This window comes from Lepus europaeus, chromosome 7 (genome assembly GCF_033115175.1).
Source record: "Lepus europaeus isolate LE1 chromosome 7, mLepTim1.pri, whole genome shotgun sequence".
Taxonomy (NCBI): Eukaryota; Metazoa; Chordata; class Mammalia; order Lagomorpha; family Leporidae; genus Lepus; species Lepus europaeus.
Genome location: NC_084833.1, coordinates 1,871,681 through 1,989,179, shown reverse-complemented (window position 1 = coordinate 1,989,179; position 117,499 = coordinate 1,871,681). Strand labels below are relative to the sequence as shown.

The window sequence follows — 117,499 nt, the reverse complement described above, 5'->3', positions numbered from 1 at the left end:
GTCCACTCAGGGCAGTGCACGCAAGGCCGTCCCTCACTCGGACGTCTGTGCCAAAGCCGACCGCCTCCCCCCCAGACTTGGGGAAGCAGTGAATCCAAGGTGACGGGCATACGCCATGCCCCGGGCAGGCGCTAAAGCAGACGCTCACAGAACAACTGGCAGGCATTTTTAAGATCCAGAAAAGGGGTGGGCGCTGTGGTGTAGCGGGTAAAGCTGCCGCCTGCAGTGCCGGCATCCCACATGGGCACCAGTTCAAGACCCAACTGCTCCACTTCCAATCCTGCTCTCTGCTGTGGCATGGGAAAGCAGTAGAAGATGGACCAAGTCCTTGGGCCCCTGCACCCGCGTGGGAGACCTGGAGGAGGCGCCTGGCTCCTGGCTTCAGATCGGCGCAGCTCCAGCCATTGCAGCCAATTGGGGAGTGGACCAGCGGATGGAAGATCGATATCTCTCTCTTTCTCTCTCTCTCTCTCCTTCTCTCTCTGTGTAACTCTGACTTTCAAATAAATAAATAAATCTTTGAAAAAGAAAAAGATCCAGAAAAACTGACCATGCAGCAGTTTCTGGGCCTGCAACCCTGGGACCAGGAAACTGCATGGAGCCCAACATGGCCCTGAGCTGAGGGCACTTAGCTGGGGTACAGGGAGCTGCACTGGTGAGGGAAGAGGTCACAGAGAAGCGTGATGGCACTTGCATCTGGTGAAGCCACGCCACTGAAAGAACTCCAGAAATAAGGCCCAGGCCAGGAGTCGGTCCTGTTCCCACCAGTCAGAGTCTGGACAGGACTGGCTTGACTGACAGACTCTGGGAGAGTGCGCCTAGGGTCCTGCCCTGACGGTGCCAGGATAAGTGGGTCACCGCAGAACGACAAGGACAGAAGCACAGTGACTCAGTGAGCCACAGAGCCTCTGAACACCTGGAGCACAGCTGGGGCACCCATACTCCCCCCACAGCCAGCAGAGACTCGGGGAGGGCGTGAGACAGGGAGGACACCCCATGGCCTGACCGGCCTGACGGTGACAAAGACACCGATTCTCAGCGCGTGCTGCTGAACGCTGGCCAAGGTCACAGAGCACATCTGAAATGCAAAGCATGTTCTCTGGCTAAAACAGAGTCCAGGTAAAACCAACAATAAAAAAAGATACCTAGGAAATGCCCATAGCGTTTGGAAACAACCGAGTAACTCAGGCATCAAAAAAGAAGTTGAAAAGAAAATTAGGCCACATTTTAAGCTTAATGAAGATGAAATGTAATGGGGTGCAGCTAAAGCAGTAGTCAGAGGTAAATTCATTGCTCTAAATGCCCACAATGGGAAAGAAGGGCCCCAAATAACTGATACTAGCAGCCCCCTTGGACTCCAGAAGCAGAAGAAACCAAGTTCAAAGTAAACAAGGAAAATAGAATAAGTAAAGGTCATAGAAGAAACCAGTGAATCGAACACAGAACAATCAGCGACAAGATCAACAGTCGTCAGTGAACCTCTGGGAGACTGATCCAGAAAAACCAGACAAGGCACAATGATCAGAAAGAAGGAGAGAGGCGTCCCAAGAGACTCTACCATTATTAAAACAAAGATAAAACATTAAAAAAAGACTCACCTAAGTTAAATGTGAAGAAGTGAAATTGATGACTGAGGGGCTGGTGCTGTAACACAGTGGGTTAACGCCTGGCCTGAAGCGCTAGCATCCCATATGGGCGCTGGTTCGAGACCCGGGTGCTCTACTTCCAATCCAGCTTCCTGCAATCCACCTGGGAAAGCAGCAGAGAATGGCCCAAGTCCTTGGGCCCCTGCACCCATGTGGGAGACCTGGAAGAAGCTCCTGACTCCTGGCTTCCGCCTGGCCCAGCTCCGGCTATTTTGGCCATTTGGGGAGTGAATTAGCAGAGTGTAGATCTGTCTCTATCTCTTCTCTCTCTGTTCTTCAAATAAATAAGTATTCTTCAAATAAATATTTAAAAACAATTGAACAAACAATATAGTAAGGGGGCTAGCATCGTGGCACAGCTGGTTAAGCTGCTGCCGTGGCACCGGCACCCCATATCGGAGTGTGGGTTGCTCAAGGCCTGGCTACTCTGCTTGCGATCCAGCTCCCTGCCGATGCACCTGTAAGGGAAGCAGAGGATGGCCCAAATGCTTGGGTCCCTGCCACCCATGTGGGAGACTCGGATGGAGTTCCTGGCTCCTGGCTTCAGCCTGGCTCCATCCTAGTTGACGTGGGCACTTGGAGTGCGAAACAGCAGATGGACGATACCCCTGCCTCTCCTCTCTCTGCCCCCTGCCTTCCAGATAAATAAATAAATGTATAAAATACACAGCAAGGATGATACGTCACGACCAAGTGGCATTTACTCCAGCAATGCAAGGAAGACACGAGGCTGGAGGTCACACTACGACGTAATTTACTGTGTTAAATATGAAAAAGCCAGATATACTCCAAGTGGAGGCAGAAAAAGCATTTGAAGAAATCCAGATGCTGACTCACTCACACACAGGGCCAGACGGTAACTCCCAGCATGACACGGGCAGCTGCAGGCAACACGCATCCAGCACAGCTCCTGACCCAGAGGGCGGGCAGGCAAGGAAATGAACAGAGGATGTGGAGGCTGAAAAATAAGACACAAAACTGCCTGTGTCCACAGGCGCAAGGACTACACAGGCGTGTGGACTACACCACACAGCCTCCAAACAGCTAAGAGCTGACAGAGTCCATGGGAATGACCTGTGTGGACTACACCACACAGCCTCCAAACAGCTAAGAGCTGACAGAGTCCATGGGAATGACCTGTGTGGACTTCTCCACACAACCTCCAAACAGCTCTGAGAGCTGACAGAGTCCATGGGAAGTGACCCGTATGGACGACTCAACACAACCTCCAAACAACCCCGAGGGCTGACAGAGTCCATGGGAGTGACCTGTGTGGACTACACCACACAGCCTCCAAACAGCTTCGAGAACTGACAATCTATGGGTAGTGAAAAACATATAGCAATGACAATGAGAAATCAAATAAGAATACTGTTTACAATGACATCAAAAATTAAATATGCAGGGGCAAATCTGACCAAAAAAATGGTCAACACCTGTATACCAAGAATTATGAAATATTGCTGGAAGACTTTCCAGGACACCTAAGGAAATGGGAAGGTATACTGTGGTCACGTGAGCACTCAGCGTTCTACAGGCTCAATGCAATCACAACCCAATCCCAGCGGTGAATTTCAGGGAACGAATGAGACAACGCTGTGGTTCCCAAACGTCACAGCTCTGGAAAACCCAAAACCACTCTGAAGAACAAAACCGAAAGAACTATGCTGCCTGACTTCAAGACGTATGATAAAGCTGCAGAAGTCAAGACACGGGAACAATGTCCATGCAGGGAGCAGTCAGTGAACAGAACATGGGGCTCATAGATTCTCACGTACAAGGTTAAATTTTTTTTAATGTCTGAGGGTGGGCGTTTGGCACAGCAGCTAGGTGCGGCTTGGCACAGCCTCATCCCAGGTGAGTGCCCGCGTTGGAGTCCTGGCTTCAGTTCCAGCTCCCTCCTAATGTGCACCTGGGAAGCTACGGTGATGGCACAAGTACTTGGGTCCCAGACATGCGGGAGACTTGGATTGAATTCTGGGATCCTGGCTTCAGCCTGCTCCAGCCCCAGCAGTTGTGGGCATCTGGAGGGTGAATCAGCAGATGAAAGATCTTGGTCTTTTTCAAATGAAAAAAAAATTTTTTTAGTTAAAAGTATCCCTGAGGCACAGTGGGTTAAAGCCCCAGCCCGTGGTGCCAGCATCCCATGTGGACACCATTTCAGGTCCCAGCTGCTCCACTTCCTATCCAGCTCCCTGCTTGGGCCCCTGCACCCACGTGGGAGACCCAGATGGCAGTTCCAGGCTCCTGGCTCCAACCTGGCCCCGCCCTGGCTGTTGCAGCCATTTGGGGAGTGGACCAGTGGATGGAGGAGCGCCATCCTTACCACCTTAGCGGACTGTAAGTGTGCATCTCAGGGATGCTGACTTTATTCACACTGTTGTGCAACCAATGCCCAGAACTTTCTCATCCTGCAAAACTGAAATGCTGAACCCACTGAGCCACAGTGCCCAGTCCCCCTCCCCCAGGCACCTCCACTCTGCTCTCCGTTCTCTGAATCTAGCTGTGCTGTGGACCGGGCACGTGGGATCCACAGAGTTGAGGGAGCGCTCCTGCCTGGCTTCTTCCACACAACTGTGCCACCAGGCGTGTGCGTGGCAGCAGGCGTCGAAGCTCCTTCACTTTCAGGACGCAAATGCTCCATCGTGTGGACACACAGGTGCCGCTCATCCGCCCGACCGCTGGCCTGTCCATGGGCGTCTGGGTTGCTTGCACGTCTTGGCTGCTTTCAGTGATTTCATATTTGACCCAATTCGCCTGGTGACTCAGCAGGGGACATAAGTTCTTCCAACAAACAGCGCGGGGCAACTGGCCGCCCCTACGCCCATGTCCCTCCCCGACTCCTGGCAGCGTGTGGAACTCCAGCAGCAGGGTGTAAAAGGTGAGCACGGACTCTCCGAGGCAGACGGGAGGCGCCGAGCCTTCTTGGCCACAACTGCAGAGCCCGGTGGACAGAGAAATCGGCACTGAACTGCGCTCACTCAACTCCCCGGCGTCTGAAGACACCTCCTCTCAAGACACCATGAGGGAACGAAGGCCTCCAGACCGCGATCAGGCGTGGGACTCGCACGCGGAACTCATCAGAGCCCTCCCACTCCTCAGACACGTAGTGAGGGGAAAGCCAATGAAAGGACGGACGACACTGGGGCAGGTCTGCCCGCAGGGGGACTCGGGGGCACACAGCGCACGGAGGGGCGCCCGGCGTGGCAGGCAGCGGGGACGCCACGGCAGCCACGACACCACGGCGCGCCTGTGTCCAGGACACTGCAGCATCACGGGGAGTGGTCCCGTTGGGCAGGAAATCAGAAGTCGGCCGTGTGTGAGAGGCAGACGAGGCGCCCCCGAGAGGAACGTGGCAGCCTGTGGCCGCCTGGGAAGCAGCCCGCACTCTGCACGACCAAGTCCTGCCCACAGCCCGACCCCTCCGCAGGGGTCCTAGCCCCCCCCAGGAGACTCCCTCTGCCCAGTGTGAAACACCAGGAAGTGAAACTCCGGGGGAATGTCCCCGACTTCAGGCCCAGCACACACTCTGTCCAGGAGGGGACCAGGAGGGAACCGGGCCCCCATTCCTCGCTCGGATGCCCACCTGGCCTATCGGGTGCATCCCCAGCACCACCTTTGCTGGGAGGGGTGCCCATGCATTCTGACACAGGCCCTGCCCCACTAACCCTTGCTCCCTCCCTTGCTGGCCACTCCTCCTCCGACTCTTGCCCAAAGCCCTCTCTTACGAGATGGTGAGAACCTGTCTTCCAGCTGTCTCCCCAGCAGTCCCCAACCGGAAGCAACCCCAAGTTGGAACGAGCAACCGACGGGTACCACTCACTGACCAAAGGGGTGTACCATGGCTGCATACCACAGCACGTTAGACCTCAACACGACCTGGCTGAGCACAAGCAGCCAGACAAAGAGGATGTGCACGGTGCGATTCCACAGGATGCAGTCCAACCTACGCTGGCAGAAGGCAGCCGGAGCCTCCTGGGGTGGGCCGTTCCCGGTCCCGTGGCTCACCAAAGTGGAAACCCACCAGCTCGCACCGGAAGCAGCGCAGCCGGCCGATTGTGAATTAGCCCCGAATATAGCTGTCAGGGGCAGATCCAGATCCACAGAACACCCACGTGCCACAAGCAAGCGTGCACAGTGCGGGCGTGGCCCGTGCTCCACACAGGGCAGGCAGGCACTTCTGGGGTCAGGAAGGATCAAAGTCGGAAAAGCCTCCTGGGGACTGGTCCATTCCGGCTAGAACCACCCTGGCGGAGAGGAAGGGCCCTGAGTCCGGCGGGCTCTGCACTGTCACTGTGGGGCCTGGCGCCCAACAAGAGTCCTCGAGGCCTTACTGTGAGGTCGGCCCCCCCCCCCCCCCCGGCACCTTGGCAAAGGCTAAACGCAGTCACTTTTGGAAATTGATGTGGGCGCTGGGCACGGGCATGGAGCTGACAGGGGAGCAGGCCTGGCCCCGTGCACCCTTCTGTTGCACAGTTCGCAACAGGCTCAAGAGTTCAGGTTCGACACAGGGCACCGGGCTGGCGCGGTGGCATAGGAGGTAAAGCCGCTGCCTGTGACGCTGGCATCCCACAAGGGCATCGGTTCATGTCCCGGCTGCTCCACTTCCAATCCAGCCCCCTGCTGATGCGCTTGGGAAAGCCACGGAACACAGAGCAAGTGCTTGGGCCCCTGCACCCACGTGGAAGACCCCCACAGGAGCTCCTGGTTCCTGGCTCTGGCCTGGTCCAGCCCTGGCCATTGTGGCCATTTGGGGAGTAAACCAGAGGTTAGGCGATCTCTCTGAAACGCTGCCATTCAAATAAATAAAACATAAGTCTTATAAAAAGAAAAACAACAGGGCATTTCAGACAAGGACAGCAATCGCCCTCCGGGGTGTGAGCCCCAAGAACACAGAGCTGGGAGTGCGGCTGCCTCACCCTGTGTGGCTGTGACCAGATGCCTGCATGGTGCCGTCCATGGAACACACAGGCCCGCGTGGCTTCCGACCCTGCCGGCCACGCACAGGGACCGCCCCACCACGGGATTGTGCTGTTCCCCTCAGAGGGCACTGCCCATCCACTGGTCTCCTGAGGGCCTCCCCACCCCATCATCACCAGGGCACCGATCCTTCGCCATAAACCACAGCACCCGGCAGGGTTCCGGGAGCGACGCAGGCCCTGGTGGGAACGTGGGTCCCTCCCACTCCCCCGCGGCAGACTGCTGGGGCCACTCAGAGCCCACAGCCGGGGGCACAAGTGGGCGGCACGGCAGCCCCGGGGGACAGGGAGCCCAGGGCCTGGGAGGGAGGCGGACTGCGGCACCAATGGCCGCCACCTGAGAGTTAAGACAGCAGGTGTCGCTCACTGCCTGCAGCCTGGGGACCCTGGTTCCACCCTGCGGGCTTCCCATGCCGGGGTTCAGCTCCAGGCCGCTCAGGCCAGGTGGGCTTCCCCACACCTGACTCACCCCAGCCCACCACCCAGGAGCGGGGCCCACCGCGCGCTGAATTCAGCGCCGCGCACCCGCCATTACAGTCAGGGCTGGGGGGCTCTCACCATCCCAGGAGCCCCCACCGCAGCCCCGGCCCCGGATCTGCCCGGCCGGACACCGCCCGGCGTACCCGCGGGGCGGCCGCAGTCCGAGCGCCTTTCCTCTTCCATGCCGACCATCGGCCCTCGTGGACCCGTGCGCCGCCCCCTCCCACACTGCGCCCGTGAGCACCCAGGCCCCGCTCCTTCTCAAGGCCAGGAGCACCCCGCGCACGGCCGTGGCTCGCTGCCCACTGGCCCACCGCTGCGAGGGCCACGGCAACAGCGCCGCGCGGGCACTCGGGGACGTGGGCTGCTGGCCTCGGGCCCCGGCGGGAACACCTGCTGCCCTCGGCCGCGCGGGGGCTCCGGGGTCCCCACACCGCGGCCGGCACCCGTGGCTCGCCTGTCCCAGTGGCCCGGCCGCGGGCAGGGTCTCGTGCGTCACTGCGGACCCAGCCCGCGTCACACCCGGGACCCCCGGCAAGTCCACGCCGCGCCCACCGGACAGCAAGACGGCGCGGCCCTGCGACCACAGCGGAAACCCGCCTGGCCCTGTCCTCCTCGCCGTCCGCGGAGTCCAGGAACGCACCAGCGTCCCAGAGCTCAGGGGCCGCCTCAGGGGTGGCACCGCGGGCGCCAGGCCGGCCACCTCTTAGCGCCTGGGGCTGGTCTCCCTCCCGGCGCAGCCGAAGCACCGCCTGCCACAAGGCGCCTTTTGTGGAAGCGGAAGCGGAAGGGGCGGGGAGTTGAGACCACACCCCTTCCGGGGCGGGGCTCCGAGTCCCCGCTGCCCTCTGGGAAGCGTCTCTGTCGCCACCTAGTGGGCCTTGGTGGTGGCGCGAGCTGGGGCGCGGGAGCCCGCCATGGCGGGAGTGCAGTGGTCACTGACCAGTGACGTTTGCTGGGCACTCAGCCCGCGGCTCAGCCGCTGAAGGAAATGGGTTCCTCCCCGGGAACTCGGCGCCCGTGGGAACTCAGAACCACGGAGCTCGGGCCCGGCTGTCATTCGTCGGGCCCCACGGGGGCCCAGCCTGCTCTGGGCCTGGGGCGCGGGAGGGTCCGTGTGTGCACGCGTGTGTGTGCGTCCACGGTGTGTGTGCACCCGGGGCGCCTGTATGCACGAGCCTGTGTGTAAGTGTGGGTGTGTGTATGCGTGGAGGGAGGCGTGCACACGCGTGTGGACGTATGACCCGTTGCAGTGGCATTTCAAACCCAACAGATGGGGGCTTCTGTGTTCAAGGAGAGCAGAGACCCTGACCAGGAGGGAGCCGCCCCCGCCGATGCCGGAGTGCAGAACGCGCCAGGAGCGGGGGCCTCGGCACCCCGTGTTGTTGAGCCCCAGGGGACTGCTCAGTTGGCAACAGCAACGTCCTCTGACTTTCTGAGTGGCCACCAGGAAACAGAAGGAGGATTAAAACCCCAAACCCAGTCACCGCCAGGGAGCGCCCTGGGCAGACGGGGGACGCCGAGACGCAGAGGGCGGTGGGAGGGGTGGCCGACGTCGCCCGTCTCAGGTGCCCCAGCGGGGAATGGCCGGGGCTGGCCAGTCTCCAGGGAACCAGGGCAGGAGGCTGAGTGGGAAGAGATGACCCTGACCCTGGGTTGACCGAGGCATCGTCAAGCAAATGCGCTCAGAATGAACCGAGTTCGTTCCCAGACACCTGACATCCTGCACGTACACACGTGCCCACACGTGCCCCGTGCACATACACACGTATGCACATAGGCACGTGCACACGCCAGGGTTGCCGGGAGAGAGAACGGCGCCCTAAGGATGGAGGAACCAGGGGACCAGTCGGGTTGACCAGCTGCACGGGGAGGAGCCCTCTCCGTCAGGACCCTGGACAGCGGGCGCCATCCCCAGGCCACGGGGGCCATCCCGGGGTCTGTGTGTTCCCCAGGCCAGGGACCCAGCCCTGGCCGCCATCTCTGCAGGCCTCCAAGGCCATTCTGAAGGCCATGACCTTGACCTTACAGCGACCTCTCTAAGCAACTTTCTGGTTAGAGAGGAAGCAAACCCTGGTTGGCAGCCTGGTTCTCTCTTTTTTTTTAATTTTTTTTATTTTTTATTTTTTTTGGACAGGCAGAGTGGACAATGAGAGAGAGAGACAGAGAGAAAGGTCTTCCTTTGCCGTTGGTTCACCCTCCAATGGCCGCCGCGGCTGGTGCGCTGCAGCCGGTGCACCATGCTGATCCAAAGGCAGGAGCCAGGTGCTTCTCCTGGTCTCCCATGTGGGTGCAGGGCCCAAGCACTTGGGCCATCCTCCACTGCCTTCCCAGGCCACAGCAGAGAGCTGGCCTGGGAGAGGGGCAACCAGGACAGAATCCGGTGCCCCGACCGGGACTAGAACCCGGTGTGCCAGCGCCGCAGGCAGAGGATTAGCCTATTGAGCCGCGGCGCCGGCTTAGCCTGGTTCTCTCTCCACACACACACACACACACACACACACAGTCTCACACACACACATACACACACACCAGGGAGTTCCCCAAGCTGAAGGCTTTTATTATGAAACAAAAGACACTAAAAACAAAACAACCAGGCTACAATCAGACTGCAAAATACATTCAGGCAGAAGAAAGCAATTACTAAAGGCAAAACAGCAATTAATGAAACGGAAAATTAACTAAAAGCCAGCGCTGGGCTTTGGAAAAGAATCAGCTCCACCGAGACAAGCAGGAGGGGCCAGCGTCGTGGCGCAGCCGCATTCCCAGGTCAGAGCACCAGTTCGAGTCCTGGCTGCTCCGCTTCTGACCCAGCTCCCTGCCGATGCACCTGGAAAAGCCGTGGAGGACCGCCCAGGTGCTTGAGAGACCGGGGGTGCAGCTCCTGGCTCCCGGCTTCCGCCCGACCCAGCCCTGGCCGTAGTGGCCATTTGGGAAGTGAACCAGCAGATGGAAGACCTTTCTCTCTCTCTCTCTCTCCCTCTCTCCCTCTCTCTTGTAGCTCTGCCTCTCAAATAAATAAATCTTTTTAAACAAATAATGACAGGACCCAGAAGGGCAGAAAACAGGATGCAGCAGGACACCTGGGATGGTGCCACGAGCCCAGCAGCAGCCGGAGACCTCACAGCCCGGCTGGGACCTCACGGGTCCCAGGGACACGGACACACAGCCAGCAAAGGTGGCCACCACTGCCAGTACCAGAGCTACGACTGCTCACGCCTCCCCACAACACCCACACATACACACACACACAGTCACACATACAGCCACACACAGACACACAGTCGCACACAGACATAAACACACAGTCACATACAAAGTCACAGACACACACACAGTCAGACATATTCCCACATGCAGACACCCACAGACATACACACACACATAATTACACAGAGACACAATCACACACACACACTCAGCCATGCACACAGTCACAGGCAGACATACAGAGCCAGGCACACACAGAGCCACACTGACATGGACACAGCCTCACACACAGACACACAGTTGCATAGTCACACACAGTCACACGCAGACAGGCACCAGGAAGGAGCACACAGGACAGCATCGGCAGGGCGGGGACGCCACCCCCAGGTTCTCTGCAGCTGGGACGGAATCTTGCTGGCCCCGCGGCAGCTGGTCCCCTCCCTGACAGTCCCCTCCCTGACAGTCCCCTCCCCTCCCCGACAGTCCCCTCCCCTGACAGTCCCCTCCCCCGACAGTCCCCTCCCTGACAGTCCCCTCCCCCGACAGTCCCCTCCCCTGAAAGTCCCCTCCCTGACAGTCCCCTCCCCTCCCCTGACAGTCCCCTCCCCGACAGTCCCCTCCCCTCCCTGACAGTCCCCTCCCTGACAGTCCCCTCCCTGACAGTCCCCTCCCCCGAAAGTCCCCTCCCTGACAGTCCCCTCCTTGACAGTCCCCTCCCCTGACAGTCCCCTCCCCTGACAGTCCCCTCCCTGACAGTCCCCTCCCCTCCCCCCGACAGTCCCCTCCCTGACAGTCCCCTCCCCTCCCTGACAGTCCCCTCCCTGACAGTCCCCTCCCTGACAGTCCCCTCCCCTCCCCGACAGTCCCCTCCCTGACAGTCCCCTCCCTGACAGTCCCCTCCCCTCCCCGACAGTCCCCTCCCTGACAGTCCCCTCCCTGACAGTCCCCTCCCCTCCCCGACAGTCCCCTCCCTGACAGTCCCCTCCCCTCCCTGACAGTCCCCTCCCCCCTACAGTCCCCTCCCTGACAGTCCCCTCCCTGACAGTCCCCTCCCCTCCCCGACAGTCCCCTCCCCGACAGTCCCCTCCCCTCCCCTGACAGTCCCCTCCCTGACAGTCTCCTCCCCTCCCCAACAGTCCCCTCCCCGACAGTCCCCTCCCCCGACAGTCCTCTCCCCTCCCTGACAGTCCCCTCCCCTCCCCTCCCTGACAGTCCCCTCCCTGACAGTCCCCTCCCCCGACAGTCCCCTCCCTGACAGTCCCCTCCCTGACAGTCCCCTCCCTGACAGTCCCCTCCCCCGACAGTCCCCTCCCCGACAGTCCCCTCCCCCGACAGTCCCCTCCCCTCCCCGACAGTCCCCTCCCTGACAGTCCCCTCCCCTCCCTGACAGTCCCCTCCCTGACAGTCCCCTCCCCTCCCCGACAGTCCCCTCCCCGACAGTCCCCTCCCCTCCCCTGACAGTCCCCTCCCTGACAGTCCCCTCCCCTCCCCGACAGTCCTCTCCCCTCCCTGACAGTCCCCTCCCCTCCCCTCCCTGACAGTCCCCTCCCTGACAGTCCCCTCCCCTCCCTGACAGTCCCCTCCCCGACAGTCCCCTCCCTGACAGTCCCCTCCCCGACAGTCCCCTCCCCCAAGGTCCCCCCTCCTCCACCCCACGCTGCAGGCCTGTGTCCGCGCACACGGGGAGGGCGCCGTCTGCTCTGGGCTGCAGAATCCAGCCAGGCACTGACTTAGCAGCGTCCTGGTGGGAAGCGCGACGGCCTCGGGCTTGGGCTGCGTGCTCGGAGCCTGGAGCGCCTCCAGGGGCGACTGGGGGAGCCGCAGCCTGAGTGGCGAGAGGCGTGAGGGCTGGGCCCTGACTGGGGGGGTGGGATTCGCGGAGACCCGCCCCCCACAGCCCTGCAGCCTCTGCTGTGTCTCCACATCTCCCCAAAGGCTGTCATTGTCACCACAGTGGGGTCTTTTTAAGATTCATTTGTTTATTTGCAAGGCAGGTTTTCAAGAGAGGAAAAGACGGGGGAGGAGAGAGAGAGAGAGAGAGATATCTGTCCACTGGTTCAGTCCCCAGGTGGCCACAATGGCCAGGGCTGGTCCAGGCGGAAGCCAGGAGGTAGAACCCGGGAGCTCCACCTGGGTCTCCCACTTGGGGACAGGCACACGAGCAGGTGAGCCGCCACGGCTGCTGTCCCAGGCACATCGGCAGGGAGCTGGAGCTGAGTCAGGGCAGCCGGGCGCTAGCAGGTGCTCTGTCCCAGGATGCCGGTGTTCAGGGCAGCCCTTTAACCCCCTGCGCCACAGGGCCGGCCCCCACGCTGTGTCCCTGCTTGTCAGCCCTCGCCACGGGTAGTGGATGCCATGGGGGCTCCTGCAAAGAACTGAGCCAAACTCTCCCTGAGAGGGAACTGGAGGCTGGGCGTGGGGGGACAGGCATCTCCCACGGGCGTGGGGTGGGCTCCACTTCCTAGCCAGCTCCCTGCTAATGCACCTGGGAAAGCAGTGGAGGATGGCCCAGCCCTTAGGCCCCTGCACCTGCGTGGGAGACCCGGAAGAAGCTCCTGGCTCTTGGCTCGCTCGCTCTCTCTCTCTCTGTCTCTCACAACTCAGGGTGTGGACCCCCTCCAGTGCAGAGCCCTTCCCCATGGCACCCACTGCTTGCAGGAGCTCCTCCCACCCACAAACTCTCAATCCCGCTGCCCCCGAGTCCCCCACAGGCCCAGACCTGCCCCGGGTGTGGACGCCGGGTCCCCCACAGGCCCAGACCTGCCCCGGGTGTGGACGCCGGGTCCCCCACAGGCCCAGACCTGCCCCGGGTGTGGACGCCGGGTCCCCCACAGGCCCAGACCTGCCCCGGGTGTGGACGCCGGGTCCCCCACAGGCCCAGGCCTGCCCCGGGTGTGGACGCCGTGTCCCCCACAGGCCCAGACCTGCCCCGGGTGTGGACGCCGTGTCCCCCACAGGCCCAGACCTGCCCCGGGTGTGGACGCCGGGTCCCCCACAGGCCCAGACCTGCCCCGGGTGTGGACGCCGGGTCCCCCACAGGCCCAGACCTGCCCCGGGTGTGGACGCCGGGTCCCCCACAGCCGCCCCAGCTCTAGCACCAGCAGGAGGATGGACAGCTTTCATGAGGGTTGTACTTGTCCATCACCACTTCCCAGCCCCTACAAACATTCCTGAGCTCCCACGTTAACTTGGGGAGGAATAACATTGTCTCTAACCACACAACGGCCTGGTTTTGACCCCCCCCCCCCTTAGTCTTCGTTAAAGTCTCTCCGTGAAGTTTTATCATCTTCTGCTCACGAAATTTGCTGGCTTTATTCCTAAGTACCTTGTATTCTGGAGTCAGATTTCCTCAAATGTTGTGCTTGTTTGATGCCTATGCATGGAACTTGGTTTTTGCACGAAGATTTTTTTTTAAATAAAGAAGCAGAGAGAAAGACAGAACTCCCATCCACTGGTTCGCTCCCTCGCCCCAAATCCCCAGAACTGCCGGGACTGGGCTGAGGCTGGCGCCAAGAGCCAGGAACCCAGCCCAGGTCTCCTACATGGACGGCAGGGACCCGACCACTTGAGCCACCCCCTGCCGCCTCCCAGGGGCTGCAGCAGCCGGACCCAGACTCCAGCACTCTGCTGTGTGGCTGGGACTTAACCTGGGCCAAACGAGCACCCCACACCTTGCTTTCCAGGTAGATCTTGAATCTTTGCACCCTTGGCAGATTTTCTGTCATCTTCGTAGTGGTTGTATCCGCAAGGCATAGCTCCCTCTCTGCTTCCGACTCCGGTCTCGTGTCCTGAGCAGGTGCACCGAGCAGAAACGGTGAGGGACACTGGTCTCGCGCCTGATTTTAACAAATGCACGCGTGGGGTATTTGCTGGAGTTTTCTGTTTTATGAGAGACTCTGGGGTTCCACCCCCCTCTTACCTTCCATTTATCAAGTTAAGACGTTTCCTGTATCCTCGGCTTGGTTCAAGTTTTATCACAAAATTGTGCTGCATGTTATCAGATGTTTTATCTTGCACCTGCTGTCACTGGCTCACGGTTTTCCTCTTTTACCTCATTAAGGTGGCAGATTGGTCACTGGGGGTCAGTGTCCCCTGGGGACACTCATGGCAGGGAGGGGGTGCCGGGTCTGATGAGGAGACCCCCAAAGCCTCGGATTCTCCATGTCTTTGCTCCTCCTCCACTCACCACCGGGAGCCTGGGAGTAACAGAGCTTTTAGGAAACCCTCGGAGCCAGGCTGGCAGGAGCGGCACAGCGGGAAGGTGCTGCCCACGGGACGGCATTGAGATCGGGAACGGGGCGGCTCTCCCGGCCTCAGCCCTGGAAAGTCCTCACGGGGCTGGCGCTGTGGTGCAGTGGGTTAAGCCCCCTCCTGCAATGCTGGCTTCCAAACAAGCAATGGTTCCAGGCCCGGCTGCTCCGCTTCTGATCCAGCTCCCTGCTCGGGCACCTGGGAAGGCAGCAGAGGACGGCCCAAGTGCTGGGGCCCTGCACCCACGTGGGAGACCAGGGAGCCACCCACACATTGCCCCATGTAATTCTATTCTACTTGTCAATCAAAGTGCTCGCTTTTCCAGGATGGGGGGAGGGGGTGTCGTGAAAACAGGGACACTGAGCTCCAGGGGCAACTTGGGGAGGTGCCTGACAATCCCCAGGCAGCCCCTCACCTGGAGAGGCACCGCCCCCACCTCACAAAGGGGCCAGCAGGAGGAGGTGCGCTCTCTCTCTCTCTCTCCCCCACGGTGGACCATGGCTGGAGGGGCTGCCGGGAGCCCTCTCTGTCTCCCCTTGCCCCCTCCTCCTTGCAGACAAATCTTCTGGCCCACGGCCCGCTCGAGAAGGGAACTGTGCTCCCGTTCCCCACTCGAGAAGGGAACTGTGCTCCCGTTCTCCCCTTTTCAACACGGTTTTTCCCTCCTGCAGCTCCTGTGTGTCAACAGCATGGATGCTTGTCTAAGAGTCTGGAGCAAAAATTAATACCCGGCCGCCCACATCAGAGCCAGGCCCGGTGCTGCACCTCCACCGGGAAGGTGAGGCTGGGGCTGGGGACAAGGACAGGGCCGGCGACCAGTGCTCAGCGGCTGGGTGGGGGGAGGGGAGCCTGGCTGAGAGTGCTCCCTGCCTGGGACGGGAGAAGGGGGTGGTGCTTTGCTCCTGGGAGGCGCTGGGCTTTGAGAGAAATGGGGAGGGGTCCAGGCCAGCAGGTGGCTGGCCCTGGTGTGGCCACAGTGACATTTCCCATCCCACACCTTTGAGCCTGGCCGCTCCTCACGCCTGCTGGAGCCCACGAGGGACTTCGAGTGACCGCGTGGGGAAGCCCGCAACCCCAGCCGATTCCCAACGGGGCTCAGGGAGTTCAGAGGCACTGCCTGTGCGCCCCCGCCCCTCCCGCCTTCACCTAGATCCTGGGGTGTGGGGTCATGAGGAACAGAGTGGGCCCAGCCCTGCCATGAGCGGCAGCCTCTGAACCGAGCAGCGCGGGGGCCCCAGCTGGGGCTGCAGGGCGGGTCCCCCTCTTCCCGCCCCTCTCTCCAGCCCCGCCTCCCTCCCACTGCAGGCGCCTGGAACCGGTCCCCAGGAGGCACAAAGTTCCCGGTGATGGGACAGACCCGGCTGCCCCCGCTAAGGCCTCTTCTCCCCGGGGACCCCAGCCTGGGCTCCAAGGGGACGAGGCAGGGCCCATTCCCGGGGTTCCCAAGGCAAAGCTTGGTGTGTGATGTGAGCACAGCCGACCCAGCCCTGGGGCCGGTCCTGGCTACTCGGAGCGCCCCCGCCCCCAGGGAAACCTCAGGGCCCTCCGGTTCCTGCGCACACTCTGAAACTGCCGGGCTTTGCTCCCCCAGCCCAGGGGCCCTGTCTGCTCCCCACCTGCACACACTTCCGGTCCCTGGGATGCACCCACCTGCCCCCTGCCCACAGGTGCAGCACACCCCTGCGCTGGAGTTCCACGGAAGCAGTGAGTTAAGTGTTCAGCTCCAGCCCTAGCAACTGATGGGAACGATGTGCATCAACTTTTCCTGGTTTGCCAGGATTCCCGCAGGTCCGCCCGCCCAGGCCAGCTCACACGCGACGTGGGTGAAGTGCGGAGCTGCACTCGGCCAGCAGGGGGCGGCTGGGGCTCCTCTGAGGCCTGCGGGGGCGACCAGGTGGTGAGGCCCCCGCCTCACTCAGCCACCTGCCGGGGAGGGGCTCGAGCGCTGGGTCTGGAGGTGGGCAGGGGTGAGTAGGGAGCCCCGTCCCCACTTCCTGTGGGAGGGAGCCGGGCCAGGCCCCCAGGCGCCCACCCCACCCAGCCTCTGCCCTGCCCTGCGGGGAACAGCAGATCTTCCCGAAGCTCTGGGCTCTTGAAAGAGAGCCCCCCGCCCAGACCCTCTGCTCCCCGCGTCTGCCCCCGCGCCGCCCCGCCCCCCGGGGAGGCTACAGGAGCTGTGCGGAGAGGGGCCCAGCCACGCCGTCAGGCCGGGGATCCCACCGGGGCCAGGGGAGGCCAGAGGGGACCAGAGACCCCAGGACAGCCCCAAGCAGGAGCGGGGGGGGGGAGGGGGCAGCCGAGAGCAACCGAGATGGCTCCGAGCAGGAGCAGGGGGGAGGGAGGGGGGCAGGAGCCGCACAGCCCGGGCAGCGGGCGGGGCTGCGGAGCCTCACAGGGTGGGACGGGGGCTGCCCGCGAGGTCCGACTCGGGCGGGGGCTGCGGGGGCGCCTCCCTGGGGCGGGGGCTGCCCGGGAGGTCCGACTCGGGTGGGGGCTGCGAGGGCACCTCCCCGGGGCGGGGCCAGCCCGCGGACACAGCAACGGGGCAGGGGAGGAGCAGGAGCCGCCCGGAGAAGGGGTCCGCCAGGCGCCAGGACCCGCCGCTGCCCCTTCTGGGAGCGCGGTCACGCTGGGAGCCACTTTGCCCACTGCTGTCCTGGCCACCGCACTCCCGAGGACGGCGCACGGCCTCCGGCTGCACGGAGGCGCTTACCCACCAAGGGGTCGCCAGGGTTTCACTCGGGACCCCACGCAGCGGTACTTTCGGGGACCATCCATGGGGTCAATCCCACTCACATAGCTACCAAAATAATCAAATACCTCGGAATAAATTTAGCTAAGGATGTCAAAGATCTCTACGATGAGAATTACAAAACATTAAAGAAAGAAATAGAAGATTTAAACATGGAAAAATCTTCCATGTTCATGGATTGGAAGGATCAATATCAAAACGTCCATCCTTCCGAAAGCATTTTACAGATTCGATGCGATACCAATCAAAATACCAAAGACCTTCTCAGATGGAGAAAAAATGATGCTGAAATTCATATGGAGGCACAGGAGACCTCGAATAGCTAAAGCAATCTTGCATAACAAAAACAAAGCCGGTGCGAGTCCCGGCTGCTGCTCCATTTCCAATCCAGCTCTCTGCTGTGGCCTGGGAAGCGGTAGAAGATGGCCCAGGTCCTTGGGCCCCTGCACCCGCGTGGGAGACTTGGAAGAAGCTCCTGGCTCCTGGCACAGCTCCGGCCGTTGCAGCCAACTGGAGAGTGAACCAGTGAATGGAAGACTCTCTCTCTGCCTCTGCCTGTCTGTAACTCTGCTTTTCAAATATATATATATATATATATATATATATATATATGTATGTGTGTATAATGTATATGTATATATGTTTTTAAAAATAAAAAAAGAAACCTGTGCAGCTTCTGAGGATGGGGGCGTGGCTCAACCACAGCAGGTGCTGGGGCGTGGCTCAGTCACAGCAGGGGCCAGAGGGCGTGGCTCAGTCACAGCAGGGGCCAGAGGGCGTGGCTCAGTCGCAGCTGGTGCTGGGGGCGTGGCTAAACCACAGCAGATGGGGGTGTGGCTCAGTCACAGCAGGGGCCAGAGGGCGTGGCTCAGTCGCAGCTGGTGCTGGGGGCGTGGCTCAGCCGCAGCAGGTGGGGACTGGACGTTTTGTGCATGGAGCGCGTGCAGGTGTGCGGGCGTGCGGGCGTCCCTCGGGAACTCGTGCTGTGGCACGGTCCTGAGAAAAGCCCCCCCATGGGAGGCGTACGCCGCGGGGAGCCCCGACGTGGCGGCTCAGGTGTGGGGAACACGCGTGCAGGGCTCCCTGGCGACGAAGCAGGCAGCGCTCCAGGAGTGGCAGCCTCGACCCACGGAGCCGCGTTGACTTTAATTATTAACACTCCACGTAATTACGGGGCATTCGTCTTCCCCTCCCGGCTGAGGAGTGCTGTGCTCCTGCGAGCTGGAGGCAAGAGCATGATCTACGTCCCCTAATTCTGAACAGCAAATAATAATAATGATAATAAAAACCAAATTGAAACCATAAATACTTGGTCGCACTTCGGGCGAGGGCACCTCTTCCGGCCTCCGCAGCCGTATTTCATTAAAGCCCTGGAGAGAGCCGGGGCGCGGGGCCGGGGCGGGGGGCGGCAGCAGGTGCGTTGGCTCTTCCTGGCTTCCGACGATGGCGGGAGGAGGACGGGGCAGAGCCGCCGGTCCAGCTGCACCTGCGGTTCCTGCACTTGTCTGAGAGCTGCGATTTCTGGCGTAGCAGGGGTGGGCACCTGGCCCCTGCCCTCCGCGGGGTGAACGCTGCGTGCACAACCAGGCAAGGGCCTGGAGAGGGCAGAGGGTGCCGGGCTGTCTCCGGAGGAACGGGATTTATGCTCCAAAAATACTGCGCCAGCGCGTCCCTCCTGACAGCCCCCTCCAGCCCCCACCACTCCGGGGCTCCTGTCTCTGTGGTCCAGGCCCCCAGGGAGCCCGGGACAGCCCCGGAGGCCCGGGAAGGGGGAGAGCCTGCTCTGAGGAACGCGATCCCAGCATTCCTGCCACCGGTGTGGAAAACACGAAGGGAGACACAGGAAATGTTGCCACTTTTAGCATCTGCGGTGCTCGGCTCAGGGCTGCGAGGCTGGCAGTACCTGGCTGGGCCCCCCTGCCCCCACTTGGGTCTTTCCTATTAACCTCCATTTCTCCCAGGCTCAGACACTAATGGGAACCCACAGCTGGGCGTCCTGGGGGGGCCTCCACCCCCACCACCTGATGCCCCCGGCGCCCTTGGTGTGTGGACCCCTCCATCCCTGCCCAAGCTGGGCTGACCCTTCTGGGCCCCCAGGGCAGTGCACCCCACCCCCTGAGTTCCCAGGAAGTCCCTTTGCATCCTGAGCCTGGGTCCTGTTGGATCCCTTAACCTTGGGGTGACCCAAGAGCAAGGCCTCGTCCCCCCCATAGCTGCACAGCCTCTGAGCCCCTGCTTCGTCTGCCTGCCTCCCTCGCCCCTCCCAGAGGGGACGGAGCCGGCACCTGGGCTGTGGGGCTCTGGGGGGTGGGTAGAGGAGGAAGAGTCACCACTGGGAACCAAGCCCATGGCTCTGGGCCCACAGTGTGCCCAGCATGGGGCACCCGACACCCACGTGTCCCAGCACCTGCCCAAGCCTCCCTTCCTTGTCCCCTCCCCTTCCCCACTCTGAACTCCAGGTGCCGTGGGGCGTGGGGCTTCTCGAAGTGGGCTGCCCCCAGAGCGAGCTGCCGGGAGGGGCGGCGCAGGCAGGAGCCCTGGACCTGTTTCTGTAGCAACAGGCAGGGAGGCCACTGGCCACACCCAGCCCCCGAAACTGCACATCCTCCATGGTCCCTGGAAAGTCCTTCCACAGGGAGGGGCCGTGCCCCGCCCAGCCAGGCTCAGCAGAAAGGAGACCCCTGAGGCTGGAGGCAGCCTGAGCCCTCAGGTCCACGGTGGCTGCCTGGTCGTCCACCCTGCCTCTCAGACGGCAAGGGTGTCGCGCAGTCTGGCCTCTGCCGCCCTCTCTCCTCCCCACCCCCTCTCCAGATGAAGGGTCTCACCCCTCTTCAGGTTACCAGGAAGGGGGCCCCCACCTGGCTGCAGGTGGACAGATGGCACAGCTGGCCCCGAGGGCTGCAGCTGGGGAGTCCCAGGCACCAACCCTGGGAGACGGGGCCCCAGGTCCTGCTACCCTGGAACCGTGAAGGAGACCACGGAGGGCTCTTCACTGGCTCCGTGGAAAATGCACCCCACGAGAAAGCTGTGTGCAGATTTCAAAACCTTTTGCATCAAAGTTAACTTACTTTTAAAAAAGCTTATTTAGGGGCCGGCGGTCGTGGCATCTCGAGTAAAGCCGCCACCTGTGGCGCTGGTATCTCAAATGGGTGCGGGTTCGAGTCCCGGCTGCTTGCTTCCAATCCAGCTCCCTGTTGATGGCCTGGCAAAGCCACGGAGGATGGGCCAGGTGCTTGGGCCCCTGCACCCACCGGGGAGACCCTGATGGAGCTCCTGGCTCCTGGCTTCAGCCTGGCCCAGCCCTGGCCATTGCAGCCATCTGGGGAGTGAACCCACGGATGCAAGCTCGCTCTCTCTCTCTCTCTCTCTCTCTGCCATTCAAATACATAAAATAAGCCTTTTAAAAAATGGTTATTTATTTTGGGGTGGCAATAAGCGCACGGATTCTGATCCTCAGGAGCCATCAGGAAAAGACATAGTTGCAGGACGACCTGTGGATCGGCAGAGACTAAGCACGGCTGGGGAGGGTGTGGAGGAGCTGCAGCCCCCATACCCTGCTGGTGCCGATGGCAAATGGCAAACACCAGGGGTCTCCCCAAGTCCCTGGGATGTGCCTGCTAAGAAAACAATGGTGCACACATTTCACAAAGGTTTTGCACCGAAATAAACACAGACACCAGCTTCTCATGAGCTGTCTGCACAGGATCTGGTCCACGGCACCGAGGAGGAGACCACGGCCGGAAACGAGCCCCGAGCAGGGCAGCGTGGACTCAGCTCAAGTCGAAGCAAGAACAAGAAGAGTGCCACTACAGATGAGCCACGGAGCTCGTGGGGCGGTGCCACGGACACCAGCCACGGGCAATGTCCACGGGCAACGTCCACGGGTGACGCAGTTCAAGAAAGGATGAGCAGGGACTGGTGTTGTGGCATAAAGTGCTTGCGGGGGCAGCACTGTGGCATAGTGAGCTAAACTGCCACCTGCAGTGCCAGCATCCCATATGGGCACAGGTTCAAGTCCCGCTGCTCCACTTCCGATCCAGCTCCCTGCTATGGCCTGGGAAAGCAGTGGAAGATGGCCCAAGTGCTTGCGTTCCTGCCACTCAAGTGGGAGGCACAGATGGAGCTCTGGGCTCCTGGCTGCAGCCTGACCCAGCCCCAGCTGTCGCAGGCATTTGCAGATGGAAGACCTCTCTCTCTCCCTCTCCCTCTCTCTCCCTCCCTCTGTCTCTCCCCCTCTCTCTTTTCCTCCTCCTCCTTCTCTCTCTGTAACTCTGCCTTTCAAATAAATAAATAAATCTTAAAAAAAAAAAAAAAAAAGAAGAAGCAAGCTGAGCAGCCCACGGCGCAGGCCGTCCACGTCAGCCTGCGAGGGAAAGGCCATTTTGGCTCACCGAGCAGGACCAGGGACCGCCGGCAGAGTGACATCAGCGGCGCAGCCTGAGCAGCCCTGACACAGAGATTGGGGTGCAGCAAACTCCGCTCCGTGGCTGCCGAAGCTGTGGCTGCAGACCGGAGCCCGGCGTCCTGGGAGAAGCGTCACAGGGATGCAGCGCGGCTCCACCAGGACCCAGCTGAGCACAAACCACGACCGGAGCCAGGGCCACCCAGGCGGGAAGCGGGCCGGTCGCGGCCGAGGTCGTGGCCATACGCCGGGGATGCTCAGTTTGCTTGCTGATTGTCTGCAGGGCCAAAGCATGGAACACCTGCTGGTCAGCCGAGGCCTCGGCGCAAACGCCCAGGCGGGCGCCCCAGAGACGCTTCTCCACCCCCACCCTTTGCCCCTCTCGTGCCTCCCCCACCCCAGCGAGGGCAGTGTTGCCGGCACTTCCACGGGAAGACTGCTGGGCACGCACCAGACGGTTGTCCTGCAGCTCCTGCTGGCTTCTGTCTCCTGTTTCCTTTCCATTTTAGAGGCAGAGATCGTCCATCCGCTGGTCACTCCCCGGATGGCCCCAGCGGCCAAGGCTGGCCAGGCTGAACCCAGGAGCCAGGAGCTGCATCCGGGTCTCCCACGTAGCTCGGAGCTGCATGGCAAGTGGAGCAGCTGGGGTTGGGCCACAGCCAGCCCTCTGATACAAACAGAGGGTCTTTGGACTCTGGGGGACGCTGGGCCTTGCAGGTGGCCAGGGGTCTCCTTGTGCTGACACCCCCCCAAGAGGAACCCGCCGCCTCAGTGAGTCATTTTTCTGTGGCTTTGTCAGGCTGGGAAGAGACACAGGCCAGAGCTGCTCTGGTCCCTGCCTCGGGCTGTGGCCAACCCAGTGTGAGCCCCCGCGTTAGGCCGGGCACCGACCACAGGAGCCGGAGGGGTCACCACTCAGCACCCCGCACCTCCTTTCTGTTTGTCCTGTGAAGCGCTTTCCCCCCATGCGCAGATCGGGTCACTTAGCCTGGAAGACACAGCTGCAGCCCCCAAGACCCCACCTCGCCTCTCAGCCCTTCTGTCCCCCCCACATGGGGTCACTGACCTCAGGACCCCCGATCCCGGGGAGTCCCGGGGAGCTCTGGCAACCCTCCAGGAAGGCAGGGGCTGGATGCTGACCCTGGGCAGGGTGGGAGAGGGGAGGGGGGCTGGGTAAGGGGCAGTGGGGCATAAGGATCGCCAGGAAACTAGGCCAGACCCTTTCAGGAGCGGGGGAGAACTTGTTAGTAGGCGGGAGTGAGACACTGAACATGGACTTGCCGTCTTGTGCCCTGGACGCTGAGACCCGGACCACACCCCTGAGTCTCTGGAGAGTTCTAGACGGCTGTGTCGGTGACCAGTGTGGGCCTGAATGCGCCGGTCCAGGCCAGTCGCCAGGCTTCCCCCAGCCTCAGTTCCCCTCCAGGGTCGGATTGGGCAGGACAAGATTCGGGATGGTCAGAGTCGCCTCGAGGGCAAGTTGGGGTTCATGACCAGAGGGGCCGTGGCCACATCCTGCTGCTGCACCCCGACAATTTCCTCTGTGTCCTTTGCCACCGTCCCCCCCACACCACTGTCTTCTGAAACCACAGCTTCCTGTCCTGAGGGCACCTCCCCGCCACCCGCAGGAGTCACTGCTCGGTGGCGTCCACGCTCTGCCTGGCCCACAGGGGTCTCTGCAGGAGCCCACTCCAGGGCTGCTCCCAATACTGGGTAATTGCAGATGAAGCCGCGGGGGCGTCTGCGAACAGGGCGGTGTGGACGCAGGCTTCTGCTGTTCCTGGGGACACGCCGGGTAAGCGGCACACAGGACTGCACAGCGTGTGCGTGGCTGGGTTTCTAAGGGGTCTCCGGGGGGGGGGGGCTGCTCCGTTTTGCATGCCCCTCCCCAGACCGAGAGTCCAGTGCTGGCGAGCACGTGGTGGTGTGCCAGCCGCTCCGAGGGGTGTGCGGCGGCGTCTGTAGTCTTTGGAGCCGGACGTGGGGAGCGTCCTTTGCCTCGGCCACCGTGGCTTCCTGAATGTTCTTCCCGACTCTAGTCCAGATGGGGGTCTTTGACAGAAGATCTGCGTTGGAAACATTTCCCCCCAAACTGTGGCTTTCTGTCAGTGGTCTGAGGCTCAAATTTTTGACGTCGGTGACGTTCAGTTGATTTATTTGGTTTTCTACTTTGTGCTTTTTTTGCATCTCCTCTGAGAAGTCTTTGCTTAACCCAAGGACACGGAGACTTTTCTCCCTGTTTCCTTCTAGTTTTCAATGTGTACTTGCAGCTCTTACGTTTAGGTACAGTATTGGTTAATATTAACGAGCTTGTAGTTACTGTTTTTTTTTTTTAAGATTTATTTATTTATTTGACAGGTGGAGTTACAGAGAGAGAGAGAGGTCTTCCATCCGCTGGTTCACTCCCCAAATGGCCACAATGACCGGAGCTGGGCCAATCCGAAGCCAGGAGCCAGGAGCTTCACCCGGTTCTCCCCTGTGGGTGCAGGGGCCCAAGAACTTGATCCGTCCTCCGCTGCCTTCCAGGCCCATGAGCAGGGAGCTGGGTCGGAAGTGGAGCAGCTGGGACTTAAACCAGCGACCATGTGGGATGCTGGGACCCTAGGCAGAGGCTTAAAGCGCCAGCCCCAGTATGTGTTGATATGAATGAGCTTGTAGTTACTGTTCCTGTGGGGTGTATGCCTGGGCTGACTCCTGGTGCTCTGACTTAACCACGTTCCAGGTCTCTGGTGCTGCCCGGGGATATGCGTTCGGCGGAGACTGAGCTTGACTTTCCATCTTCGCCAGGCTGTGCGTCTGAGTACGGCTCCGCATTCCCCTGGAGGCCTCTGGGGGGCGCTGCTCACCCTGCCCAGTGCACCCTGCTGCAGAGGAGGGGGCGGTCCTGATGTATTAAATGTATTTCTGACGCATGACATTATCAACGTATGGTGGTTTTCCTACCCCACTGTGGGGGAGGAGCTTCTGTGATTGCTCCAGCCCCTTTTTGTTCACACGCCTGCACTTTCTCCATTGCGCCCTCATTGAAACCAACAGCCATACCTGTAAGGATTTGTTCCTGGGGTCTTATTTCCCTGCCTGGCCTATGAGGACCCTTCAGAAAAGTCAGTGGGAGGTGGAATTAAAACACCGGCTGGGGCCGGCGCCGCGGCTCAATAAGCTAATCCTCCACCTTGCGGTGCTGGCACACCGGGTTCTAGTCCCGGTTGGGGCGCCGGATTCTATCCCGGTTGCCCTTCTTCCAGGCCAGCTCTCTGCTGTGGCCCGGGAAGGCAGTGGAGGATGGCCCAAGTACTTGGGCCCTGCACCCCATGGGAGACCAGGAGAAGCACCTGGCTCCTGGCTTCGGATCAGCGCGGTGCACCAGCCGCAGCGTGCTGGCCGCGGCGGCCATTGGAGGGTGAACCAACGGCAAAGGAAGACCTTTCTCTCTGTCTCTCTCTCTCACTGTCCACTCTGCCTGTCAAAAAAAAAAAAAAAAAAAAAAAGACCGGCTTGGGCTGGTGCAGTGGCATAGTGGGTAAAGCCACCACCTGCAGTGCCAACATCCCATATGTATGCCAGTTCAAGTCCCAGCTGCTCCACTTCCCAACCAGCTCTCTGCTATGGCCTGGGAAAGCAGTAGAAGATGGCCCAACTGCTGGGGCCTCTGCACCCACATGGGAGACCCGGAAGAAGCTCCTCGCTCCTGGCTTCGGATTGGTGCAGCTCTGGCCATTGTGGCCAACTGGGGAGTGAACCAGTGGATGGAAGATCTCTCTCTCTCTCTCTCTTTCTTCCTCTCTCTGCAACTCTGCCTTTCAAATAAGAGAGAGAGAGAGAGAGAGAGAGAGAGAGAGGCTTATTTTAGTGTAGAAATGTAGAGCCCATACCTCTGAGAGTTCCTTAAAACGTGTGTGGAAAATGCGTATTATGAATAAACTCTGCATGCATGGATTTCAAAATGTCTTTGCACCAAATTTAGCTTATTTTTAACTCCCTCACCCATGGATTTTTCAAGTGTCCTCATATATGTGCAAGGCAAAACACTACTGTTGCCTGCTGCAGTTTTATAAGACTTGGATTCAGGGAGTGTGAGTCTCCCAGTTTTGCTCTTCAGTAGAACTATCTAGACTTTTCTAGGTCATCCGCTTTTCTTCATAAACAGTAGCGTCACCTTTTCAAGCTCTAGGGAATGAAGCCACAGACATGGCAGTGGTTCTGACGCAGACTGCACTCTCCACAGAGCAGTTTGGAGGAAATATCTCCACAGTCCTGCGTCTTGGCTTCCATGAACATGGTATGCCTCTTCACTCATCTAGGGCTTCTTTCTAAGTTCCCTTGATTATATTCTGCCACTTTCTGTGTAGAGGTCTCATGTGGATATTTTAAACTTGCCCTTGTGCACTTAACATCTTTTTTTTTTTTTTTGACAGGCAGAGTGGACAGTGAGAGAGAGAGAAAGGTCTTCCTTTTGCCGTTGGTTCACCCTCCAATGGCCGCCGCGGTAGGCGCGCTGTGGCCGGCGCACCACGCTGATCCAAAGGCAGGAGCCAGGTGCTTATCCTGGTCTCCCATGGGGTGCAGGGCCCAAGCACTTGGGCCATCCTCCACTGCACTCCCTGGCCACAGCAGAGAGCTGGTGGGGCAACTGGGACAGGATCGGTACCCCGACCGGGACTAGAACCCGGTGTGCCGGCGCCGCAAGGCGGAGGATTAGCCTAGTGAGCAGCAGCGCCAACATCTTTTATCTTATTTGCTAATAGCATCTTTTAAAAATTTTTTTTAAGATTTATTTATCTGAGAGTTACACAGAGAGAGAAAAGGAGAGAGAGAGAGAGAGAAGCCTTCTATCTGCTGGTTCACTCCCCAGTTGGCCACAGTGGCTGCAGTTGGGCCAATCCGAAGCCTGGAGCCAGGAGGTTCTTCCAGGTCTGCCACATGGGTGCAGGGGCCCAAGGACTTGGGCCATCTTCCACTGCTTTCCCAGGCCACAGCAGAGAGCTGGATTGGAAGTGGAGCAGCCAGGACTCGAACTGGCACCCATATGGAATGCCGGCCCTGAAGGCGGTGGCTTATCCACTATGCCACAGCGTCAGCCCTAATAGCATCATTTTATAATCTCAATTCCTAATTGTTAGTGCACCGAGGCGGACGGGGCTTGGTATCCTGTAGCTTCGATAAGCTCACTTCTTAGTTTTGCAGACAATAATGTCTCCTGCAAACAACGTCACTTCAGCTTTTCTGATGGGTACAACTGTTATCTGGCCCCCTTATTACGTCCACCATGGCCTCAGCTCTCGCCTCAGCCCTGGCCTGGGGAAGCACCACCGTGCCTTCCCCTGACTTGGCTCTGGGTTTTGCTAGTTGCCTTTTCATCAGGTGCAGGCAGCTCCCTTGCATTCCTGATTGACTGGGAGTTTTTGGTTTTCCAAAAGGACCGGGGCCATCTTCTCCTGCTCTCCCAGGCCATAGCGGAGAGCTGGGTCGGAAGTGGAGCAGCCGGGACTCGAACTGACGCCCGTATGGGACGCTGGCACTGCAGACAGTGGCTTTACCCATTACGCCATAGCACCGGCCCCTACTGACAGTTGTTTCTACCTTTGCATTCCTGGAATGCGCTGCTCTGCTCCTGCCCCCGTGTCCCCGGGGCTGATGTGCCGGCGTCCCACTGAGGGTTTGTGTCCAGGCTCACCGTGCCTTCCCTTGCCACGTCTTTGCGTGGCCTGGGTGCCAGGGTTGTGGTGGGTTCGTGTCAGCAGCCGGCCCCTCCTCCTCTGCGTTCTCACAGTGCCAGTGCACCGGGGATGATTTTTCTCCCGTAAGCATCTGGTGTCACCCTCCATCGAGGCCTGGACTTTCCTGGTGGGACCAGGCGCTTCCTGCTCAGCAGAACCCCCCTCTCCCGCCCCTGTCCCCATGCTGCGGCTGACAGAGAGGCCATCGGGAGCTGTGGCCTCATGGAACCTCTTAGCTGCCCCCAGTACGCCCCTTCCTGGGGACCCGTGGGTGCCTGGCCTTGAAGGTCCTACTCCTGACCCCACAAAATGGGGAGGGGGGTTCTGCCATGAAGATGTTGAGTTTGAGAATTTGTGCAGTAGAGAGACAGGTGCAGCTTGGGGCTGACCCCAGGCCTGGACAGAGGTGGGCTCGGAGTGGACACAGCCATGCCTAGGGACATGGACACGGTTGGGGGAGGCTTGCTTGAGCCCCAAAGCTCACTGATGGGCGTAGGCTCTGGGGACAGAAAGGGCTGGGAAGTGGCCAGAGGGGGGTAGGGAAAGACCCCAGGGGTGGACACGAATGGGGGGAAGAACGGGAGTCTGACTGTGTGAGGACGGCCCACAGGGCCAATGCCGCCTGGGGCACCAGAAAGATGACTCTGGGGTGCCCCTGGGCTGAGCAGCAGAGCTGCTAGGCCTCCCTCCCGTGTAGCCGGCTGTGCCCTCTCCCGGCCCCCACACAGCCTCCCCGTGTGCACCTGGGCCAGACTCTGGCTAGCCCTCCTGAAAGAATGTCTACTGTCCAGAGTCCCAAACAGTCTCTGAATGTGGTAAAAATGGGGCTGGCAGCGCGGCGTGGTGGGTTCAGCCACCACCTGCAGGCCGGCATCCCACGTGGGCCCCGGTTCCGACCCGGCTGCTCCTCTTCCGGTCCAGCTCCAGCTAGTGGCCTGGGGAAGCAGCAGAGGATGGCCCAGGTGCTTGGGCCCCGGCACCTGTGTGGGAAGTCCTGGCTTCAGCCTGGCCCGGCCCTGGCAGTTGTGGCCATCTGGGGGAGTGACTCTGCCTCTCAAATAAATAAATAAAAAAAAAAATCTTTAAATAAAAAAATTAATAAACTCGGAGAAAAACTTCCCACTGTCCCCACTCCCACAGGCACCCCGGGGTTGACCTGTGGCGAGCTTCGAGCCCCCGCAGGCAGGGGGCTGCCCTGCCCATGGCCGGAGGCCCCAGAACTTTGCACCTGACGAGCCTCCGGACCCCCAGGGCCAGTGGAATGGACAGCTGAGCCCAGGCTGGGGACGCAAGCAGCCCAAAGGGGCACCCTGGGAAGACCTGGAGCAAGAGGTGGCCCTGGGGAGGGGCCCACAGACCCCCAAGTGGGGTGGGAACCCCGGCCCTGACCTCGCCTCTCCCGGCAGCTGACTTAAACAGCGCTCTTTAATTTAATGTAAGTATTCATTTTTGCAAAAACCAGAGGGTCCCCCCAGGCCTGGCTACCTCTGAGACTGACCTGGCCTGTTCAGAACTCCCAGACGCACCCCAACCCAAGGCTCGGGTGTGGGAGGTGCCCGGCCGGCCGCTGCGTGCGTGACCCCGCCGAACTGCCGGGGGTCAGCACCCCACCCACACCCCGCCCCACGCACCGCAGCGCCCCGGGGAGACTCCTTCCAAAACCCCAAAACCAAGGCCGCGGCCGGCAAGGCGCGAACCCCCGGCCCTGGCGCCCGCCCGCCCCCGCTCTCCATCGCTTCCAGGGCTGGGGGCACTCGGGCTCGGCCTCGCCTCGCCCCGCCCCGCCCCGAGCCCGCCGGGACCTCGCCCGGCTTCGCCCGGCCTCTCCCAGCCGAGCCTGCCTCAGCACCCGCGGCCGCGCTGGACCGCGTGAGGCGAGGCGGGGCAGCGAAGGCGGGCGGCGCCGATTGGCGGGCGCCTCTGATTGGCCGGTCGGCGCACCACTCGCCGCCGCCGCCGCATCCAGCTGCTCGTCGCCCGGGCTCGGCTCGGCTCGGACGCTCGGCTCCGTTAGCTCCGCTCGGCTCGACCCGGCTCGGCTCCGCCCGGCTCCGCTCGGCTGCGCTCGGCTCGACCGCTCGGCCCCCCTCGGCTCCCCTCGGCTGCGCTCGGCTCCACCGCTCGGCTCTCCTCGGCTCGGCGGCGCGGCTCGGCCCGGCTCGGCTCCCCTCGGCTCGGCCGCTCGGCTGCGCGGCTCGGCTCGGCTCGGCTCGGCTTCGCGGCCGCTGACGGGCGTGCGCGGGGGGCGCGGGGCGCGGGGCGCGGGCCTCGGCGGCGGCGGCGGCGGCGGCAGCGGCGGCGGCGGCGGCGGCGGAAGCCTGGTGCCCCCGCCCGCCCTGTCCTCTCGACGAGGCGGAGGCGACGCCGCGGGCCGGGCCTCGCACACGGCCGCGGCGGGCGGCGCGGGCGGAGCGCGGGGGGCGCGGGCCGCCGGGGGGCGCCGCGGGCCGCTCGGCGCGGACAGCGGAGCGGACGCGCGACCGGACGGCCCCTCCCTGCCCGCGCGCCCGGGCGCCCACTCGCCGGCGCGCTCGGGAGCGATGACATCGACGGGGAAGGACGGCGGCGGGGCGCAGCACGCGCAGTATGTGGGGCCCTACCGCCTGGAGAAGACGCTGGGCAAGGGGCAGACAGGTGCGTGCGCGCCGCGGGGGCTGGGGGCTGCGGCCCGGCCCGCTCGGCCCGGCGGCGCGAACAATGGGCGGCCCGTGCGCCCCGAGCCCCAGGCCGCGCGGCTGCGGTGGCCGGGCGCGGCCCAAGGACGCGCGGCGCGGGGCGCGGGGCGGGCGGGGGCGCACGGGCCGGGCCCGCTGCAGGTGCACGCCGGCCGCATTGTGCGCGGAGCTCCGGGCCCATTGTGCCGCGGAGGAGGGGGCCGGCCGGGCGCCCATCTGCCGTCTGCCGCGGCCGCGCTCCTGGGCGAGCCGCCCGCGCAGCTGCGCCCGGGCCGCGACCCCCGCCCCCGCGCGCGGTCCCGGCCTCCGTGGCCCGGCCGTTGGCTCCCGCGCTGGCTGCGAGCGCGCGGGGCCGCAGAGGCTGCACGGCGCCCGGCGCACTTTGCAGCGCCGGGCCAGGGAGCCTGCGACGCCGCGTCCCAGGGGATGGCGAGGGGGCTGGCGCTGGCGCTGGGACAGACCCGGGCCTGCCGGGAGGAGGGGCGTTGCAGCGGGGCCTGGCCGTCTTCCGGGGGGGACAGGTGAGGGGCCTGCGAGGCCCAGCCGGTGCCAGCGGGGGCCCGCAGCCGCCCTGGCGCCGGGCAACTTTGCCCAGCCTGGCGGTGCTCGGCCAGCCCCCTGGTCTGGTCAGCCAGGCGCGTTCGGAGTCGTCTTTGTCGGAGGCTGGGACTCAGCCATTTTCTTTCTTCTCCCAGGGCTGGCCTGTGTCCTGGGCGGGTGGCACTGACTGCTGGTCTCTATCAGAGAACTTCCGTGGGCTCAGGGCAGGTGGGCGGCCGGCGGAGGAACGGGGGAGGGGTTGCTGGTGCTGCGGGGGGCTAGGAGGCTTGGACAACCCCCCTGCCCCAGGGGCACACGGAGGCGGAGCTGTGAGCCGGCATTTGGGATGAAAAGTGGGCCAGGCCCTGGCTCTGGGGCGGGCAGGGGCCAGGAGACGTGGGGAAGGCAGCCCTGGGACCTCCAGCCCTGAGAGGGCCTGGGCTGCCCGGCTGGGAGGTGGGGGTGCCAGGGCCGCGGTTCCGGGAGGAGGTAGCCGAGTTCCACGTTGGCGTTTTTCCTGGGAAGAGTGGCTGTGTGCCCTGAGCTCCGGGGTAGCGGCAGAGCCCCGGCGCCAGAATGCAGGAGGCCGTGGGGTAACCCAATTATGGTACCAATAAAATGTTGTTAAAAGGAAGCTCCAGGGTGTAAGTGATGACAGCAATGAATTAGGCTCAGGGCGAGCTCTTGGCGGAGGGCTGCTTCCCTGCGCCGGTGGCAGGAGGTTCCGGGGCGACGGACACATACAGAAGGACACACGTCCGTGTCGGCAGTGCCGCCCCACGAGGTCTGGGCTCTCCTGGGCTCCAGTGCAAAGCTGTGCCCAGGAGGGCCCCGGAGCAGCCCGTCCGGCGGCGCCTGCCTCGCCCCCCTGCTGGCGAGGGGTCACCTGGGGTTTGGTGGACGTGGGCACCACGCACCGGCGGTGCTGCTGTGTCCTGAGCCTGCCCTCACTGCGGAGGCCAGGCCTGCTGGCAGGCGCCGGGAGGTCCTAACGCTCTACTCGGCCCCGCTGCCGCCCTGGGAGGCAAGGTCCCCAGTGCTTCCCCGGCAGGGCCACCTGGCGTGGCCTCAGTGCCAGCCGGCTTCTCCCGGCCCCAGGCCCACCACTTCCCTCTGCCCCAGGCCTTGGAGAGGGAAGCTGCCCGTCTTGAAGTGGCTGTGGTCAGGGCACACTCCGGGGACAGGGGCCCCAGGGTCCAGCATGGACCCTTCAGCTGGGCCTGCTGGAAGCTGCTGAGATCTGGCTTTGGGTGGGCGGGCTCGGGAGGGGGTGGTGGTGGAGCCTTCTCTGCCCCCACCTGGGCCCGAGGGTGCCCCTTCCAGGGACCACAGGGCCAGTCGGCCCCTTCCTCTGCGTGGTGTTGGACTCGGTGAGGCTGCTGTCACTTGGTGATGGCATCTGGCCATCCCCCGGGGCAGGTGTGGCTTTCTGACGGCCGGGGCACCATGCAGCCCCAGGACGTGTCCCCGCTGCCAGTGGTGACATCTGGCCCAGGAAGACCGTTTGGGGGAGGAGTCTCCCAGGGGCAGGTGCCACGGGGTGGGGGGGTGAATCCACCTGCAGGGCGCAGCCTGGCCCCTCAGTCCCTGCCGTGGGGGCTCCCCCAGAGCCGGAGGGTGGGGAAGGAGCTGTGTGGCAGGACGACGTGGGGGCTGCTCTGGGCAACCCTGGGTCCAGGGAAAGAGGGCCGGGCAGGGAGAGGCCTGGGAATGACAGCTGCTCTCCAGGTCACCTGGCTGGGTCCCAGGCAGCGGGCGAACCAGGGGCGGGGCCCGGGCTGCTGTCAGGTCTTCTCAAGTTTCCTTTAGAACGAGTGGCAGGCAGGCCGTGGAGCAATTCAGGAGTGGCAGGAGCCAGGGAAGGTGGGACAGGTGAGAGAGGGACGGACAGGTGGGGAGGGGGGACAGGTGAGAGGTGGACGGACAGGTGGGGAGGGTGGGACAGGTGAGAGAGGGACGGACTGGTGGGGAGGGTGGGACAGGTGAGAGGTGGACGGACAGGTGGGGAGGGGGGACAGGTGAGAGGTGGACGGACAGGTGGGGAGGGTGGGACAGGTGAGAGAGGGACGGACTGGTGGGGAGGGTGGGACAGGTGAGAGGTGGACGGACAGGTGAGAGAGGGACGGACAGGTGGGGAGGGTGGGACAGGTGAGGAGAGGGACGGACAGGTGGGGAGGGTGGGACAGGTGAGAGAGGGACAGGTGGGGAGGGTGGGACAGGTGAGAGGTGGACGGACAGGTGGGGAGGGGGGACAGGTGAGAGGTGGACGGACAGGTGGGGAGGGGGGACAGGTGAGAGAGGGACGGACTGGTGGGGAGGGTGGGACAGGTGAGAGGTGGACGGACAGGTGGGGAGGGGGGACAGGTGAGAGGTGGACGGACAGGTGGGGAGGGGGGACAGGTGAGAGAGGGACAGGTGGGGAGGGTGGGACAGGTGAGAGGTGGACGGACAGGTGAGAGAGGGATGGACAGGTGGGGAGGGTGGGACAGGTGAGGAGAGGGACGGACAGGTGGGGAGGGTGGGACAGGTGAGAGGTGGATGGACAGGTGGGGAGGGTGGGACAGGTGAGAGAGGGACGGACAGGTGAGAGGTGGACGGACAGGTGGGGAGGATGGGACAGGTGGGGAGAGGTGCCCAGCCGGAGCACAGGGGCAGAGGCAGAGGCAGGCGGTGTGTGTGTGTGTGTGTGTGCACACGAGGCAGGTTCTGGGTGGGCTGCGAGTGGCCACTGTGCGTGAGGCTGGGCTGGCTGAGGAGCCCACCAGCCGAGCAGGTGGATGGGGTGTGCTGGCCCCCGCTGCCCCAGGTCCCCCGGCCCCTCTGTGAGGCCCCCAGGTGAGTGTGCAGCCCCCTTCCCCTCAGGCTTTGTCCCAGGCTGGTTTTCAAAGCCCACGAAGCGCCATGGTGGGCCCACACCCTGGTGAGCCACCTGTGCCTCTCTCCTGGCTCTGGAAGGGCCCTGTGTTCACTCAGTGGCTGAGCCTGGGTGCCCAGAGCCCCCCTTCTGGGCTAAGAGCTGGCCTTGGGGGCTGTCCCGTGGGAGAGCTAGGGACAGAGGTTCTTGGGGACGGGTAGATTCCCCTTGGTGGGGGAGGGAGGAGCCGCAGGGCGTGGTCCTGTCCTTGTCTGTGTGGGTCTTGCTGTCTCACCCGCTGGTGCTGGGGCCAAAAGCCCACCGGACAGAGGGCGTGGCACGGGCACCCGTACTCGTGTGTGCCCGTCCCTGGGGTGCCCACAGAGCTGACAGCATGGGCTGCGGCTGGGGCTCAGCAGCCCCCGAGACCTCCAGCCAGATGAGCTCCTCTGGGCCTCTGGTGGGTGTCGGGTCTGGAACCGTCCGGAGCTCTGTGCAAAGTGTGGCCAGCTCTGTCGCCATCCCAGGCTCCCTCCGAGGGGAGCCCACTGCTGGAACTTCTAGGGACTGTGCCACTGCCCAGGACCCCGGGGGCCCGTCCGTGGCCCCATGGTGGCCAGGGTGATGTGTGTGTGCCCCTGCCTCCCCGCCCCGCCCCTGAGCGGGCACCCGCAGGCCAGCGTGGGGCCCAGGACTGCAGCAGGAGACGCCAGGGCTGCTGCCTGTGGTGCACACCGGTGCGTCCATCCCTGGAGTGCACGTGTGCCCTGTGTCTGTCTTGAGGCTTGTCTTGGAGTGACCCCAGGGCGCAGGGCCCAGCAGGAGCGGTGAGGAGGGCACCTTCACGGCCCTCAGGGATGGTCACGCCGCACCTGAATTGGACCGCCAGCACCCGGCCAGACCGGGCTCCCTGGCACTTAACAGGGCGTCCCTGCACCTGCAGCCCGGAGGGGCTGTGAACCTCGGGGCCCCCTCTGCGGGTTGGGTTTCCCCAGAGCTTCCGAGGGCCTGGGACGATGGGAGGCAGCTGTTGGCCTCCAGGGGTCCTTGGGAAGCGAGGGCCGTGCCGGGCCCAGGTGAGCCCTGCTCTCCCCCGTGGCCCAGCTGCCTGCAGGCGTCCTCATGGCTCGCCCCAGGGAGGCCAGCCTGACTCTGGGCCAGACGGAGGCCGGGCTGGGGCCAGGCCGGGGGACAAAGCCGAGATTGTGCCGGGCAGGCCCAGCGCGGGCCTTGTTTTGCCGCCTCTGAGGGGCCAGTGTTCTGGGGCCGGCCCTGTCCACAGAACAGCACTCCCAAAGGCCAGACTGTCAGTGGGAGGCTCCCCTTCTGGTCCAGGGCCCAGGGTGGTGGGGGGAGGGGGGGGCAGCCCCTGAGCTTGTCTCGGGCCAGGCCAGGGTCTGGGGTCTCCCCGAACCCAATTTTGAGAGTCAGGTGGAGCCCGGCATGCTGTCCTCGGCCATGGGCTGTGACTGGTCAGGGTGATCAGGCGGCTCCAGGCCTTTGTAGGTGGGGCAGGGGGTCTATGGCTGCTGGAGGTCAGAGGCGCCTTAGGGCACCTACCTCCCGCCCAGGCTCCGGCCTGCAGGGCAGAGGTGGGAAGGCGGCTTGGACAGCCCCTTCATAGCAGGTGACTCGGCGGGGGAGGAGGCAAGCTCAGGGCTGGTGCCAGGAGAACCCGCCTGGCCAGAGGTGTGGCCGCTGCAGGGCAGCAGGTGTGGGAGTCCCAGGTGACCCCACAGCTGCCAGGCAGCTCCTGGCTTGGGAAGAGGAGCTGCTGGGGAAGCCGTGTGGCTGTGGGTTATGGAAGGGCCCCCGCCACCGACTGCAGGGTCCCAAGGCCGGGCTGATGCTTCCAGGGGAGCTGCCGCCAGGGCTGGTGTGGCTGGGGACCCCCATGGGCCCGTGAGTGACTGTTTGCTGCGACCCCGCCACGGCAGGAGGTGACACAGCACAGTGCCCGCTCCCAGGAGGGCGCCGGCCAGAGGTGGCTGCGTCAGGGGCCCCTGGGAGTCAGGCACTGTCCTGGTGCAGCCTGCCCACCTCTGCGCCTCAGTGTCCCTTGCTGCAGTGGCCAGGGCGAGGTCGGGTGTGCACAGGGGATTGCACAGCGGCCAGCGCCGCCCACACACAGAATGGGGACAGCACGGCTGGGCTGTGGTCGTGCTCGGCTGATGGGATTTCCCTAAGCTCTCGGCGTGGGGGCGGTGAGCCAGGGAGGTGACCACGGGGATTGTGGGGAGGCTGAGCCGGGCAGAGCGGATGCCGGGGCTGGCGTTGTCCCTCGGGGCTCACGCTGGGGCCCTCCCGCAGCCCTGGGTGAGGGGGGCTCGGGACGCCTCCCGCCCTGGCTGGATTCTGTTGAGGGACCTCTCCCCACTCCTTGCCTCTGCCCTGGTATCAGGGACTGTGAGGGGCTTGGGGGACAGCAGGAGAGCCCTGGGCCTGATGGCCCTGGCTCGCAGCTCCCGTTGGCTCTGGGGCCCGGCTGGTGGGGGCAGGTACCCCACTTCTGTGACTTGTGTGGCACTAGGGCTGCGAACCCCAGGCCTAGGCTGACTCTGGACCATGGCATTCAAGCTGCAGAAGCCGAGAGAGAAGCACCCCAAGCCAGACGACCCCAGCCCCAGCCGCCAGCTCCCTGCCCCTCCCCGATTGTTCCAAAGTGAGTTCGGGCGTCGTTTAGTTGTAGATAACCACGCTGTGTGCCTCCTCAAAGCTGTGCATCTTTTTTGTTTTTTTTGACAGGCAGAGTGGACAGTGAGAGAGAGAGACAGACAGAAAGGTCTTCCTTTGCCGTTGGTTCACCCTCCAATGGCCACTGCGGTAGGCGCGCTGCGGCCGGCGCACCACACTTATCCGATGGCAGGAGCCAGGGGCTTATCCTGGTCTCCCGTGGGGTGCAGGACCCAAGCACTTGGGTCATCCTCCACTGCACTCCCTGGCCACAGCAGAGAGCTGGCCTGGAAGAGGGGCAACTGGGACAGAATCCGGTGCCCCGACCGGGACTAGAACCCGGTGTGCCGGTGCCGCAAGGCGGAGGATTAGCCTAGTGAGCCGCGGCGCCGGCCCAAAGCTGTGCATCTTAAAACGCTGATGTATGAAACCTGGGTGCAGGTCCGGCCACACCCTGGGGGCTTAGCTGCCTGGAGCCCTCTGGGCCACTGCCAAGGGGTCCAGGCTCTGCCTGAGCCAGGGGGCATCCCCTGCTGGGCACCCAGGGGTCCTCCATGTCCGTGGTTCCAGGGTAGGTCTGAGGGCCTCTGTTTCCTCTCCTGCTTGGTGTCAGGGCACCTTAGACTACTGAGGGCTCGTCCGTACGGCTCGGCGTGGGCTTGGTGCTCACACGTGTCATTTCGTTCATGTGTGTGTATATACACATCAGTTTCGTTTCGTATGTATTTTGTGCATGGGTGTGTCATTTGTGTGTTCAATGTGTTTCATTTTGTGCACATGTGTTTCCTTGTGTTCATGCGTGTTTCACGCTGACATGCGTGTGGTGGTGACTTGGTCCAGCCAGGGCTGTGTGACCTGGAGGAATGGGCCACCCCTGGGCATGGCCGAGGGTGGGGAGCTCAGCTGAGCTGTGGGTGTGCCTGGGACCCCTGCCTTCCCACAGAGAGCCCCTCCCCATCTCCAGGGTCAGCCAGGGTCAGCCAGGGGCTGGGGAGGCCCCGCCTCTAACAGGTCCCCCAGGGACGGGCATGTGGCTGACCACCGCCGGGAACAGGGGAGCCAGCCTGGGTCCTGTGCCTGCAGAGCCGGGCCTGGGAGCTGTCCAGCACCAGTCCTGCTGCAGTCTGCGGCAAGCCCTTGGCCCTGAGGCCCCGGCTTCCCTGGAGGAACGAGTGAGGGGCTGGGCGGCCTGGGCAAGCCCCCAGACGTGTCCCCAGTGCTGAGTCCCTTGCTGGTGCCGACTGGGAACCGGGGGCCTTCGTGCTCAGGGCCGCCCACTGCAGACCCCAGGCCTGTGTCTGGCAGGGAGCAGCCCCCATCTCGGGCTGACTTGTGTGACTCAGCGTGGTGGTCCCCGGCACCCCTCAATGCTGGCCCCACGTCTGAGGCTGCCGTGAGCCCTGTGCCTCCTCTCCCCGGTGGGGAGATACCGCTGGCCATGTGTGGGTATCGGGGCCCGCTGGGGTGGGGGCAGGCACGTGTCGTGGTGGAGTCCCTGGCTCACTCCTGGGCTCTGGTGGCCGGGGGGGTGCAGGAGTTTGGGTTTGGGCCCTGGGGTGGCTGTGGGCAGGTGGGGGCCTGTGCTGAGGGGGACAGCTGCGAGCCGGCCTCCACGCTCCCCTGTCTGAGTCAGGGCTGTGTGGTTCTGGGAGGAGAGAGGCGTGGAAGGTGCCAGCTGCTCCCCTGTGGCCCCCGGATTTCCCCGGCTCCTCGTGATGGGTTTGCTTCTGCAGCCCCTCCCCCCGGTCCATCCCAGGCCAATCTCCCGTCAGATGGAGTTGGAAGCGGCAGGGGCTTAGGGCCTGGTTCCCACAACCCGGTCCATCCCAGGCCAATCTCCCGTCAGATGGAGTTGGAAGCGGCAGGGGCTTAGGGCCTGGTTCCCACAACCCGGTCCATCCCAGGCCAATCTCCCGTCAGATGGAGTTGGAAGCGGCAGGGGCTTAGGGCCTGGTTCCCACAACCCGGTCCATCCCAGGCCAATCTCCCGTCAGATGGAGTTGGAAGCGGCAGGGGCTTAGGGCCTGGTTCCCACAACCCGGTCCATCCCAGGCCAATCTCCCGTCAGAGGATGGAGTTGGAAGCGGCAGGGGCTTAGGGCCTGGTTCCCACAACCCGGTCCATCCCAGGCCAATCTCCCGTCAGATGGAGTTGGAAGCGGCAGGGGCTTAGGGCCTGGTTCCCACAACCCGGTCCATCCCAGGCCAATCTCCCGTCAGAGGATGGAGTTGGAAGCGGCAGGGGCTTAGGGCCTGGTTCCCACAACCCGGTCCATCCCAGGCCAATCTCCCGTCAGATGGAGTTGGAAGCGGCAGGGGCTTAGGGCCTGGTTCCCACAAAGGCAGCCCCAGGAGGCTGCTGATGGCCAGGTAGGCAAGGAGCCAGCTGCTGGGTCATCTCTGCGGAGAGGAGAGCTCGTGTCAGATCCGAGGTTGGTTGATGCTAAACCCCAAATCCCAAGGGATTTGCAGCTCGCCGTCAGCGCACAGATGGACAGTTTCCCGGGTAGCGCCAGCCAGCAGCAGGTGCACACAGCAGGGTGTAGGTGGGCTCGGGTCACCTGCTGACCCAGGGGCTGTGCAGTGCCTGCCATGGTGGGACCGGCCCGCTCTGTGGGAGCCCAGGCAGCTCACTTGGGCCAGGGGCAGCCAGACCCAGACCCAGACCCAGGGAAGCGGGGTGGGGCCATCCACTCTGGGGCCCCCTGCTTTGGGGACACCCTGCGTGACTCCCCACTGGAGCTGGAACTGGACTGGGGGCCGCAGGTGGGAGTCCGGCTCTCAGGGCAAGGACTTGGGGTGGGGCTCCAAGCTGGCTCTGTCTGCAGAACCTCCCGTCTCTGGGGGTGGGCAGCCCCCTCCACCTGTGCGGGTGCTGGGCATCAGGGAGGACCCGGGGCCCAGGTGGCTCCTGGGGCCCCGCGCTGGGCGGGTGTGAGGTGTCCAGTGTGCAGCCCTGGAGCTGGGGGCCCACAACGTCATGTCCAGGCCTATGAGCAGCAGCACAAGCAGAACTCGGAGTGGGGGAGCGTGTCTCCAGCCGCAGACCCCTCCCCGTGGCACAGAAGCCTGCCGTGGGGTCTCAGCATCTCCAGCCTGGCCCTAAGGGGCCGAGGGCAGGCCCTGGTCGTCCTGTGGGCCGCTGGCCTTGGGCTCTGCCCTGTAGTGATTCTGGCTGCGCCCCTGAACCCAGCACCCCAAGACCTGCAAGATGTGTGGTCTGGGGTGCTGCGAGCCGGCTGCATCCCACAGGCTCACGGCTCTGCGCCCCCTCCCATCCCTGGGCCCCCCTTCCCAAAGCCTCCCCTTGTCCCCCTGCAGAGTGAGGACGTGAGAGGGGCTGGCGTTCCTGACCCCAGCCTGGGATGGACGCGGGGTCCCGCTGCGTGGGGTCTCACCCCCAAGCCGCAGTGGTCAGAGGAGTGGGGTGAGGGGAGGCACCAGCCTCTCGGCCACGAGGATTTAGGGACCAGAGTGTGACCGGCGTGGCCGGTGGCCGCTGCCTCCCCCCGCCCTGCCCTTCCTGCCCGCTGTCCACTAAGCAGGTTCTATTCTTACCCGCACGGGCGCGGATTAGCTGGCTGCTGTCCACAGCAGGCTGCCCTGGCAGGGCCGGGGCCAGCGTCCCCTCGGCCCGCACGGGGTCTCCCTTCCTGACCACACCCCCCACCGCCCTTGCAGGTGGGGTGTGTGTCTGTCATCCATCTCTCTCAGGAGCCTGGATCCCCCTAGGGGGTCGTTCTTCCTGGGGGGACTCTGCGGGGGGGGGGGCAGGGCTGTGTCCCGCTATATGAGGCCTGCACGGTGGTGCTCTGCTTGGCTCCCGCCTGGGGCGTGGGGGCTGCCCTGGCTGCTCTCACAGCTCCTGGTGGTCATGGCATGGGCAGTGGGAACCTGGCCCTTCCTCTGCAGGGACCCACAGGAGGGGTCCTGCCCCCGGGAGGGCAGTGCTGGCCTGGGCCCCGAGCGAAGCAGGCAGGTGGGCTGCTGGGCTGTTGGGGTGCAGGTCGGTCCAGATCCTTCCCACAATGCCTGCATGGGCCACGGACCCCACTGTGCCCGGCCCCTCCCACCTCTCCCACCCTCTCGTCTCCCCCCACGGATGCCGGCCTTCCCCACACCCTGTTACCCTCCGTCCACTGCCCCAGCTGCCTACCCCTCCCCCAGTCCCTCCCTTTGGCCACCAGAGTGCCACATCCAAGGGTAAACCAAGTCAGTGTCTCCTGGGCAGCAGCTGCTCCCACAGTGCTTGACTGGACCCCGAGTTCCTCCTCCTGCCCCTCGGCACAGGGCCCCCGCCCGCCAGCCCCCACCTCCCCTTGCCACTGCGATTATCCTGTGGAGCTGGGGCCCCAGCTTCGGTCACAGCTGGCTCTTGGTGCGGGGAGGTTAAGGCGCCGTCCCAAACCCAGCAGGCATGGCGTGACCACTGCCTAAGTGAGCAGAGGGGCAACAGCCACAGGGCAGGGGCCCGCAGGTGCGGGCCTGGCCCTCCTGGGGTCGGCAGAGGGTGCTCAGCCTCGCTGGCCGTTGGTGGCCCTGTCCTGGAGAGAGGAGGGGGGCCTTTCTGCCCTTGGACGCCCCGAGACCCTCCTGAGGCTCCAACAGCTCTGGGGAGTCAGGGCAGGTGTTCATGTGGGCTCCCGGCTGGGCAGCCCCCCACGACCCCCAGCCCCCTCCCCAGCCACCTGTCAGTCTAGGAGTGTCCCCTGCCAGGCAGGACCCCCGAGCACTGGGCAGACGTGGGCATGGTATCAGCAGGAGACAGCAGGGGAGGCTGGGCGTCTGCGGGCTCAGCTGGGCGTGCAGGGGTGTGTGCAGGCCTGTGCGGTGGTGGCTGCCTGCTCACAGGCAGAGACTCCCTGGGGCTTCCCAGGGAAGGCTTCCCCAACCTCATCTCCACGGCGACCGGCGGCCCCTCCCTGGGGCCCTCGAGGGGCCACCCGGCAGGTGCAGAGCAGGAGGGGCGGCTGCAGGCCAGCTGTGCCGGGCTCTCACTGGGGTGGCTCAGGCTCTGTCCATCCCGTACCCCAGTGCCCCTGCCCTGCACGTGCCCAGGGCCTGGACAGCTGCTGGCCAGGGGGTCACTGCCCGCTGTGCCACCTCTGGTCACACTGCGGTGTTGTCCACACACAGGGTGTGAGCCTGGCTCCCCTGGGCAGTCCTGGGTGGGGTGGGGGCTCCTCCTGGCCTCCTGGGTTGCTCCTGCTGGTCTCCATACATGTGTGGTGGCCCTGCCAGTGGTCTCCACAAGGACCGCAGCCCCACACGGCCGGCTGAGCCAGGACGCCCGCCGGAAACGGTTCCTTGCTGGATTGTGGGAGCCAGTTAGTGAAAGTCAGCTGAGCGCCCGGCACCTCGGGCCTGGAGACGGGGTCCCCGCCGCCTCCAGGCAGTGGAGCCCCTCCAGGAAAGCGTCTCCCGCCAGGTGGGAGGGCGGGCGGGCAGGCTGGGGGTCCTCAGATCCAGTGTCACAGCACTGTGCCTCAGGAAGGGAGTCCTAGGAAGGCTGCTGGGCTGTGGGTGGGCTGTCCTGTGCTGGGGGAACAGGTGCCTGTCTCCTGGGCCCCGCCCCCTCCTCAGCCTTCGGGTCAGCCCCACTCCCCGGGGGCTGGGCCCCGTCCTGGGGAGTGATGGCCGCCCATGGTGGCTGACAGGAGCCTGCCTGGCTCAGGGCGGTCCCTACAGGGGATGATGTTGGGGTGTGTGGGGGAGAGGAGGGCCCTGGTCCTCACTGTGGGTTCACACAAAGGCCGCTCTTGTGCCAGGGAGGAAGGGGGGCCCCTCCCACACTGCGTGCAGGTTCAGGAAGGTGGGGGGTCAGGGACCCAGGTTTCCCCAATGCCCGATCATTCTGTTCCCTTGCACAGGGTTGGAGCCCATGGTTCTACTCCCCACAGCCCCTGCCTGCGTCCACTCCACGCCCTGGGACACCCGGCTTTGCATGCGGGGGGGGGGGCAGGGGAGAGTTCTGGGGTGCAGTGACATCACCTCCTACCCAGGGGCCAGTGGAAGGGTCGGGGTGTGTTACCATGATAACAGCCCGGTGCCACCTCCCCACGGGGAGCCCCGAGCACTGCAGGTTTGGGGCGGGCAGGGGCTCCCACGGCCACCCCCCCAAGGCCGAGTCAGGCAGGACACATCCTCAGACCAACTTCACCCGGTCCCGCTGTGGCCCTGACCTGTGGGCAGGCGGGGCCTGGAGAGTCACAGCCCGGGTGCGTTGCCCAGCCGGCCAGCTCTGTCCACCCTGGCCCCCCGGCTGCCTGGAGGTGGCCGAGGCAGGAGGGGCTGCAGGTGTGGGGGCTGGGCCCTCGTGCCCCTGTTGTCTTCCCGCCTGGGGCCGGGGCTCCCGGGGCTCTCCGTTAGGGGGTGTGCCCCTTGGCAGGTGTCTATTCTCTTGGGAGCGCTGCTTCTTCAAGGGGTGGCCTGGCCCACGCTGGCCCATGGAAGCCCAGCCGGGGCGTCTTGTGCTCTTAAGTGGCTGCCCAGAGCTGTTTCCACATGGGAGCCCTGTTCCCTCTGCTCACCCTGGCCTGCCGTCCTGCTTCGGCGGCCGAGTGGGCTCTGAGTCTCCCCTGCGTCTCCCTGTGAGGCCGTGCGGGAGCCGAGGGGTGTGGAGGGCGCAGGCCCTGCAGGCTGAGCTCAGTTCCCTGTGCTGTAGCCGAGACTGACAGAGCTGTTGGGTCTCGGGTCTCGGGGCGCTTCCCAGCTGCTCAAAACAGTGGCTGGAGGAGGCACAGCCACAACAGGGGCGTGGGGGCGGCTCCCCAAGGCCCCTTGTGCCGGGGGGCTGGCAGAGTTCCATGTGGAGTCCCTGGGCTGGGAGCCGCTGGCCGCCGTGACTCGGGAGGCCCCGGGAGGCCCCGGCTGCAGGGCCGGGAAGGGGTGGCTTCAGCTCTAGGCCCTTGTTCCCCTGGAGTTGATTGGGGTGGCAGGTGTGGTGTCTCCCAGGGCTGGCCACCTGCTCGGGCCCACCCCTCCCCTGCAGGCCCCGCCTGTCTGGGGGTGCTGGGCAGTGGCTGCTCCTCCTGGTAGGGCCCCTCCTCCTTGAGCTGGTGGGGGGCAGGTCTGAGGAGTGGGAGCAGAGGCCTCAGATGCCCTCGTGGGCAAAAGGAGGTGTTCACTGGTCACAGAGCTCAGGGCCAGTGGCTGGGGTGGGGGCGGGGCCGACAAGGATGCTGCCTGCCTGTCTGCTCTGATCGCCATGGCAACCGAGGGAGGTTTGGCAGGAAGGAGGAGGGGGAGGGCTTTGTGTGAGGCCGCTGGGGTGGAGACACGCGGGGGAGCCTTCTGGGTATGGGTTGGGGTCTTTGGCTTGGGGCTGGTGGGCTGCTCCCCCAGGCCAGAGCTGACCCTCCTGTAAGCGCTGGACATGGATCTGAGCTTCCTTTCTCTGGGGTCCCGGTGTTCGCCCTGGGCCACAGCTGTAGACTGTTAAGGGCCAGCGTCCCCTGACAGCCCTGAGCTGGGGTCGGCTGCATAGCAGGGGAGCCTGGGGAATGGCTGTGGCCCTGCCCTGGGGTGGGGAGAGGGCCCTGCTGGGCACCGGCCTTACCGTGTCTGACCACTGACCACAAGGATGTCCCTGCCAGTGTTTCACAGGTCCAAGTCTGGCCAGCCTTGGACCCAGCTGCTTTCTCCCTCTGTTTCCCTAGAGAGAGCCCAGGGCCAACATCGCGGGGCAGAGCCAGGTCTCCAGGTGCTCATCCGATCACACTCCCAGGCCGGCCCCCGGCTCCAGCTGCACACCTGACCCTCACTGCCTGGTGTGTTCATGTGTGAGCAGGACATGGCCTTGGGGGCGGGGGAGCGCCGGGGGCGGGGGCGGGCCTGGGCAGCTGCCCCCTGGTGGAACATCTGGAAACTGTACCAGGTGGCTCTGCGGTGGGGACAGGGCCGTGTCCGCCCGTGGGAGCGGACACCCTGAGCACACACAGTGGCCTTGGGTCCAGGCCGCCTGTGGGACACAGCATTGGGTATCATCCAGGGATGTGTGGCCCCCAAGCTCCACGGGGTACCCCACGTGCACCCCTCCCTGGTCGGCCTGCCCAGCGTTCCCCGGAGGATGTGAGCGGCCCTGCCCGGGTGGCGTGCAGGCAGGCAGGGCCACTGAGACACCGCCGCCGAAACCAAGCCGACCGAACGGGTCTGTCCCTGAAAAACGCACGCGGAACTTGCTTGTGAGACAGAGAGGCCCCGTCTGCTGGCTCACTCCCCAAATGGCCACACGGCCGGCCCGGGCTGGGCCAGGCCAAGGCTGGGAGTGTGCCAGGACCTCCTTCCAGCTGCCCCCAGTGTCTCGAGCCCCAGGCCCCAGCCCTGCTGCTCTGCGGCTGTGCCTGCGTCCGCTCTGCGGTCAAGGCGTTGGCAGAGCCAGGCGTTCAGAGGGAGCTGCTGTGGTGCCGGGCGCCACCCCCCTCCAGACCAGGGCTGCCTGCACGTGGGTGTGGCATGGCCGGCTCGCGAGGCAGCCCCTCGGTCTACCTGTGGGTGCTGTCGCTTCTCCTTGACTCTGAAGCGGGTGTTGGATGGGTGTGAGGTTCTGGGTCGTCCACCACGCCGCCGTCTTCTGGGGCCTTGCATCCGGGGCAAGGGTGGAGGCGTCAGATGTCACGGGCGCCCCCCGATGGGACCGCGTGGTTCCCGGCGGCCCCTAGGGTTCCGCTCAGCAGTGTGCCTCGCGTGGTTTTCTGTGGTCCCTTCCGTGGACCCGTGGGCCGACAGACTCCAGTGTGCCCTCAACGGTCGGCCCTGGCTGCCCTTGGCAGGTGTGACTGCTGCTCCCAGTGTGCCAGGCGCCGTGCAGGTGCCCAGGCTGGGTCGGGGCCACCTGCTTCTCCTTCTGTGCCTGTCTCCACCTGCGTAGCCCTCGCCCTCTGCTGACGAGCCCTCCCCAGGGATTCCTGTTTTTGAACTTATCTTCCGATTGATAACCCGTCGTCTTAACATGTCCTTAGGACCCGTTGCTGAAGATCCTGGGGTTTGGCTCAGCCGTGGCCTGCTTCTGCCGTCTTTTTCTCGTGCCAGTGGCCACGTGTCTCCAAGGGGAGGCAGAAGCAGGGATGGTGGCCCCAGAAGGAGCCCCCCTTGCTGCCACCGGGCCCAGCCTGTGGGGTTGGCCAGCTGGATCCGAACAGGACTTCCTGTGGCTCAGGACCGGGCGGCCCCTGGGCACCTGCAGCCGAGTGTGCTGGCCGCGTGGCCGTGTGAGCAGCCGGTTGGGTTTGGAGCAGTGCATGCTGGGAGGATGAACGAACGAGTGAATGAGAGGATGAAGTCTGCCTTCCAGGGCCTGTGCCCGGCGGGGGTGGGGCCTCTGTCCCTGAGGAGCCGGTGTGCCTCTGGGTGATGTCCCTCGGCCCTGTCCACGCTCTGCACTCCAGTCGGGCCAGCACTGGGCTTCCTGGTCTCACCTGCCTCGTTCGGCTTCTCCTTTTTTCCCTGTCTGTTTCTCCAGTCCCACGATTACTGCTGGTTTTTAATGCCTTGGAGCGTTTCCTCCTTTTTGTCGGCTTCCTGCTTTATAGACCTGGCGGCTTGTTAAACCCTCGGCAGTCAGGGGATGACGTTAAGTCCGCTCGCTGAGGGCCCCTTCCTGTCTCGCCCCTGCCCGGGGCCGCAGTGCTCTGTCCACTGAGAGTGGCTGCGTGCTGTGCTGACCGAAGTGCCTGCCTGGGCCTCTGGGGGCGGGCTCCTGCCCCGTGCGTTTGTGGGTGCGTACCTTGCGTGTTCATGCAGAAACATGTGCGTGCGCACACGCATCGAGCACACGTTGCGTACATGTGTATGTGTGTGAGGATACATGCATTTGCGTGAGTATAGGCGTGCACACACACGTTTGCAGCCAGCCTGTCCCTGGCTGCTCTGTGACTTCCCGGCACCCGCACCCTCCGCAGCGCTCCTGCTGGCTATGCAGCCCCACCCTGAGGCCAGCCTGCACCCCTGGGGCCCCAGAGACCGCAGGCCCTGCCCTGGCCCCAGCTCCCGGGCTCCTCGGATGTGCACAGCCAGACTCCCTCTCGAGCCCCGAGGCGGATCCGTGGCTCAACTCACTAGGATGTGCCCCGGCAGCCACCCTGCAGGCCCCAGTCTGGACCACCCCTCAGGGCCGCCCGGGGATGTGTCTCCACCCCAGTCTGTCTCGGAACCTGGGCCTTAAGGTCCTGGGACCAGTGCCCCTCCGCCCCCCCCCCCCCACCTCTTCACCTGCCTGGTGAACACCCCGGCTCCTCCGCTCCCGTCCTCGGCTGAGTTCAGAGCCGTGCCAGCCCGCGCCCCGTGGCCTCCAGCAGGTGCCCAGGGAACTCAGCTTCTCAGGGGATGGGGTGGGTCTGTGTCCCCAGGAGGGTCCTCTCAGGCCCCAGGCCTGAGCGGGGGTGGGGCTGCTACCGGGGTGCAGGGCAGACTTCAGCGGGGCCCGTGGGTGAGTGCTGAGTTCCCAGCCCCTGCAGGAGAGAGGGCGCTGGGCTCAGCCTGGGGATCCCCTGACTTTGCCTGGGGACAGGTCCAGCCCGCGCCTGCCCCCTGCAGGACGGTGGGACTGCAGGTATGGGGGACTCACGCAATCCTCACCACCAGGGAGGAGGAGGAGGTGTTGGGAAGGGAGAGGAAGGGGGAGGCGGGCTCCCTGGGGGACCTTGGGCGCCTTCCCGCCACGGGTCAGGGGCTTCCGGCCTGGGCCCCCCGCAGAGAGCGTGCAAGGGGGAGTGGCTCCTGGCGTCATTCAGTGCAGGAGGTTCCACTCCGAGTGCACATCGAGCCCCCAAAGCTGAGGAGGCCGTGGGGGTGGGGAGAAGGGGGCGCCTTGAGGACCAGGTGGGGCTCTGCCTGCCTCTGCTGGCCGGACCCCCAGCGATGGGCAGGAGCAGGGACTCCCTCCTCCCAGCACGGCCCTGCAGGGGGACGAGCGCCCAACCCTGGCTGAGGGAGGACCCTTCCAGGCCGGACTCCTCGGTGTGGGTGGGCTCGGAAGCCGCGGCCCTTGCCCCATCCCCTCCCCCCCAGCCCCCCACTCCACCGTGTTTGGGGGTCCTCGCTCACACTGAGCCCCATCATGGGTCTTGTGTGGGGGTGGGCTCCTGGCTGCACACTGGACTCGGGGCTGGGGAAGCGGGCAGCTCCCAGCCAGTGGGGGGCACTCGCCTGCGCCGAGGGTGGGGCGGACAAGTGCCCCAGGGTCATGGCCCCTAGGAGGTGAAGGGTAGGGCCAGCGTGGGGCCAGCGGTTTGGCCCCGAGCTGACCACCCGCTCTCCCTGGGCGGCGGGGCAGGGCTCACCGCTGGGCTCCTCCCCGCCTGGCCGGCTGTCCCAGGTCCTGAGGGGCTGGAGGAGCTCCCTGGCCCCTGTGCAGCTGCAGGCCCCGTACCCCGCCCCCACTTCACCACCTCTGCCCCGTGTCACTGATGCTCCAGGCCCACAGCCAGCTTGGGGGTGAGGGGTGCAGGGGCTGGGGAAGGGGCCTCGAGGCCTGCACAGCTGGGTTCCTGAGCAGGTGGTCCGACTTCCCTGCCTTGGTTTACCCTTCCAAAGGAGCGCAAGGTTCTGTGGGGACCCAAGGTGAAGGGGGAGGTGGTAGGCCTCTGGCCAAGCCTGCCCACTCACTGCCCGGAGCCCGCACCACCCAGGGCGTGTCTGCAGCCCCAGGCCCCTCCCTCCAGGGCTGGTGCCTCCCAGACACAGAACCCAAGAGAGAACTCGGTCTCCTGAGGCCAGCGGTGTGGACACTGCTCTGAACCGCCCACCCTCTGCCCGCCGCTCCCCGAAGGGCTCAGGCATGGGGTGGGGCGCAGTGACCGGTGAGGCTGCCACTGAGCAGCCCTCGGCACAGCCTGTGCGGCAGGTGGCGCAGCTGTCCAGGGCAGCGGCCTGGGGTCCGTTTCTGCTCTCCGCGTGTTGGTGCCAGGTGTCTGAGCCCTTCTCGGGGGCCGCCAGCATCAGCATCTTGCCTGGCCACCCGCGTGGGCAGGGCTGCCCGTGGTCCAGCAACGCAGATCCCTTTTCACAGAGACACTGTGTGGGAAGTCCACGGGAAGTGGCTCTCTCTGTCTCCAGGGAGATGGGTGCCCACACAGCCGGTGACAGAAACAGCGGTGCCCGCGGCAAGGAGGCCGAGGAAAATGGGTCACCATTGGCTGTGCTGTGGCTCCGGTCGCTCATGTCCCCTAGGGCACTGCGGGGAGCTGCTGGAGCAGGGTGCGGCTTTGTCACCCGATTCCAGCCCAGCGCTACCCCCTACCCCGGGGGGAGCCTCACTCTCCAGCACCCCAGGGGAGGGCGCCGCTGTCCACTCCCGCATCCCAGGGCCAGGTGCTGCGGGCTGGGCTCTACCAGGGCCTCCTGCCCCGTCTGGTTCCTTCTTCCGCACGCTGGGCCCTGCTGCCCCACCGGCCACGTTCAGCACCAAGGACAACGTCCTCTTCCGCCTTCCTCCCCAGAGCACCGCCTCCCCCAGCTCTCTCCACTCCCATGCCCCTCGCTGGCCTCTGGGGGCGGAGCTGACTCCTGTGCACTGTTAAGGCAGGGGGGAGGTGGTGGGAGCTGGGGGAGGGGTCCCTGTGTGCAGATGGTGGCTGGGGAGGCACGGGGAGGAGGGCCGTGTTCTGTGGTTGGGCGCAGGAGCAGCTCAATCAGCCATGCCCGCGGCCTCTGGGGCGCGGACTCCGTGGGGGTGGGGGGCAGTGCTGAGGCTGGGGAGGGGTCAGTGAGTGGGTGGCAAGAAACAAGCAGTAAACGGGGAGGGGAAGTGGGGGCCCAGGGGCCCACCTGTCCACCCCAGGCCCAGGGACAGCTCCTGCTGCAGCCGGGTCAGCACTGTTAACCTCTTCCCCAGGGTCTGTGGGCTCCCTGCAGAGCTGGGGCTGGGTGCACGGCCAGGCTGGGGGTCGCGGTCGCACTGCTACAGGACGCACAGGGCTGAGCCGCTCCAGGAAGGGGGCAGGGAGCCAGGCTGTGCTCCCGGAGAGAGGCCCAGTCCCGGCCTCTTGGCCTCAGGCAGGTCTGTGGAGACCCTTGTGATGCACAGGCAAGGCCAGGTGAGGGGCTCTGGTCACGTGGGACGAGGTCCTGCTAGAGGGTGGGCACTGGTGGCAGGGATGTGGGCAGCTGGGACAGCGGCACTGGACTCTCCTGCCCCGAACATGGCCCGCTGGTGGGTATGTCCTGGAGCCACCTGTGCCGAGAGGGGCTGAGCCCCTGTCCGTGTGTCCGTGGGGTTGGCAAGGCTGTGACAGGTGTTACGGGAGTGCCCAGGACCCTGGGAGGGTGTGGCTGGCCCCCGAAGGGCTCTGTACTCCTTAGGGAGGGCTCCAGGAAGCAGAAGGCACGCCCACTGTGGCTGGGAGCCCTGAGAGCCCCAGACTAACCGGAAACCCCAGGGGCTGCCACTGCCCCAGGGCCTGTCTGCCCTCCAGACCCCTACCCACACCAAAGAGCAGGGTGCCCGGGAGACCCTCCGCACAGCAAGCTTGCAGCCCCAGGGCCCAGGGCCCCCCAGCGGGTCTACTCAAAGGGACTCTGCCCTGGAGGGAGGGAGCCGGGGAAACCTGCATCCAGGTCTCCAGATGCCATCACAGCTGCCCAGGGCCCCTGTGGTCAGAGGGAGCCAGGATCTGCCTGCTGCAACCCTGGGGTCCCCCAAGAGCCCCCTGCCGCCTCCTCTCCCCTGATCAGTGTGGCTGGCTGCCCTGCGGAGACACTGAGCCCAGCTCCCGGGCCCTGCCAGGGGAGGCTGCCACTCCTCGGGGTCCCTTTGACCTCTGTCTCTCCTGGCCAGACTTCCCGGCCTGGAGATGGGGGAGCAGAGGCACTTGTCTGTGCAAGAAAGACTTGAGGCGCGAGGCAGACGGGAGTGGTGAGCCAGCGAGCGAGGTGCAGCGGGGCAGGGCGTCCTGTTGGACCCGAGAGAGGGAGCCCGGCTGTTCAGCCTGGGCTAAGCCAGGTTGCAGAGTGTGACGGAGCAAATGCACCTGCCAGGCCGGCTGGGCGTCTCGTGGGAGGCGGGGCCTGCAGTCTGCAGGGCTGGGACTCTAAGAGATCTGGATCCACTTCTGCCTGCCGTTCCTCCTGCCTCTCCTGGACTGAGGGCTCGCCGGGTGTGAACTCGGGAAATCCCTCCCAGGGTTTCCCCACCCAGAGTTATCAGCCTGGGCAGCCCACTTGGCGCTGGGCAGAGAGGATTCCCCTGGGGGGAGGCTGGGACCCCCCACTCTGTGACGGTGTCGGGGGTGGGCAGGACTTGGTGTGGGATGCTGGGAGGTGGGACCACCCCACTCTGTGACGGTGTCGGGGGTGGGCAGGACTTGGCGGTGTGGGCTGCTGGGAGGTGGGACCCCCCCCACTCTGTGATGGTATCCGGGGTGGGCAGGACTCGGTGGTGTGGGCTGTTGGGCTGCTGGGAGGATGGACCCCCCACTCTGTGAAGGTGTCGGGGGTGGGCAGGACTTGGTGGTGTGGGATGCTGGGAGGCTGGACCCCCCACTCTGTGACGGTGTCGGGGGGGAAGGACTTGGCAGTGTGGGATGCTGGGAGGCTGGACCCCCCACTCTGTGATGGTGTCGGGGGGGAAGGACTTGGTGGTGTGGGATGCTGGGAGGCTGGACCCCCCACTCTGCGACGGTGTCGGGGGGAAGGACTTGGTGGTGTGGGATGCTGGGCTGCTCCCCAGGCCCCTGGCACACACGCAGGCCGATTCCTAACTTCTGCTGACGCTCGGGCACCCACAGCCCCCACCCCCACCCCCGGAAGCTCCCCGCCTGTCACCCCCTGGGCCGTAGCCTGGCCCTGGCAATTATCAGTGGCAACATATACTTTCCCCCTGCGTGCGAGCTGTGTTTGTGCGAAGACGGTGATTAGCGAGGAAGTCACAATTGGAAAATGAGCCCCTGTGCGTGGAGGGGGGGCTCCCCCATCTGCAGGGTGGGCGGGGGAGCGCAGTGCCTGGCAGGGCCTGTTGTGATCAGCGCTGGTGAGGGCGCCGTGTGGTTCTTGTGACCCGCTTCAGGCTGGTGGGCCTGGGGTGGCCCAAGGCTCATACCTTAAAAAAAAAAAAAAAACTTTCCTATTTTTATTTATTTGAAAGGCAGAGAGGGACAGAGGGAGACTTCCATGCGTGGGTTCGCTCCCCAGATGGCAACAACGGCCAGGGCTGGGCCAGGCTGGGACCCACGAGCGTGAATCATCATCCGATGTCCCCGGGTGCACATCAGCAGGACGCTGGGCCCAGGAGCGGAGCTGGGACTCCAACCCAGTCGCTGAGCTGGGACGCGGGCGGCGCTGCCCCTCCCGCTGGCCGTGGCGCGTCCGTCCCGCGCTTGTCTGGAGGCAGTGCCACGTTGCCCACGTGCGTCTTTTAGCTGCGTCATGAGGATGTGTACGCTGGTGCGTGTGCTGCATATGTGTGTACACGCGGCATGTGTGTGTGTGCACATGTGTGCACACTGTCCCCGTCTGGGGCCCTCTGCTGTGGTCAGCTGGCCTGTGCCGTCCTGGGGCTGTAATGACCGAACCCCGTGCCCTGCAGGGACTCGTGTATATGCAGGGTAACGTGGACCTGGGCCCGTGCCAGGCCCCCGGCCTCGGGGATGCTGCCGGCACCTTCCAGGGGCTGTGCCCACGGTGCCCGAGGGTGTCCCTTGCTGCCCTCTGTCGGCTGCACCGTAAGGGAAGTGGCACGGCTGGGCTGCAGGAGGCCTCTCTTGCCTTCTGCCTCCTCTGGGGACTTGGATGGCGGCACGGTGTGTTCTCCCTGAGTCCTGTGCTGCTGGCTGGGGGCACACGGCCCGCGGGGGCATCAGGTGTTGTCCCAGGGCTCCGGGAAGAGGCGCAGGCTTGGCGTCCTGCAGTGCATGGCGGGGGGTGAGGGAGGGCTCTGGATCACAGGTGACAGAGTCCCCCTGCCTCCTCCTGCCACAGATCAAGGGTGCCCAGCCCCCAGGAGTCCCTGTCTGAGCAAGCACAGCCTCTGAGGCCCCCAGCTCAGCTCCCACAGGGCTCCCCCAGCTCTTGTGCCCTGCCGTGGTCCAGGGGAGCCCAGCCCCCACAACTTGCAGGCTGACCAGGGAGGCGTCTGCACCCGAGGACACCCTGACTGTGCAGCTGGGGGTTGCTGAAGGCCTGGGCGAGGGACCCCAGGTGTGTGGGGAGGGGACCCCCAATGATGTGCAGCAGCCCAACCTGGAGCCCCAGGAGGCAGGGGCTTGGGGGTTCTGTGTGGGACCCCGTGGAGCTGGGGGGAGCAGCAGGAAGGAAAGCTGGGCTCACAAAAGCAGATGCCAGACATGGGCGGTTGGGACTCGGTGTAGCCGGTGTAGCCGGTGCAGCCGCAGGCGGTGACGCCCAGTGGGAGGCTCGATGCAGCTGTGTGACTGGACTGTGGGTTTCTCATGTTCGTTCCCAACACCCACCGAGAAGGAGACATGCACACATGTGTGGGACCCCCACCCCGGGAGGGGGAGCCCGTGAGACAGGGCAGGTAGGAGTGACCAGGACCCTGTGACAGTGACAAGCTCCGTGTGCCCGGGACACCAGAGGTGGGTCCCAGGTGAACGTGGAGCGGGGGCTCAGGTGCAGAGGGTGGGGCCTGGGGGTATGGGGAAATGGGCTTGGGGGTCTGGCCAGCTAGGGATACCTGGAGGCCTAGTTGGCGCCGAGCTGGGCAGCAGCCTCGGGAGCCCGGCTGGCCTGGGGTTCCCTGGGCAGCAGGGATGGCGTCCAGGCCTTGTGTGGGCCCGTGGTGGGCACCGCAGAGCTGAGCACGGCCTCCCCCGCCCCCACAGGCCTTGTGAAGTTGGGCATCCACTGTGTCACCTGCCAGAAGGTGGCCGTCAAGATCGTCAACCGTGAGAAACTCAGCGAGTCCGTGCTCATGAAGGTGGGCGCCCGCTGGAGCTGGGCGGGGCCCCGGGGTCCCGGGGAGTCTGTGGACGCCCGTCCGCTGGAGCTGGGCGGGGCCCTGGGGTCCCCGGGAGTCTCTGAGGATGCCCACCTGTTGGAGCTGGGCAGGGCCCCAGGGTCCCGGGGAGTCTGTGGACGCCCGTCCGCTGGAGCTGGGTGGGGGCCTCGGGGTCCCCGGGAGTCTCTGAGGATGCCCACCTGTTGGAGCTGGGCAGGGCCCCATGGAGTCCCGGGAAGTCTGAGGACGCCTGCCCGTTGGAGTTGAGCGGGGCCCCGGGGTCCGGGGGAGTCTCTGAGGATGCCCGCCCGGCCTTCTCCACTGGGGACCCTGTGCCGTGGGGGTTGGTTGTCCTTGGGGACTGAGGCTGGGAGCTGCCCTGGGCTGGGGTCTGGCAGGGCGGGCCAGGGTCCGGCAGGGCGGGGCGACGCCCGTCTCTGTGTCTGCAGGTGGAGCGGGAGATCGCCGTCCTGAAGCTGATCGAGCACCCCCACGTCCTGAAGCTGCACGACGTCTACGAGAACAAAAAATATTTGTAGGTATTGCTGGGCCTGGAGGGCTGGGCTGGCCGGGGGCCGCGGGGGCAGGGCCCAGGCCAGGCCAGCGTCCTGGGCCCCTGTCCTCGAGGAGGGCCTCGGCCCGGGCTGTGGCGCTCACTGCTTCCTGCCCGGGCCCCTGCGACCTGGACACCAGCTTAGGGGGACAGTGCATATGGAGGAGGGGCTGGGGTCCTGGGCAGAAATGCTGTCGCCCCCCCCCCCCAGCCTGGACACCTGCTGCTGGGTGTGGCTGCCTCCTGCACCTGTCATCGCCACCAGGGCTGACCCGGGCACCCCAGCTCCCTGTGGGGCGACACGGACGGGGCCCCCAGAAAGCAGGGCAGCTGCACCCCGAGGCCCTCTGGGGTCCTGACAGCACTGTACTTAGACCTGCAGTTCCAGGCCATGTCCACAGAGGGCGCTGTCCGGTGAGGCTGCTGCCCGAGGGGACCCAGACGTCCCCACCCCCAAGGCCCCCATGTCCGCCTTGCCGTTGGAACCAGGTCCTGTCAAAGGCAGGGGCCGTGGAGATGGGCTGGGTGCAGGCTGCCCTGTGACGGGCCAGACTCTGGGTCCCGGGCCAGACTCTGGGTCCTGTTAGCGCCCATCCCTCCCCACAGCCACTCTCAGCAGGAGGGGCTGGCAGGAGGGTGGGGGATGGGGCTGGGGGGTGGCATTCACCTAGGGAGGAAAGCAAGGGGCTAAGGCAGCCAAGGAGGCAGTGGTGGGGGTGCACGCGGTGGGGGCCTGGTGTGACAGGTGCGTGGCAGGGACAACACTGAGCCGCTGCCGGCCCGGGGGGGAGACAGGTGGGGGTACCCTCCAGGGCTGAGAGCCACGGCACACACAGCGTGGGGACTGGCCTGAGCGCTCAGCTCCGCCGTGAGCCCTGTGGACAGGCAGCCGGGCCGTCGGGCTGGAAGGGGAGGCTGCTCTGGGGAGGCCCGCTGAGCGGGGCGGGCTGGGGCCCGCAGGGCAGCGGGGGGCCAGGACCGCCCAGGTGCCTGGGGCGGGCTCGGCTGCAGATGTGTGACCCCTGGGTGGGCACAGAGTCCAGCAGGCACCACTCAGCCCCAGGACTAGCCCCTCCTGCCCCGGCTCCGGCACTGTCCCCATACCCCTGTCCAGGGGGCACGCCCCCCCCGGACTTCTGCCCCAGGGGCTTCACTTCACACTGACCCCTTGATTCCTGCCCAGGCCAGGCTCACCTCTGCTCGGAGAGTCCAGCCCCTCCCCCTTCCCACGTCACAGCAGCCACCCTCACAGCCGCCGAGTGACACCCTCAGTGGGGTCCAATTCTCAGACCCATCTTGGGGGGCAGTCCCCCTCCTGGCCAGAGCCTGGATGCCAGCCCACCCCACGCCTCTGCCCCCTGCACCTGGCAGCCCACAGGGCCGTGGGCTGGGCTGTGACGGAGGTGCCGGGGCGGGACCCAGCCACTCAGAGCCCGGGTAGCCTGAGGCCCTCCAGAACCTGCTCCCAGCTGTGCAGCCCCTGCCCGTCCACCCCCGCAGGCTTGATGGGCCCAGGCAGTGCAGGAGCCGAGCAGGGTGGAGGGCCCAGCCTGGGCCGGCCGGGGGGCTTCGCACACCCTGGAGGGTCGGCAGCTCCCCCCCCCGGCCAGGGCCCTGATGCCGCCCGGCTTGCACAGATACCTGGTGCTAGAACACGTGTCAGGCGGGGAGCTCTTCGACTACCTGGTGAAGAAGGGGCGGCTGACCCCCAAGGAGGCCCGCAAGTTCTTCCGGCAGATCATCTCGGCGCTGGACTTCTGCCACAGCCACTCCATCTGGTGCGCGCGCGCCCCCCGCTGCCCTGAGCCCACGGCCCCTGCCCGAGGCGCCAGAGGTGGCCTCCGCCTGTGACCCCGGGCTGGGGGAGTGGGGCTCTGAGGAGGGGCCCCGGGTCAGCCTGGCCTGGTCCCCCTCCCCAGCCACAGGGACTTGAAGCCGGAAAACCTGCTCTTGGACGAGAGGAATAACATTCGGATCGCGGACTTCGGCATGGCCTCGCTGCAGGTTGGGGACAGCCTGCTGGAGACCAGCTGCGGGTGGGTGGCGCCGCGTGGTCTCCGCCGGGGGCGCAGGGGGGCGGGCCGGCGGCCGGGCCTCGAGCCCTGTGCCCTGACTGCCCCTCCCGCCCTCAGATCCCCGCACTACGCCTGCCCGGAGGTGATCCGGGTAAGTAGCCGCGGCCCCAGCCTCCGGTGGGCACCCTGTGGGCGGAAGGGGCCTCGCAGACCCTCTGCTGCTCCCATGCGCCAACGCCCCGGGCCCTGCCGTCCGCAGGGGGAGAAGTACGACGGCCGCAAGGCGGACGTGTGGAGCTGCGGCGTGATCCTGTTCGCGCTGCTGGTGGTGAGCCCCGCCCCTCGCCCCGCCCCGGTCTCCAGCCTCGCCCTCGCCCGCCCCCGGGCCCCCGCCACGCCCCCGGGCCGCCCTCCTGTGCCCGCTCGCCCCGCCCCCGGTCTCCAGCCACGCCCTCGCCCGCCCCGGGCCTCCCGCCCCGCCCCTCGCCCCACCCCCCACCCCCGCCTCCCGCCCCGCCCCCGGGCCGCCCTCCTGTGCCGGCCAACCTGCCCGCTCGCCCCGCCCCCGGTCGTCAGCCACGCCCCCTCCGCCCGCCCCGCCCCTCGCCCCCCCCCCGCCTCCCGCCACGCCCCCGGGCCGCCCTCCTGTGCCGTCCAACCTGCCCGCTCGCCCCGCCCTCGCCCCGCCCCCGGTCGTCAGCCACGCCCCCTCCGCCCGCCCCGCCCCTCACGCCCGCGCCCGCCTGCAGGGGGCGCTGCCCTTCGACGACGACAACCTGCGGCAGTTGCTGGAGAAGGTCAAGCGCGGCGTGTTCCACATGCCGCACTTCATCCCGCCCGACTGCCAGAGCCTGCTGCGCGGCATGATCGAGGTGGACGCCGCGCGGCGCCTCACGGTGCGGCCCCGCCCCGCCCGGCCCTGTCCGGGAGGCCTGTGCGCGTGCGTGTGTCCCGGGCGCCCAGGTGTGTGTGGTGTGCGCGGGTGTGTGCGGGCGTGCACAGGTGTGTGGGTGTGCACAGGTGTGTGCGGGCGTGCACAGGTGTGTGGGGTGTGTGAGAGTGTGCACAGGTGTGTGTGGGTGTGCACAGGTGTGTGCAGGTGTCTAGGCATGTGCACAGGAATGTGGGCCTGTACACAGGTACACGTGCCCAGGTGTGTGTGGAGGTGTACACGGGTGTGTGGGGTGTGCCCAGGTGTATGTGGAGGTGTGCCCAGGTGTGTGGGTGCCCAGGTGTGTGGAGGTGTGCACAGGTGTGTGGAGGCGTGCACAGGTTTATGTGGAGACATGCACAGGTGTATGTGGGTGCACAGGTGTGTGTGGGTGCACAGGTGTGTGTGGAGGTGTGCACAGGTATGTGTGGAGGCGTGCACAGGTGTGTGTGGAGGCGTGCACAGGTGTGTGTGGAGGGGTGCACAGGTGTGTGTGGTGCACAGGTGTATGTGGGTGCACAGGTGTGTGTGGAGGCGTGCACAGGTGTGTGGAGGCGTACACAGGTGTGTGGGTGCACAGGTGTGTGGAGGTGTGCACAGGTATGTGTGGGTGCACAGGTGTGTGGAGGTGTGCACAGGTGTGTGTGGAGGGGTGCACAGGTGTGTGGGTATGTGCACAGGTGTGTGTGGAGGCGTGCACAGGTGTGTGTGGAGGCGTGCACAGGTGTGTGTGGAGGGGTGCACAGGTGTATGTGGGTGCACAGGTGTATGTGGGTGCACAGGTGTGTGTGGGTGCACAGGTGTGTGTGGGTGCACAGGTGTATGTGGAGGGGTGCACAGGTGTATGTGGGTGCACAGGTGTGTGTGGAGACGTGCACAGGTGTGTGTGGAGGCGTACACAGGTGTGTGTGGAGACGTGCACAGGTGTGTGTGGAGGGGTGCACAGGTGTATGTGGGTGCACAGGTGTGTGTGGAGGCGTGCACAGGTGTGTGTGGAGGTGTGCACAGGTATGTGTGGGTGCACAGGTGTGTGTGGGTGCACAGGTGTGTGTGGAGACGTGCACAGGTGTGTGTGGAGACGTGCACAGGTATGTGTGGGTGCACAGGTGTATGTGGGTGCACAGGTGTGTGTGGAGGCGTGCACAGGTGTGTGGAGGCGTACACAGATGTGTGGGTGCACAGGTGTATGGAGGTGTGCACAGGTATGTGTGGGTGCACAGGTGTATGTGGGTACACAGGTGTGTGTGGGTGCACAGGTGTGTGTGGAGGCGTGCACAGGTGTGTGTGGAGGGGTGCACAGGTGTATGTGGGTGCACAGGTGTGTGTGGAGGTGTGCACAGGTGTGTGTGGAGGGGTGCACAGGTGTATGTGGGTGCACAGGTGTGTGTGGAGACGTGCACAGGTGTATGTGGAGGTGTGCACAGGTGTATGTGGGTGCACAGGTGTGTGTGGAGACGTGCACAGGTGTATGTGGAGGGGTGCACAGGTGTATGTGGGTGCACAGGTGTGTGGGTATGTGCACAGGTGTGTGTGGGTGCACGGTGTGTGTGGAGCTGTGCTCAGCTGGGCGGCAGGCTTGTGCCTGGGAGTGGAATGGAGCCCTCCGGGGAGCCCTGCGAGTTGTCCCCGGCCGCCATCCCGCCTCGGGCTGGGCCGGACAAGCCCAGTGTGGCCAGCTCCCCAGCAGCCAGCCCATCAGCCACAGGGCCAGGACAGGGAAGGTGCAGGACGGCTCACGTCCACGTGAGGAAGCCAGGCCCTCCCCGGACCGTCCCCCCACCACCCCCAAGCTGTCCCGTCAGGGTGGGGACACAGCGGTTGCCTGGGGGCCCTCGGCCTGCTGGCACCTGCGCCCAGGGCCAGCCCTCCTGCCTGGGCTCCCTCCCCTCTTCCCTGCCCCAGGGGCGACCCAGGGCCTGGCCAGGCAGCACAGGTGCCCCACGGAGGCTGCAGTGCCCCTGCCCCCTGCTCCTGCCTCGCTCCCCAGGCCAGCCCCCACCTGTCTCCCTGTCTCCCTAGCACCCTCCTGCTGCCCCCACTGCCCTGCCTGCTGCCGCCCCTCTCACCTCCTAATGTGGGCTGTCCTGCGTACTAACACCCTGTTTCTCTTTCCTTGTAGCTAGAACACATTCAGAAACACACATGGTATATGTAAGTAGCTCTCCCACCCACTCGGCCTGGATGGCCAGCTAGGAAGGCGGCGGGGAGGGCCCCGGCCAGGCAGGGCTGGCCCCCTGCACGCGCCCCCCAGGGGCAGCAGGAGGCCTGCAGGGGCCGGATACAGGGACAGGAGCAGGGCCGGGCCCCCGGGGGAGCCTCAGGGTGGGGGTGGAGGAGCCCTGGGCCGGCGGGAGGTGAGTGACCGGCCCGTGGCCTGTCGCCCACAGAGGGGGCAAGAACGAGCCGGAGCCCGAGCAGCCCATCCCCCGCAAGGTGCAGATCCGCTCGCTGCCCAGCCTGGAGGACATCGACCCCGACGTGCTGGACAGCATGCACTCGCTCGGCTGCTTCCGGGACCGCAACAAGCTGCTGCAGGACCTGCTGTCCGAGGAGTGCGTGCGGCGGGCGCGCGGGCGGGCGGGCGGCAGGCGGGCGGGCGGGCGGCGGACGGGCGGCGGGCAAGTGGGCAGGCGCGGGCGGCCGGCCCTCCCCCACCCAGCCCGCGGGCTCTCTCCCCCCCTGCAGGGAGAACCAGGAGAAGATGATCTACTTCCTCCTCCTGGACCGGAAGGAGCGGTACCCCAGCCACGAGGATGAGGACCTGCCCCCCAGGAACGAAATCGGTATGGGGCCCCGGCCGGCCCCAGCACGCCCCCCGGCCCCGCGGGCCTCCTGGCCCTGACGCCCCTCTGTGTGCAGACCCTCCCCGGAAGCGCGTGGACTCCCCAATGCTGAACCGGCACGGCAAGCGGCGGCCGGAGCGCAAGTCCATGGAGGTGCTCAGCGGGACAGACGGCGGCTCCCCCGTGCCCGCGCGGCGAGCCATCGAGATGGCCCAGCATGGCCAGAGGTGGGTGCCGGCCTGGGGGGCCCTACCCTGCCCACCTGGTGCCCCAGCCGGGGTCAGCGTGGGCGCCTTCCCCGGTGCCCTGGGGCTGTCTGACTGTCCTCTGCCCACTGGGGAGTGCTGGGGCACTGGACTGCTCTGTGCTGGTCAGCGTCGGGGCTGAGCCGGACTTGGCTTTGCTGTGTTAGCCTGGGTTGAGCTGGCATAACTGGGCTGGGGTGAACTGGACTGAGCTGAGCTGGGCTGGACAGAGCTGGCCTGGGCTGGCCTGGGCTTGGCTGATCCGGGCTGGGCTGGACCGAGCTGGGCTGGACTGAGCTGGGCTGATCTGGGCTGGGCTGGATCAAGCTGGGCTGAGTTGGGCTGAGCTGAGCTGGGCTGGGCTGAGCTGGGCTGAGCTGGGCTGGGCTGGGCTGGGCTGGGCTAGGCCAGGCTATGATTGGTCAAACCAGGCACCGGACACTGTGTTCTGAGCTGCCAGCCAGCTGGTTTAACACGAAGTGTCTGGGTGGCCATGGCATCATGTGGGCAGGGGTGTGGACTCGGGTTGAGAGCAGGACCTGGAGGCAGGAGGGTACCCAGTCCTGCAGAGCCATGGCGGGTGGGGGTAGGGCTGGGCTGCACAGATCCTTGGCCACAGATCTTTGGTGCCCAGCTGTACTTGTAGGGACAAGCCCCAACTTTCCCTTAGCCAGTGGGGGCTTCCGTCTCCTGGGGCCACAGGGCCTTCCAGCACCGCTGGCCGTCCGCGGTCAGCTCTGCAGCTTGCCCCGCCTCCTCCCCACCCCCCGCCACTGCCCTCTGCTGGTGGGCGTCACACAGGCCAGACCGGCTACTGAGGAGTCTGCCGGGCCCCCAAGGAACAGGGCTGCTTCTGCCTCTAACCTGGGATCCTGGCCCTTGGGGCCTCCTTCCACGCCTCCGGCCAGCCGTGGCCCACTGCACCTCACCCCCTGGCACTGGGACAGTGCCACGCTCTCACGCTAACCCTCCTGCAATGTCCTGCCCATGGCCCCGGCTCCCTGAGCCCCTCCTATCCTGAGCCCTGTGGACGGGATCCCCCGAGTCCCTGGGAGGCCTAGTGCCCTGGCTCACCCCAGCCCACTTCCGCTCCTGGCTTGGCCGCTGGCTGCGGCTGGAGGGGTGCCGGGGGCTGGCGGCGGGGCTGGGTACCCTCTGGGCTCCAGCAGACTACCCAGGCTCCTGCCCGGCTTCCTCCCTGGCTGCCCCGGTCTGGGGCCCAGGGCGGCCCCAGCGGTAACTCTGTTCTCTTGCTTTGTTCCTGCTGTAGTAAGGCAGTGTTCAGTAAGAGCCTGGATATCGCTGAGGCCCATCCCCAATTCAGCAAAGAAGACAGGTACTCACCCTGACCGCCACCCGCCTCCAGCCCAGGCGCCCGCCCCGCCCAGCCCGTCGGCGACTCCAAAGCTGAGGGACCAGGGTGGGCTGCAGGGCCAGCACCCACGTCCAGCGCGAGGAGGCTCCCAGGGCTGGGAGACCCAGGCCACTCTCCCAGCTCCGGGACCTGCGTGGCTGCCTGCCCTCGGCCCATGCCCAGTGGGCCTTGCTGGCCCTGGGTGCTGGGGCGGCCTCCTGCCCGCAGGGCTGGCCCGACCTGAGTGGGTCCTGTGCCCACCCGAAGGCACCGAGGAGGGGGCAGGCGGTGCCAGGGTCAGAGGGGTCTCCCCCAGCTCACAGCCAGCCCGTGCTGTGGGCGCCCCTCCCCTGCAGCCTTTGAGAGCTGCAGGCCAGATGGGAGGCTGAAGGGCACAGCTGCCCGCGGCACAAGTGCCTGCTCGGCTTTGGCGGGCGTTCCGGGCCCTGGGCCTAGCTGCTGGCTGCCTCCCTGCCTCCCGGCCTGCGTGGGTTTGGGGAGCTGGACCCCCACTGCCTACAGGTGCCCAGGAGGCGGCGAGGGGCCGGCTCCCTCCGCCCGGCGCCCGCCGTGGGTGGGTGGGTGTGACCTTGCGGCTGGCTGGCTGGTGGTGGGCACTGTGGGCTGGCCTTTTGCTCTGTTCTGTCCTCTGCCCTAAGGCCGGCAGGAGGTGTGGTGGCAGCCTGTCCTGGCGAGAGGCAAGTCCCCACCTGGAGTGGCTGTTGCCTGAGCCGCACCGGGCACTCTGGCCAGCGGCCTCCTCTGGCTGTGCCGGGTCCTCCAGCTGAGCTGTGTGGTGCTGGGCAAGGCCCAGCTGTCGTGCCGGCGTCTAGCAGCCTGGCCCACCCAGGCCCTTGGGGTCTGAGCACAGGAGGGCCGTGGGCTGCCCTCCGTGTCCACAGCCCTGTTGTGGCTGAGCTGTGAGGGACCATCTCGGGCAGCCGAGACCCAGCTTCCGTGGACGGGGCGGGGTTCCCTGCACAGGAAGCCCCCGCCTGTCCCCGTGCCTCCTTCCGTGCCGGGGCCGGAGCTGCTGACCGGGCCATGGGCAGCAGGAAGGCCCTGGCACGGCTGCACATGGCTGGCCGGCCCAGCAGGGCGCACGCCGGCCTCTCAGCGGGTCCGCGGGGCGGGCCGGGGGAGGGAGCCGCGGGCCCCTGCCGCCCCCTCCCGCTGAGTCGCAGCCCCTGCCCGTCACCCTCAGGTCCCGGTCCATCAGCGGTGCCTCCTCGGGCCTCTCCACGAGCCCCCTCAGCAGCCCCCGGGTGAGTGCCCCGCCTGCCGCAGGGTGCGGTGGGGGGGAGGGAGGCCCCGCCCCGCACACAGGCCGAGGCTCTCTGGCTGCCGGCGTGCCTGGGCTGCTCTTGCTAACTGCACGTTTTCTTTTGTTCTGTTTTGTGTTTTCTCGTTTGTCACTGGTTTTCCTGGCTGCCCCCCATCCTCCCTCCCTGCCTGCCTCCCACCCCTGGTCCGCCCTGCTGCTTCCTGGTGTCTGCACGTGGGGCGGGGCTGGCGGGTGCACGTGCGTGGCGGCTCCCCGCTCCCCCCCTTGCCCCCTGGGCCTGCTCTGCTCCCTCTAGCCTGTCAGGAAGTTTGTGCTGCCTCCCCCGCCCCCCGAGCCCCCCTTTGTGGCCTGCCCCCTGGCCACCTTCGTGGAGCCTGAAGCTTGCCGGAGCACCCCGCAGCCCGGACACCTCCTCCCTCCGCAGGCCGCTCTGCGGCCCAACCCCAAGACCCAGACCTTGCCGTGCAAGGCCAAGCTGACCGACAAGCCGCTGCAGGGCACCAAGTCGGACCCGCTCCCGGCCGGCCCCCAGCTGGCCCTGCCCGCCGGCCAGCCAGCCCCTGCCCGGCTCCCACCCTCCGGGACTGGACCCAACACCAAATCTGTCCCCACCATACAGGTCACCCCTCACCCCTCACCGCGGGGCAGTCCCCTCCCCACCCCCAAGGGCACGCCCGTGCACACGCCAAAGGAGAGCCCGGCCGGCACGCCCAACCCCACGCCACCGTCCAGCCCCAGCGTCGGCGGCGTGCCCTGGAGGACGCGGCTCAACTCCATCAAGAACAGCTTCCTGGGCTCGCCTCGCTTCCACCGCCGGAAACTACAAGGTGAGCCCTCCTTGTACCACGTGAGCACCCAGTACCAGCCCTCCTCTGGGTGGCCCCTGGTGGGCTGGGTGCAGAGGCCCAGCCCAACTTCAGCACCGGAGGCTGGACAGCTCCCGCGGCCTCTGGCCAGGAGCTGGGGTGGGCTGGTGCCCTGTGTCCCTGGCAGGACTGCAGCCGGGGGTGGGGGGCAGGGTGGCCGAGGCTGAGCACGGTGGTCACCATGCCCCTCTCCTGCCCTCCCCATGTACACAGTTCCAACGCCAGAGGAGATGTCCAACCTGACTCCGGAGTCGTCCCCAGAGTGAGTGTCCCCTGCTCTAGGTCCCCTGAGGCCGGGAGTGGTGGCCCTGCGTGTGCCCTCGGCCCAAGCCCCCGTGCACTCTGAATCCCAGCTGTGTGGGGAGGGCGGGTGGGGGTGCCCCCAGCTCCACGCAGAAGCCACAGCTGCGGGGGGCACTGTGCTTGGCTGGGAGACGAGCTGGGGGTGACAGCAGAGGTAGCAGTCACCCAAGGCCATGAGGGGACGAGGCAGTGACCCGTGGCCATGCCCGGCGTCCAGACCTTCCTTCCACTCTCCGTGAAGGCCCTGGTGGCTGCTGGGTGTCTCGGTGATTGAGGGGTGCCCTGTGAGAGGCAGCGTGAGCCCCACCGGTGCTGCCCAGCACGAGGCAGGGGGAGGGCCCTGCTGTGTGCCACACCCGCCACCCACCCTGGGTTCTGCACACCACAGCGCAGCCTCAGCCTGCTTTCCACTCGTGAGACGCCCTGCAGGCCTGGGTCCTCTCCGAGCGCTGCCTCCTCTCCGACTCGCTGGCTCCTGATGGGGCGTGGCGGGGGCGGTTCTTGCCAGGAGCTAGCCCACGGGCTTGCAAGGGGGCTGCACGCTGGAGGCCAGGGCTCAGCCAGGGGGGCTGCAACGCCGGAGGCCGGGGCTCAGCCAGGGTCTCCTTCTCTGGGAAGCCTTGGTTTCTCTCTGCTGATAGGTGGAGGGCTGGGAGTGGTGTGGGGCAGTCATGTGGCACAGGGAGGTCACATGGTTCGGGGTGGTTATGTGGCACAGAATAGTCACGTGGTACAGGTGGTCACGTGGCTCAGAGCAGTCACCTGGTACAGGTGGTCACGTGGCACAGGAGTCACATGGTACAGGTGGTCATGTGGCACAGGGCAGTCACATGGTACATGTGGTCACATACAGGGTGCTCACGTGGTACAGGTGTTCACGTGGCACAGGGAGGTCATCTGGTACTGGGTGCTCACGTGGTACAGGTGGTCACATGGTACGGGGTGGTCATGTGGCACAGGATAGTCACATGGTACATGTGGTCATGTGGCACAGGGCGGTCACGTGGTACAGGCAGTCATGTGGTGCAGGGAGGTCACCTGTGCTGACAATGTGCTTACACGTTGATCCCATCCAAAAATACCCTCAGGGCCACGCCCAGCCTGGGCACCTCCATCGCCCCTGCCTGGGCCCCTTTGGTCTTCCTGCTGCTCCCAGACGCACAGGCCTGGCTCCCGTGGGGGCCACAGCACCGGGCCCCAAGCACAGCCTCCATCGCGCTGGGTCCGTCAGTCTTCATGGGAAGAGGCGTGCGCAGACCCCTCTGTGGCTACTCCACAGGTGGTCAGCAGATGCCCCGGGCCCCTCTGGGCTCAGACCCTGCCGTGGGCGCTGGATCAGCCAGGCCGGAGCTTCCGGGGCAGGACGCGTGACAGCCGGGCTGTACCCACCCGGAGGCTGAAGCCTGCAGGGCTCCGAGATGGGCAGCCGCAGGGAAGCTCTGGGCTCAGACCCTGCCGTGGGCGCTGGATCAGCCAGGCCGGAGCTTCCGGGGCAGGACGCGTGACAGCCGGGCTGTACCCACCCGGAGGCTGAAGCCTGCAGGGCTCCGAGATGGGCAGCCGCAGGGAAGCTCTGGGCTCAGACCCTGCCGTGGGCGCTGGATCAGCCAGGCCGGAGCTTCCGGGGCAGGACGCGTGACAGCCGGGCTGTACCCACCCGGAGGCTGAAGCCTGCAGGGCTCCGAGATGGGCAGCCGCAGGGAAGCTCTGGGGCCAGGACTCCAGCTGCGGTGGCCCTGCCTCGCGCGCCGGCCCCAGGCCCGCTGCCTGGTTGTGTGAGGCAGAGAGAGGTGCGGGGTGCACGGCCCGGGCCCCGCCCAGCCCCGAGACTCTGCTTAGGGTCTCAGTGGGACGGGAGGGGCCCGCGTGTCCGCGAGAGGCGCCCTGGCCTTCTGAGCCCTGGCTTCTGCCGCCGCCACTCTCGGTTGGGAGCAAGTCCCAGCTCCACCCTCTCCTGAGGGGCTTCCGGCTCCCGCGGGGGGGCTCCACCTCGGGGAGGTGCCTGGGCTTAGAAAGCGAGGCAGGAGGTGTGCGGTGAGGAGGGTGCTGGAGGGCTGGCGGCTCGGGGCGGGGGCAGTGGGACTCTCCGAGCCGCTGAGGAAGTGGTGCCAGGGTAGGGGCTGACCCACGGTGTGGTGCTGGGCGCAGCCTGTGAACCACCATGTGTGCTGTGCCACGCGTGAGATGCGCCACGTGTGCTGTGCCACAGGGCACCTGCCCTGGACAGGTGCTCCCCTGGCCCAGGGGCTCTGCCATCCCTGTCCACGGTTGGGAGCAGCAGGTCTGGTTTGCAGCAGCTGGGAAGCAGTGGCCACGTGGGCACCTGTCCCCCAGGACCAGGGTGGCCCAGGGCTGCGAGGCTGCCTGTCCAGTGTCCTTGGTGCTGTCACCGGCCCATACACCCCGGGTGTTACCCCGAAACTAGCCCTGCGGCCAGGGGGCGAGGTCCTCCCCTCCCAGCGAGCGCTGCCCGGGCACAGGCCTGGGGGCCAGGCTCAGGGCTGTGGTTAGGGCCAAAGCCGAGCTGGCCGGGCTGGGCTGAGAGTGGGTCAGGCTTGGGGCTGGGGGCGTCCAGGCGGCGGGAAGGGCTGCCCCAACCTGAGGCTCCGGGACTCTAAGAGCCCCCTCCGCGCACCCCCCAGGCTGGCCAAGAAGTCGTGGTTCGGGAACTTCATTAGCCTGGAGAAGGAGGAGCAGATCTTTGTGGTGATAAAGGACAAGCCGCTGAGCTCCATCAAGGCCGACGTGGTGCACGCCTTCCTGTCGGTAGGCCATGCTGGGGTGGGCCCGGCTGACGGGGTGGGGGGCCGCCCAGCAGGGGCCTGGCGGCAGCACCCCAGCAGAGGCCCCAGGGGCTCGGGGCCTGTTTCCTGGGCCCCTTCCCCGCTCTGCCAGCTCACAGCCACTGGGGGGTGGGCCCTGAGGGGAGCTGTCTTGTCTTTGCTGGGGATCCCGGGGTTGCCAGGAGACCAGCCCCAGGACCCTCACAGGGTCCCCCTGCCCAGCCCGACCCCTCCGCGCTGGCACATGCTTGGCCCTGGGGGCCACACGGCACCATGGTCACACAACCCGCGGGGGCCCCCCCACCTGGCCCCTCTGCCCCTTGAGCCGTGGCCACTGTAGCTGCAGCCGAGGCTCCCTGGGCCCCTGGCCGGCCAGCCCCTGCAGCCTGCGTGCCCCTCCCTCCAGGCTGCTCCTGCAGTGCCAGGGGCCCATGTCCCAACCCGCAGTGGCCCAGCCCGCAGGGCCCTGCCTGGGCCCTCCTGCCCGCACCCCATCTTCTGTCTCAGGTTGTGCAGGCCGCGGGGGCGGGGGCTGCAGCTCCTCTCCCGCCCCAGTGCCCACCTGCACTGGGCTCAGTCCACAGATGGGTGTGGTCACACCACCCCGTGCCGCCCACAGATCCCCAGCCTGGGCCACAGCGTCATCTCCCAGACGAGCTTCAGGGCCGAGTACAAGGCGACCGGAGGCCCGGCCGTGTTCCAGAAGCCGGTCAAGTTCCAGGTGGACATCACCTACACGGAGGGCAGCGAGGCCCACAAAGAGAACGGCATCTACTCTGTGACCTTCACACTGCTCTCTGGTGCGCCCTGGCTGGAGGTGTCTGGGGCCTCACATCCCCACATCCCTGGCCCCGCCCCCGGCCCCGCCCTCACCTGCCCGCTCCCGGAGGCCCCACCCCAGCCCCGCCCTCTCCCACAGCCCCGGCCCTGCCCTCACCCACCCTCTCCCGCAGGCCCGAGCCGCCGCTTCAAGAGGGTGGTGGAGACCATCCAGGCCCAGCTGCTGAGCGCCCACGAGCAGCCGTGTGCCCCGCACCTGCCAGGTGAGCCGGGGCTGGCGGCCACGGGCGGTGCGGCGTCCTGGCCCTCTGAGCTACACCCCTCAGGGAGCGGGGCCCCCGCCTCCGCCCCAGGGCCCAGGCCTGGCCGCAGCACACTGAGGGCGCCTCTTGTCCACTGTAGAGCCCCCCCCGCCAGCGCCAGGACTAAGCTGGGGCGCTGGGCTTAAAGGCCAGAAGGTGGCCACCAGCTACGAGAGTAGCCTCTGACGCTGGCAGGTAAGGTGTCCGGCCTGCTGCCGGGGCGGGAGGGGCTGTGGGCAGGGCCTCCGGCCGCAGCCAGGACACTCGCCCGTCCTGGCCCTGGGCAGGCGCAGGGCAGCCTGAGCAGGCCCCGTGCCCTGAGGCTCCCCGAGTGCAGCACCGGGAGGGGACGGGGCTCCTCACCTCCCTGCAGCCCCACAGGGCCCGAGGCCCCAGCCAGAGCAGGGGTTCCCCGCTGGGCCTGGAAGGGGGCGCACAGGGAGGACTGCCCAGGCCTGGAGCCAAAGGGCCAGGAGCCTTGCCACCGGGTATCTGGAGGGCAGAGGGCGAGGGCTGCTCGCCTGGGTCCCTGGGGAGGGGGGAGGGGGGAGGCCCACGGCAGGTGCATGAGCCGGGCCTGGGTGCAGGGGTGGTGGCGTGACACGGGGTCGTGGGGGGAGCAAGGCCCAGTCCCAGCAGAGCTGCCACCCCCTGTGCCTGTGTAGGGTGTGGAGTTTAGAGCCGGCTGGCCCACCCAGCCCCGCCCAGCCACCGCCTCGGTCATTCCATCCTCATCCCATCACCTGTGGCCACTGCCATGTCACCCCTGGGGATGGAGCTCCAGACCCCATCACCCTGGCCCACCCCAGCCCTGGGGGCGAGGAGTGGCCTCCAGTCTGCCGGCCTGGGAGCCAGGCTGGCACGGAGGGCAGGGGCAGGGAGCTGGGGCCCAGCGCCGCAGGGACCCGTGGGCTTGTCCCGCAGCGGCAGCCATGCTGTCAGCGTCCTGCACCCGTGAGGCCCCCCCCCCCCGATTTGCACGGGGGGAACTGAGGCCGGGGCAGCACCGGGCAGCGTTCAGGCTAGCCCAGCGTCCTGCGGGGCAGCAGGGAACGCGGGGCCCTGTGTGCTTCCCAGGGGACTCCTGTTCCCAGTGAGCCCCCAGGCACTCCCACGCTCTGCTCCTGGCCAGGGGGAGGCCCCTCCCCAGGCCCTGCCCGGCGAGAGGCCACGTCCCCCGGCCCCTGCTCCTTGATGTGCTGGACGAGGCCCCTGTGGCCCCGGCCGCTGGGTGCACTCTGCAGCCCCGACCCGTCCACCATGGAGCTCTGAGCCTCTTGGGCGCTCACTGTGGGTCCTGTCCGTGCCCACCTTGGGCCAGAGGTGCCCAGTCTGTCCCAGTCACCCCCGCACGGGTCTCCCTGTGCCCCAGCCCTCCCCAGTACTCTGCGTCTCCCCGCGTGCTCCTGTCCAGTGAGCTGAGCCCAGAGCCGTTACAGGAGGTGGACAGAGGCACCACCCATCCTGGAGTCCCTGCGGCCGGCCTGGGAGGGGAGCTGAGCAGCCCTGGCTTGAGCAAACCAGGGAGGGCCTCGAGGGGCCCCCCTCACCGCAGGGCCTGCCTCCCCCGGCCCAGCCCAGCGCCAACATTCCCGGGCCCCCGAGGGTGGGAGAAGCCAGGGTAAGCTGGGGGAGGGAGGAGTGCCGGAGCTGCAGGTGCCAGGTGAGGGTGCAAATTGGCCGAGCACGGACCGGCCGAGCAGGATGGTTGTCCCAGGCCCAGGGCAGACCCAGAGGACCCTGCACTGCCCGCCTGGCTCCCCCCTCCAGGGCCTGCCCCCTGCTGTCTTCCAAGTTCCATCCCTCCCCTCTCAGACCCCCCCCACAACTAGGCCCTCCCCTCTGGGGCCCCACTCTACCCAGCCCCTCCCCCACTCCTGACCACGCCCTTCTAAGGTCCCACTACTCCTGGCCATGCCCCCTCTAAGGTCCCATTCTATACCTGGCCACACCCTCCTAAGGTCCCACCCCATTCCTGGCCACGCCCCGTCCAAGGTCCCATTCTATACCTGGCCACGCCCCTTCTAAGGTCCCACCCCATTCCTGGCCACACCCTCCTAAGGTCCTACCCCACACCTGGCCATGCCCATCTAAGGTCCCACCCCACTCCTGGCCACGCCTCCCTCTAAGGTCCTGCCCCACACCTAGGCCCTGCCCCACTCCTGGCCACACCCCCTCCAAGGTCCTGCCCCACACCTAGGCCCCGCCCCACTCCTGGCCACACTCCCCTAAGGTCCCACCCCACACCCAGGCCTTGCCCCTCTCTGGGGCCCTGTGTCTCTGGGGCACAACCCCGGCCAGAGGCTGGGGAGGCCAGCCTGGGTACGGGCACCCTTTTCACTGTCTCCCTCCCTCTCTCCATTCTGCACTCCAGACACCACTAACTGTATGGAAATGGTGACGGGGCGGCTTTCCAAATGTGGTAAGAACCCCTCGCCCACCTGGCACCTCGGCCTGCCACCCACCCTCCACCCACCCTCGAGCCCGCCTGGCCAGTGCTGCCTGCCCCAGTGCACCCTGGGGCCCTGCGTGTGCACCGCCAGGAGCAGCCTCACTCACTCACTCACCCCGGGGCAGCCCCAGGGCAGGGCAGGGCCAGGAGTGGCCCCTACACCAAGGTGCAGCTCCGGCCTGGGCTTAGGGCCTGCTTTGCCACGGGCTGTGGCTGGGAGAGAGGGCCTGTAGCACCGTGGGCTCAGAGGGGCCAGGGCGGGGCTGGAGCCCCTTCTGCCTGCCTGGACGGTGGCGCACAGGGCCTAGGAGGGGGTGGTGCCCGGGACGCCCAGTGCGCTTGTCCCCTGGGGCCAGGGGCCTGGCTCTGCCTGCCCGCCCACACCCACGCCCACGCTCTCCATGCCTTCCACCCATCCGTCCATCTGTCTGTCTGTCTGCCGCTGACCTGTCTGTGCTGGCTGGGGACTGGGCCCGGACCGCCTGAGCAGGGAACCCGCACAGGCTGCAGCCGCCTGGGGCCCTCGGGGCTGGGCCTGGTGGGGCGGAGGGGCCCCGCCGCTGGCTGCTGCCGCCCGCGCCGCCCGGGTCTCTCTCTCGCAGCGAGGGCCCTGTGTTCATTCGTGTTTCTCTCTCCTTCCCGCCCTTCCTCCCCCCCCCCTTTTTTTTCTTTTCTTCTCTCTCTCTTGTCTTCTGTTCTGTGTACCCAGGCAGCCCACTGAGTAACTTCTTTGACGTAATTAAACAACTTTTTTCAGACGACAAGACCGGGCAGGCGGCCCAGGCCCCCAGCACGCCCGGCACGCGGAGTGCCCACGGCCCCCTCGGCGACTCCGCGGCCGCTGGCCCCGGCGGGGAGGCCGAGCGCCCGCCGGGCAAGGACGCGGCCAGGACGGGGCCGCCCGCCGTAGACACCAGCCCCTCCCCAGCCCAGCACTGACCGCGTGGACCCGGCCGCCTGCCCGCGCAGCCCGCGGCCCCGGAGCCTGGGAGGAAGGAGCGGCGCCGGCTCCGCGCACTCCTTCCTCTCGCGCTGTGTCTGTCTCTGCCTGTCTCTGACGGCGTCGCTTGTTTCCGCTCTGATACCAGGAATTATCCCGAAAAGTTAACGTGCCGCCTGCGCGAGGCCACGACCCACGGCAGCTGCTGCGGACCCGCCCTCCCTCCCGCTGCCGCCGCGCCGCGCCGCCGGCCGGCCGGGCCCGAGGACCCCGCCGGCTCCAGACCCCTTGGAGGCAACAGCCCGTCCCGCCGCCTTCCCTTCCGGGGCGGGGGCCCTGTGCGCCGGCCCCCCGGCCCCACCGCCTCACCGGCCGCCCGTCGCCTCGCCGCGGCCGCAGGGCACGCGGGCCGCCCACCCGAGATGGAAAGAGACGCTGGGGCCGCCAGGCTGTGAGGCCGGGCTGAGATCAGTATTATTTATTTGCTGTTTTAATTTATTGAGTTCCTTTACTTCTCTGTTCAGGGAAGGGGCGGCGGTGCCTGCCTGCCGTCTGTCAGTCTGTCTGTGTGTCCCGGGCAGGGTGGGGCCGGCGCCAAGGTGCCCCCCAGGACAGAGCCGCCGGGGGGCAGCGGGGGCGAGCTACTGTACACTTTAAAGAATTCCTGCAAGATATTTTTATAAACTTTTTTTTTCTCGGTTGTTTTTGGAGAGGGGCGTGGGGGTGGGGCGCCGGGCAGGGTCCGTGCCCTGGCGGTTTCTATGATACACACAGATCTATATTTACACAGGGACGCGCGCGCCCCCGGCCTCGGCCCCGCGCGTGCTGCGGCCGCCCGGGGCGCCTCTTGGTTTGGACTCCAAGAGCGAGGGGGTGCACAAGGCCCCGAGCCGGCACCCACAGGGAGGCAGGGGCACTGGGGCTTTTTCTTTTTCTTTCTTTCTTTTTTTTTTTTTACTAAAATGACAAAAGGTTTAAAAAAAAAAAACAACCCATACAGACAACGAGGACCGAGAGAGCGGCGGCAGGCGTCCCCCGGCCACAGTGGGGCCCAGGGGCGCGGCCCACCCGCCACCGCCACCGCCATCACCACCGCAGGCCCGGCCGCCTCCTTGCTTCGCGCCATCAGCAGCTTCTGTTCTCCCCGTCCTGGCGCCGGGGCCGGCAGGGGGTGTGCATGCCTCTGCTGGGACGCCCCCCCCCCTCGGTCACGTCCATCCGACCTCCAGCACGGGCGGGATTTCTAGAACCAAACACCTGTACGGCAAGAGCCACGCGGTGCAGGCGGGCAGGGGCCCCTCCACGGAGGCAGACGCCACAGCAATACCTCCCGCACGCCTTCCTCTTTTGTACCTCGCCATCACGGACGTGGACGAGCCCCATCCAGTGTACCCCCGTCAGATAACCGTGAGCGACTGCAGTTCCAGAACAATAAATCCCTTCAGTCAAGACAGCCGCGCGAGGTCTCCGTCCCGGCCGGCCGGCGTGGGGAGGGCTCTGGGACCGCCCCCGCTGAGCAGAGCCAGGCTCAGGGCTGGGGGCGGGCACGGTGGCATGGAGAGGACGAGTGCTGCCCCCTCGTGGCTCCGGCCGTGTTGCGGCCAGCAGCTCCCTGAACGGGTTTACAGGGCCTGGAGGACCCGGGGTGGGGCAGAGGCGTGGAGCTGGGGGCGGGGGCGTGTCCTGTGCATGGCAGCACCTGCCCACCCCGGAGGTCAAGGCTGCCCTGGTCCCCTCGTCAGGACCGGGCGAGGGCCGTGGGCTGCAGGAGGGCACGCAGGGAGAGCCGGGGGTCTCTGCCCGCTCTGGAGCGTCGTCGTACCCTCGAGAGGCCGCGGGGCCAGGCTGCGTGGCCACCGCTGGCCAGTGGGGTGTCCCCAGTAGTCTTCGCCTGAGACAGGGGAGGGAGGGCCTTGCTCCCCCGGGGACCCCCCGCTGCCGGCCACCGGTAGGCCGATTCCTTACCTGTGCTTTCGCCTCTGCCTCCTGAGTGGCCGGGGCGCACGACCTCTGCTGTCCACGCCCTCTGGACGAGCTCAGACCCACGTCAGCCTCGGGGCCCTGGGGTGTCCCCTGCAGCCCCATTTCTGACACCAAGCTCTCCCAGCTGTGACAAGCCACAGCCAACTGCTGGCACGCACACGAGGGGACACGTGAGAACTGGCACCCCGAGCAGCGAGCCTGCTGGGCCCTGTGCTGTCCAGCCAAGACGTTCGGACGGGATGCAGGTGGCGGGGCCCCACCTAAGGCCAGGCTCTGCCCAGCCCGGCTCTCAGGCAGCGGGCCTGGGTAGGGTGCTGCAGACGGAGAGGGTGGGCGCACACACGCGAGGCACTCTGCTGAGGACCCCATGCGATGCAGCAGGGCTGAGCCCATGGGGCCTCGAGGAGGCAGGTGCTTGGCGCTGTGCCAGCCCCACCCCACCAGGGTGCTCGGCCTGGGGGCCGGGCTTCCTGACGCTCCAAGCCTCTCATGACCTCCCTGCCACTGCCCAAGGGTCCTCTGGGAGAGGGTCCCCGCTGGAAGAGCTGGGGTCGGCGGGGGGTGGGGGGGCATCCTGCCCGGGGCGGCCGCAGCCAGGGCGTCAGCCACGTGCCCCCGGGCTGCTGTCCACCAGATCCTCCCAGGGCTCTGTGGCCTTGGCGTCTCGGCTTCCTGTCGCTGCTCCCCACCAGTTACCTCAAACGTGGTGTCAGCACCGGGCCAGTCTTGCTGACCTGGGTCTCCCTGGGCTCAGGAAGCCACTGCCGGCCTGCTCTCCTCGGCTCCCGGGCCCCGCCTCTCCAGCCGCTGTGCTCTGCCTCCCCCGCCACCATCGGAGGGGTCTGGTCACCCCCCTGTGCCATTCCCCTCGCAAGGTCGCAGGTAGCAACCTTAACGCCACCTGTGGTGTCAGCAGGCACAGCCACAGGTCCCCGCCTGCCCCCACAGCCCCACATCCATGCCACACGCAAAGCCGCTCATCCCTCCCCAGGTCCCCACGTCTCCACTCGTGCCTTCCTGAAGCCTCACGGGCTCAGAGGCCCCAGCACCACCACCAGAACCACGGCCCATCAGGGCAAGTCCCTCGGGCAGGTGCCAGCGTTGGCCGCAGGGGGGGACCTGCCCTGATGGTCAGGACGCCCACGTCCCTATCAGAGGGGCTGGGTTCAGCTCCGATTCCGCTCCCTGCTGATGCACGACCCGGGAGGCAGCAGCGACGGCACCAGTGCTTGGGTCCCTGCCCCCCCCCCCCCCCCCCACCCAGGAGACCCTGATGGAGTTTCCAGCTCCTGGCTCGGGGCTGTCCCAGGCCGGGCTGTTGCAGGCGGCCGGGGGAGCAACCAAAAAACCAGCAAAGGGGAGCTCTCTCTCACGTGCACACACACACACACACAGCAGTGGAAGTGGGCGGGGCGTCGCCACTCCCCAGGCACAGCCCCGTGTACCGCCCACACTCTGGGGTCTGACGGCCTCGGTCCCCGCCTTCCGTCTACACTGCCAGGGTCCCCATGCCGGGATCCTCCGAAGACCGCCTTTTCTCTGGCGCTGGGCTTGGCCTTGGTGGCCGAGGGGGTGACCGACTGAGCCACAGGCCGTCCAGCCACACCCACCGGGGGGTCTGCTGCAGCGCGTTCAGGCCGAGGCCCCTCGGTTTTCCTTCCCTCTGGCCACCCATGTGGCTGGGAAACGACCGCTCAGCGCCCCTCCTGCTTCCTGCACGGCCAGCGAGCTGGGCTCCTGCCCTGGCCAGAGGGCTCCGCGCAGGCCTGGCCCCGCACACCCCGCCACACGCCTGCTCACGCCCTCCTGCAGTACTCCCAGGGGAGGGCGTCCCGCAGGGCCACTAGCACCCCTCCTCCACCCGCTGGGAGCCTCACGCCCTCCTGCCACTGCCCAGTTCCCAGCAGCGCCCACTGCTGGGACCAAGTCCCCATGGCCCAGGGGCTTGAACAAAGCAAATTCCTTCTCTGAGCTGAGAAGTCAGAAATGAAAGCGGGCTCGGCCAGGCGAGAACCAACATTCAAATCGGCAGAGGGTACGGCAGCTCTGGGGGCTGGGCCGGGACGAGTACCTCCTGGAGAGTCAGAGGGAGGCGGGCGAGGACTCCAGGACACAGTCAGAGGGAGGAGGGCGAGTGCCTCCAGGACACAGTCAGAGGGAGGAGGGCGAGTGCCTCCAGGACAGTCAGAGGGAGGAGGGTGAGTGCCTCCAGGACACAGTCAGAGGGAGGAGGGCGAGTGCCTCCAGGACAGTCAGAGGGAGGAGGGTGAGTGCTTCCAGGACACAGAGAGGGGAGGGCGAGTGCCTCTAGGACAGTCAGAGGGAGGAGGGCGAGTGCCTCTAGGACAGTCAGAGGGAGGAGGGAGAGTGCCTCTAGGACAGTCAGAGGGAGGAGGCTGAGTGCCTCCAGGACACAGTCAGAGGGAGGAGAGAGACTACCTCCAGGACAGACTTGGTGACCTTACGAGTTGGGTCCAAGGGCAGTGGAGTGTTGGGGATGGTCCTGGTTGGCCCATTGTGCACCAAGGGACTGGGGAGACTATGGGACCCTGTGGGCGGGTGGTGGGGCAGGCTGGCAGGAGGCGGCAGCTCTCGGGTGGAGGGAGGACAGGATGTGATCAGACAGGGGCGATGGCCAGCCCAGGCCACAGGAGACAGGCGCTGGGGGAGGCTGCCATAGCTGGTGGTGGTGTGGGCTCACCAGTGAAGTGCCGCTCGGCCACAGGCACCACAGATGGGCTGGGCTGGGGGCCAGGCAGGCAGTGGCACCTGGGTGGGCCTCCCCAGTAAGGGGTCCTGGGGCAGCGCTGAGCATTCTGGGAGCCGGCAGGTGCAGCGCTGTGGCAGGCCACAGCTCCGAGCTCTGGGCCAGCCTCTTCCCTCCCTCGGCCCACTTGGTCCCGGGCCAGCTAGACTACAGCTCAGACCTGCCTCGGGGTCCTGGCGCAGGCACTCAGGCCCTGGAAGCAGAGCCCTCACGTGGGGCCCAGGGCCACAGCAGGCAGAGATCTGGCCTAGTGCCTTGGGCGTGGCCCCGTGGGCGTGGTCCTGTGGGCAGCCCCTACAGGAAGGGGACTCTGGCCCCCACCTCCCCTGCCCACCCAGGAGCTGCAGGGAAGGCTCGGGACCACCCTTGGGTACCAGCTGCTGCCAGAAATCCATGGGGCCGCCCAGGTGCGGGAGCAGCCAGGCCTCCCCTCCAGCCCCCCGGCCTCAGGGTGGGGTCCCCGAGACGCTGAGGACGCACACAGGGCTGTGACCTGAGAGGGTTCTCTTTATTACTGAACACAGGAACTCGAGCCCGGCTCAGCCTTCTGCTGACCTGGCGTCTCCGCGGGGCCTCCGCCCCCCCGGGGCCTGCACACCAGGACCCCTCCCTGCGTGGCAGGAGCAAGCAGCAGGTGCACAGCCTCCCAGGCCACCTGGGCCTCCCTGGGCTCTGAGCCGCCAACAGCGAGACCCGGGTGAGGCAGGGAGCAGGCGTGGCCGGCGTGGCCGCGGGAGCAGAAGCCCCGGCTACAGATCCCCCTCCTTGGAGCGAGCCCCACCTCCCACCAGCTGCTTCTTTCAAAACGCAGGCCCGGGGCGGGGGGCGGGGGCGGGGCTGCGCGGAAGACCCAGGAGAGGAGAGCCCTGCAGAACACTCGAAGCTCAGGCCGGCAGTGTGTGAACGCACGCACGCATCCAAGGCTCTTCCCAGCACACGGCACGCATCCATCCAACGGGGCAGCCGGGAGCCACGGCCCGGCCGTCGGTGTCGGGACCCCATGCTCGGCGCAGCCCGGGCCCCAGCCTCTCTGGGCAGCGTGCACGGCACTGCACTCGCAGACACCAGCCGTCCCCTGCACCTGTGCGCCTCGGTCCGGCCCGCTCATCTCTCCTTCACGTGGTTCTGTGCCCCCGGGCCCCCGCCGCCGGCCCCGCCGGGGCCACCGCACAGCACCTCGGTGAGGTCGTCCATGACGGCGGTCTCTTTGGGGTCCAGCAGGTTGAACTCCCTGGCGAAGAGGATGAAGTGGACGTACAGAGTGTTCAAGTGTCCGTGCAGCTCCAGCGCCAGCGTCTCCTTGAAGTGCGCCCAGTAGATGTGGCCCAGCACGTGGAAGAGGAACCTGCAGATCTTCTTCACCAGGGACTCGAAGGAGCTGGGGAATTCCCTGCCTGGGGGAGCCGCGGCGTCAGGCCCGCCAGGGAGGACCACGCCGCTGTGCTCCCTGAGCTCAGCCGCCGGGCGGCGCCTCCGCGGCAGGGGCCTCGCTGAAGTGGGGACCAGCTGTGCCCACACGGGCCTGTGAGCTGGGGCACGGAGGACCACCCTGGCTGCACAAAGCAGAGGCCAGAGCATGGAGGAGGGACCCACGGCCTCGCGCCACACCCGCCCCGCAGGGCCACGTACCGTACTTTGTGGGGAACACGTCCTCGTCCGTCACCAGCTTCTGCACAGAGCTCATGACGAAGTCCACGTACTGCGGGGCCGTGCACTTGACCTTCTTCCCCCGCTCGTCGTACCAGTAGTACTGTCTGTGGGGCAGAGACGTGGTCAGCCCAGCGGTCGGACAAGGGGGTGGGGTCTGCCTGAGGGGCTGGGAGCAGCCCACTGCGGGCAAGGTCGGCTGCATTTGCCGCACACGGAGGACATGGGCTTGTCCCCACCTGCCCTCCACCTGTGTGTCCACCTGCACAGAACACGTGCTGTCTGCGTGAATCTGAAGAGCACTCAGGGCTCCCCTGTCCTCCTGGAGGCAGCGCGGGGCATCTGGGGGCCTCTGGGGGCCGTGCAGCCAGCGCTCTGGCCAGGACAGGGCCCTCAGCACGGAGCTGCAGAGCCCAGCCAGGAAGGAGCCAGGTGTGCTTCCTGGTCATGTGACCACCACACCCCCTCCTCCAGCCCCCAGCACAGCAAACCAAAGCCAGGGCCTCTGTCCCCCGTGACACCTGTCACCTCTGCCTTCACTAAGCCGGGCCTCAGAGACCCTCCCCACACACCGCCCACCTCCTCACTGTGCCGACTTCACGTGCTCTCGGCACGGCTTCGGAGACGGCTCTGGAGGTGGACCCCAGCCCCATGCCCTGGGAGCGGGAGCTCACTGAGCACCAGTGGAGAGCCCCCGCGTGGTCAGGGGGGCCATCCCGCCAGCAGGACAGAGCCCCCAGGTCGTGGCAGGTGTCAGAGTATCAACAGCCCCTCCTGGCCAGCCTGACCCTAAGCGAGGAAGACAGCTGTGACGTCACGGCCATGCCCTGATTCGGCAGCGTCTCTGCGAGCACCCGTGCTGCTGTGGTAGGACCAGGGTGGGCAGTGGGGACCACGGGGGTCGCCAGAGGTACCAGGGGGTCACGAGGGCACTGAGACGGCTGCAAGCCTCTGCCACGGGCACCCGACCCTCCACGGGATAGAAGGCAGCCAGGCCACCTCCCCGCAGGCCCCTCCCTAGGGGTCCCAGGACCACCTTTCTCCAGCACGCTGCCCCCACAGTGCAACCAGGGGACTCGCTTCCACCCCGTGCAGGGCTCTGTCAGGCCTGATGGGAGCGGTGGTCTCAGAGGCAGCTGCTGCTCCAGCCTGCTGGGGGCCGTGCCCACCACAGGGCACCTGCTCTGCCGTCACCACCCAGACGGCCCAGCCCCAGGCAAGCGTCGGGGGGCCCAGTCCCCCGGCCCCAGCAGCTCTTCCCTGCGCACTGTGCTGTGCGGTGCCCCCCAGTGCAGGATGTGCCAGGAGAGCAGCCGAGGCAGGAACTGGAGCGCACACCCCTGGGCGTCAGCCCCGGGCACCGCGGTCCCAGCCGCTCCGCAGGCAGGACACCACCCCCACACGCCTGCCATCGTCTGCATCTCACTTTAAAACCACGTGACAAAACCGACTTGTGCTGGTGGGAACGTCAGTCCTGAGCTGCACAGCTCACGGAACCACGACCACAACCCGCACACACCACCCCGTGACACCCTCACAGCCACGCTGCGAGTGCCCTGCAAGGCCCCGGAGCCCACCGCCTGGTGGCTGCCGAGATGGCCACGGCCGGCTGCAGGGCCGCCACCCGCTGCCCTGCGGGGGCACATCAGGATGGGCAAGCGACAACCTTCCTGGACAGGCAGACGTCCGTGTGGGCGTGGCTCGTACACCCCTCTGGGGCAGCACGTAGTGTCGCTGGGTGCCACGGTCAGTGCAGGCCGCACCTCACAAGACACTGCCCAACCACCGTCCAGGGGGCTGGCACTGCCCGTGCACTTACAGGTACAGCACAGGCCCTGTCCACAGGGCTCCCGCGTGCTTGGCCGCGTCCCTGGCACGGCCTTTGAGGGCCCTGTGTCCTCTCACCGGGCAGCCACACATCCGGGGCGCTGGCCCTCTGTGGGACGTGCGCCTTGCAGAGCTCTCCCTACTCCTCTCCTGAACACTGCCACGCCCCTTGCTTGGTCCTCGGTGTCCAGCCCCAGCGACCTCCTGGTGGCACGGCATGAGGATCACTGCTGTCTTCAGACGTTTAGAGCACGTAGCCATGTGTGTGCACGTGTGTGCGTGTGTGCCTCATGCATCCTGGCACCGGCACGTGCAGTCCCCTGGGCACGGATCCTGCGTGTTCACCGCGGCAGCAGCAGCTCGCCGCTTCCCTAGCTGCTCCGGCCACCTGAGCTGCGCGTGGCCCGGACGCTGTCCTCCACTGACCAGTTGATTCCATCCTCCGGCCGAGTCCCTGAGGGCTTTACAACCACACTTCGTAAACAGGGCCGGACCGAGCTCTCCTTTCCAACCAGAATCCCTTACCCTCCTCTCTCGCTCCGTTTGGCGTTCTGCATTTTCGAAGTGCTGGCTGCGTGGGGCTGACACTGGCACAGCGGGTGAAGCTGCTGCTTGCCAAACTGGCATCCTGTATCAGCAGGGCTTTTTTTTTTTTTTTTTTTTAAGATTTATTTATATGAAGGCAGCGTTACAGAGAGATAGGGAGCAAGCACTCTTCCACCTGCTGGTTCACTCCCAGATGGCTGCAATGGCTGTGGCTGCACTGATCTGAAGCCAGGAGCCAGGAGCTTCTTCCGGGTCTCCCACGCGGGAGCAGGGGCCCCAGGACTTGGGCCATCTTCTGCTGCCCTCCCAGGCCATGACAGGGAGCTGGATTGGAAGTGGAGCAGCCGGGACTCGAACCGGCGCCCATACGGGATGCCAGCACCACAGGTGGTAACTTTATCCGCTGCGCCACAGCACCGGCCCCCAGATTACGGTTTTGAAACCCAGCTGCTCTGCTCCGGTCCAGCTCCCTGCTAACATCCCTGGGAAGGAAGATGGCCCACATGGCTGCATCCCGGCCACCCACGTTGGAGACTCAGATGGAGCTCCAGACTCCTGGCTTTGGTCTGGCCCAGCCCTGGCCGGTGCAGCCATTTGGAGAGGGTGCCAGTGGATGGAAGAGCTGTTTCTCCTCTCTCTCTGTAACTCTGCCTTTCAAGTAAGTACATCGCTAAAACAGAACAAAGCAGCAGCACGTGGGTGCGGGGCTTCTGCGCAGTGTCTCCGAGTACCGTGCTGGGGTCTGCCGGGCTCCCAGGCCTATGCGGAGAACGTGGACTGCTTTTTAAAGAACGATTTACGTACTTGAAGGCACAGCATCTAGGAGGGGAGGCGGAGAGGAAGGGGAGGGGAGGAGGAGGGGGAGGGGAGGGGAGGGGAGGAGGAGGGGGAGGGGAGGGGGAGCGGAGCTTCCATCCCCTGGTTCACTCCCCAGATGGCCACAACGGGTCAGGGCTGGACCAGGCTGAAGCCAGGAGCCGAGAACTCCATCTGGGTCTCCCACACGTGTGGCAGGGGCCCGAAGACCAGGAGCACCGTCCAGGGCTTTCTCAGGCGCACTGGCAGGGAGCTGAGTTGGAAGTGCAGCAGCCGGGACTCGAACCAGCATCCACATGGGATGCAGGCATCAGACGGCCTCAACTATGTTTATCTGAAAGGCAGAGACACAGCCAAGACAGACAGATGCAGCTCTTGCACTTGCTGGTTCATTCCCCGATGCCTGCAACAGCCAGGGCTGAAGGGGCTGGAGCCAGCTCAGGAGCTCCATCTGTCTCCCGCGGGGGCGGAGACACAGGTACTGAGCCCTCCCCTGCCACGGGTACCGAGCCCTCGCCTGCCACGGGTACTGAGCCCTCCCCTGACACGGGTACTGAGCCCTCGCCTGCCACGGGTACCGAGCCCTCGCCTGCCACGGGCACCGAGCCCTCCCCTGCCACGGGTACCAAGCCCTCGCCTGCCACGGGTACCAAGCCCTCGCCTGCCACGGGTACCGAGCCCTCGCCTGCCACGGGTACCGAGCCCTCCCCTGACACGGGTACCAAGCCCTCGCCTGCCACGGGCACCGAGTTCTCGCCTGCCACCGGTACTGAGCCCTCGCCTGCCACGGGCACTGAGCCCTCGCCTGATATGGGTACTGAGCCCTCGCCTGCCACGGGGACTGAAACCTCACCTGCCACGGGGACTGAGCCCTCCCCTGCCACGGGTACCGAGCCCTCGCCTGCCACGGGTACCGAGCCCTCGCCTGCCACGGGTACCGAGTCCTCGCCTGCCACGGGTACCGCGCCCTCCCCTGACACGGGCACTGAGCCCTCCCCTGCCACGGGCACTGAGCCCTCGCCTGACACGGGTACTGAGCCCTCGCCTGACACGGGCACTGAGCCCTCCCCTGCCACGGGCACTGAGCCCTCCCCTGACACGGGTACTGAGCCCTCGCCTGCCACGGGCACTGAGCCCTCCCCTGACACGGGTACCGAGCCCTCGCCTGCCACGGGCACCGAGTTCTCGCCTGCCACGGGTACCGAGCCCTCGCCTGCCACGGGTACCGAGTCCTCGCCTGCCACGGGTACCGCGCCCTCCCCTGACACGGGCACTGAGCCCTCGCCTGCCACGGGTACTGCGCCCTCCCCTGACACAGGCACTGAGCCCTCCCCTGCCACGGGCACCGAGCCCTCCCCTGACACAGGCACTGAGCCCTCGCCTGCCACGGGCACTGAGCCCTCCCCTGCTGCCTCCCAGGGTGCACACGAGCAGGAAGCCGGACCAGACGCCCCAGCTGTGCTCAACCACTGTACCAGACGCCTGCCCCAGTGCTGGTGTGGAGTCACCAAGCGGCCCTGCCCAGGGGTCTCCTCTCACACAGGGGAGGGGGCTGCCCTGGGGTCTCCTCTGTCACACAGGGGCGGGACCCTGCCCAGGGGTCTCCTCTCACACAGGGGAGGTGAGCAGGAGGGCCCCTGCAAGGCGCAGCGCACATCTGCCCAGTGTTAACACCAAGTCCTGTGTTCTCTCTTCAAACACACAAAGACAAAGCACCTGCTGCAGCACAGCGGCCGGGGCGGGGGCTCCTGGCCAGTCGGGAGGTCACCAAGAAGGAGCCCCGCCCCGTGAGACAGGAGAGCACAGGGGAGCTGAGGGAGCCGGCACGTTCCCCCAGAGCGCAGCCCATGGCCTGTGCAGGCTCCTGGCGCCTCCTGTGCCCCAGCGGGGACCTGTACGGTTGGGTATCGCTGCTTGGGGCCAGGAGGGGCCTGTGACCCCTGAGCCAGGCAGACAGACGCCCCAGGGGGGAGCTACTCACGTGTTGCACACGGCCATCGTCTGACAGGTCTCGCCGGTGCAGAACTCCGAGATGGTGCTGTACTGCAGGTTGATGTGGTGGAAGAAGGTCGTCGCTGGGAGAAGAGAAGCAGCCGAGGTGAGGACCCTGCGCCGGGGCACCCGGGGAGCTCAGGCCATCCACAGGCCACCCCCAGGCAGCTAGGCACCAGCTGGGGGAGGACCTCCAAGATGGAGGAGGGGTGGGGGAGGAGAGGAGGGCCCCCACCACCGCCCGCCACGCACTGTCGCCGGGCCCCGCCCACGCACTGTCGCTGGCCCCGCCCACGCACTGTTGCTGGCCAGCCACTCGTGGAGGTCGATTTCGCGGGGCAGCGCCACCAGCTCCTTGAAGGCGAAGTCGGCGATGCGGGACCTGGCGTGCTCGGGCTCCAGGTACACCTTCTTCTCCTCGGCGCCCGGCTTCTTGCCGTTGGGCTTCGCTTTAGACTTCCTGCCGAGCAGAAGGGGCGGCACAGTCACCCCGCGCCCGCCCAGACCTGCTCACACGGGCCACAAGGGCAGGCCTGCCAGGGACTCCAGCCCTCTGCTCCCGCAGCCTCCCCACGGCTCCGGCAGCACCATCCTGCCGGGACGAGCGGGAGGTACAGACACACCAGGCCTCCGGCTGGGGAGGGGGCCTGGAGCCCAGGGCACACGGCAGCCCACTGGGGCGGCTCAGGGCCTGCTCTGGTGCGACTCCTGAGAAGCCCCGAGGTGGAACGGGGCCCCTGCCAACGGGCTGTGATCCTGAGAGCTGGGAGCAAGCCCCGGGCGTGGGCACGCACTGAGCACTTGCAGGCGGCGAGGGGCGCCTCCCCTCATCAGCTGGGAGAGGAAAGAGCAGGAAAGGGCTCCGGAGGGCTCAGGAGACCCAGCCAGCCCACCGGGGAGGTGTCCACGCTGCCCAGAGCTTCCCAGAAGGCCTCGGAGTACTGACTCCACCCGGAGTGCTGGGGGCCCAGGCACCCCAAGAGCCTGGGCTGGCCCAGCATCAGCCAGGACCTTCTGGCCAAAGAATCACCACGCGACCACCTGGATGGACCACGTGGTGACAGCGCCTCCTCACACACACTACTACCATCAGCGTCATCCAACCTAGTGCAGCCCCACAGCTGGTTCCCTCCCCAGACGCCCACGATGGCCGGGGCTCAGCCAGGCTGAAGCCTGGAGCCAGGAACCCGATCCGGGTCTCCCCTGTGAGCAGCAGGGACTCAATACTTCAGCCATTACTGCGGCCTCCCTGGCAAAGGGGGAGTGAGGGGCAGAGCTGGACTGCAGAGCCCGGCACTCCAGGTGGGATGCAGGTATTCCAACTGGTCCCAGTCTTGCTAGGCCAAACACCTGCCCCCTTGTGGCCACTTTTAAACAAAGAAATATGGGGGGCCAGCGCTGTGGTACAGCAGGTGAAGCCACCGCCTGCAGTGCCAGCATCCCATAGGGGCGCCGGTTTGAGTCCTGGCGGCTCCACTTCCTATCCAGCTCTCTGCTGTGGCCTGGGAGAGCAGTGGAGGATGCCCCAAGTCCTTGGGCCCCTGCACCCACATGGGAGACCCGGAGGAAGCTCCTGATCCTGGCTTCAGACTGGCGCAGCTCTGGCCATTGCGCCATTGGGGAGGGAACCAGCAGATGGAAGACCTCTGTCTCTGTCTCTCCTTCTCTCTCTGTCTCTCCTTCTCTCGCTGTCTCTCCTTCTCTCTCTCTGTAACTCTTTCAAATAAATAAATAAATCTTAAAAAAAAAAGAAATATGTATTTTTAAATGTCTTCTTTTGCCTTTGACCAGAGCAAACATCAGGTGCTAGGGAGTGGAAGGATGCTGCTGGGTCCCGAGACAGCTGCTCCCCCTGCAGGCCAGCTGCTCCCCCTGCAGGCCAGCTGCTCCCCACCTGGGTCCCGAGACAGCTGCTCCCCCTGCAGGCCAGCTGCTCCCCACCTGCACACTGCCTGCTCCCCACCTGCATGCCAGCTGTCCCCATCTGCAAACCAGCTTCTAGGTGGGCGGACAAGATATCCCCTTAAGGAGGAAACCACCGGAGTGTCCTGTGAGCCCAAGATTTGGCGGGGCGCCTGTCTGGCTGGGAGACACGGCGGACCACTTCTCTGTCGCTAGAGAGGCCAGAGCAGCAGAAACGTGCCCAGGAGCACAGAACTTCCGGCTGAAGCAGCCACAGGAAGTTCCTGGAGGCAGGGCAGCCACAGCGAGAGCGGACGGAGACCAGGCAGGGCCTGCCGGCAGCACTCCTGGGACAGCAGAGCGGCCCCTGACCACAGGACCACCTGACATCAAGAGGGGAGGGGCATCAGGGAGAGCCAGGGAGCACCTAGCTGCAGCCGAGGGTGCGGCGTCTGCAGAGTGCCCTGACGGCTCCCTGGGGAGGTGCTTACCTCAGGACTGTCGCCTGATCAGGAGGGACTGCTGGGGGGCACATGAGAGGGGCACCAGCTTCACCCCTGACCCAGCTCCAGGCAGCATGAGCCAGGGCATGCTTCAGGGAACAGAGGGGGTGTGCAGCCAGGCCACGCCCACAGCAGAGGGGCGGCTCGGCGGACCCCAGGGGCCCACCGCCTTCTCCCCATGGGCAGAGGAAGCAAATCTTACTCTGGCTTCCTCGGGGCAGGCAGGCAGAGCTGCCCAGGCACAGCCGCACCCGGCCCCGTCCCCCCAGCCCCGGGGGCCGCAGCAGGGGTGGGGGTCTGCGGACCACCCTGCCCTGGCTCTGGTGTTCTCCTCCCTTGTTTTGAAAAGCTGCGAATGGTTTATTTAAGAGAAAGAGGAAGGAAAAATGCTCCCTGGATGCCAGGGGAATGTTTCCCTGCCAGCTCGCACAGCAGATCTTCGCCTTAAAAGGCGACGGGCGCTCAGCCTCCGGGCCAGGGCCCAGAGTGGCCAGAGCCAGGCAGGGGACAAGCCAGGCCCATCCCAGCCCTGGGGCTCCTGAGCCGCCTGCTCTGGCGAAGTCTCTGGAGTCCAGCCGGGCTGGGGACGTCCCAGGATGTGTCCCCGCCCATCCTGGGCGTCTCAGCCTCTCTGGACCCAGGGTCTTTGACTGCTGACGCGCTCACAGACCACCCGGTTGGGAAAGCCGAAAGCAGCCTGGAGCGCTCCACACCCGCAGGGACCCATCCACAGCCATGCTCCTGGAACCTTCGTGGGAGCCGCCCAAGCCCTGCACCCGCCCCTGCTGGGTCGCGCCCCGCGTGTCCCCACGGGGCAGGTGCTCCCCGTGAGCCTGGACCTTAGCATCGCCGGCTGACCCCATCCTGTGCCAGCCACACGTGCTGAGCCAACCTCCTGGCCTGCGGGGGCCACAATCCCACCAGGTGTGCTACTGGCGCAGCTGTCACCCTGCTCTGGGGTTGAGAGCTGTACACCCCTCAGGCGAGGGCCGGTGGCCTCACTCCACCATCGATCTCACACTCAGGCCTGCTGGGAAGGCTGCCCTGCTCCGAGCGGTGTGCCAGCAAGCCCTGGGGAGGCCTCTGGCTGAGATCGGGGCCCGGCCTCACCTCCCGCCAGTCCCTGCCCTTCCAGAGCACACAGGCCCCCAGCCGCTTCCCAGCTCCACTGCTCCCGTTACCAGGACCTGGGTCCCCGGAGCTCTGTGCACTCCGGCTGACCCTCCTGACACCCGGCCACTCTCAGTGCCGCGGGGATGGGAGGGACAGGACCCCTGCTCCAGCACAGACCCGTGCAGGCGGCGAGGAGCCTCCCAGCGACCGCGTGCTGCTCCCCTGAGCCGGGAATTCACCTGGCCCAGCCCCAGCTCCTCTGCCCCAGGCCCGCAGTGGCTGCCTGCACTCCCGGGACTGCCACCCGTGGGGCTGTCCCTGCCGCCACAGGCACTCACTGCCTCCCAGACAGAACAGACCTCCGCACCCCGCTCAGGCCCACAGCTGCGCCAGGGCGCCCTACCGGCCAGGCCCGCACACTGCCCTCTCCCTCTCCAAGGACAGCGCCACTGTGGCCCTCGTCCCAGCCTCCCTCCTCCCTGCCGTGGTCCTGCAGGTATGGCCAAGTCCCTGACAGTCAGGGCTTGTTGGGGCAGGACAAAGACTGCACTGAGGTGGCCAGGGAGTGGATGGGCAGCCTCGGGCCTGCCACAGGCTGCCGGCACCTCCTGGGGAGCCCCCAGATAAAGCCCCCCGTGCTGCTCCCTGTCTGCCGGGCAGGCACCGTCCATTTGGGAGGTGCCAGGGCCCACTGGAGTCACCTTGCTCTGTCTCCCCCGGGGCTACCCAGCCTCGACTACCTCCCACCCTCCCATGTTCCGGGTACCGTGGCTGTCCTAGCTGGGTCCCCAGACAACGCACCGTCTGACCCCAGCACCGCAGGCTTCTCCTTGTCCTGTGAGAGCCCATCCAATGCCACGTTCCCCATGCCGGCCAGCACACCTGTACCCGGGGCCCACTGTCGATCTTCGCCAAGAGGTGACCTACACGTGCAGGGGAGCCCTGCGCCACAGGCACATGGGCACGGCTGCCTGGCCTCTACTTGGGGACAGGTGCAGCCAGCCCTGCTCATGACCCACAGCTGCACACACAGCAGGTGCAGCCTCCACTCCTGCTCCCTAACAAACAGGGCAGCTGGCCTGGGGGAGGGGCAGGCACAGGGGCTCAAGCCTGGCAGGACCATCTCAGACGTCTGTCGGGGGAAGGAGGCCAAGGAGAGCCATGACCCCAGCAACGTGGGCCTCTGCAGCCTGTTGACCCTCACACCCCTTGGTCAGGCCACCCTGAGCCCCCCGCTCAGAAGCCGCGGTGACCCCCTCCCCTGTAACCACGAGGCACTGTGCTCAGCTGAGACCGTGCTGGCTGGGCCAAGCCCCACAGCCAGGAGGAAGCGTGCCAGGGACAGGTCCCCAGCCCAGCTCGGATGCGGGCATCTGGGTCTCAGCTGGCTTGAGAACGGCATTTCTAACAGTGCCTTTCACCGGGTCTCACCGGGTCTTCCCACAGCACAGGCTGAACCGCCGACGGACGGTGGAGACGGCAGGGTGAGCTGTCCTCCTGCTGGCTGGAGGGGCCCGGACAGGCAGGCCCCAGACAAGGCAGGCGCCCACCAGGCGCCAGGCCCGCTCCCAGAGGACCGAGACAGCACAGAGGCCCGAGACAGCACAGAGGCCCTGCCATCCGAGACCCGAGCGTCCACACGTCCCAGCCCCGTGGCCTAGGCTCAAGGCACAGCCAGCTGCACCGGTCTGCTGTGACGAAGGCGCTCAGGGCCCCAGGGAAGCCGGCCAGTGGGAGCGGCTGGGACTTCTGTAGTCGGGTGTGGGCACATGGATCCTGCCTGTGGACCTCTCCCATCGCACACGCACACGCACAGGCACACAGGCCGGCCGTGGCAGGCTCACCCCTCAGCTCTCTGGAGCCCACTGTGTCTGGCAGCGAAGGCCTCGTGTGGGGACACAGGCACGCATGTGGCCCAGAACTCAGCGGCCACTTCCAGGGGGGCAGCAGCGGAGGGTGGAGCTCACCCCAAACCCTCCCTAACAGCCCTGCTCAGCCGGGCGATGGCGAAAGGCAACCTTGGCAAAGCCATCAGCGTGGCAGAAACAGGACAATCCAACACGGAGAAAACATGGATCTGCCTCCTCGCGCTGCAGCACCGAGGGCAGACCACCACCCCACGGCTCGCCACGCCCCACTCACCCCCAGGCCTCCCGCGCTCACGCCTCCCCGCGCACTCACAGCACCAGCGCTCGCACGTCAGGAAAGGAAGCGGTGAGAAAACCACGGTGCTGGCGACACCGCCCGCGGAGCTGCCTTGCCCAGCACAGGCACCAGGCCCGGCTCAGAAGGCCCCACGGGGGATGTGGCCGGGCTCCAGGGCTGGCTGCCGTGGGCCCAGGAGGACAGAGACCCCTATCTCCAATCCCACCTGCCAGGCCTCCCTCTCGCGGTCCGGGGAGAGAGGAAACGTCTCGGAGCACCCAGCCAGCCGCCGCACAGCTGCTGGTACCACACCTGGGCGGCGGGCGGCAAGGACCGGGCCAGGGCGGGGTTACCTGAGCACCCTGCTGACTGCTCGGAGCACCATTTTGCAGTGGAGTCCGGTTTTGGGGGGCTGGCCAAGCAGAACCCGGTCTGCGGGGGCAGCACAGTGGTCCCCAAGCATGATGTGGGGGCGGCGGCAAGGTGGGGAAGGCCAGTGGGTGCCGCAGCACAGGCTGGCCTGCAGCTCACTGCAGACACAACCGGCTGCTCCCTGGGCCAGGCTGGTTAAATAAGGGAGCGTCTGAATGGGCCCTTTCAGCCGGGCTGGGGGCGTGGCCAAGCAAGGCCCAGAGGGAGGGAACCGGCAGGCCTGGCCCTCCGGCAAGAACACTGGCAGGGACGGGACAGGTCACCGCGCACCTGCTGGCGGCACCCCAGGTGGCCCTCAGTCTCAGGCAAAGGGCCACGGACTCCTAGGTATCCGGAGTGTGGGCACACGCAAAGCCCCAGCGTGCAGGGCACCTTCGGGGGGCATGGGAGGCTGCCTCGCCAAGGCCGCCTTTGTGGGTGGTCGGCACCTGGGAGACCACCAGCTCTCCCCATCTCAGCTTGGACCCCACCACAGTGACCAGCAGCTGCTCTGCCCAGCAAGCCATGGGGCTGGGCGCCTGGGCATCCCGAGCCAGAGCCTGCCGGGGCCCGGTGGTGTCAGGCCAGGCATCGGGCGGGCTGCGTCACTGGGAAAGATCACAAGATGGTGAGGGATGCAGGTGCATGCCCGCAGCGGCCATCCTGAAGGCTCTGGTCATCTAATGCCGGCATGGTCCTGTACACACACACACGGGGAGGTGCCACTCCTCCTCCTCCCCCGGTGTGGCGGGGCAGGTGGGCATCATGCACGAGCTGCCCACCACCATGAACCCAGGCTCACACTCAGCACCGGCTGCCTACCACGGTGGTGCCACAAACAGTGGGAAAAAAGGCCAGGGGGCACCCAAGTGGCAGAAGGGGGACCACACTTCAGGCCCAGCAAGGCTCCCAGAGAGCGGCTGCAGAGCCAGGTGGGAGAGGGTGCGGGCAGCAGGGATGCGTTCCGGACGAGCCACGGGCCTGGCCGGGGTGCAGGTGAGAGGGACAGACAAGCTGCTGCGGGGGACGCGGGCCCAAGGGCTGGTGGGCAGACCAGCGCCGCTGTCCCAAGCGCACCTGGATGCGGGCGCTGTCTGAATGCTTGCCAGTGGAGCACAGAGCGTGGGGCGGGGAGGCAGGTGCTGGCACGGCTGGGAGCCAGGAAGGACGGTGGGGGGACCACGGGGCTGCTGACGAGGGCGTCTGCAGAAGCAGGGGCAGGTGTGGACGGGCAGCTGGACCCCACTACCTGCAGAAGGCTGTGGGGCACCCCTTGGAACACAGACCTGGGCGGGGGAAGAGGCCACGCAGCCACCACGGGCCAGGATGCGTGCAGCCACGCACCTGTGTGTGAGATCGGTTTGACCACACGCTTGGTTTAGGTTGTTTGAGTGGTGGGATGGCTGCAGAGATATGAGAGCATAAACCCACCCCCAGCCCTGCCATCAGCCCCTGTGTTAGGAGGTCACGTGTGTCACAACAAACAAATCTCACATGACAACCCAGATTCCTGTCCCAGGACCCACCCAAGACCTCATGTGACAATGGCCCCTCCCCTAGGCGTCCCTTCTCCCTGGGCTCAGCCCCGCCTGGTCCCAGGGGCCTGTATGGCTGGTAAGGAGGCAGCCCCTGCCGGGCTCTGCCCGGTGTCCTTCTCCCGGTGAGGTTGGGGCCGTGGGTTTGTGGGGAGAGCCGCAGGGTGCAAGGGCACTTGCCACACCCACCGGACCCGCATCACCACGACTCGTCCAGGGATGCCGACCCAGCGGCCTGCTGCGTGTCGGCCAGGGCCCCGCTGTGGAGCCATCATCCCCTTTCCACATGGAGCTCCCGGCAGGGTGGGGGGTCACCCCAGCTCCCCAGCGGGGGGCACCCACGGGGACCCTGGGAACTCTTCTGCACAGGAGACCGGCCCATTTATCAATCTTTTAGTGTCACCAAGACACTGCTGCGGAGCCAGGGTGTCCACGTCACACTCGGTCACAACACACACCTGGGCCACGTGACCCCACTCTCGTCTGCACCTGTCTGGGCACGTCCGGACTTTCTGGCCCTTCAGGGCCTCGCGTACTGCCTGCTCCACCCCTGAGATCAGCTGCTGCCCCGGAGTCTGGTTCCTGTAACTGGACGATCGGGGCCAGGATGGGGATGCTGGGCACTGGTGGCACGAGGCCCCCTCAGCCAACAGCACAGAGACGTGTGCACACGGGGACCATCGATCTGAGTGTTTAAAACCCTGCCCAACCGCAAAAGCTAAGCAGGGTGCACCCAGGTGTCTCCGACTGCCCCACCTCGCCCCTGTGCTGAGACCCCTGGAAGGGCCGTGTGCTGTCATCGCCATGTGAGGACACAGGAGGGCGCTCCAGAGACACAAAGGCAGCATGGCCGCTGCGCCCGTCCCCTCACCTGGGCTGCGAGAAGCACCTGGAAGCAAGTGGGGGAGGAGCCGGCATTCCGGTGCAGCAGGTTAAGCCCAGGGCTGGACATCAGCGTCCCATATGGGTGCTGGGTCAGGTCCAGCTCCTGCTAACGTGCCTGGGACGGACCAACTCCTGGTGCCCCTGCACTCACAGAGGAGACCTGAATGGAGCTCCAGGCTCCTGGCTGTGGCCTGGCCCAGCCCCAGCCAACCAGTCCCAGCCACCCAGGGAATCGGCAGGTGCAAGATTCTACCTACCTACCCACCCAGCTAGCTAGCTCTTCCTTTCAAATACATAAATAGTTAAAAAAAATCACAGAGACAAAGTCACTTAAGAAGAGTTCTTTAAAAAAGACAGATTTATCTGAAAGGCAGAGTGACAGACAGGGGTGGGGAGAGGGAGAGAACACAAACAGCACCTCCCAGCAAGAAACACAGGGAGAGGCAGGCCACGGGCAGCAGGTGCACCAAAGGCTTGAAAGGAAGCAAAAAGACCAAGACTTTCAAAAAAGGCACGGAAACCCCGAAAGAGATTACACAGAAGTTTAGAACTGAAGGCCAGAATATCTGAAATGAGACGTCACGGGACAGAACAGCAGATTCAACAACGAGACCAACAATAAAGACACAACAGTACAGTCTGCAGAATCCCCGAGGCAGAGCTGAGCTGACTCTCCTACCAGAAAAACAGAAAATTTAACAAAAAGGTTGGCGTCACCAAGACAGCACGCAGGTCACTGCGCCCGGAGCAAGGGCTGGCCCCGAGTGCAGGGCTCCCGCTCGGCTCGGAGCCTCCACGCTGCCCACCCCGGAAGGGGAGCAGACCATGGCCAGGGCCGTCAGCTCCCACTCCCCAGGGGAGGCAGCGCGCCTGCCCCCGCACCCCGACAGCAGAGAGAGAAACCCCAGCGACACCCACAGCCAAGCGAAAATCACTCGAGTCCCTTACACACAGAGCCCTGGGAAGCCGGCACAGGGTGGCCTCTCCCACAGCCACGCTGAACCGCACGGGCCCACGGGAGCCGGAGGAGCTGCGCGGAGGCCGGGACGTGGGAAGGGATGGAAGGAGAGCCAGGGCTCTCCAGCCCCAGCAGCAGGCCTGGCCCTCAGACCACGCCCCCGCGCACAGGGCCCACTGCGGGGGTGAGGTTGTGGGGAACAGCTGTCGGGCACAATCAGGACAGGAAAGCCAGGAGGCCGAAAGACACCACCCTCGGCCGGCCGGCTCAGGTCCACGCCAAGCGGACGTCTGAGTGACCGCCGTGGCTGCTGCAGTCTGCCCCGTCATCCCACTTGGCCCTGGCCACAGCTGACCTCTGGCCCAGGGGTCAGGCAAGGGGCCCACGGGGTCCAGCTGGGCTCATCCCCCACCCCGGGCAAAGCTGACTTGTTGGCTGGCATAGGCAAGGGACGGGCTGCCTCACAACCTGCAGAGCGCAGGTCCCAGGTGGGTTGCAGACCTGGCCACCGCCCAGGAGGCACGGGCTATGAATAGCCAGGCCTCTCACAGCAGGGCAGGCGGGGCCCTGCCCGTCGCCTGGCATCCGGGCTGCCTGGGAAAGGGCGGCGCAGGGCCCTGCCAAGCTGCCCCGCCCTCCCCCGCTGGTATAAAAACCTCAGCTGCAAAATTTAGCCCCGGCTCAGCCCCACAGGACGCAGCGGCAGCCCCACGCGGGCTGTGCTGGTGAGAAGCGGCCGCCGCCCGGCCCGCCGTGCTCCTGCTGCGGCCTCTCCAGTCCCAGCCCCTCACGGACGCACTGGCCAAGGGGGCCGCCACACGGCAACCCCCCGCAGGCTCTGGGCAACACCTGGATCACCGACGGTTTTTCAGAAGAGCTGAAACACGGTCAGAGACAACCTTTCATTACGAAAATGCACACAGAGTAGCCTGGGCAACAGACACACGGACAGGGTCCGCAGCCCACAGCCCTGGGCCGGGGTCGGGGTCACACGCGCCCTTTGGTGCTCAGCTGTGCGCAGCCCGCAGACCAGCAGCCCCATGCTGGGAGCACAGGAAGTGCTGGCCTGGGCTACAGCATCACAGAAGGGGAGCCAACCACAAAGCTGGGCCCCGCATCGACAGGAGCCACGCTGCTGGGTCCGGGCCTGCCACGGCCCCAGCTCATCCACCGCAGGCAGCAGGCAGGCCACCCCAGAGGCCCCCAGGGGTTGGAGGGAAGGCGGCAGATGTGGGAGCACCTTCCATTCCAGGTGACGGGAAGTGAGGCGAAGCCAGAGCAGGGTGTGCCGGCCCACACTTCAGGTTCCCCAAGAGCCCGGCGCTGAGATGACACCCCCACTCCCGGGAGGGGCCCGTGAGAACAGAGGGTGCCCACACAGAATCCCAACAGGAGCACCGTCTGTCCACACACAGCACACCAGGCTGCAGGAAGTCCCCTGCTGCGGCACGATGGACTCCACCAGCCCTCCCCACAGCACCACCACCCCACCAGCCGGCCAAGAGGCCTGAGGAGAGCCCTGCCCTCCCGTTCACCCGCTCACCCGCCCACCCACGGCTGGTCCCAACCCTGAAGGTCAACAAGATCCCATCCTGCCCAGGGCATGGACTACAGCCCACATCCTGGCTCAAGGCTTCGAAACAGCCTTTTCGAGGTGGGCGTTGTGCAGTGGGTTAGGCCACCACCCAGGACACCAGCATCCACACCCAAGCCAGTTCCAGTCCCGGCTGCTCCACTTCCAATCCAGCTCCCAGCTAACGTGCCTAGGAAGGCAGCAGGAGGTGGCGGGAGTACGCTGACGCTTGCCTCCAATGTGGGAGACCCAGACGCAGCGCCAGGCCCCTGGCTTTGGCCCTGTCCAGCAGCCCTGGCTGGACAGTCGCAGCGGATGGGAGAGCTCTCTGTCTCTCTACCTTTCAAAGACAACACCACCAAAACAGCCGTTTCCCCAGAGATCTGCTGAAGGAACTCAGATCTGATACCAGCTGACTGAATCCAGAGTCCCACAGGGCAGGACATGGCTCCTGGGGACGTGGGAGGGGTGCGACACGCCCCCGAGGAGCGGACGCAGCCCACCCGGCGCCACGAGGGCGGGCAGGACGCAGACAGGGCGCGATCTTCAGGCATGAAGCCTTAACTCAAGGCCAACTGCAGGACAGAATGAAGGCACCCCCAGCACCCCCTCCCGAGCCCAGAGCTCCAGGGGAGGGCCGGACACGGGGGCACAGGCTGCATCCGGGGGGCCCTCGTCCCTACAGGGAGGACGGTGGTTACAGGCCGCCGAGGTCCCTCACACGAGACGCCAGCCCCAGGGGGCAGTCACCCAGGCAGAGACAGCCCAGGAAGCGAACAACGCCTCTCCCTGTCGCCGCCGGCGGCAGATGAGCACAGGGACCTCCCCTGCCACTGCGCAGCACACGGGGCTCCAGCACAGCCCTGCTGGGCTCAGCCAGGCGCTCCGCGTGTTCCCAGCACACAGAGCCTTCCTCGGCCCTCATACCACCTACCACACGGCCACGGGTGACCAGGTGCTCATGGGGCGGGGGTCCCACCCCAGTGGGCAGGCTCCTCTGACCATGGCACCTTGATTCCTCTGTCTTCTCCTAGGTCGCAGGAGCCTGGCAGCCAGCAGCGCCCTCTGGTGGAGACGGGGCGCAGCCCACTCGGCACCCCCCAACCTGGGGACAGAAAGTAGCCGCAGGCATTGCCTGTCCTTGCCCTCTGTCTGTCCCTCTCCTCCCATCAGCCCTGCAGGCTCTGGGCCCCCCGGCCCCTAGGCCCACTCTTGCCACTCCCGGCCAGAAGTCCTGGAGGGGGCAGTGACGTGGTTAGCTGCTTCCCGGCACTGCGGGCGGTGGGGGCTCCAGGGTGCCACCCGCAACCTAACCTCCCTGGGGTTCGTTTCCACCTGTCAAATGGGAACGCTGATCAGCCCCAGGCCTGGCTGCTCCCACTGCCCGGGCACGGACAGAGCAGCTACGTCGCCTCCCAGGAGATGGGGGGCCAGCAGGGCCAGTAGCGCCCGGAGCTTCTCAGCCCACGATCTGAGGACAGACAGGACGAGAGGGACAGGGCCCCGCGGCGAGCTCAGCCGTGAGCAGCAGCACCGGCCACCCTTGGGATCTCCCCAGGTGTGACTCCTCCACTGCCCCGGAAGCAGTGTAAGGGATGCCGACATCCCAGGAGAAAATGGCACCCGGCTGCGGCTGGCATGCAGCAAGAACCTGACCTGAACACTGCAAAACGGAGCACGGCAGACACAGACCAGCGCACAGCCAACCACGACCCGCCGCACACAACATGGCCGCACGGTTCTGCAACCGGCAGTGCAGACGGATCTACAGCAGCGTCTCTCGCACATGCACACACGGGTCGTGCCGCAATGTGTTACCAGCACTGTCCCCTCTTCCACTGCTATACTCCCACAGGCCCCCTGCTGCACAAGCGCCCGCCACTGGCCACTGACACTGTGGCCACACCGCACGTGGCTGCGTGTGGGCGCCCAGCGGCCCCTCTGACAAAAGCACAATCAACTCCTTCACGCTCAGGGTTGGTAAAGGACAGGAGGGAAAGAATCAGAGGGGGCGGGGCGGGGAGAGAACAGGAAGTGACAAACCGAGAGGCAGGGGGAAGAAACCAGGGATTAAAAAGCAGGGCCGTGGCGGCAGGGACTTGGGGGCCGTGGACAGTGACAGGTGTGCCACTGCTCCAGGTGCGAAATGCGCTGTGACGGTGCTTCCCAAGAACAAGTCCTCTGCGGGGTGGGGGAGCTCTGAGCTGGCTGAGCAGACCCTGCCTACCTCGCTCTCCGCTGCGGCTGCGTCTGGCACGGTCCACGGCAAAGCTCAGAGGACGCCGTGGGCAATGTCTGCTGGGGCCGCACCCTCGGCTGCTGCGGTGCGGCCTGGAGTGGGGTGGGGGATCCTGCTCCAGCCCAGCCACCCCTGCCCTCCCGTGCCACCACCACGTGAGCACTGAGGAACACGCGTGGGACAAATGCAGGCCCGGAGAAAGGAGCCAGACCTTGACTCGCCTGCAGACACACGGGCGCGGTCCCTGCCCAAACCCCAGGCCGCCGCCCGCTCTGTGCGCCCCACAGCTCCCAGGCGGCCGAGAAGCCCCCGCCCCTGCCACAGAGAACAGGTCATGCCACATCCTCCCTAGTCGGCTGCTCCAGACACGGGGCGATGCCGTGTGCGGCCTCAGGTAACCACGGACCCGGCCACGTCTGCCACAGAGCCCACACGGCAGCAGGAGGCCGAATGCATGCCCACTCCATCTGGCGACCTCCACTGGACGGCGACAGCCCGTGGTGCAGAGCCGCAGACAGAGGGCTTCTCTGGCTCGCCCAGGCACCGCGAGGCGAGGCCTGTTCCTGGACAGGAGCCGGTGCCTCCCTGGGAAGCAGGGCCCGACCTCTCGGTCTCCAAGCCTCCCCCGTCCCCGGGCGGGGCCTGCCTCGTCCTAATGGAACAGCCGCTTGGGCTCACGGCTCTGGGGCCCTTCCTCCGCCCTAGGGCCGTGTGGCAGACACGAGCACAAACCGTAGGCCAGGCCGTGCGGGATCTCAGGCCCTCGAGTGGCCACGCTGAAAGCAAAAGGAGCTGGTGGAACGAAGCCCGACGCCCCGCTTCATCCGGAGACCAGCACGACCCTGCTCGGACGACACCGCTCACCGCCTGGCCCAACCCAGGTCACGCTTCACGCACATCGGCAGTGCTCCCCAGCCGCACGTTCTGCATGCGGCGTGAGGCGTGAGCCGGGCGTGACTGCTTACCTGGACCCCACACCTCACACCCTGCTCTTTCCCCGGCTGACCCCGGGGTCACGGCTTCTCCTCCCCAACACGTGTGCCAGGATCTCAGCCCCTCGCCAGCCTGCACGTGAGGCTGCGACATCTCAGCTTGAAAGACGACCTGCAGACTCCAGCGCCACCTGTGAGCCCTGGGTGGGTTGCCGCTCTCCGCGCTGCGGCGTCTCAGCCACGCGGGCGTCAGTGTGGGGCACGCACAGCCCCCAGCAGTAAGTCCACCGTCCTCTGTAGCAGCTGCCACGTGGCAGCGGCAGTCCCCAAACCTCCACCCACAGGCGATCGGGAGGCCATCAAAGGATCTCTTAGCAGGAGGAGTCCCGCCTCCGGTGACCTGGGAGGAACCTGACTCGGGGAAGGACAGAGCGGCCCTCCGTCCCGGTCAGGCCAGGCTCCGAGGGCTGCCAGGGAGCCCGTGTACCTGCGGCCCTGACCGCTTCTGGATGAGGCCCCGCACAGGACACAGCCCGGGGCACGGAGCCCACCGCCGGGTCTCGGGCCCTCTCAGCCAGGACCCTCCAAAGGTTCGGTCTCTACTCCAGAGGCTGCAAGCTCATTTTAGGCATTTCATTATTCTGATCAGAAATGAAACCACAGGCAGAGAGCGCCAGCACAGCCTCGGGCACTCCCACTGCGGTGCAGGTCAACCTCACAGCCCAGGGCTGTGGGTGCAGCCACCTGAGTGGACGGTCAGCAGGTGGGGGCCACGGAGGGAGCCCAGGGCCGCGGAGCAGGCGGAGGTGAGGGCAGTCCCCGCGCACGGCCTGACCCTCACCACACCTGCGGGGGGCACAGCCAACCTGAAGCCAGCACCCACACCACCCACAGTTCCCACAAACCCCGGGAGAGCTCCTCTTGCCTAGCAGACGGTGGCCAGTGAGGCTCCCTGGCACACCTGCTCCTGGGACCACAGCACCAGCACGGAGGCAGCAGGATGGGGCCCTGTCCCCTCATGGCAGGAGCAAGCATGGGAGGCCCAGAGGCCTGGCATACAACCCAGTGTCACACCTGTGTGGCAGATGGGCCAGCACCTCCTCCCGGGGCGGCGAGATGGAACCCGACAGTCCCGTGTCCTGGCTGTGCTAGCGGGCAGAGAGGCTCTGCTGTGACATGAGCCCACCTGCTCCAGTGACCGCCACACACAGCAGGTGCACGCGCCTGTCTGGTAGCCACACTGGGTGGGGAGTGTGGGACAGCCATCGGCCACCACGTGACACTGGCCAGAGCCCTGGAGCCCAGGCACCCTTGCCAGTGCAGGGTGGGTTCTAGTCCCCCTGCTGGGGGCTCCAGGACGTTGTCCAGCTCAGATGCCCGGGCCGAGCAGCCAGAGCTCACACTTCCAGATGCTCCGGTGAACGGGCTACGAGATGCACCGAGGCATGCTGGGACCCCAAGTCCCAGCTCCACAGGGAGAACGGCAGCAGGGCCTGGCACACGGCGCCCTCTCAGGAGGCAGAGGGCACTCTGCCGGTGAACCCAGGGCCTCGCCAAGATCTTGGCAACAGCCAGTCCTCAGGAGCCAGCACACCCATGTGCTGATGGGAAAAACCAGCACCAACGAGACGGTGGCGCGGGCGGCGACGGAGGCGGCAGAGCCACAGCCCAGGCACTGCTGCCCCGCTCCACTGTGCCAGCTTTCCCACCCAGAAGGAGGCGGGAGGACACGGCCGTGACGGCCCCGTGTGGCTCTGCAGGGGCACGGCAGAGCCGAGGCCGCATGCTGCTGCACCGAGCGGACGCCGCAGCAGCCGGCAGGGATGAGCCCACCCAGCAACCCCCACTCCCTCAGCCAGGACGGCACAGGTTTTCCCCACAGACACAGCAGAATGTGCCTGGAAATAAAGATTTTAAGAACAAGGCCTTTTAAGCTTCCTGCTGAGGGTACGGAGCCAAGGACAGGCCACCAGCAGCACACCTAAGCCTGTGCGCCCATTTCCCGATGCCAAGGGCGCAACCAGGAGGTCTAGCCGCCCCCGCCCGGTGCCACCCCGTGCCCACCGCAGAGGCCGGCCCTAGCGCGTCTCCCAGGGCCCCCGGAAAACACGGCTGCCATAGGAGGGAGCCGCAGTCCCCGGGAGACAGAGCTCCCGACGGCCCCAGCTGCATACCGGCGTGTGGGTGCCACCCAGGGCCGGTCTGGCCGTGCGCCCCCCAAGCTCTGGGCCCGATCGCCGTGCTGAGAGCTCAGAATGTGCAAAGAGTATCCGCGAGTGTGAAAATACCAAGAGGCAGGGAGAACAAGGCCTCACGGAGCACCAGCAGGGGTGCCAGGCCAGGGCTGTCCAACGGTCAGCTCTGGGGATCCGTAGCAGCGCGCCTGGGAACCCCTTGCCCAGCCACCCTCCAGCAGTTCGGAGAGGACAAAGCAGGACTGGGAGCAGACAGCTCTGCCCCTGTGGTGCACGGCCTGAGTGTCTCGGGGCACTGTGGGTGGTAGAGGCCAAGAGAGCCCACGGCGGTGATCTCACGGGGGCTGCTCAGGGGCCCCAGCCCCCGCTGGCCACGGCGGTGATCTCACGGGGGCTGCTCAGGGGCCCCAGCCCCCGCTGGCCACGGCGGTGATCTCACGGGGGCTGCTCAGGGGCCCCAGCCCCCGCTGGCCACGGCGGTGATCTCACAGGGGCTGCTCAGGGGCCCCAGCCCCCGCTGGCCACGGTGGTGATCTCACGTGGGCTGCTCAGGGGCCCCAGCCCCCGCTGGCCACTGAGCTTCCACCAGGACCCTGGCGTTTGTCAGAGGCTTCCCCAGCTCACCTGGCCAGCTCTGAGGACAGGTGTTCCCCAAGAGGGACTTTGAGAAGCCTGCCCAGACTCTGCGTGGCCGCACTCGGAGCAAACGGGGCCAGCTGGCACCGGCACGTACGGGGTCCCGAGCGCCGGCCGGACCTGAGCTTCCCGACAGAGGAACCAGGCACACAGTTCTGGCAACGTGTGGGAGGGAGGGGGCAGGGTGGTCAAAGAAGAGAGGAGCGAGGAAGAGACCCCGGGGAGAGCAGATGAGGCAGCTGTCTGTCCCAGAGCCCGTCTTACAAGACTCCGCCGCCTCTTCTCCACCACGGGGCTGCGGGCTCAGCCCTAAGTGGTGAGGGCACCGGGCACTGGGCTGCGGGCTCAGCCCCAGGCGGGGAGGGCACCGGGCACTGGGCTGCGGGCTCAGCCCCAGGCGGGGAGGGCACCGGGCACTGGGCTGCAGGCTCAGCCCCAGGCGGTGAGGGCACTGGGCTGTGGGCTCAGCCCCAGGCGGTGAGGGCACCGGGCACTGGGCTGCGGGCTCAGCCCCAGGCGGTGAGGGCACCGGGCACTGGGCTGCGGGCTCAGCCCCAGGCGGGGAGGGCACCGGGCACTGGGCTGCGGGCTCAGCCCCAGGCGGTGAGGGCACCGGGCACTGGGCTGCGGGCTCAGCCCCAGGCGGGGAGGGCACCGGGCTCTGGGCTGCGGGCTCAGCCCCAGGCGGTGAGGGCACTGGGCTGCAGGCTCAGCCCCAGGCGGGGAGGGCACCGGGCACTGGGCTGCGGGCTCAGCCCCAGGCGGGGAGGGCACCGGGCACTGGGCTGCGGGCTCAGCCCCAGGCGGGGAGGGCACCGGGCACTGGGCTGCGGGCTCAGCCCCAGGCGGTGAGGGCACCGGGCACTGGGCTGCGGGCTCAGCCCCAGGCGGGGAGGGCACCGGGCACTGGGTTGCAGGCTCAGCCCCAGGCGGGGAGGGCACTGGGCTGTGGGCTCAGCCCCAGGCGGTGAGGGCACCGGGCACTGGGCTGCGGGCTCAGCCCCAGGCGGGGAGGGCACCGGGCACTGGGCTGCGGGCTCAGCCCCAGGCGGGGAGGGCACTGGGCTGCAGGCTCAGCCCCAGGCGGGGAGGGCACTGGGCTGTGGGCTCAGCCCCAGGCGGTGAGGGCACCGGGCACTGGGCTGCGGGCTCAGCCCCAGGCGGGGAGGGCACCGGGCACTGGGCTGCGGGCTCAGCCCCAGGCGGTGAGGGCACCGGGCACTGGGCTGCGGGCTCAGCCCCAGGCGGGGAGGGCACCGGGCACTGGGCTGCAGGCTCAGCCCCAGGCGGTGAGGGCACTGGGCTGCGGGCTCAGCCCCAGGCGGGGAGGGCACTGGGCACTGGGCTGCAGGCTCAGCCCCAGGCGGTGAGGGCACTGGGCTGCGGGCTCAGCCCCAGGCGGGGAGGGCACTGGGCACTGGGCTGTAGGCTCAGCCCCAGGCGGTGAGGGCACCGGGCACTGGGCTGCGGGCTCAGCCCCAGGCGGTGAGGGCACCGGGCACTGGGCTGCGGGCTCAGCCTCAGGCGGGGAGGGCACCGGGCACTGGGTTGCAGGCTCAGCCCCAGGCGGGGAGGGCACTGGGTTGCAGGCTCAGCCCCAGGCGGGGAGGGCACTGGGCTGTGGGCTCAGCCCCAGGCGGTGAGGGCACCGGGCACTGGGCTGCGGGCTCAGCCCCAGGCGGTGAGGGCACCGGGCTCTGGGCTGCGGGCTCAGCCCCAGGCGGTGAGGGCACCGGGCACTGGGCTGCGGGCTCAGCCCCAGGCGGTGAGGGCACTGGGCTGCGGGCTCAGCCCCAGGCGGTGAGGGCACTGGGCTGCGGGCTCAGCCCCAGGCGGGGAGGGCACCGGGCACTGGGCTGCGGGCTCAGCCCCAGGCGGGGAGGGCACTGGGCTGCGGGCTCAGCCCCAGGTGGTGAGGGCACTGGGCTGCCGGCTCAGCCCCAGGCGGGGAGGGCACTGGGCACTGGGCTGCAGGCTCAGCCCCAGGCGGTGAGGGCACCGGGCACTGGGCTGCGGGCTCAGCCCCAGGCGGGGAGGGCACCGGGCACTGGGCTGCGGGCTCAGCCCCAGGCGGGGAGGGCACCGGGCACTGGGCTGCGGGCTCAGCCCCAGGCGGGGAGGGCACTGGGCTGCGGGCTCAGCCCCAGGCCGTGAGGGCACTGGGCTGCGGGCTCAGCCCCAGGCGGGGAGGGCACCGGGCACTGGGCTGCAGGCTCAGCCCCAGGCGGTGAGGGCACTGGGCTGTGGGCTCAGCCCCAGGCGGGGAGGGCACTGGGCACTGGGCTGCAGGCTCAGCCCCAGGTGGTGAGGGCACCGGGCACTGGGCTGCGGGCTCAGCCCCAGGCGGGGAGGGCACCGGGCACTGGGCTGCAGGCTCAGCCCCAGGCGGTGAGGGCACCGGGCACTGGGCTGCGGGCTCAGCCCCAGGCGGTGAGGGCTCTGGGCTGCGGGCTCAGCTCCGGGGTGAGGCACTGCTCCCATCCTGCCCAGGCCATGTGGGAAGCACTGCACCATGAGTCTGCTCATCCAGTGACCCGCACTCAGCTCTTCCCACACAGGGCGCTGCCTGAGCAGCCTCCCTAGAGGGCAGCTCGTGCTGCGGCCCTGGCTCGGGGCTCTCAGCTTCTCGGGCAGGAACACAAGTCAGTTCACACCCAGTGTTCAGTTCTGCTGGCCCCGGGTGGCAGCCAGAGCTGCACCTGTCCCACCGGCAGGCCCTGGAGGGACGCAGCTCGGCTCCACCTCCCCACTGCCGGAGCCAGCCCACTGGCAGCGCCCTCACTGCCGCAGGCCTGGGCGCCTACCAGCAGGACCTGAGCAGGGAAGGGGCCGCCTCGGGAAAAGCCCGCGAGGCAGGTTCACGTTAGAAGCTTCAAGGTGACAGGCAGCTGGGCCCAGGCTACCCGCAGTCCCTGGGTGCTGGATGGTACCCTCTCCGTTCCTCCCCAGCTGGGTTTCCCACACTACCCGTCCACGACAGCCCACCCCGCTCCCACAGCACAGCCCAAGGGCTCCCAGAGGCCATCTCCAGGCAGGCGTGTGGCACAGCAGCTAAGAAGCCGGCTGGGCAGCCACACCCCGCAGGGAGTGCTTGGTTTGAGTCCCAGCTCTGCTCCAATTCCAGCTCCCTGTGCACCCTGGGAGGCAGCCGGTGACAGCGGTAAGGGCTCAAGTCCCTGGGTCTGCGCTACCCACAGGGAGACCGGATCGAGTTTCTGGCTCCCAGCTTTGGACTGGCCTGGCCCCAACTCTTGCAGGCGTTTGGGAAGTGAACCAGCGGACAGATCTTTCCTTCTCTTTCCTGCCTTTCAAACATGATTAACTGACTAATTGTTTTAACGCTCCGTGGCATTCGGAAGCCGGGCGCAATGCACTGGGGACAGGACAGCACAGGTGACGCGGAGCACAAGGAGCTCGGCACGTGGCCCCGCCCACCCCGCAGTGGACGTCACACACCGTGCGGCAGTCTCCCTAAGCCTCCTGCTTGGAAAGAACCAAGACGCCAAGCTAAGGCGCCATCCGCGGGCGTAATCACGGCCACCAAGAGACGTCCGTGGCCTCCAACACTGCCGGGCTGGGAGGGCAGCTCCCGCCTTCTCCCGGCTGCCCGACACAGGCCCGCTCCCCCTGGCCAGAGGGCAGCTCTCGCCTTCTCCCGGCTGCCCAACACAGGCCTGCTCCCCCTGGCCGGAGGGCAGCTCTCGCCTTCTCCCGGCTGCCCGACACAGGCCTGCTCCCCCTGGCCGGAGGGCAGCTCTCGCCTTCTCCCGGCTGCCCGACACAGGCCTGCTCCCCTGGGCTCCCCCTGACTGGAGGGCAGCTCTCGCCTTCTCCCGGCTGCCCGACACAGGCCCGCTCCTCCTGGGCTCCCCTGACTGGAGGGTAGCTCTCGCCTTCTCCCGGCTGCCCGACACAGGCCTGCTCCTCCTGGGCTCCCCCGGGCGGCCCTCTGCCTTCTCACCGGCTGCCCGACACAGGCCCGCTCCTCCTGGGCTCCCCCTGACTGGAGGGCGGCCCTCTGCCTTCTCACCGGCTGCCCAACACAGGCCTGCTCCCCTGGGCGGAGGACAGCTCTCGCCTTCTCCCGGCTGCCCGACACAGGCCCGCTCCTCCTGGGCTCCCCCTGGGCGGAGGGCAGCCCTCTGCCTTCTCACCAGCTGCCCAACACTGGCCCGCTCCCCCTGGCCGGAGGGCGGCTCTCTGCCTTCTCCCGGCTGCCCGACACAGGCCCGCTCCCCTGGGCTCCCCCTGGCCGGAGGGCGGCTCTCTGCCTTCTCCCGGTTACCCAACACAGGCTTGCTCCCCTGGGCTCCCCCGGGCGGCCCTCTGCCTTCTCACCGGCTGCCCGACACAGGCCCGCTCCCCTGGGCTCCCCCGGGCGGCCCTCCAGGCTCATGGCAGTGCTGGGGCTGCACAGAACAAAGCAGAGACGCTGTGACCTGTGCCGCCGTCAGGTCTGGAGTTCACGGTGCTCCCGGCACAGCGGCCAGGAGGAGTCCAGGTGCAAAGACCGGCCAGGGGCAGTCACTCCGTCACCACTGCCCTGAGAAGACACCCAGGGGCTGGGCGTGGGGCAGCCTCTACGCACCCTCAATGCGGGCCCAAGGGACTGTTCCCCCACCAGAGGGGCCCCACCTGGGCACATGGCCTGTTCCAAAGCGAGGGTCTTCCCGAGGGCATGTCCACCTTGCCCTGGCCACACCCTGACCCCCAAGCCAGGACTGGCTCTACAGAACCTCGAGGGGAGCGCAGACTAAGGAAAACTGGAGGCTGGAGGAGGCGAGTGCAGGGAAGGGGGCCACACCCCACCCAGGAGTCAGGGGACAGAGGAAAGGGGCTGACCCCGGGGGGCCCGCAGGGGCCCGTTCCTGGCACGAGGGCAGGCTCCCCAGGGGTGCAGAGAAGGGTGGCTGTGCTGGCAGAGGCACAGAAGCCAGCTCACCCCACCGGCCGTGGAACGGGCGGCAGAGCTCTGCTTGGGGACCTCAGCGTGACGGCCAGTAGTGCAACCACTGCACGGGAGCGGAAGGCGGGCTGAGAGGGAAAGTTGTCTAGAACACTCAGGAGCCGGCGTGTCAACAAGAACCAAATCCAGGGCTGGCGGGAGGGCGGGGCCACAGCAGACTCTCTGCGCTCGGCACCGCCTCCTCGGGACCCCTCCAGCCGACAGACCCCTGACCTGGCAGCCAAAGCACTGTGCACCGAGCCTGGGTGCTCGGCGCTGCTGCACCCCGCAGAGGCCCGAGGTGGCCTCAGGACAGGCCTGGGAGCTGCTGCAGCCGGCGGCAGTTGGTGGCTGGGTTAAACGTACTACAGGGCTCCACTGTAGGTTCAACCCACCACAGGCACAAAGCACTCAACAAACAAACTGCGCTTTGCGCTGGACCGCACCCGTCCCTAAACACAGCTTGACAACCATGCCCGCGCTGCACACTGGGGCGGGGGTGGGGGAGGGCATCAGCTGTCTCACTTGAGGGGCTAGAGCACCTGCAGGGTTTGGTACCTGCGGGGGTCCAGGAACAAACCCCCCAAGAATACAAAGGGACAGGTTTCATGTGTGTGTGTTTTAAGATTTTTATTTGCTTGTTTCAAAGTGTCACAGAGAGAAAGGGAGAAAGAGAGAAAGAGAGAACCTTCCACTCCCCCAGCTGGCCACAATGGCCAGGGCTGGGCCAGTCCAAAGCCAGGAGCCAGGAACACCCGGGTCTCCCACGGGAGTGCAGGGGCCCAAGCACTGAGGCCATCCTCTGCTGCTCTCCCAGGCCACAGCTGGGAGCTGGATGAGAAGTGGAGCAGCTGGGACAGGAACCAGCACCCACATGGGATGCCGGCACTGCAGACAATGGCTTCACCAGCTATGCCTCAAAGCCAGCCCCATAAAGGGACAATTTTAAATTATGATCATCCCAATGTAACACTATATGGTGTTTTGTTTATTTTGTATTAATTTTTGTATCAAAAACTTGGTTTTTGATGACACTCACACACACTGTCATAGGACAGGTGTCACCCTGAGCGAGCAAGGCGCCCCTTCCTGCCCCGGTGCCACTCCCTGCCCTCCCACACGTGCCGGCGCTCTGCTGCGTGTTCAGGCGTGACTGTGGCTGGACCTGCAGTCTCTGACCCGGGGTGGGCTTCCCTGGGCTCTGCTGAATTTGGAACGATCCACAAGTAGTACAGACCCATCAGAAGTACTAACAAAGACCACCGCAGACCGCAACACCGAAAAACCAGCCTGCGAGTCCAGCGGCAGCCCTTCTGCCCCGCACACGTGTGTGCTCACCCTCGTCTCTGCAGACCTGGCTGCGAGCCGCCTGCAGACTCGACACCACGGCTCACCACGAGTGTCCTGGCTCACCTCCGTCACAGGCGGCTTGGGAGGAGAAAGCAGGCATGCTGGAGCTGAGCCTACAGTGTCTCCCACCAGTGGACAGGCCTTCCCCTGCAGAGGGGACACAGGCCGGATGCACCAGGCCAGGGCCACACACAAGCAGATCCACGCAGACAAGCCGTGCTCACACCAGAGGCTCACAACCCACGCCAGAACCAGTTCTGCCTCCTGGGCTCCCTCCCAGGCCTGCTCGGGCTCAGGCCGCCTGGCCCTCTCTGTAGTGCAGAGAGCCATCCCAGAAAAGCAGAGCCGGGCACTCCAACAGGTGCACACGGGCCAGACGCCAGGACAGCAGCCCAGCAGTGCTCCCCGAGGGGCAGGCTCAGCCCGCCGTGACCAGCCGTGACACCCAGGGCACAGCGGCAAGACGAGTCTCCTGACCCCGAGGTCAGCACAGGGAGAGGACGGTGGCTGCCCAGCCCCCCGCACGCTGCTGCAGACCCTCGTGGGAGCCCTGCCCCCGCCACGGCAGCACACCCAGCACGACTCTCTGAACAGACGGGCACCCAGGGTACGCCGGGGCTCTTCAGGGCACCCACAGCTGGGGGGAGGAGCTGAGCAGCCCCGCAGCCCAGGAAGAGCCGCACACTGCTGGGACAGAGACCTCCAGGGGACCCTGGGTCCACGTGCGGCGGGACCACGCTGGCTCGTGGCCTGGGCACCCTGCCAACCACCTCCTCCTCCTCCTCTTGAGCCTCCACGTTTATTTTTATTTCAATTGTTTCTACTTCCGTGTTCCCAGGCCCTGCTACGGCACTGCACTGAACACCAGTGGGTGTGCCCCGGCCACGAGAAATCCTGTGCAGAAAGAAAAACAAACACCACGAAGGCGAAGAATGGGAGGCACCCCTGCCAAGAGAGCCGGGAGCGGCACCCACCCCTGCAAAGGCAGGAGGCCAGGACCCCCGCCCGCACGGCTGCCAGTGCCCTCTCGGTGCCTGGGGGCTGACCAGGGGCCAGGCTCCCCCACAGCAGGCGGTCCCCCAGGCGCGTCGGACTGAGCCTTAGGGCCAGACACGAGGCAGCGGGCCGAGGGAGCCACTGCCAGCACAAGGCAGGAATGCGGGGTCACAGGAACGTGGACGCGGGCGCCCTGGAAGGAGGACGTCACCCGCACCTTCCCACGCCAGCCGAGCGGGCCGGCACCAGCTGCTCCCAAGGGCACAGCCTGGCAGAGCCCACCAGCTCTGAGAAGGTGCGGCAGGCAGCCCACCCCCACGCTGCTGGCTCTTCCAGGACGCCGGGGAGAAGCCTGGTGCGCAGCAGGGACGGGATGGGGGTAGCACTTGGTGGTGGCCGCATCAGGACAAAGCTGGAGGCAGGAGCCCCTGGGCAGGGGGCTCCGGCCTCGGATGCACCTCAGAGAGAACACAGGCCAAGCTCCCCCCACTGCCCAGCCACAGAGCCCCTGGGCAGGGGGCTCCGGCCTCGGATGCACCTCAGAGAGAACACAGGCCAAGCTCCCCCCACTGCCCAGCCACAGAGCCCCTGGGCAGGGGGCTCCGGCCTCGGATGCGCCTCAGAGAGAACACAGGCCAAGCTCCCCCCACTGCCCAGCCACAGAGCCCCTGGGCAGGGGGCTCCGGCCTCGGATGAGCCTCAGAGAGCGCAGGCCAAGCTCCCCCTCCCCCGCCCGCCCAGAGCTCCTGGGCACTTGTAGCAGGCTCACACCTGCCACTCTCCTGCCAGCCTCGAGGACCCGTGCCAGGATGCTCCACGGCTGCTACGAAAACCAGTGTGGGGCTGGGGGTGACCAGGCGCCCACCACCACCACCACAGTCCCCAAGAGCAGGGGATCGCAACGTGATGCTACCCCAGGCCCCAGAGACCACCCAGGGCTCCTTCCATCCGGCAACCAAGCCTGTCAGGCGCACGCCTCTCCTGGCCCACAGCCCTCCGTGCGCTGCACTCTCCAAGGCCCCGTCCACTCCCCGCACCACCAGCCTGAGGACCTGTGCGAGGCGGGAACTGCGCCTTCCCCACCCGGAGGGGGCCCTTCACCCCAGCACCGGACGGGCTCAGGGCAGTGGGGGCCCACCGTGGAACCCCGAGCCCGTGGCTGGCCATCAGGAAAGGGTGGGTTCACGGCAGCACCACCCAGGACTACAAAATGTGCACACAGCCCAAACACCTGTCGGCTGGGGAAGAGGCCCGCGGCAGGCACAGCGGTCCCCGCGTGGCCCTCACCTGGCAATCACAGGGTGGAAGTGTCGACGCAGGCAACGGGCGGACTCGGTGGGAGCCAGCCACGAGAGGCCGTGTGTCACTGCCAGGCCCACACACCAGACGCCCGCAGACGAGAGCGACGGCAGCCGCCGCACCCGCATGCGAGGCTTCCTCGGGGAAGACGGCGAAGCTCTAACGACTGACTGTGCCGATGGCCGCACGGCCCTGTGATCCTACTAAAAATCACTGAACTCCACACTCAGATCCCGTGGACCTCACGGTGTGGGCGCTCTACCTCCACGAGCCCATTTAAAAAGTCTAGAGACTCAGTCTGGGGCCTCACACGCTGATGAGCCAGGCGCTCATCAAACAGCCACCAAGCCCCCAGTCCCCGCGCAGAGGCAGGGCACGGGGCACAAGTTCCCGAAGGCAGCTCCAGGCAGGCCGGGCAGCCCAGGCCCATCTCACAAGCGCCTGCTGGCCGCCGGAGGCCAGCGTCCAGCTTCAGCTGCACCCCACTCTGCGCCCATCCTGTGGAAGCCCCTGGCCCGCGGCTCGGGGAGCACCGGGAGAGCCCAGGGCGGGCCTGTCCCGGCAACCCTCACCCCGCGGGCCCCACCCCGCCGGCCCTGCGGCTGCCTCCTATCAGCCAGAGCGGAGGAAGCGTCTGCTCTCCTGCGGCCCCAGGTGCTGGCGAGCTCCTGGCCGCGCTTCCTCCCGGATAAATGTGAGCTGCCCTCGTGTCTCACACCGACCAACGCCGGCCCGGCCCCGACACCGGTCCTCCTCAGCGGCCACGGGCGGGCCCTCGGGGAGCAGGGCCACGTCTCCCTGGGTGTCGGCTCGCTTGTGGTGCAGCGCGACGCCCTGTGACCTGCTGTGCGAGAAGCGGTAGCGACCTTTTTCGAGTTATAAACCGCTCTTTCTAAGAAAAACACAGGGAGAAAGAAAGTCTAATTAGCTACTCCAAAAGCAAGCCCAACGCCACGCCACGGAGGGGCCCGGAGCGGCCGGAGCCACACCCAATCCAGAAAAGCCCCAGCAGCGAGCGAGCGCTGCACCAAGTCTGGACGTGCACGGCTTTGTTCTGGCTTCCCGAGCAGGTTTCCCGGCAGGGCCTCCCTGCCCTGCCGAGGACAAGGCGCTCGCCACGCCAGGCAGACGTGGCCTTCCACCGCGTGGCCACGACCGCTCTGCCGGGCAGAGCCCACCCAGTCACAGGAGGTGAACTAGGTCAGAGACCCCTCAAAACCACCCGTAAAACCAGGAACGGTACACTCTGCGCAGGCTGCCGGGGGAGCCCGGATGGACCCGAATCAACACAAACATCAAGAAGCAGTCAGCGATGACCCCGGCCCTGGTTCTTCTGGACAGTCAGAGGATCACGGGTGACCGAGGCCCTGAGCACGCCAGCCCCGGGGCAGGGGTCGGCCCGTCACTCCCACCGACCCGAGCTGGGCCGAGGACCAGCGTGGGAGGGGCTGTGGGCCTGCGCCGCCTTCCAGCTTCTTGCTTCCAGAGAGGCCGGCTAAACACGGAGCAGGCCGAGGGCAGGGGCACGGCAGACCCAGACCGCTCAGCCCACGTCCCCCACGGCAGAGGAGCACAGCCTCTCGGGGCGGAGCTGCACCTGGCAACTGCCCACCGGGTGGGGAAAGCCAAACTGGGCCCACATTTCGGGAACTGCTACAAACCCGAGACTCACTCGCAAGCCAGGCGATGCCAGCGCACACCCACCCTAGGACACCCTCCCTCCGGCCTCAGCCCCTCTGACCGCCCACAGGGGCCCCCAGGCCCTCTCGGCAGGAACACCTGTTCCAAGCCAGGCCCCCAGCAGCCTCCCCGGTCGGTCGCGGGCCTCGGCCAGTTTAAGCCGGCCGCCTGCTGGCCTGTTTCCTTTCGGACACAAGCACAAAGCCAGGCTCCGGGGCTCGACAACACAGCCAGCTGATGGAGCCGGGCTTCCCGACACACCGCCAAGCGTGGACGTCCCCCAGGCCAGGGGGCCTCTGACGGAGCCCCCGCGGCGGCCGCAGAAAGCAGCGGAGCCCTGGGCCGCGGGGCGGGCAGCCGGCGCTGCCCCCAGCCCACTGCGCACAGCGGGGCGCCCCGCCGGTTCCACCCGCGCCGGGGCCAGCAGGGTGCGGCGCCCACCCAGGGGCGGGAAGCCGGGCGAGCCTGCGCCCCCAGCACCCTGCCCTCCCTCTGGGGGCCGGCGGCTCCCCGGCTCCCGCCGGGCCCGGATGTGCCGGCCCCTCTCGCTGCTCCGGGCAAAAGAGTCAACGCGCGCATCCCCGCGCCGCCCTGCCGGCCACGCCCCGGCCCGGCGCCCGCTGGCCCCGGGGTCCGCGCACCGCGGGGCGCCTCGGCCCTCGCGGAAGGGGCGCCCCCGCCGCGTCCGGGCGCCGGCACCGGGAGCGAGGCCCCGCGGCGGCGCCGGGGCACGCGGCCTCCTGCGCACACAGCGCGGGCGCCAGCGCGACCTGGGGACCCCCGCGCCGGACCCCGCGCCGCGCGGACCCCGGCCCGCGCCGGACCCCGCCGCCTGCCCGGCCCGGGCGGCCGCGGCCCCGACTCACCCCATGAGCCAGTCCATGGCTGCGCGGACCCCGCCGCCGCCGCCGCCGCCGCCGCCGCCGCCCGACTCGCTCGGCCTCAGCCCCGGCGGCGGCCGGAAGTAAACACGCGCCGCCCGCCCGCTCCCACGCGCCGCCGGAAGTGGCGCAAAGCCTGCTGGGACTCGTAGTCCCGGCGGCCACGCGGCCACGCCCCGCCCGGAGCGGCTGCGCGCGGTTCGGGCCTGGGCGCCGGGGTTCGGGCTGCGTCCGGTCCCCGCTGTCCCCGGCCCGGGGTGTCCACGCGGGGCCCGGGACTGAACCTGCGCCCCGCACTCCTGGCTGCCCCGCGTCGCCTCACGCCCCGCCTGGTGCCCGAGCCTGGAGTGACCCTCACGGCCCCCCCGAGACGCCTGCCCGGCCGCCGCCCCTGGACCCCTGGGCCCGACCCGCGGCGGGCGCTCAGGGATTGCGGGCTGGGCTCCCGAGCCGAGGGCGCCCCGCACATCAGAGCCACCGCTGCTGCGCTCCCGGGCGTCCCGGAACGCGGCTGCCGTCCGCAGAGAGGCCGGGGCGGGCCGATGCCTCAAGAGCTGGCACCTGCTGGGCCCCTGAGCGCCTGCGAGGGCCCCCAGCGCTGTCCGCCACCCGCCTGGCTCTGTGCGCCGGGGGTCGGGCCCGGGGCGGGGGGCTGTTCCTGCTCCCTGGCGGCCCTCGCCGCACCTTGCAGGCGCCGACCACAGCCACGCTGGAAAAAACGGGAGAGCCCAAGGCAGGCAGGGAGGACTCACTCCCGTCAAACGCCACTGCCCCCGTGGCCGTCCCCATTCCGTGCACGCCTCCTTCCTGCCAGCCATCAGCGGGCTGCACGTGTTCCTCCCCGTGGTGCCACCTGCCCGGCAGTGCCCGCTGCCCGGCCCCTAGACCCAACTGTCCAGGTGGGGCTTCGGGCGACCCCAGCTTCGGTCCGAATCCCTCCTGCCCCATCCCAAGTCCCCCTGGTGGTCCCTCGGTCACCGGTGGAGTGACGTGGACGACTCCGTTTCCCTTTCACACCACCTCCGAGCTAACCTGCCCCAGGAAACCCTGGAGGAGGTGCCGGGCTGGAGGAGCAGCCCCGGGCTGGGGCTAGCCCTGGTCCCTCAGTGAGAGTGCCCGCTGGCCACCCCTCACCCGTGGCTCCATGTCCCCTGCATCTGTGGGCTTGTGGCTGACCAGACCTGGGGCCCGCGTCTCGAAGAAGCACGATTTGTTCCTGACGAGGCTGGCCGGGGCTCCGACTCCTCCTTCTGCCGGAGCTTGCCGTCTCCATCCTGCCCCTGACCTGGAGAACCGGTGCCCACGTGGGACGCCGGCACTGCGGGCAGCGGCTTTACCGGCTACGCCACAGCGCCGGCCCCAGCCTTTCCTCCTCTCTGTTCCTCCATGCCTTGACAAACAAGTATCAAGTACCGGCTACGCCACAGGAACTTAAAAAGTGTGCAGGAAAGAGCAGCTCACAACACACGGAAGTCCGCTCTGTGCTGGTTCGAGTCCCGGCTGCTCCACTTCCCACCCAGCTCCTTGCTGACAGCCTGGGAAGGCAGTGGAAGACGGCCCAAGTGCTTGGGCCCCTGCACCCGTGTGGGAGACCTGGAAGAAGCTCCGGGATCCTGGCTTTAGCCTGGCCCAGCCCCGGCTGTTGCAGCCTTTTGGGGGAGTGAATCAGCGGATGGAAGACCTCGCTCTGTCTCTCCCTCTCTCTGTAGCTCTGCCTCTTAAGTAAATAAATCATTAAGAAGTCTGCTGGGCAGCCCTACAGATGGGTAGCTGTAGACAGTCAATGGGAAAAAATTAACATCCTCATCAGAGAGTGAGCCCCGGGCGCTCTGCTTCCAATCCAGCTCCCTGCTAATGCACCTGGAAGACAGCAGAAGACGGCCCAAGTGCTTGGGCCCCTGCTCCTGTGTGGGAGACCCGGTTGGAGCTCCTGGCTCCTGGCCCAGGCAGGCCCAGCTGTCGCAGGCCTTTGGGGAACAAACCGGCAGATGAAAGATCTCTCCCTGTCACTCTCCCTTCCAAATAGATCTTTAAGCAAACTACGTTAGAAAGCCATTTTCCTGGTAAAGAACGCAGCCAAGGAGAGGGCGGAGTTGGTCTGGCGCCCCTCAGGGCGGTGCGTGGAGGTCCTGCAGGATGAGGGGGTGGGCTCCGGGCCCAGCAGGACCCCCGTCCTCGTGGGAAGGGAAGACACAGGCTAAGGATGTGCTGGTGACCCCACAGGTTAATGACACCTGCTCAGCCTTTGTGACTCCCAAAGTTCGAACGGCAAATGCCTCCTGCCTTCAGCCGCTCGGCGGGTGGCCCCTGCATGGCGGCTACGGCCCCTTGGCCGGGCTCCTGCCTCAGCCCAGCGTCCCGGGGCTAAGGGTCGGTTCCCAGTTAAGGCCACACTTTGGGGTCTTGACTTTGGTGGTGCGCTGGCTCCCACCAGGGAGGCCTCCTTCTCTGCCTTTCCCTGGTCAGCCAGCCACAGTGTCCCCTCCCCGCCCTGGTGCCTGCTGCCGCAGGCCTTGGTGGGGGCGGCCTCGTGACACGCACTCTCCCACACTCGGGAGCCGGGGACAATGGCCCCCTCTCACTGTGTGCTTGGGACGGTCCCAAGTGAGGCCAAGGGCAGCAGCCACAAGCACCAAGCTGTGGCCTCTGGGTCCCTGCTGCCCCCAAGGGGCAGTGCTGGCTCTGTCTCCCAGGAGGCGGGGCTGAGGTGGGGTGCCGGGTGGTCAGTGCCCAGTTCCCTCCAATCCACCCCCAGGAAAAAAATGGCTATTTATTTATTTATAATTAAAAAGATAACTGTCTACCAGGGCTCTCACGCCGCCCCTGGCCAGCTCCGGGACAGTGCCACTTCCCCGAGGTCACTCGGCCAGCAGACGGGGACCGTGCGTGGATTCCAGAACTACCTACCTGCTCCCAAGTCCCTGATCCCCCACCCCAGTGTGCCCCCGAGGGCTCTCTTCCTCGGGGCCTTGAGCACAGGGCTGGGCGGTCACCCACCAGAGCAGGCTGGGGAGTGGTCCTTCCAGTCCACCAGGCGCCCCCCTGCAGAAGGCAGGAAACCCTGAGTGATGCTTGGGCTTAGCTCTCAGCAGGGGGCCTGGCGCTCCTGGAGTAACCCTGGCTGGGGGCGGGGACACGGGATGCTAATCGCGGTTATGGCCTGGATCACCCCACCACAGCTCTTTGCCCAGCGGGCTGCTGTTCTGGGGAGGAACTATGGGCACCAGGAGAGAGCTGGCACCTGCTATGTGCACGACCCCCTGTGTCCTGCTCCCCAGTCTCTCCTGCTCCCACGCCCGAGATGTCGGCTGTCACTCGGTGGCTGAGGTCTGGGTAGGGCTGCTGAGGTCTCACGTAGCGCAGCTGAGTTCTCACAGGGCCCTGGAGGACCGTGCCCCTCCCCGACAGCCCCTGGCGTGTCTCAGCGCCCTGTCCACAGTGTCTTCTATGAGGACACCGGTGGCCAGACAGGGGTCCACCTGGGTCTGGCTCGACCCCACCCCCGCTTGGTTCCACCACAGAGGCTCTGCTGCCAAATCAGGTCATGTTCCCAGGTTCCAGGGGTCGGCCACCTTGGGGCGCACAGGTTCCAGGGGTCGGCCACCTTTGGGCGCATAGGGCATTCCTTGGGGGCAGCGCAGAGACACCTTCCCATAGGTTCAGCTGGGGCCTCCCTGGATCCCAAAGAATTTCAGCTACCGATCTGTGAAGCAAACCCAACGCTGGGCTCCCAGGTGACGGCCGGCGCACCGGTCAAGAGGCCGTCCCCACAGTTCCCAGTCCCCAGTTCCCAGCCTGGATTTCAATACTCGAGTTCTCGTGTCCATTTTTGAAAAATGTCTACCCCTGGTCTTCTTGCACTGGCTCTGCCCAGGAGGCAGGAAACAACTCCCAGGAGGGAAATGCCTACAGATGTCGGGGGGGGGGGGCAGGTGCACAGGCCCAGCGTGAGGCTGGCATGTCCCGATGTCACAGGGCGGCCACCTCAAGGTGGTCTCCTGCCCCTTGTCACTGCAGGGAGCCCTAGCCCAGTGCCACCAGATCTGCCTGTTTCGCACACAGACCTACGTTCCCAGCTGGGCCCAGCTGCTGGCTGCTGGCTCCGGCTGCGGGTTCCACAGTGTGAACTACGGACAGGACCACAGGGCTGGGCATCCAATGGAAGGTGGTTTTGTTTTGTTTAAAAATTTTTTTTTTATTTGAGAAGCAGAGAGAGAGACACACACAGACGCAGCTCCTATCTGCTGGTTCACTCTCCAAATGCCTGCAGCAGCCGGGACGAAGCTGGGAGCCGGGAACTCCAGCTGGGTCTCCCGTGGGGGTAGCAGGGACCCAGGCACTTGAGCTGTCACCTGCTGCCTCCCAGGGTGCATGAGCTGGGAGCTGGCGGCCTGGGGGCTCTGCTGTGTCTTACCTGCTCGCCTGTCCCTGAAAGGCGAGTTCTGACGCAACCACAAGTGTGTTGATCCAAGGAGGCTGAGTTCAGGGCCGTGGTGGCGGCCCGAGTGCCTCTCAGCCCCCGCGGGGCTCTTAGGACCCCCATTCCAGACGGGAGGCAAGAGCTGGGTGTGGGGAGGCTGCACCAGCAGGCCTGCAGAGGGCACCCTCGAGCAGTTCCGGGGGGGGGGGGCATCACTGAGAAGAGATGGGAAGAGAGTGATGGGAAGGGCCCCCTGTCCTTCGCTCCCAGGACAGGGGAGGCTGGAGTGGCCGGGGAGGGAGGGAGGCGGCCGGGGAGGCAGGCTGCCCTTGCACTCGAGGCCCAGAAGGGGATGCTGAGCGCCCGCCCTGCCCCTTGGTTCCACCTGTCTCCCCCAGGACTGCTCAGAGCAGCCTTGGGAGAGGCCAGCCACCTGCAGACCGCAGGGGAGGACCTGAGACACCTGCAAAGCCTCATGGGACCTGGACAGACTAGGAGCTCAGGAGCCAGGGCAGGTCCACCTCAGGTTGCCTCGAGGACCCAGCCCAACACAGTCCCCTGCAGGCTCCACCTTGGAGCAAAGGGTCCCTTCCTGAGGCTTGGACCTGTAGGGTGCTCCCTTCACCCTCAGGACTGGGCCCCCACTCTCCCGAGCTGTGGGCTCCACTCAGGACATGGCCAGCCACATGTGGCCCGAGCCAGCAAGCTCTCTCACATGGCACTGTGCACACCTTTCCTCCTGAGTCTTCTCTCAAACGCCACCTCCTCCGGGCAGTCTTCCTCACAGCCTCCCACCTGTTACAGGAATCGCCTGGTTCCCACTGCCCGGGGCTCCTGGGGGCTGTGGGGAGAAGGGGGAGAAGGGTCTGTCTTGAGCAGGTGTCCAGCACCAGCGGGCAGCAAGTCTAGGTTCCTAGGGCTGGGGGCCCCGGAGTGTGGTGTGAGCCAGGAACCTCCCTCCTCTGACACTGGGGGGTTGCACTGAGCCCCCGAATTCCTATGCTAGGCTCCTGACCCAGAGTGGGGCTTCCCCTGGAAATACGGTCGGCGCCACAGTAACCAGTGCCACAAGTGGCTGGTGTCCCCTCCGCACCGGGGAGAGGATCCTGAGGGAGGCCGGCGGAGAGGCAGTGAGGTCTGCACCGGCTGGTGAAAGTCCTCCAGGCGAGCTGGGGGTGGGTAGGGCCCCAGTCACCATGAACACTCAGGGCCAGGCGTCTGCACTGGGGCTACGACGCCCTCAGCCCCCAGCCCCCAGCGGAGAGCCTGGGTTTGGGTCCCAGCTCCGCCTCCTACTCCAGCTTCCTGGGAGACAGCGGGTGATGATCAAGTACTTGGGGAGACCTGGGATGAGTTCCCCGAGGCTGGCTTGGGCCCCCCAGCCCTGGCTGTTGAGGGCATTTGGGGAGGGAACCGGCAGACAGGAGCCCCCCACCCCACACCTTTCTAAAGAAACAAAAGGCCCGGCCGGGTTTACTGCCTACCTGAGCCGGGAGGGGTGAAGGAGCGGGCCGTGGGGGGGCGTGGGGGCTGGGGGCGGGGTGAGGTACCAGTTGAAGTCAGATGCGCCCTGGGGGGCATCTCCAGAAATCCAGCTGCAGACCCGGCTGGAGCAAGGATGGGGCGGCCCCAGCAGGTGCAGGGTGCAGGCACACTGCGGCCGAAAACGCGCCCAGGGGGGGGCCCCCTCAGGAGGAGGTGGGGTGAGCGCGGAAGGGCCAGAGACCCAGCAGTGGACAGGTGGAAAGAAAGGGGCCGGCTGGGTGCGCTGCAGCCTTCGCAGGGACGGGCAGCAGGTGGCGCGGCTGAGCCGCTCGCCTCTCTCCCGGCCCCGAAGTGCGGAGTAGGGGCGGCCGGCGAGCCGGGGTGGAAGCCCCGATCCCGGGAGCAGACCCGCAGGCCCCGGGCCCCTTAGGCCATCTCTGAAGGGGGGGTTCCGGCCGCCCCAGGAAGCCGCGCCTTGCCCCGCCCCCGACCCCGCGGGGCAGGTGTTCGCCCACCTGGGGCCAGAACCGGAGACGCCCCGCCCACGAGCTCCGGCCCTCCGCTCTCTGAGCCTCGGGACCCGGGGGTCTGCGAGGGCGCGTGGGGGGCCGGGGCCGAGGAGGCGGAAGTCGAAGAGGCAGGAATTGAGCCGCGCACCCACCCCGCCCAGTCCCCCGGCCCAGGGCGCCCGGCTGTGCTCGCAGGGTGGACGGGATAGGGGCTCCCGGGCAGGGGCGCTTCCCGTGGGGAGGCGGGTGGCAGACCCCGGGTCCTCCGCGCCAGCCAGCCGGGCCCTTGGGGCACGCTGCACCGGGTGGACCTCACTGCCCCGCGTCCCAGGCGGCCCTTGCCCACTCTCCAGGTGCTAGGGCGCCGGTGGTCCTCCCCCTGCGGGGGGCCGGGGCCGCCAGCCAATGTCCCCTCCCCCATCCCGCCCTACTGCCCTAAATCCTGCCCCTCCCGGAGTTTCCCTGTTGGGCTGAGTCACTGCTCCGGGCGGCGGCTGGGTTCTTCCTGGCCCTGCCCCAAGCCCAGCAGAAGTGACCCCCACCAGAGATCAGAAAGGGGTGGGGTCTGCGTGGAGAAAACCCCAGGGGATCAAGGAAACCTGGGGGGAGGGAGCGGAAGTCACTGTGTGGCCTGCTGAGGGCCCTGGGGTTCCTGGCCTGGGCAGGTT

General features: G+C 66.3%; 2 protein-coding genes across 4 annotated transcripts; one reads left to right on the top strand and one right to left on the bottom strand.

Moving 5' to 3' along the window:
* The first annotated feature begins 29,977 nt into the window (after positions 1-29,977).
* On the top strand, positions 29,978-70,829 carry BRSK2 (BR serine/threonine kinase 2). The gene is made up of 20 exons (XM_062197712.1): positions 29,978-30,071; positions 52,954-53,048; positions 53,519-53,604; positions 55,260-55,400; positions 55,542-55,658; positions 55,755-55,788; positions 55,897-55,965; positions 56,387-56,533; positions 58,688-58,719; positions 58,956-59,120; positions 59,254-59,351; positions 59,428-59,578; positions 62,155-62,215; positions 62,855-63,062; positions 63,315-63,363; positions 66,047-66,170; positions 66,807-66,987; positions 67,141-67,230; positions 69,644-69,691; positions 70,810-70,829. Exons 1-20 carry the CDS (start codon positions 29,978-29,980, stop codon positions 70,827-70,829), a joined length of 2,010 nt encoding a protein of 669 aa, XP_062053696.1.
* Positions 70,830-75,905: 5,076 nt separating this feature from the next.
* On the bottom strand, positions 75,906-110,455 carry MOB2 (MOB kinase activator 2). Of its 3 annotated transcripts, none has more exons than XM_062195664.1 (5): positions 110,403-110,455; positions 82,539-82,699; positions 82,229-82,322; positions 77,041-77,165; positions 75,906-76,805 (listed from the first exon to the last, which is right to left on the bottom strand). In XM_062195664.1, the coding sequence occupies exons 1-5, from the start codon at positions 110,417-110,419 to the stop codon at positions 76,516-76,518; spliced, it is 687 nt and encodes a 228-aa protein (XP_062051648.1). In that variant the 5' UTR covers positions 110,420-110,455; the 3' UTR covers positions 75,906-76,515. The 3 variants fall into 3 exon arrangements, with proteins under 3 accessions (XP_062051648.1, XP_062051649.1, XP_062051647.1); XM_062195665.1 differs by lacking the exon at positions 110,403-110,455 and adding an exon at positions 88,256-88,590; XM_062195663.1 differs by lacking the exon at positions 110,403-110,455 and adding an exon at positions 84,633-84,765.
* Positions 110,456-117,499: the final 7,044 nt, after the last annotated feature.

Excerpts from the sequence above, each read along its gene's own strand:
- BRSK2 (XM_062197712.1), top strand. The coding sequence starts at position 29,978 with ATGACATCGACGGGGAAGGACGGCGGCGGGGCGCAGCACGCGCAGTAT. Across the intron at positions 55,966-56,386 it reads TCCTGTTCGCGCTGCTGGTG|GGGGCGCTGCCCTTCGACGA; the intron begins GTGAGCCCCGCC and ends GCCCGCCTGCAG. Across the intron at positions 59,121-59,253 it reads CAGGACCTGCTGTCCGAGGA|GGAGAACCAGGAGAAGATGA; the intron begins GTGCGTGCGGCG and ends CCCCCCCTGCAG.
- MOB2 (XM_062195665.1), bottom strand. The coding sequence starts at position 88,365 with ATGCTTGGGGACCACTGTGCTGCCCCCGCAGACCGGGTTCTGCTTGGC. Across the intron at positions 82,323-82,538 it reads CGAGTGGCTGGCCAGCAACA|CGACGACCTTCTTCCACCAC; the intron begins GTGCGTGGGCGG and ends CTCTTCTCCCAG. Across the intron at positions 77,166-82,228 it reads ACGATGGCCGTGTGCAACAC|ACAGTACTACTGGTACGACG; the intron begins GTGAGTAGCTCC and ends TCTGCCCCACAG.